At 37.2% G+C, this 121,896-nt stretch overlaps 1 protein-coding gene and 1 pseudogene across 1 annotated transcript; both read left to right on the forward strand.

The window, feature by feature from the left end:
* The first annotated feature begins 24,151 nt into the window (after nucleotides 1-24,151).
* LOC117312209 (SIN3-HDAC complex-associated factor pseudogene) lies at nucleotides 24,152-26,820 on the forward strand (annotated as a pseudogene).
* Nucleotides 26,821-50,896: 24,076 nt separating this feature from the next.
* GPR149 (G protein-coupled receptor 149) lies at nucleotides 50,897-121,531 on the forward strand. The gene is made up of 4 exons (XM_019934131.1): nucleotides 50,897-51,907; nucleotides 53,008-53,200; nucleotides 58,325-58,782; nucleotides 120,959-121,531. The coding sequence occupies exons 1-4, from the start codon at nucleotides 50,897-50,899 to the stop codon at nucleotides 121,529-121,531; spliced, it is 2,235 nt and encodes a 744-aa protein (XP_019789690.1).
* The last annotated feature ends 365 nt before the right edge of the window (nucleotides 121,532-121,896 follow it).

Genomic DNA, 121,896 nt, shown 5'->3' on the forward strand with positions numbered 1-121,896 from the left:
GAAAAATAATTTGTGCTTACGGTTATTTAGTTTGATGTTCAAACCTTAGGATCTATTTTAGATATAGATGCACTTTTTTTTTTTTTTTTTTTTTTTTTGCGGTACGCGGGCTTCTCACTGTTGTGGCCTCTCCCATTGTGGAGCAAGGCTCCGGATGCGCAGGCTCAGCGGCCATGGCTCATGGGCCCAGCTGCTCCACGGCATGTGGGATCCTCCCGGATTGGGGCACGAACCCATGTCCCCTGCATCGGCAGGCAGACTCTCAACCACTGCGCCACCAGGGAAGCCCTAGATTCACTTTTAATTATGACAGAGTCTCCTAGTAACTTTCATCATGGTTATTTAACTGCTTTCTACACTTTTTTCTCTCCTTTGTTCTTTCTCTTTAGAACTCTGATTTCATTTTTTAAAGTACAAAATCTATCTCTGTTTCCTAAATATGACAATTACATTTAGATCTTTTTAAAAGGAGAGCTATTTTGAGCTGTTGTGTTTACTTTCAAAAATCATTACCTGTGTCTTGGACAGAGAAACTTCAGAGTAGACAAAGTATCTAAAAAGCAATTATCCTTGATGTTTTTTTTCCTTGAGAATTCAAAGCCATTTTTATCCTATGCCCTAGATAATATCTCCCTGATCAATTCTATTTTGTTGTTTCTGACATTATTTTTTTCTAAGATTTGGCAAATTTATGCGATTCCTCCTAGAAATAGCTTGGAAAATTCCAAAAGTACAAAGCTGTTTTAAAGTTTAAGTTTATAATCATAAGCTTTCCTAGTCCTGGGTGCTAATATTGCCAGCAGGATCATTTTTTCCTACCCTTGTGTTGGTGATCACAGAATATTGTCCCATGCAGAACTCAGTATAGTGGTCAATTCAGAATAGGCAACAAATTTACCAACTTCATAATTATTAGCAGATTAAAGCTATTAATTACTCAGCCATGAAAACTTTAGATAAATCTGGAACTTAGAAACACATAGATGGTTTATAAGTAGTAATATATTTCCTTTGTTTTAATACAGAGCATCACACAGACAGAGATGATGGAGTGGAGTCAATTCTGTACATCATTAGAACATATGGAAAAAATAACTCAGTATCCCAATACAAATGTACACAATGATCAGAGAGATAGAGGCCTACAGCCAACATTCACTTAAGGAGAGCATTTAGTACGAAAGCACCCCTAACAATGATAGAAGGAGAGCGTTTTCAGATGCCAAGCCCCAGTGCTGCTGTTTTGGGCCCTGCAAAAATGAATGATCAAGGAGATAAAGAGAGCTAGGCTCCATCCTGTGCTCTGCTCACCAAGCCCCACACCTTTGCATGGGACTGCCTTCTAATAGGCAAGCCACGCCTCCAACTGGCGGCAGTCTCAGAGGGATGCCTTATCCTAAGGCCACTAAAAGAAAATATATAGGAGTAGACCCCCATCACTTTTTATTTTTTAAATCCCCTAGTGATTCCTAAGGACTCTCCATGGCTAAGGGCAATTTTAGAAATAGCACTATTTCTCGTACAACATCCTTTCAATACATAGGAATCAGAGTGTAGGCTGTGAGAGATGTCTCTGGGTTCGGTATTGCGTGTTATTACACAGAAGCCCCTTCCACTTTGGTTGTTTTTGTTGCCTTTGTCTGTCGTGAAATGTATAGCATACTCCAGAAGGGCAAAATTGAGTCTGTCCTGCATTGTATCCACACTGCCTAGGCCTATCACAGTGCTTTGTGTGAATTCAGTAAAGATTGCTGAATGAATGTATGTATGAATGGATAAGTGGGTGGGTGAATGAACATGTGAATGAATGAATATATTCATGTGAACCAGCAGTTTTGTACTAAGCTACTTATCTTCATAATACATGGGTTAAATCTAGATGGCACAAAATCAACCCAATGATAGTTTCAAACTCTAGTCACTCTATCAACATACTAGATATAATACTGTTAAACAAATAACTTGATTTTCCCTCCAAGGATTTCATAGTAAGTTGGTTATTTTGGCATTGTATAAAAAAAACTGTAAAAATTAATAAACAGAAACCTAAATTAAAATAGAGTCAGGAGGCCAGAAGGGGGAACTCTCATACCCTATGACAATAGCAAAGCCATCTCCTTCTTCCTGCTTGGTAAGAGCTTAGCCAATGAGAGACTGTCACAACTCAGCCAATAAAAAGCCACTAAACTTCAAACTGTCAATACCTCCAATGGACTTTTTGTTTACTATAGCCTTCCCAGCTTCCCTTTCTTCTTTTTAAAAGAGTTGTCTTCTTGCTGTGGAGTGACTTGAAAGTGGCTCACCATGGTTGCAGCCTCCAAACTGCAATTCTTTGTTGATCACAAATAAACCTATTTTTGCTGGAGAAATAACTTGCAGTCTATTTGTTTTAGGTCAGTACAACATAAATCACAACTTATAGAAATTAAAACACTAAGAACAGTATAATGGCAGAGAGAAAAAGGAAGACACAAATAACTTTTAACTTCAGGAGAATTTGGGAACTTTATCTTTTTAAAAAAATTTTTAAATCAAACTGTAGTTGATTTACAATGTATGGGATACATTGTATCCAGCTTTCTTTTGATTTCCATTCGCATGGAATATCTTTTTCCAACCCCTCCCTTTCAGTCTCTATGTTTCCCTAGGTCCGAAATGGGTCTCTTGTAGACAGCATATATATGGGTCTTGTTTTTGTATCCATTCAGCAAGCCTGTGTCTTTTGGTTGGAGAATTTAATCCATTTACATTTAACATAATTATCAATATGTATGTTCCTATTACCATTTTCTTAATTGTTTTGGGTTTGTTTATGTAGGTCCTTTTCTTCCCTTGTGTTTCCCACTTGGAGAAGTTCCTTTAGCTTTTGTTGTAGAGCTGGTTTGGTGGTGCTGAATTCTCTTAGCTAGAGCTAATCAATGAATTTGGTAAAGTTGCAAGATACAAAATTTATGTACAGAAATCTCTTGCATTCCTATACACTAACAATGAAAGATCAGAAAAAGAAATTAAGGAAACAATCCCATTCACCATTGCAACAAAAAGAATAAAATACCTAGGAATAAGCCTACCTAAGGAGGTAAAACACCTGTACTCAGAAAACTATAAGACACTGATGAAAGAAATCAAAGATGACACAAACAGATGGAGAGAGATACCATGTTTGTGGATTGGAAGAATCAGTATTGTGAAAATGATGATATTACCCAAAGCAATCTACAGATTCAATGCAATCCCTATCAAATTACCAATGGCATTTTTACAGAACTAGAACAAAAACGTCTTAAAATTTTTATGGAGACACAAAAGACCCCAAATAGCTAAAGCAATCTTGAGGAAAAAAATGGAGCTGGAAGAATCAGACTCCCTGACTTCAGACTATACTATAAAGCTACAGTAATCAATATGGTACTGGCACAAAAACAGAAATATAGATCAATGAAACAAGATAGAAATCCGAGAGATAAACCTACACACCTATGGTCAACTAACAAAGGAGGCAAGGATATGCAATGGAGAAAAGACAGTCTCTTCAATAAGTGGTGCTGGGAAAATTGGATAGCTACATAGAGAAGAATGAAATTAGAACACTCCCTAACACAATACACAAAAATAAACTCACAGTGGATTAAAGAGCTAAATGTAAGACCAGACACTATAAAACTCTTAGAGGAAAACATAGGAAGAACACTCTTTGACATAAATCACAGCAAGATCGTTTTTGACCCACCTCCTAGAGTGGAAATAATGGAAATAAAATAGAAATAATGGAAATAATAACAAAATGGAAATAAAAACAAAAATAAACAAACGGGACCTAATGAAACTTCAAAGCTTTTGCACAGCAAAGGAAACTATAAACAAGACAAAAAGACAACCCTCAGAATGGGAGAAAATATTTGCAAATGAATCAGTGGATAAAGGATTAATCTCCAAAATATATAAACAGCTCATGCAGCTCAATATTAAAAAAAAAACCAAACAACCCAATCCAAAAATGGGCAGAAGACCTAAATAGACATTTCTCCAAAGAAGACGTACAGATGGCCAAGAGACACGTGAAAAGCTGCTCAACATCACTAATTATTAGAGAAATGCAAATCAAAACTACCGTGAGGTATCACCTGACACCAGTTAGAATGGACATCATCAGAAAATCTACAAACAACAAATGCTGTAGAGGGTGTGGAGAAAAGGGAACCCTCTTGCACTGTTGAGGGAATGTAAATTGATACAGTCACTATGGGGAACAGTATGGTGGAGGTTCCTTAAAACATTAAAAATAGAATTACCATATGACTCAGCAAACCCACTACTGGGCATGTACCCAGAGAAAACCATAATTCAAAAAGACACATGCACCCCAATGTTCATTGCAGTACTATTTACAATAGCCAGGTCATGGAAGCAACCTAAATGCCCATTGACAGATGAATGGATAAAGAAGATATGGTACATATATACAATGGAATATTACTCAGCCATAAAAAGAACGAAATTGGGTCATTTGTAGAGACGTGGATGGACCTAGAGACTGTCATACAGAGTGAGGTAAGTCAGAAAGAGAAGAACAAATATCGTATATTAATGCATATATGTGGGATCTAGAAAAATGGTACAGATTATCCAGTTTGCAAGGGAGAAATAGAGACACAGATGTAGAGAACAAACATATGGACACCAAGTGGGGGAAACAGGGATGGGAGGTGGTGGTGGTGGTGGGATGAATTGGGAGATTGGGATTGACATACATACATTAATATGTATAAAATAGATAACTAGTAAGAACCTGCTGTATAAAAAAATAAAACTCAAACAAAATATTGGCCATATGCTGGGACAAAAAGCAAATTTCAAGTGATTAAAATCTGACCTCAGTGAAATTAAACTCGAAATCAGTAATAAGATAACCAGATAATATCTCTCTATTTAAAAATTAAGAAATACTAAATGTGTCAAATAACAAATTAAAATAAAAATTAGAAAAGTTTTTTATTTGAATTATAAAATTATCACAGAAGTTTAAGCATCAACATTTTTGTGGTACAGATTTTTTAAAAGTTGAAGGAAATTTACAGTCATTAAAATTAAATGCATAAATTTGAAAAGAAGTGTTGAAAATTAATGAATTAAACATCCATTTCAAGAAAAAAGAAAAAGAGACCCAAAGAAAATGAAAAAAAGGTAAGAGTAGAAATCACTAGAGAAATGCAAATCAAAACTACAAGGAGGTATCACCTCACATCAGTCAGAATGGCCGTCATCAAAAAATCTACAAACAATTAATCCTGGAGAGGGTGTGGAGTAAAGGGAACACCCTTACACTGTTGGTGGGAATGTAAATTGATACAGCCACTATGGAGAACAGTGTGGAGGTCCCTTAAAAACTAAAACTAGAACTACCATACCACCCAGCACTCCCACTACTGGGCATATACCCTGAGAAAGCCATAATTCAAAAAGAGTCATGTACCACCATGTTTGTTGCAGCTCTATTTACAATAGCCAGGACATGGAAGCAACCTAAGTGTCCATCAACAGATGAATGGATAAAGAAGATGTGATACATATATACAATGGAATATTACTCAGACATAAAAAGAAATGAAATTGAGTTATTTGTAGTGAGGTAGATGGACCTAGAGTCTGTCATACAGAGTGAAGTAAGTCAGGAAGAGAAAAATAAATACCGTATGCTAACACATACATATGGAATCTTAAAAAAAAAAAATGGTTCTGAAGAACCTAGGGGCAGGACAGGAATAAAGATGCAGATGTAGAGAATGGACTTGAGGACACGGGGAGGGGGAAGGGTAAGCTGGGACAAAGTGAGAGAGTTGCATGGACATATATTCACTACCAAATGTAAAATAGATAGCTAGTGGGAAGCAGCCATATAGCACAGGGAGATCAGCTTGGTACTTTGTGACCACCTGGAGGGGTGGGATAGGGAGGGTGGGAAGGAGACACAAGAGGGAGGAGATATGGAGCTATATGTATATGTATACCTGATTCACTTTGTTATAAAGCAGAAACACCATTGTAAAGCAATTATACTCCAATAAAGATGTTAAAAAAAATTAATGAAATAAATGAATATATGTTAAAGGGAATCGACAAAGTCACAAATTAATTCTTTAAAAAGGCTAATAAGCTGGTAAAACTCTTGGAAGAATGATAAAGAAAAAACAAGAGGCAACACATACAATCCAAGGAACATCACTATCGATCCTACAGATATTGAAAATACATAAGAGCATGTTATAGGCAACTTTATGTTGATAAAATGTTGAAAACTGAAGTAATATGGACAAAATTCTAATAAAGAACTGTTAACAATATGAACAGAGATGAAATTAAAATATTATTAGTCCTTTGACTATTATAAAAATTCAACCCATAACTGAAACCTTGTCTGAAAGAAAACTCCAGGCCAAGATAGCTTCCCTTGGTGGAATTTTCCAACCATTTAAGGAAGAGTTGTCCCCAATAATATAAAAACCCTTAGAATTAAGGTGAAAAGTGAATATTGCTGTATTTGTTTTGTGAAGTTATCATAGTCTTGATATCAAAACCTGATAAGGAAACCAAAGGGAAAGAAAATTAAATCCAACTCCACCCATAAGCATGGACAGAAAAATCCTAAGCAAGACGTTAGCTAGCAAATCATATTCAACAGATATAAAATGAATAAAATCTAATAATCAAGATGCTTTACTCCAGGAAGGCAAGGTTGTTTTCACAGTTGAAAATCAATTAGCGTAATTCACAACATTAACCAAATGAAGAAGAAAAAGCATGGGATTTCAGCAGATGCAGAAAAAAAATGGTGTCATAAAATTTGACATCCATTTATAATAATTAAAAAGCACTCAGCAAACTAGAAGTTTATTTAATATGATTTTTAAATAAAAATAATTGACAAGATATTAAATAAATTTATCTAGGTTAATGAGTATGAAAAGTTCAAAAAAGCCATTTTTTCAGAATAACAGCAACAATAATTTAGAAAATAACCTTCATAAAATAGTACTACTCAAAATAGCATCAACAAATATCAGATAAGCATGTTTGTTCCAATTTGCTGGGTGAGGGAAAGCCTAAGGCGCCCCAGAAGAAATGAGGAGGAGGATATGGAAGTGGAGTACGGATGGCATTTAAGGCAAAGACGTGCGAGGGAGGTAAGAGCTATTTAAGGAGAAAATTCTACAGACTGATTAACCAAACATGAGGAGAGCAGGTGCTGCAAAGATGGCGGCAGCTGTGACAGTGTCTCTACTGACATTTTATATTATATTTCAAGTACTTGAAATAAAAATGAATGCAAGTTTAGGAATCAATTTGCAAGATTAGAACACAATTGTATGTTCTACAAGATCTCCCAGATCAAAAGATTACACCAAGAAAAATTTTTTTAAATAAATTCAGGTTTATTTAGCTACAACATAAATGCAATAAAATTGACTCCTTTTGTATATGCATCTTGACAAACACATTCGGTCATGTAACCACCACCACAATTGGGGTGGAGAATATTGGCATCATCCTCAAAAGCTTTGTGCCTATTTGTAGTCACTCCTGTCCCCTCCACTCTAGCCTGTGGCAAAGATTTATATATTTTATGTTCTTAGAGTTTTGTCTTTTATGGAATGTCATATGCCTCTTTGCTTCCAGAAATATATTTTAAAAGAATCTAGTATTTCTAAAACACTTCAAAGTTTACTCACTACAATAGCATTTTATCATAGGAGTCTCTAACAACGTCATATTCTAACCACAATTCTAAGTAAAAATTCCATGCACAGTATAGTCACGTGTGTTAAAGCAGACAAAATTTACACAGATGAAAAAATATAAAAGTAATTTTAATAACACTTATATAGTCTCTTCTGTGTGCCAGTTACCTTTCTAAATACTTTCACATATATTAAATCATTTCATCCCTACTATTATAAATAATTTTACATGTAATAACTCATTTAATTCAACAAAACTATAAGGAAATTACTATGATCCTAATTTTATGGGTGAGGAGATTGGGGATCAAACAAAGTAATTTGCCCAAGGCAAAAAGCTAGTAAATGGCATAACCAGAATTAAATGCAAGCAAGTTTGTTATGTATTCATTCTTTTAAGAAAAACAGGAGAAAACAGAATATAATATTCAACCATAATAGATTGGATCATAGCAACCTGGAGACTGAGGCTGACCTAGTCATGCACCTATGTATGTACACTAATGAATTAGATTCACCAAATCATAGCACACTGCATACAGAAAGGAACTTGCAGCTCATCTTGTCAAATTCCTTTACTTTATCACTGAAGAAAATGAGGCCCAGAGAAAAACAAAAAATTTGTCCTGTATTATTAGGCTAATTTATGGCTGACTTGGCAGTAAAATACAGGTAATTTCTCCCACACTATTTCAAAATATCCCTAATCACCTTGAAGCAGATAATCTATACAAGTTATCTATCATGTACAGAGCCCTCTTCTGAAAATCCTCAAGTGCCTTCATTCTCACAGACCCCTTCTGAACAAAACTAGACAGAATACCTTATACACAGGCTATTATGCTTTATTTCACATGACTTCGCTAGTCCAGGACCTTTGCATGACCAAAGGTGCATGTAATGTGTCTAATATAAGAGCTGTGCCCTACAGAGGTACTCTCTACTGAAGAGTGACTGGAATATCCAATCGAACCTTTAACTCCCAGGCACAGTTGGCAGGTACAAATGCAGAGGGTCACAGAGAGAAAAAACAAAAAGCAGAAGTCATGAAGCACTAGATTCGATGAGTCCCTGGCTTCAAGGACTTGAGATAAAAATGAGAACTGCTATCAGAATAAGATCAAACAGGAATATGGAAGCAGAGTCGAAGGGACTAAATCACTAGCCCTACGATGCCCTGAGGTCAGCACAGTGACTTTTATACCACTAGGTCAGGGTGCGGTACAATCACTTGGGAACTGGTTAGAAGTGAAAATTTTCAGGCCCCACACAGACTTACTAAGGGTAGGGCCCAGAAAACTATGTTTTTAATACGCACCCCAGATGACTCTGATGTACTATAAAGTTCAAGAACCATGAAACTAGGACAGCGACTGTACCCTGAACGTTGGTCAGAATGACATTCCAATTCCTTGCTTCCTTACTTAACTTTCCGAAAATCCTTTAAGATAAAAGCCTAGGAGTTATCTAGGAGTAACCCTGCAGTTTCTGTTCCTTGCAGCAATCTAATTAACAATCAGCTTCAAGTGTTGGAGAACTGCATATAATCAACTTTACTGAATTGTTTGAACTTTATTCAAATTATGCTGCTCTTTTGCATATTAATTTCTTCATTCATTCATTCAATAATTTATTATTCACTGTTTACCATGTGCCAGACTGTACATAGCAATGAAAATACAAAAATCCCTGCATTTGTAGAACTTAGATTATGGCGAGAGGAAACAGACAATGAACAGTTAAATAAATAAAGTAGGACATATGTCAGATGGTGATAAGTGCTATGGGAAAAATAATAAAGAGGCAGGGAAGGTGATAGGGAGTATAGAGGGGGCTTTGTGATTTTAAATAGGGTGGACAGGAAGGCAACTCTACTAACGTGCCATTTGAGCAAACACCTGACGGCTCTATGGGAGCAAGCCTTGTGGATACCTGGGGGAAGGGAGATCTTAGAGGATTATAGGAATGGCAAGGAGGCCAGTGTGACTAGAGCTGAAAGAATGATGGGAAGAGCCAAGCCATAGGCATAAAGTCAGAGAGACTAACAGGAAGCTAGATGGTTTAAGACTTTACAAGTGATTGTGAAGACTTGGGGGTTTATTCATTATTTTTGTAAGTTGTGGATAATTTATTTCTCCAATCACATAAACTTTGAGATTCTTTATTTGATAGGAATAAATGGCCTAGCCTTTTAACCAACATACGAAGTACAGCTGTGCCATTTGATAAGGCAGCTTTACGATCATAATTCCAGGCTGGCCCTGGAGAGGGGAATACCAAGAGAGTAGTCTATACGATCTTAACCACTGTAACAGGGAGAATCAAAAAATAAATCTCTCGGGCTTCCCTGGTGGAGCAGTGGTTGAGAGTCCGCCTGCCGATGCAGGGGACATGGGTTCGTGCCCTGGTCTGGGAAGATCCCACATGCCGCGGAGCGGCTAGGCCCGTGAGCCATGGTCGCTGAGCCTGTGCATCTGGAGCCTGTGCTCCACAACGGGAGAGGCCACAACAGTGAGAGGCCCACGTACCGCAAAAAAATAAATAAATAAATAAATCTCTCTTCTGGTTTTCTGGAGATAGACAAATTCTTTGCAGCATTTTGAGTAAAGTGACTTTATCTGAGGTTAAAATGATTCCACACAGAAAGCAATTCTCTTTAGAAAAGAATTTATCATTGGGCTGGGAGGATGCATGAATTTTTCTGAAACCTTTTGTTACCAAGTACGTGGAAAGTTATAGTTACATGAAAATATTCAGCTTGACACAGGTCTAAGACCTAAATCCATTAGAACAGACATGCCTGGAGACAGAAGTGATTGTAGAGAACATATCCCTTCTTTGTACACCATCCCAGACACACTGCATGTGGGGGTGGTCTGCAGGTCTGCAATGAATGCAACAGACAACAGTCCCTGCCACGTGGAGATCACATTACAGGATAGGGATGCAGAAAACAACACCTAAACGATAAAATGGCTGATTTCACATAGTTATGAGTGGTATGAAAAGGGTAGCAGGACAAGGAGTGACCGGTAGAGTTTGTGGCTTTCTACTTGAGATTAATTGCTCAGGAAAGCCCTCTCTGAGGAGGTGACATTTAAATTAAAACCTAAATGATGAGAAGAAGCCAGCCTTGCAAAGATCTTGGGGCCAAGAACAATGTAGATGGTTCAGATACACAGTAACCCTTAACATTTATATTGTCATCTACAGTTTTCACTTCTGTTTCACATACATTGATTTTTTTTTATCCTCACAATAATACTTTGGAAAAAATACAGTCGACATTATTTGACCTATTTTGCAGATGACTAACTAGGTTTCAGAGAGGTCTAAGGGCCTGCCAAAGACATGATTAGTAGATGGGCTTTGGCAGGCATTCCTTCCTGGCCCAGTTTGTTGCTATTGTGATTCCAAAAAATATGAATATTCTCAAGTTGAGAAATACTGATGTCACATAGAGGACAAAAACAAAGAAAAAAAAATTGTATTTAGGTTTCAGTTATTTGTAAATGATAAAATATAATTCACCTGTAAATTTTTAACTATAGGTTTTAATTGCTGTTTATTTTTCATTTGAGAGTTTTAATTTGGGCCATCTAGGTTTGAGGGGTTATATAGTGGTCTCTTCTGCTAAATCTTGATTTGCATTTCCTTCTAATTTTAACCATAAGAGATACTTAAGGATGTAGCCTACACAGATTTTTGCTACATTCTGAGCTTATACATTCCTCATATGCACAGATTTATAGAATAAATCTACGTACAACTTCCAAATCTAGGGTTACCAGGGCAAGGATACACTTGATTATCAAATGAGGTCATTAAAACAGTTTTAAAAAGTAAATATGAACAATTTTACTCTATTATTGATATTAGTATTAAGATCTGTGCAAGGGTAAGTGTTTCTTCAATTCCTAGAGGCCTATACCACACAACATTTTTCCAAAAATCCTTTTGTTTCCTAACATTCTGATGACATTGACTATGTGAATAACAAGAAATTTTTTCTACCTCTTCTGGAAATGTGTAGTTCTCTGTCATTTTACAATAATAAATTTCAGGGAACAAATTTAAGAAATATTCATGTCATCTTTTCATGAAATGAGAAATTCCTTCTTTGTCTCATGGATCTCAGAAGACTACATTGATAAGTTCAGCTACTACATCACAGTTATATGAGAAATAGTTCTAAAATTTACTGAAACATAATATTTTGAAATTATAGGATAAAATATTATCCTATTTAACATTAAAGCTGATTTTGCACACAGTGATCTATATCAGTACCTAATAAGCCAGGATGTGTGTTCTACGCTTTTTGAAAGTCACAGCACAAGGCAAGAAAAAAATGGACAATGACAAGCTTTGATGGTGATAAAGTCAACAGTAGACACAAGTTGTGGTAATAGTAGTATTTTATGGTTTCCTTTGCTGTGCAAAAGCTTTCAAGTTTCATTAGGTCCCATTTGTTTATTTTTATTATTTTGTTTATTTTTGTTTATTTTTGTTTTATTATTTTGTTTATTATTTTGTTTATTTTTATTTCCATTCCTCTAGGAGGTGGGTTAAAAAGGATCTTTCTGTGATTTATGTCATAGAGTGTTCTGCCTGTTTTCCTCTAAGAGTTTTATAGTGTCTGGCCTTCCATTTAGGTCTTTAATCCGTTTTGAGTTTATTTTTGTGTATGGTGTTAGGGAGTGTTCTCATTTCAGTCTTTTACATGTAGCTGTCAGTTTTCCCAGCACCACTTATTGAAGAGGCTGTCTTTTCTCCATTGTATATTCTTGCCTCCTTTATCAAAGATAATGTGACCATATATGCATGGGTTTATCTCTGGGCTTTCTGTCCTGTTCCATTGATTTATATTTCTGTTTTTGTGCCAGTACCATACTGTCTTGATTACTGTAGGTTTGTAGTATTGTCTGAAGTCTGGGAGCCTGATTCCTCCAGTTCTGTTTTTCTTTCTCAAGATTGCTTTGGCTGTTCAGGGTCTTTTGTGTTTCCATACAAATTGTGAAATTTTTTGTTCTAGTTCTGTGAAAAATGCCATTGGTAGTTTGACAGGGATTGCATTGAATCTGTAGATTGCTTTGGGTAGTATAGTCATTTTCACAGTGTCGATTCTTCCAATCCAAGAACATGGTATACCTCTCCATCTGTTGTATCAACTTTAATTTCTTTCATCAGTGGCTTATGGTTTTCTGCATACAGGTCTTTTGTCTCCTTAGGTAGGGGGATATATGTATATGTATAGCTGATTCACTTTGTTTTAAAGCAGAAACTAACATACCATTGTAAAGCAATTATACTCCAATAAAGATGATAAAAAATAGTATTTTAATAAAGGACAGTATCAGCAGTTGCAATGTGCCAGGTGCCAGGCTAAGCACTTTACTTACACTGTCTTAGCCATCCTGCTCTGTACAACCGTATTTCCCACTACTCTCCTAAATAAATCCTGCATTAAACCTATCTCCTCCCTCTACCCCAAATATGCTAAACTTATTAATGCTTTATTCATTCACTAAATAAATATTTATGGAACATCTGTTATATATTATGTACCATGAAATGCAACCACTGACTTCCAGTGAGAGACAAACAGAAAGAGCCATGCATAATGATGAGTACTCTGACGGAGGGGAGTACTGGGTCCAGCAGCAAGTACAAGCAAACATCTAGCCCAGCTTTGAGAAAGTTTCCCAGAAGAGTTATCATCAGAACTGAATAAAGATGAGTGAGTGAGCAAGGGGGGGATAACTGCAAACATTGTTCCAGACAAAGGCTATGTGCAAAGAAGTGAGAAAGACCATGTAGGATTGGGTACCAGCAAGTTGATCATACGGCAGTAATGTACCTTAAGGGGGCAAGTGCAGAGCAATAAACTTGGACAGATAGGCTGAAGGGGAATTTTGCTGGTCCTAGCATACATTCCTAAGGAATTTGGATTTTATCCTATAGTATAGACCAGAGATTGGCAAACCTATTCTGTAAAGGATAAGAGAGTAAAAATGTTATGCTTTGTGGGCTATATGGTCTCTGTCACAACCATGTAATGCTGCCATTGCAGTGCACAAGCAGTCACAGACAATAGGTAAATAAATGGATGTGCTTGTGTTCCAATAAAACTGTGTTTAAAAACTGGTAGTGGGCTAGATTTAGTCCATGGACTATAGTTTGCCCTACCTGCACTCCCAGTATAGATTCTTATTTCTCAAAGTTTTATCTGAGGTCCAGCAGTAGCAGCTGAAAATTTGTTAGAAATGCAGAATCTCAGACATCACTGCAGGCCCACTGAATCTGAATCATTTAACAGTTTAATTGTGTGCACATTCAAGTTTAAGAAGCACAACTGGAAAACACTGAAAAATTTTAAGCATGAGAATGACATAACAGGCTTTGTTCCAGTTACAATGTAACTCTTTCTGAATATCCCCCATCCAATATTTTCCATACGTGTAAACCTTCAACATTGTTCAAGCCCCAGCTTGAGTCTACCTCACCCATGGAACCATATGCCACCAACCTGAAGTGATAATTTTCTCCTCTGATATCTTAAACACAAAAACATGTTTTATCATTTAATTGTTTCTGTGACTTTTCATAGGTCATAATATGCCCAAGAATAAGAACTATCCATACATCTTTTGTATTTCCCACCTAACAAACCTAACAATGAATTATATGGAGGAAGAAATGTATTCCAAAAGAACCTGCCACTTTAGAAGTTGGTGTTGGTAATTTAGACTGGGGCTACAGAGTTCTTAACTGTGGCATTGGTATTGCCTTAGGGAGCATAGTTTCATATCCCACAGAAGCCAGCTTCCATTGGGCTGGAAAATTCTCTAAAAGTGTACCTCTAAACCATGAGTACTTTTGGATGCACAAGGGCTGGGTCAGAGGAATGGCACGGCTCAAAAAGAAAAAAAAAAAACTCATCTAAAGTTTTGGGAGAAAAAACAATTCTAGGCAAGGGTATCATCTTTGGATAGTTCCTCAACTCTTGAAAGTCTGATCTTCAGAAATATCCATCAATACTTTGTTTCACCATATCAAGAGACTTATGCAGTTCCAAGGCTCCAGAAGCATCGCTGGGTTAACTCGAGACATTCCCAAAGTTTGTTATAATCTTGTTACCATCAATTGAAGGTATCTGGCATTCCAGGGTCATCTCATTTTCTCCTAGGATGGGAGGCTACACTGACCCTGAAGGCCTTATTCACACAATCTTGGGTCTCTCTGCATGAAAACAAACATGAATTCCTAGTTCTCCAGAGATATCTAGACTGGAATGCTCAAGAGTTAGGGCACCTACTGACTCTGTCTCTGGACAGGCCAAGGGTCTGGTATAATTTACCAGAGCCAAGGTTCTAGGTGACAGGACTAGGGACTGAGTAGAACAATGCTGGTCCATGGGCCGTAGAATATAGAACCAAGGAGGAAAAACTGAAAGAGAGACTATCTAAGGGTAAAACCAGAATCAAAAAGACTATCTAGTACAAGTGATCAGGATAGTTAGATAAGAAACTGGAACCATATAGCAGAGCAAGCATATGACTAATGGAAAGTGGAAGGCAGAGCCAGGAGTGATTCCCAGAGGTACGGGATGATAACTGCAGGACTTTATGGGGTGCCAGAGACATTTCCTGTGGGAGAAGAAGAAGGTGTTACAAACACTCCACACATTGGAACAATAGCATTTTGGTCTAAGTTAAATATATTTCATCTGGTTTTATAGGGCAAAAGATAACATCAGTCTATGTACCCCATAGTTTCCTCTGCATAATGGACATCACAATAGTTTTTAAAATTTTTCATGGATGGTTTTGGGGAAATTTAGATTCATTAACTTTTAAAAAGAAACAGATTTAAATTCCCTTCCCTGGCCAACTAAGCCCTTGCCCATGCTTATCTAGAATGAGGAGTGGCACTAAAACACAGAGAAATCCCATCAAAATTGAGGCCTGGCAGCCACAGTTCAATTTAATGCCTAAATATTATCAAGTTTTCTTCAAAGAAATGCCATTAGGGAGGCATTAGAAAAGCAATGGGTTAGCATTTCAGAAATTGTCTATGAAAATGGTACCATAAATTATAGTAATGGAATAAAATTAACTTTGATTATTTATAATACACTGGGCCTCAGCATTCTACACAGATGACCGCATTGTTTCCTCACAAAATTCTTTTAACCTAAATGCCAATGTATTTCCCATCGTATAGGTGAGGAAGCTGAGGCACCAAGAGGCAGGTTCACACATAGCCAGTCTGACACTCTGATCTTAGCCACCACATGGATGGCAACCCACCATGCTGTGTGCTCAGCAACCTATAGAATCCTGGCTTCTGAAGTGATCACTGTCTAATGTAAAAGAACGTTATCATCAATGCAAAAGATAGTTTCAGATACTCCTGTTTTATGAATGGCTTTACTAAAATACATTTAATTACATTTACAAACTTTTCAAATATCAGTAACAGCTTTTCTCTCACAAATTCAGCCTCAGTGCTGGAAGTTACGGTGTTTTGTTTTGTTTTTATAATGCACATAAGCCTGAATGTTTCTCCAAATATAGTATTTCCATCAATCATCTTTCCTGTAAAAGTGAAACTAAAAGATCCCAGTAACACTGAATTTCATTAGCATGCAGTGATTTACAGAACATTTCAGCATTTTAGCCCACACAGTTTCTATGAATGTTTCAGACTGAAATATGACAAAACCGCAATGAAAAATAAAGATGAATGTACTAAAAATATAGCAATTAATTGATTTAAACATGGTAAATAATAACAAAAGATCTTTTTGAACAGAATGAGAATTTTTTTATGTCTACTTCAAGAAATCTATAAGGAAAATGGTTGAGTAAAATATATTATTCATTGAAGACAGGACTATTTTTTAAGAGTATATGTATGTTTACTATTATTTAAATTATCCATAAGAAACATGGGAACTATGAAATTCTGCACACTTATTTACAGATCTTGTTCAGAATAAAAGAAAAAAAAATACTTTAAAACAGCTCATTTTCTTATTCCTTTCAAACGCTCTTTATTTTTATAATCCATCTTTTATAAACTGTTTTGTTATTTCCATAAACTCTGAACGTAAGAGAAATACAGATCATTTAATAATAATTTTGACTATAAATATGTGTACAAAGTACCTGGAATATCTTAGCAAGTTTTCAAGATGAATAAACTAAATTATTTAGTACTAATTATGTGATAATTACACTATTTGTCCTTTTATATACATTATCAAAGAAGCTGTGGGATGTATTTTGCTATCTCCAGATGAGAAAGCTAAGTGACCCACCCAAAGTCACACAACTAGTAAATAAAACTCAAATTACCATTTGATTCTTTTTTTTTAAAGTTTTTTTTTTAATTTAATTTATTTTTGGCTGTGTTGGGTCTTAATTGCGGCACGTAGGATCTTCGTTGAGGCATGTGGGATCTTTTGTTGTCGCTCTCGGGCTTCTCTGTGGTTGTGGCACGAGGGTTTTCTTTTCTCTAGTTGTAGCACATGGGCTCCAGGGCACGTGGGCTCTGTAGTTGTGGCAGGCAGGTTTAGTTGCCCCGTGGCATATGGGATCTTAGTTCCCTGAGCAGGGATCGAACCCACAAGCCCCTGCATTGGAAGGTGGATTCTTTACCCCTGGACCACCAGGGAAGTCCCCACCATTTGATTCTTCATATCCCAAATATTTCTGCATTCTGACTGACATCAAAAAGAAATCTTTGTATCAAATAGGTCTACAAGAATCTGGAGTAAAATGAGAATAAGGTCAGAATAAATGACAATGATTCTAACGATGTTGATGCTATTTAAAAGCTTACTATGTACCTGACATTATGTTAAGCATTTTATATGTATCATTTCATTTAATCTTAAGAATATCATGAAATAAGTTGTTTTACTACCTCTGTTTTATAAATAGAGAGAAAAATGTTTAGAAACTCGTCTCATTTCAAAGTTAAATATCTTAATCTCCCCAGGATTAGACATGAAAATGTATAGAAAAATTTGTCAAATTTAACTTTAATGCATTGTAAGCCTATTAAAATTATGGTTATGAAGCCTATATAATAATGGAAAATGCTTGTGATATGATAGAGTTGAAAGGAGGGTATACATATTTAAATATACCACATTATTACAACTATATAAAAACAAGCTTAATGGAAGACTAGAAGAAGAAATATAAGTGAAAGGCAGAATTCTAAAATGATCTCCAATGATCTAAACAAATGGTACATATTTAGAAAACAGAAGTTGAGTCACAGATGTAGAAAACAAACTTGTGGTTACCAGGGGGAAGCAGCGGGTGAGGGATAAATTGGGAGATTGGGATTGACATATACACACTACTATATATAGAATAGGTAATTAATAAAAACCTACTGAATAGCACAGGGAACTCTACTCAATACTCTGTAATAACCTATATGGGAATAGAATCTTAAAAAGAGTGGATTTGTGTGTATGTATGACGGACTCACTTTGCTATACATCAGAAACTAACACAACATTGAAAATCAACTATACTTCAATTTTAAAAATTAATTTAAAAAATTAAAAATGCAGGTGCAAGATGATTATGTTGCAGCGATCTCCCATACAATATCATGCTTATGGTTAATACTGTACTGTACACTTAAATTTTTTTAAGAAAGTAGATCTCATGTGAAGTGTTCTTACCACAATAAAAAGTAAAAATAATACAAAATAAAATGATATCCAATGACCCATGCCCTTGGTGAAAACTGTGAATATGATAGAATTTCACTCCTATGATTATATTATGTTATTTTTAAAATTTTTATTGGAGTATAGTTGATTTACAATGCTGTGTTTCTGCTGTACAGCAAAGTGAATCAGATATATATATACATATACGTGTGTGTGTGTATATGTATGTGTGTGTGTATATATATATATATATCCACTCTTTTATAGATTCTTTTCCCATGTATGTCATTACACAGTACTGAGTAGAGTTCCCTGTGATATGGCAAAAGAATTTTTGCAGATATAATTAGGGTTCCTAACCAGTTGAGTTCGTCAAAAGGAAGACTATTCTAATTAATTCTAATTAGATGAGTTTTTAAAAGGAGGTCTAGAGATTGAAGAGATGCTCCTGATGTCCTGGAAGAAAGCAAAAATCTGTGTTGTGAACTGCCTGTGGAAGCCACATGGCAGGAAACTGTGGGCAGCCTCCAGCAGCTGAGAATGGTCCCTGGATGACAGCTACTAAGAAGATGGGGATCTTCATCAGATAACCACAGTGACCTGAATTCTGACAACAACCTTAAAGAGCTTGGAAGAAGAGCTTGAGCCCAAGATGAGAACTGCAGCCCTGGACAAAACTTTGATTGTAGCCTTCTGAGACATGAACAGAGGTGCAGCTAAGTTGCACCCTGACCCCAACCTGTGCTTCAGTTTTCTCATCTATAAAATAGGGTTCAAAAGAGTGTCTATCTCATAATGTTGTTTCAAGGATTAACGAGTTGATTCATTCTGACTGCTTGAAACAATAAGTTTTAGTTACCTATTGTTATATAAAAAATTACCCCAAAGTTTAGCATCTTAATACAACAAATATTTATTATATGGTGATTTCTGAGTCAGACATCCAGATGCAGTTATCTGTGTCTTCTAGCTCAGGGTCTCTTCACAGACTGCAAGCAAGGTGTTGGCCAGGGCTGCAGTCAAGGCTTGACTAGGGAAGAATCAGCTGTCAAGTTCATTCATGTAGGTGTCGACAAGATTCTCAGATTGTTGAACTGAAGACCTCAGTTCAATGCTGGCTGTTGAAAGGAAGTTGCCCCTAGTTCCTTATCACATGGGACTCTCCACAGAATAGCTCGCAACATGGCAGCTTGCTTCATCAGAGAGAGCAAGTGAGAGAGTGTGAGCAAGATGGAAGTCATGTTCTCTTTGTAACCTAATCTCAGAAGTGAAAGCCAGTCACATTTGCTGGATTCCATTTGTTAGAAATAGATTACTAAATCCAACCCATGGTCAAAGGGAGGGATTACACAAGGGCATGAATACCAGGAGGCAAGAATCATTAAAAGCCATTTTAGAAGGTTTCCTACCCCCAGATGCTGGAAACAATAGATCTCAATGAATGTTAGCCACTATTGCTATCATTAAGTGCTTTTAAGAATAAGCTAAACACAAAAATAATAATAATAGCAAGATGACTTTTTGGTAGGCTTAAGAAACCTGAATTTTTATTGAGTGCTATGTGCCAGACACTATTCTGTAAAGTAAGAATACAAAGATAAATGAAGCATGGTTACTTACCTTTTAAGGAGTTGATGGTCTAGTGGGGGAGAAAAGTCCCCAAAATGTCATGTCATTTGCTGTGATGGAAGTAGGTATACATTTCAGTGGGGCTACAAAGAAAAGAGTGAATGGTCATCTTAAAAATTGAGGTGATGCTTGAGCTAAGTTCTGAACAATTGATAGGTGTTCACAAGATTGGGAAAAGAGCATTCAATGGAGAGAGAAAGCTGTGGATAAAGATAAGAACAGGCAAAAAAGCATGATATATTTGGGGAACTACTGGTTGACCAATATGGCTGAAGAGTAACAATACATAAGTCTTCAAAGAAAGTATAGATTTCTGGATGTGAAATAATTATGGTTTAGCTTGTAAGGTGAATATGAAGACTTGGAGGTAGGACATCTAGGTGTAGAAAGGCAAGTCACATACAGGTTTCTAACTGAAGGGGGATTTTTTTTGTTTTGTTTTGTTTTTTGCGGTACGCGGGCCTCTCACTGTTGTGGCCTCTCCCGTTGCGGAGCACAGGCTCCGGACGCACAGGCTCAGCGGCCATGGCTCACGGGCCCAGCCGCTCCGCGGCATGTGGGATCCTCCCGGACCGGGGCACGAACCCGTGTCCCCTGCATCGGCAGGCGGACTCTCAACCACTGTGCCACCAGGGAGACCCTGAAGGGGGATTTTTGAGTTGGAGAAGTAGACTTCAGTATCTTCGGCAATCAGATGTTAATTGAAATTCTGGGATGAGGTTAAGTCTCCTGGTGAAAGTGTATAGAATAATTAAGGAATGGGCTTGTATTAGGAACTTTAGGAAAACAATATTTAAGGGGCAAGATAAAAACATAAGAAAAAGAAGGAATAGTCAAAAGGGTAGGAGTACAATCAGGAAAGCATGATGTCTTAGAAGCTGAGGGAGTAAAAATGTTCAAGAAATAGGGAGTGGTCAACAGTGCCAAAAGACAAGGAGAGATCAAGTAAAAGTGACCAAGTGAAATGTAGATGGTCAAAAGGAATCCGACTTAGTAGGCAGGAAGGAAAGTGTCAATTATCGATTCATACTACAATTGTTATGTTCATCAGCCTTCTATGAACAGTATTATTACCCTTAGTTTCCATATGTACACACTGAACTAGTAACTTGCCAAATATCACACAGCTAGTGGATGGTGGAGCCAAGATTTGATCCCACAGGTTTCAGACCCCAAAGCTCACTCTCTAACCCTGAACATAAACTAAAGTTTGGGTAACGTTGGTATAGTGGGTTAAATGTTGCCTTCTCAAATGATATATCTACATTCTAACCTTTGGAATCTGTGAATGTGACCTTATTTGGAAAAAAGGTCTTTGTGGATGTAATTAAGTAAAGAATCTGAGATGTTCCTGTATTATCCAGGTGGGCTTTAAATCCAATTAAAGCCATTTTTATCGGAAATAAACAAGAGAGAGACACACAAGGAGAAGAGGAGAAGGCCATGTAAAGACAGTGGCTGAAATTAGAGTGATGCAGCCACAAGGTAGGGATGCCTGGGGCCACACGAATCTGGAGGAGGCAAGGAAGGATTCTCTCCTAGAGCACTCAGGAGGAGTCTACATTATATTTCTTATTTCTAGCCTCCAGAACCATGAGAATAAATTTCTGTTGTTTTAAACCACTAGGATTGTGGTAATTTGTTATGGCAGCCTTAGGAAGCTACAGTTGACCTTTGAACAATGCAGGTGTTAGGAGGCGCTGCCACCTTGCTCAGCTGAAAATCCAAGTATAACTTTACAGTCTGCCCTCCATACCACAGTTCTGCATCCCTGGAATCAACCAACCACGGATTGTGCAGTGCTATAGTATTTACTGAAAAAAATCTACATATAAGTGGATCTGTACAGTTCAAACCCATGTTGTTCAAGGGTCAACTGGAATACAGTTGGTTTCTTAGTCAGCTTAGGCTGCTATAACAAAATACCATAAACTGGGTAACTTACTAACAACAGGAACTCATTTTCTCACAATTCTGAAAGGTGGAAGTCTAAGATCATGGTACCAGCATGATCAGGTTCTGGTGAGGACCCTCTTCCAAGGTCTCTCTTTTTCTTTTGAAATAAATTTATTTATTTATTTTTGGCTGCGTTGGATCTTCGTGACTGCACACGGGCTTTCTCTAGTTGCAGCAAGCAGGGGCTACTCTTCATTGTGGTGCGCAGGCTTCTCGTTGCAGTGGCTTCTCTTGTTGCAGTGCAGAGGCTCCAGGCACGCAGTCTTCAGTAGTTGTGGCTTGCGGGCTTCAGTAGTTGTGGCTCATGGGCTTTAGAGCGCAGGCTCAATAGTTGTGGCGCACTGGCTTAGTTGCTCCGCGGCATGTGGGGTCTTCCTGGACCAGTGCTTGAACCTGTGTCTCCTGCATTGGCAGGCAGATTCTCAACCACTGTGCCACCAGGGAAGATCTCAGGGTCTCTTTTATAAGGGTGCTAATCTCATTCATGATGGTTCCACCTTCATGACCTTATCACTTTCCAAAGGCCCAACTTCCTGATACCATCACACTTGGGGTAGAATTTCAACATATGTATTTTGGGAAGACACAAACATTCAGTATATAATAACTGGTAATGGTGAGGCTCTTTTTCTTTTGTTTTGGGGGGCTTTTTGGGTGGGGAAGGGGTTGGCCACATTTTAGAAGAAAGAATCATTCCAAGGAAAAAGGAATTAGATTAATCAAATAAACGATTTTCAAATTAAAAGCTTTTAGATTATTGCTATATAAAGGACCATTACTATGTACATTTTTTAGAAGATCAAAGCTGTCTTATCATTTGAATTTAATATCATTGGTATAGAAAAACCTCATAATAAACCATCAAAACAATGGCTTTCAATTAAAGCTTTTGTTTGCAATTAATAACAAATGCTTTAAAAAACATAATATATTTTCCTTTAATATTTTAGCACTTTACGGCAGTAATCAACTGTCTTTTTACGTCATATTTAGCAATTTTTTTCCAGAAAATTCATTTATTCAACAACATTGAGATATTATAGCATCATGTAAAGCTGTCTTTAGCTTTACTATTAGAAAGAATGGTGGAGATCCAAATTAAGGAGTAGTAAGTGGTGATCCCCAACCAATATTTCCCCAGTGAGTCAAATTTAAGATTTATAGCATATAAAGGGGGAAATCTCCATTTTTTAATCTTTCAAGTTTATTATAACTTCTTTTTCTATGTCAATATGTTTTCATTGGTGGATCACCAAAGATAATACATACTCTTCTCCTAAGGTAACTTAGAGACCTCACATTACTCTTTCACCAGATTTATAAAGGATAAATGATTTTTATACATGGCTTCATTCCTTTTTACTATTTGACACTGTGGCGGATCCTGATTTTAAACACCATAACTCACTCAATATAATTATGCCCTATTTTATATCTTGCTGTATTATATTTGAAAAGCATGTTATTCATTGTGGTCTGAAAACATTCATAGGATAAGTGTGAAGGTATTAATTTAGTTAATAATGTCTCAAGCAATGTGCATATAATATTAAAATAGATGTTTTCTTTGACTGCTAGCAACACACACATTATAGCAAAAAAAAAAAGAAATTATTTATTTTGAAGGCTAGTCATGTTATACTAGTATCTAACAAGTAGTGAGATAAATATCAGAAACTAGATTTTATTTTTTTTAACTTTTTATTTTATATTGGAGTATAGGTGATTAACAACGTTGTGTTAGTTTCAGGTGTACAGCAAAGTGATTCAGTTATACATATACATGTATCTATTCTTTTTCAAATTCTTTTCCCATTTAGGTTGTTACATAATATTGAGCAGAGTTCCCTGTGCTATACCGTAGGTCCTTTTTGGTTATCCATTTTAAATATAGCAGTGTGTAGATGTCGATCCCAAACTCCCTAACTATCCCTCCCCCTCCCACCCTTCTTCCCCGGTAACCATAAGTTCATTCTCTAAGTCTGTGAGTCTAGATTTTATTTTAATGCACCATAAAGTAAAAAGGAAAAGGAGATGGGGTTAGTTAATTAAAAATAAGTACATTTTGAAGGCAGTCGAGGAGGAGGGAGCGGTTGGGAGGTGGGCTTGGCTTGGCGTGCACTCCGCACCTCGGGAACGGTATTGCGCGTGGAACGTCTGCTTTTGGCAGACTGTTGCCCAGAAGAAAATATGTTTGGTTTTCACAAGCCAAAGATGTACCGAAGTACAGAGGGCTGCTCTATTTGCAGAGCTAAATCCTCCAGTTCTCGATTCACTGACAGTAAACGCTATGAAAAGGACTTCCAGAGCTGTTTTGGGTTACATGAGACTCGTTCAGGAGACATCTGTAATGCCTGTGTCCTGCTTGTGAAAAGATGGAAGAAATTGCCAGCAGGATCAAAAAAAAAACCTGGAATCATGTGGTAGATGCAAGGGCAGGACCCAGTCTAAAGACTACCCTGAAACCAAAGAAAGTGAAAACTCTATCTGGAAACAGGATAAAAAGCAACCAGATCAGTAAACTGCAGAAGGAATTTAAACGTCACCATTCTGATGCTCACAGTACCACCTCAAGTGCTTCTCCAGCTCAATCTCCCTGTTATAGTAACCAGTCAGATGATGGCTCAGATACAGAGATGGCTTCTGGCTCTAACAGAACGCCAGTGTTTTCCTTGTTAGATCTCACTTACTGGAAAAGACAGAAAATATGCTGTGGCATTATCTATAAAGGACGTTTTGGGGAAGTCCTCATCGACACACATCTATTCAAGCCTTGCTGCAGCAATAAGAAAGCAGCTGCTGAGAAGCCGGAGGCTCAGGGGCCAGAGCCTCTGCCCATCTCCACTCAGGAGTGGTGACTGAGGCTGATGTAGAAGGGGAACAAAAAATGAGTTAAATTTTGGAAAACACCAACAAAATGACCCTCCTATTTTTAACTTGGATACCTGTCATTCTGCCAAAAGATGATTTCTAGAATAGTGTTGAGTGGGTTGTTTTCCCTCCAGTTACACAAAGTCTGAAGCCAGTATCTAGCTTACTAAAAGGAAAAAAAGAAGTGTACATAATATTTAAGATGCTGAGTATTTCATAGGAAAGCTGAATGCTGCTGTAAAGTGCTCTTTAAGGCTTTTTTAAAAAATCCCCTTCTAATGAATGAAATTAGGGGAATTTCAGGGGACAGAGATGGGATTTGTTGTATGATAAACGTATGTAGTTTTAGTCTTTCTATATTGAGAAGCAGTGGTTGGAGCATTTTTTAAGATGGCTGGCTACACTTGTTTTCCTTCGTTATAATAAATTTGTCATAACTCAGTAAACACAGACTTGCCCCTAGAGGTAGTTGTTAATAACTTTGAAATATTAAGGTGTTGCCAAGGTTCTGATGATTCAAACCTGTACTACTGAATATTAAGCGGGACGGACTAAGCTCTCTAGTGCGAATATCTTGGAGTAATTTCTAAATATACAGAGGTAACTTGACTGTATATGTTGCATCCTGTGTCACCTCCCTCCATATTGATGTTTGATAAAGTTTTTAATTTATATGAAACTTCTAAAGCAGAATCAAAGTTCCTCTTGGGGAAATGTCAAATCTTTAGGATAGGCAATCCTATATGAATAGTACCAAAGCATTACCCCTTGGTAGAGAATGCACTCTATTAAAATGTTAAATTATCTGAAAAATAAAATGTGCAAGTCTTCAGGATGGCACATGAGAAAAACAAAGGTTAATGCTTCTTGGGGTACATTTCTTAGAGGGCTTGCAAGTGTGTAAATAATTTGTTTATGTTACATGACTGGTGACTTCAATGAAAATCTGCACAATTCAGTTTTAGCTCTGGATTACTTCGGTTGACCTTTGTGAAGGTTTTATCTGTGTAGAATGGTTGTTTGACTTGTTTTAACCTATTAGGGTTTTGGGTTTTGGGTTTTTGTTTTTTGTTTTTCATTCTATATTAAAGTAAAATTCTACTAAAAGAAAAGAGGTGTGTGTTAATGCTGAGTGGGTTGGCTTTGGTTTGGTTTCTTTTAGTCAGGCTTCCTGAACATTGAGGTGTTAGATGATACATCCTAAATGTGGAGCTCTTCAATTGTAAAACCTTCATTAAAAGCCTTTTACTTGAACCCAAACCAAAGTACTATCTATTGCCTCTTTTCTAAAAGTTCAGGAAGACTATATCACCAGTTCAGACTGTTCATAATGCGGGAGGATCATTTGCCTACCTTGTAATAACATGACTCAGTGCTTATTTTTAAAGCTGGATTTTAAAGATTGGATAGTATAAATAACAAGAAGGAGTGAGCCAATTTTTATGGGTACCTTATAGTTCTTAATCTAAACTTAAAATTTTATATTTCTTCCTTTGGAAAAAACTACAAGCCACCATATGCACAGACTACATAGTGAGTTGGGTCAGCTCTCCCACAGACTTTGAGGTGTATTACAAGAATCCCAGCCATTATCATCTTCCTCCTGAGTTATTTTGAAATGTTTTTTTTTTTTCTCTTTTTTTTTTTTGTACATTTTGGCTGCAGTATTGGTGGTAGGATATACTATAATATGGATCATCTCTACTTCTGTATTTATTTATTTATTACTAGACCTCAACCACAGTCTTCTTTTTCCCCTTCCACCTCTCTTTGCCTGTAGGATGTACTGTATGTAGTCATGCACTTTGTATTAATATATTAGAAATCTACAAATCTGTTTTGTACTTTTTATACTGTTGGATACTTATAATCAAAACTTTTACTAGGGTATTGAATAAATTTAGTCTTACTAGAAAAAAAAAATAAGTACATTTTTACCCTCTTAAGGCAATTTCCAGGTCGTTTAGTGTTAATGGAAAGACCATGAACCTTCCACTCAAAGAGATGTGATTTTTAATTTCTGTTCCACTACTAATTAGTTAAGTGATTCAGCACATAGTAATTAATCTCTCTGAGACTTTATTCTTACCTGCAATGGGAGAGTACCTACTAACTTCTGGGCCTCTGTGAAAATTAAATACAGTAAGTAAGTAGGGCAGTTAATAGTGACTGACAGATAATAAATAATCATTACATGATTGATGTTGTTGTTGAATCTACCTTTAGAATTTGAAGCATTGACAGGACAATTCCATGATTTGTGAGTCTTCTTAGCTATGATATCGTTCCTTTTCTCAACATCTCTTCTCAGATTCTTCTACCGTTTCTTTGTAAATTTACCTTATTGCTTATAAATTCCATTACAGAGAATTAATCACAAATTTGAGATGTCTTATACAGCTGACTATATTATTATCATGTGGCTTCTTAATATTTTTAGGCAACCAAGCTCACTTAAGAGATATGGAATCCACAATAAATGAAGAACAATATACAGTTGACCCTTGAATAATGCAGGGGTAAGGTCCACTAACCCCAGCACAGTTGAAAATTTGCACATGACTTTTGACTCCCGAAAAACTTAACTGCTAATAGCCTACTGTTGACTGGAAGCCTTACCGATAATATGAATCATCAATTAACACATATTTTGTGTGTTATATATATTATATACTGTATTCTTACAATAAAGTAAGCTAGAGAAAAGAAATGTTATTAAGAAAAGCATGAGGAAGAGAAAATACATACATTTACAGCACTGTACTGTAATTATGGATACCATAAATTTGTCATCTGTTTACAAGATATCATCTTGTCTGTCAGTACCTACATCAATATTGTCTTATAGAATACAAAGCACTATAGATGTTAGATGTATTACTAACACTAGACATTAGAAATGAAAAGATGATGTGATAAAGGTATTCATATTTTCAGGTAAAACAATTCATGCCTTGATAATGAAGAAGCAGCAGTATGATGGCTTTATGGTAGCCTAGTATAACTGATACAATTGCCTCATGGTAGCCTAGCTTACACACGAATGAATGAATTGTTATAAAAATGTTATGGTGTATAATATTACAGTCATATTCATAACACAATATTGGAAAGATTGTTACTTTTTTTAAAAAAACCACTTACCACTGATGATAGGCTAATACGTAGTTTCTCCAATTATGAGAGAGAGGGACATACTGTACAGTAATGTAATTCTTTGAAAGCAAATTATAAAACAGTAAGGAAACCTACACATTATTAAGTGTATACTAAATAGCACTCACTGTATGCCTATGTAAGGATAGGTTGTCCACCTCAATACAAATCTTGCACACGGTGTTCTACACAATGAATACTTAGGCATGATGATAATGACACATAAACATCTCATACAGTTCTTGCCATGTAGTTATTACATTTTCACACTCACACACAAACACAACACATCAGCTTATGAACTATACAGCATGATGATTATTTAGTGTGCATTAAGGGGAAGTGAATCATCATAAAGGTCTTCATCCTTGTTGCCTTCACATTGAATAGACTGAGGGAGAAGAGGAAGCGGAGGGGTTGGTCTTACTGCCTCCAGGGTAGCAGAAGCAGAAGACGGAGAGGAAGTGGAAGGGAAGGCAGAAGAGGCAGGTACACTCAGTGTAACTTTATGGAAATACATCATAATTTCCACCTGAATTTTTGCTTTTTCATTTCTCTAAAAATGTTGCTATATGGTACCAGTTCTTCTTCCACCATTTCCTTTGGTTTCAATGCCCATATCATAGAAGGGTCCCTGTCATAAAAGAAGTCAAAAGGAGTCTTGAACAATCAAAACCCTTCTGCCAGATTGTCTAACATCAATTTTTTTTTCTGGCACTGCTTCTTCTACATCTTCTTTCTTATCATCTGGCACTGGTTCAGAAGCACTCATCTCCATCAAGTGGTCGTCTGTTCATTTCTCTGGTGTGGTGTCTATTAGCTCTTGAATTTCTCCAAGAGCCATATCTTGAAACCTTTCACCCTCATCTTTTTTTTTTTAACCATATCCATAATCTTTTTCATGATTTCCTTGATTGGCTCTGTCATAAATCCTGTGAAGTCATGCACAACATAGGGACATAACTTTCTCCAGCAGGAATTTATTGTTTTAGGCTTAATGGCTTTCATGGCTTTTTCTATTACAACAGCGGCATCTTCAGTGGTGTAATCTTTCCAGACTTCTATGTTGTTCTCTCTGTTGAGGTTCTCTTCCATTGCAGTGACAATCCCTTCCATAGTGTACCATGTGTAATGGCCTTAAAGGTCCTTATGACCCCCGGGTCTACAGGCTGAATTTAGAGCTGTTGTGTTTGGGGACAAGTAGACCACTTTGATGCCTTTTGTCTTGAACTCATGGGGTTCTGGGTGGCCAGGGGCATTGTTCAATATTGAAAGAACTTTAAAACACAGTCCCTTACTGATACGGTACTCCCTGACTTCAGAGACAAAGCATTGATAGAATAAATCCAGAAAAATGGATCTTGTTGTTCAGGCCTTCTTGTTGTAAAATCAAAAGACTGGCAGCTGGTATTTGTCTTTTTCCTTCCAGGCTCAGGAGTTTGCAGCTTTATAGATGAAGGTAGTCCTGATCATAAGCCCGACTGCATTTGCATAGGTCAGTAGAGTTAGCCTACCCCTTCCTGCCTTAAATCCTGGTGCTAGCTTCTCTTCCTTAATAATAAATGCATTTTGTGACTTTTTTTTCCCAGAATAAGACACTTTTGTCTGCATTAAAAACCTGTTCAGGCAGGTATCCTTTCTCCTCAATAGTTTTCTTAATTGTGTCTGGGAACTCGTCTGCTGCCTCTTGGTCAGCAGAAGCTGCTGCTTCTGTTATCTTGACATTTTTAAAGCCAAACCACTTTCTAAAATTATCAAACCATCCTTTGCTTGCATTAAATTCTCCAGTTTAGATCCTTCACCTTCCTTTTCTTTTAAGTTATCATATAATGACTTCACTTTCTCTTGAATTATATTAGAGTCTACAGGTATGACTTTCTTATAGCAATCCTGCACCCACATAAAAGCTGCATTTTCAATAAGAGGTAAAAAGGTATTTCATGAAAAGTGCAAGGTTTTCATGCCTGCTGTCCTAGCTGCAGTGACAGTTTCATGAATTTCCTTTTTTTTTTTTTTAAACGTGTCCTTATGCTGGATTTGTTTATCTTGGAATGGTGGGCAACCACCATTTCAGACCTCAATCTGCAGTACCTATTAAACAACTGAACTTTTTTTCTTGTCATGTCATGACTTTGCTTCTTGGGAGCACTCCCAGCATCACTAGAGGCACTTCGTATGGGTACCATGGTGTTATTTAAAGTTATGGTATCGTACTAAACACAATGAAAAATACACAACAACCTCGAGAGTTCACTGCAATATGAAATTTCCTGGAGAGGTGAACTCATGTGGAGACGATTAGCATCACAAAGTGTTTTAAGCAAATACTTGCAACACTTGTGCTCTCTGCAATAGCAACAGGAGGTGGCTACAGAATTATTACAGTAGGACAGTGTGTACTACACTTTTATGCAGCTACGATTTAGTACTGAATCTTTATGTTTGTTTACATTTACGGTCTGTGTGCATAAGTTCTGATAAATTTTAACATTTTATAATAGAGTTGTGTATATTTTATGGTGATAAATGGTAGAATAGTATCTACATAGATTTCATGCATTCATATCATATCTTTTTCTTAATTTTTTCAGCATTTCAAGGCGACACGGTTTATCTGAGAGTATTTTCAAACTGTCACAAGTCTCCAGAATTTTTTCCGATATATTTATTGAAAAAAATCCGCATATAAGTAGACCCACACAGTTCAAACCCATGTTGTTCAAGGGTCAGCCATACTTAGGAAATGATTCCACAGATGCATCTGAAGTGAGGCAGTGATAAATTTTTTGTCCATCCTTGTGTACAGTAAACAAACAGTGGAACTCTGAACAGTAGATTTAGTCACATGCAGCACCTCTTCTTTAAAAGTGGTAAATAAATCAGAGGTTTTTAAATTTAGGGTATTTCCTTCTTTTTTCTATGTTAAAACTTACTCTTTAAAAATACCCAATTAAAGGTTTTTAGTCCAGGTTTTTAGCTTTTTTAGTTTTTAGTTTTTAGTTTTAGTTTTTCGTTTTTAATTTTTCCTTTCTCACACACACACAAAAACTAGCAAAATCATGTGATAATCATCTTTTCAGGTGTACTGCCTATTATTTCATAGTGTTGACAAAAGTTCAAACTCCTCTGTAAGAATAAGAGAGAACAGAAGTCTATCTAGGCTGGGGTTCTGGGAGATGAGCTTAAATGAGGAGTAAGATAGGGCCAAGCCTACCTTGTGCAGGAAGGATCCTAGGCAGAAGTGGAGGCAAGCTTCCATGGAGGAGGGCAGCTCAAGAGCCACATAAACTATCCTCACAGACAATCAATCCCAAAGGGACCAAGCACAGAGATGAAAATGGTTACAAGGCACTAGGTCTGTAAATAGAGGTAAATATATGAAGAAGCCAGATAAGAAGATGAGCCTGATAAAGACCCAGTAGGTAGAACCGTGGACAGTTTTTTCAGTTGTCCATGGTCTTATCCATGGATGTGAATGGAGCCCTTAAAGGTGTCAAATCAGTCCAAAGAAAACAACCAGGAGATACTATCATTCCCTCAATAGCTGACTTTGGCAAATGTTGGTTTAAAAGAGAGCCTTCAGTTCTACCTTCATCCAATGTTCTTTGAGCACTTGTATGGCAGGATGATCTATTAAATGACTTTCCTTAGTCACTTCAAGCTGACAATAAAACTTTCCTTTACTAAAAAACAATTCATTGCCAGACCCAGGGTGAAAACATACAAGGTGAGTCTAGAATATTATTTCTTGCCATACCAATATGCTAGGAAACTATCAGCTACTGGAGTTGTGTCCAAAGGACTTAAGGACCAACTTTAAGAAGCTCTCACTAGCCAAAGTTAAGAAGACTTGAGTATCAATAAAGAAAACTGCAACTAATAGAAAATAATTTAAAAATGTATACCCATAAATTCATAATAATATTTTAAAGATAATAATAATTGGTCACCTTAGGAGGATCTTAGGGTTTCAATCATTATTTTGAAAACTGGTAACAAAGGAAAAGAATAAAAAATCTGTTATGCTGTTAAAACATACTGTACCTCAGGATAACTCAATAGTTGATGAGGGAGCTAACAAATGAAAATGAGTCGACAGAATTTCTTAGCCTCTAATGCATTAATGGATCTGGGGAATGATCATCAGTGGCTCGCGACATCACAAAAAGGGAGGCAACCAGACATTATATGTCTCCTGATGGAAGTATACATCAACTATGCAGTATTTTTCAAAAAAAAAAAAAGTGAACCTGAGTCTTATCAAACCTCTAAATCTAACTTCCAGTTCACAGAGGACAGAGGAAACTTACAAATTGACAGCACAGGAAGCAGTCTGATCTACCAAATCCAGACTGGAAAAACAATGCATTTCTTCAACAAACAAATTTCAAGAAAAGAAAAAGATTGAAGGAGAACCTATAGTTGGAGAGATACTTAAGAGACAGCAACTAATCTAAACGCTAACCTAATCTTATTTGGATCCTGATTAAACAATCTGCTAAAAAAGGAAGAAAAGGGGAGAGAAACAGATTTGGTGGGGCTGGGGGAGAGAGAGAGAGAAAATTGGGCAAGTGGAAAAACATAACTCCAGTCTATAAACTCGATGTGATAGGACTTTTTGCAAATATTTTTAGGCATGATAATGGTATTAAGGTTATGTTTAAAAGAGCAATATTTATCTTTGAGATATACATACTAAAGTATTTACAGATGGAAAGACATGATATTTGGAATTTCTTTCAAAATAATCTGGAAAGAACCGGTGGAACATAGATCAAAGAAATTTGACCATGAGTTTGTTGAAGGTGGATAATGGGGATTCCTTATTTTATTTTCTCTACTTTTAACATATAAAAATTTCCATAAAATTAAGAAAAACCTATTGACCTTGATGACATCCTATTTGGATGAATTTTTGTGGTTAGGATCACAATTCTAAACATGTTAAAAGTTATCAAAAGGAAAGAACATTGCTATAACCCCTGCCTTACAGTTTTGATATGAAGTCACAGATAACACACAAAAAGTTCCTAGCCATTGTCTTGCAAATCAAAGTTGTGCAATAAATAATGGTTACTATTATTATATGTTTGACCATTGTAGCATCCAAAGTGAGTGCTGCTGAAAAGACCAAGTAGAATCTTCCTGGATATGGGGTAAATTGAGATTATGCCACAAGCATCATCACTGCACAAAATAGAGGAGAAGTAGTTACCCAAAACAAAAGGGAAAATTGGTATGTTTCACCACAGGTAAAAGAACAGAGGCTGGGTAGCAAAAAAAAAATAATCCACCATATGGAGAAAACAGGAAACTTCTGCTTTAAGCCTGGTACTTGGCTTTATATAAACTAAGGATTCAGTACTGATAGGGTAATACCAGTAACATTTAAGTTACATCCTAAATCCAAACTAAATTTTTATGAAAAGATTTAGAGTATATGTTATGGTGATTAATTTTAGTCAGATCACACAATAATTAATATTTAGTTTCAAGTAGAGTTCTTTAAAATATACATTATCTTCTAATGTCAATTTGAGAATGTATCAATATCTCACAATTTATATAAACTGAGTAAAATGTCACCATCAAAGTTATAGGATAAGTTTTTGAATGATATGCCTAAAATCATAAATACATTTTTGAAAGACCACAATTTACTCTGCCATACACATATAAAAGTGTCTGACTACAATGAAGAAAACCAAAACATAGTATTTTAAATTTTGTTCATATAATGGCTTAAAATATTCTGTTCTGGAAAAAATGCTGACTTTTTTACATGGCTAAGATTTCAAAAGCCCTTAATTTCTTTCAGAAGGCAGCCTGTATCAGAAAATAGCACTAAAGTGATAATTACATTGGTAATGATTAAATATATAAATTTCCTTTTAGTTAAGCCCTCACTAAAAATGCTGTTCAAAAGATATAGGAGGAGCTTGGGGTAACTTATTTGAAAGATGCAACCCAGTAACTCAGCAGATATTTATGATTCTTCCTTTCTCCAAGAACTGTTCGAAATCCTTCGTATACAATGATGAGTAAGATACCATACCATCCCCTCCTTTAGTGCCCGGTGAAGAAGAGAAGACCTCTGTCTAAAGAATGACTGTATGCTATAACGAATGCCATGACAGAGGCAAAAACTCAATGCTATGCAAGATGGAAAAGAGGTGCTAAGATTTTCTCAGGGTCCAAGAGTAAGGAAAGTTGAGTAGAATATGAAATAAGTAGTAGAAGCACAGTTGACTGTAAACGAGAGTCATTAGATTACATACTCCAAATTAATATTTCAAATTCGTAGAGTCATGGTCACATAATACACATATTTTTAGAAGGATTACTTTGGCAGTAGTGGAAATGGATTGGAATGGCTGAGGCTGGAAACAAGAACACCGGAAGAAAGATATTTCAAGAGGGAAAAATTAGGACAAAGACAGGTGAATGGACGGGAAAGTTGTACGTGAGGATATTTAGAAGGTAGGATTCAGGAGACTTTGTGAATGAGCAGAAAGAGGGAAATGGAGTAAGAAAAGCAGTTAGTGGTTCTTAAAGCAGAGTACCTGGAACAGCAGCAGCAGCATCCCCTGGGAACTTTTAAGAAATGTAAATTCTTGGGCCTCGCTCCAGACCTTCCAGATAAACTCTGGATATGGAGCCCAGCAATCTACGTTTAATAAGCCCTCCAGGCAATTCCGATGCATGCCACAGTTTGAAAAGCACTTGCAGCGGTTGATTCTCAAAATTAGCTGCATTGGAGAATTGCCTGGGGAGCTTAGAAAAAGAAAATTCCCACCCCAGAGATTCTGGTTTCATTGGGCCAGACTGTAACCTAGACATCAGGATTTATATATATATATATATATTTTAACTGAAGTATAGTTGATTTACAATGTCATGTTAATTACTGCTGTACAACAAAGTGATTCAGTTATACATATATATATACATTCTTTTTTTTTATATTCTTTTCCATTATGGTTTATTGTAGGATATTGAATATAGTTCTCTGTGCTATACAGTAGGAACTTGTTGTTTATCCATTCTATATATAATAGCTTACATTTGCTAGCCTCAACATCCCACTCCAGCCCTCTCCCCTCCCCCATCCCGTTGGCAACCACCAGTCTCTTCTCTATGTCTGTGATCCTGTTTCTGTTTCATAGATAGGTCCATTTGTGTCATATTTCAGATTCCACATATAAGTGATATCATATGGTATTTGTCTTTCTCTTTCTGACTTTCTTCACTTAGTATGATAGTCTCTAGTTTCATCCACGTTGCTGCAAATGGCATTATTTCATTCTTTTTTATGGCTGAGTAGTATTCCATTGTATATATGTACCACATCTTCTTTATCCATTCATCTGTTGATGAACATTTAGGTTGTTTCCATGTCTTGGCTATTGTAAACAGTGCTCTATGAACATTGGGTTACATGTATCTTTTTGAATTATAGTTTTTTTTTGTTTTTGTTTTGTTTTGTTTTGTTTTTTTGTGGTACGTGGGCCTCTCACTGTTGTGGCCTCTCCCGTTATGGAGCACAGGCTCAGACGCGCAGGCTCAGCGGCCATGGCTCATGGGCCCAGCTGCTTCGCGGCATATGGGATCTTCCCAGACCGGGGCACGAACCCGTGTCCCCTGCATTGGCAGGCGGACTCTCAACCACTGTGCCACCAGGGAAGCCCTGAATTATAGTTTTGTCCGGGTACATGCCCAGGAGTGGAATTGCTGGATCGTATGGTATCTATGTTTTTAGTTTTTTGAGGAACCTCCATACTGTTCTCCATAGTGGCTGCACCAACTTACATCCCCACCAACAGTGTAGGAGGGTTCCCTTTCCTCCACACCCTCTCCAGCATTTGTTATTTGTAGACTTTTTAATGGTGGCCATTCTGACTGATGTGAGGTGGTACCTCATTGTAGTTTTGATTTTCATTTCTCTAATAATTAGTGATCATGAGCAGTTTTTCATAGACATCAGGATTTTTTAAAGTTCCCCCAGCTGATTTCAGTGTGTGTCCACTTGTGTAGACTGCTGGTTCTGATTGGGGAGCTGAGTGGATAGTGCTGATACTCACCAAGGAAAAGGGGAAGGTTTAAGAGAAAATCTGGGGCTTCCAGATTTAAGTGGGAATAACAATAGAACCTACCTGTTAGGACTGACTGAGGATTTAAAGCATTAATAATCGTAAAGTTCTTGGAACAGTGCCTGGCACATGGTAAGTGCCATGTAAATTTTATGAAATAAATTTTTTTTAAGTTAGCATGGAACATTTGGTGTATAAATCAAAAGGCAATTCAAGGGCTTCCTAGTACAAGGGAAGTAATTTGCACCAGGCGAGCCTCACTTGTGTCTCCAGGAGACACATACAACATTATAACTCCTGTAACTAGACTGCCAAATCCTTGCAGACAGGTGCCATGGCTTACTCACCTTTGTATTCCCACTTTCTAGCACAATGCCTAGCCTATGGTAATTAATAAATATTCACTGAATAAATGAACTCATGATGGATTATTCATTTCATTCATTAAGTTTTACTCTGTGTAGAAGATAAGATCTCATATGGTATCTTCCAAGTGGAAATAACCAGTTTCGGGATGATGATTTAAGCCAAAGTGTCCCAAGGTGAAGGTAGAAGATAAAGAGAACTGCACTACACATCCTACCTCATTTAGCTCTAGCCAGGAAATCAGGTAGGTCTGGGCCTGCAGAAGGATCTATCAGAGATTCTGGGAGGGGCAGAGGCAGGGAAATGAGGTTGGGACTGACATTTGGAGCGGAGGGGGAAAATAAAAAGACTTAGACAACCAGAAAATCATTCTGAAGCAGTTTTCATTAGCCTAGCAGAAGAATAGGGCAATTTTATAATGTCAGAAATTCTGCCAAAGAAATTAAAGCATGATTTAAGACTTGATAGACTTGGAATCTGGGCCAGGTCTGCCATTAGCAAGCTCCTCACCTTGCATGAGTCACCTAGCCTACCAAGTCTCTCTAAGCCTCAGTTTTCTCCTCTCCAAAATAAGGCATTGACTAATGATCCAGAAGGTCCTTTGCAGTTCTGTAGTTCTTTGATTCCAACAGCAGACTGAAAATTTAAGCTCTTCCAAGGAAAAATAATATACTTTCTTTTTAATTCATGGAGCTATTGCAAGGACTCTGTATCTCCTTTCTGTGTGCAATAATACTGTCTACTCTTAAAATTTATTCTGTGTTTTAGACTTTCACTTGTAATGATATGGACTGACACCCAGCTTAGGATAATTAGCAAAAAATAGAGCTTAATGCACTAGACCAAATTTATTTTTAACTTTGAGTCACCCATCACAACTTTGTAACAATGAGCTACGAAAATCGTAACATCTCTAAAGAGTCTTTGTAAAAAATAGCTTGAAAATACTACAATACCTATTTAGTTTTGAACAATTTATTAGTAAACTTAAACAGCTGTACCCTTCATCTGAGTTACAGTTGCTCTTTAGGCTTACAAAAACAAAACAAAATAAAGCAAAACAAAACAAACAAACGAAACTGAACCACTAACTCTGAAGTGGGTAGGTAAGAAGAGTGAGTCACAATTCTGTGACTTTTATGTTTCGATGCAAATTGCACATATCACACCTAGGGATTTGTGTCAAACAGGTTTAAGTGGTGGAAACTGATTTATCTATTTACTTGATTCACAAAGGTTCGGAGCCTCTAGGCAATCAATCTAACTCTTTGCAAAAAGACATCAGTTATTTGAGATTTTTACCTCAAAACCTACTGTGCCCCCAATGTGCTATCTCTGATTATTGTTAAATGAAGTCTCAGTTGGCAGAAAAGTTCACCATACTAGGGCTCTTGACAGCTTCAGAGAAATACTTCATTAAATTCTAAAGCACTCAAGCCATACCTCCAAAGCACAAGCAAACCTCCAGAGTTTCCTTCAGAAATTACTCACAGCCCAACTACTATTGGGGCCATAAAAGACATAGCATCAGAACCACAGAGCTAAGGTAGAAACCAGTTCTTTGCTCTGCTAACTCCATAAGGAATATTTTCTTGTTATCAAGATCTCTAAAGCCCCACAAAATACCATGTTCCTGTCAACATCGACTTCAGATAAACACTTCAAACATGAAAGTAGTTCCCAGCAACTGTAATTCAGTTCTTGCTTTGACATATAGCTGGAGCTTGTCATTCTCAATGCAACATTTATCACATTGAGTATTTCTAAGCAGTCCAGAAGGTTCAGAAGGTTCATGCCACTTATCAATTTATCAATAGTTTTGCCCAGTTTGTACATTATGAGTCTTTTGTGTAGGAGTGAGACATTAAGCTAGTGAGTAAAGCTAGCTGAACACACAGCATCTCAAACTCTACAACAGTTTTGTTGTTACCTACTTGCCATCATAAAAAATTGTTCTTTATTAAAAATCTCCTCTGAAGGCGAGTCAGCTGCTCATGATGGTGATTAAAATGCAGAGAATCATAAGCTTCCCAAAGAGAGATACTAACCAGAAAAAAATTCTATGGGGAAAATTACAATATATGCTGTAGTAAATTATTGTCGTGTACACACTGAAATTTTTGAAGTACAGCTACTGCAAATGTTGAAGGTCTGTTTTCATATGCAAAAGGCAAATGATAGTGAACACTTGTAACTATTTGTTAAATCAGCTATACTGTATTAAGAGTAAAAAAGATCACAATGTAGATGAAATTGCTTAGTAACCTGTAAATCACTTTACAAAGAAAAAAATTAAGAGCTATGTAGAGAAAAATACTGAGGCGCATCATCATTTAAGGGTGCTGGGGTGTAATAAAAGATAAAGGAACCTTTTCTGTAATCCTTCTGAGAAAACAAAAACTTCTAGTTATATGTTGCCTCTATGTCATTCATATTTCCACAAGTTCCTAAAAGGGAATTCTGTGTTTGGAAGCGCTACATGAAAAACGAAAAGAGAGAGAAAGACAGAGACAGAGAGAGAAGTAGAGAGAGAGAGACAGACAGAGTGAGAGGGAGAATCTAAAGGGCTAGAAGTTTCGTATATTGCATGTATTCTGTAATATGGGACAATATGGATGAACCTTAAGGACATTATGCTAAGTGAAATAAGCCAGTTAGAGATGGAGCGATTCCTTTTAATTGATTTTGATCATCTTTTGTTTTTCTCGGTTTTCAACTATTGCAAAAATATTCTTTCCTTTTGTTACCACTCCAGAAACCTTGTTCCTGGTATTTGTTTTTTTAGCAGAAATTCTTAATTTTGATGTAAAAAGCTACATCAATATTTTTGCCTTATGATTTGTATGTTTTCAGTTTTAATTAATAAGACCTTCACTTCCCTGGCTTCAGAAGAACTTAATAGTTTGCCTTTTATATTTAGGTCTTTGATCCATCTAAGATCACCTATATATATATATAAGATCAGGATCAATTTTTATTTTTCTCCATAGAGTTAGGTGATGATCCTTCAGGGGACCACACTTGTGATATAAGTTGTTATATAAATATGTAGGCCAGTCTCTGAACTCTGTTCTGTTGCATTGGTAGTTTATGTGTTTTTTTTAAAAAACATCTTTATTAGAGTATAACTGCTTTACAATGGTGTGTCAGTTTCTGCTTTATAACAAAGTGAATCAGTTCTACATATACATATGTCCCCATATCTCTTCCCTCTTGCATCTCCCTCCCTATCCCACCTCTCTAGGTGGTCACAAAGCACCGAGCTGATCTCCCTGTGCTATGTGGCTGCTTCCCACTAGCTATCTGTTTTACGTTTGGTAGTGTATATATGTCCATGCCAAGCTGGGACAAAGTTTATGTGTTTTTGTACTAATCACACTACCTTTAGAACAATGGCATCATTGTATGAATTACTCCTTTTTTATTACACTGGCTGACCTCTTCATTGACCTCTATCCTTGCAAATAAATTTAAGTTTATTGAGTTTTTCAAGAAACTCAACTAGAATTTAATTGGGATTATATTGAATACATAGATAAATTTAGGAAGCATTTATATCATTTTAATACTAAATGTTTTATACAGAATCATGGAATATCTCTCCTTTATTTAGATCATCTTCTATGATCTTTTATTCAGGTTTTCAAGTTTTCTCTAAATAGGGCTTGAGTGTCCATGGTTAAATTAATTTCTCAGGCATTTCATGATTTTTACTGCTTCAAGGATTTAAATTATGAAAATATATATTTAATTACACTTTCTTTTTTTAACATCTTTATTGGAGTATAATTGCTTTACAATGGTGTATTAGTTTCTGCTTTATAACAAAGTGAGTCAGCTATACATATACATATATCCCCATATCTCCTCCCTCTTACCTCTCCTTCCCACCCTCCCTATCCCACCCCGCTAGGTGGTCACAAAGCACTGAGCTGATCTCCCTGTGCTATGTGGCTGCTTCCCACTAGCTATCTGTTTTACATTTGGTAGTGAATATATGTCCATGCCACTCTCTCACTTCGTCCCAGCTTACCCTTCCCCCTCCCTGTGTCCTCAAGTCCATTCTCTACGGCTGAGTCTTTATTCCTGTCCTGACTCTAGGTTCTTCAGAACCATTTTTTTTTTTTTTAGATTCTATATATATATGTTAGCATACGGTATTTGTTTTTCTCTTTCTGACTTACTTCACTCTGTATGACAGTCTCTAGTTCCATCCACCTCACTACAGATAACTCAATTTCATTTCTTTTTATGACTGAGTAATATTCCATTGTATATATGTGCCACATCTTCTTTATCCATTCATCTGTCGATGGACACTTAGGTTGCTTCCCTGTCCTGGCTATTGTAAATAGAGCTGCAATGAACATTGTGGTACATGACTCTTTTTGAATTATGGTTTTCTCAGGGTATGTGCCCAGTAGTGGGATTGCTGGGTCGTATGGTAGTTCTATTTGTAGTTTTTTAAGGAACCTCCATACTGTTCTCCATAGTGGCTGTATCAATTTACATTCCCACCAACAGTGCAAGAGGGTTCCCTTTTCTCCACACCCTCTCCAGCTTATTAAACTTTCTAGTTGGTTGTTGCTCCTATTGATTTTTAAAAATGAATCCTTTGCCCAACAATTGAATTCTCTTTTTAGTTGTAATCATTTTTCTGTGAGTTCTTTTGCTTCCAAGTTTATGATTATATCATCTGCACATAATAATTTTCTTTCTGAACTTCCACCCAGTCCAATCTCTTGTTTGTATTTTTTCCTCATAGCATTGGCTAGGACCCCCAGTAATATGTTAAATAGTAATGGTAATCGTGGACATACTTGTCCTGTTTCTATTGGGAGATAATTATCCATGCATATCTTGCATCTCTGTATGTCTTGCAAGCAGAGACACTGACTGTCTTTTTATATTTTCTTTTTAGTGATGTCTGTATCCAAAATAAAAGGCAGACTTGCTTACAGCCTTGGAAGAAAGGGATAGTGTCTCCCTGCAGAGTGAAGGACAGGCATACTTACTGCCCATGATAAACTGTTTGTGTTCCTAAGCTAGTTCAGGGTTTCTCTCCTGACACAACCTCCATTGTGTGTGCAGGTGTCATCTGGCTCTCTGCATGTGACCCTGTGGGAATTTGGGCTTGGGAAACTGGCACAAGAAAATACTGATACTCTACTGCTGTTGTTGTGAATAATAAAGTCCTTTGCTTCTGAACCAGGAATCCCCTAATTTTCCACGAAACTGCAGCAAGTTAGCTTGCAAGTGGGGTAAAATCTACAAGTGTTTGTTTGTAATAGCCCCAAACTGACAACAACACAAATGTCCATCTATGATGGAATTGACACATAAACTGTAGGCTATTCATAAATCTGGAATTCTATATACCAAAGAAAAAGAACCACTATATTAAAAAACATGGATGAATCTCACAAACATGACATTGAACAAAGGAAGCTAGACTCACAGCAGCACATACTTCATCTTTCCAAGGAAAATTAGTCTACAATTATAAATTAGAAGTCAGACCCTAGTTACACTTGGGGTGTGTTGTTGGAGGGTGGTTCAGTGGTAACTGGAAGGGACACTTGGGGGCTTCTGACATCCTGGTCATGTGTTTCCTCATCTAGGTGTTGTAACACAGGTGAGCTCACTTTGAGAGAATTTATTAATTTGTGTGTTTATCATTTGCACACCTTTCTGTATGCATGTTATGGAATTTATAAAAATATATATTATTTTATGGGATAGGAATCAACAGAGAATAATCTGTATAACAAAATAGAGATTCGAAAATAGACACAATTCATATAGGAAATGATTATAACTGTATCTTAAAGGTGTCATAGCAAATCAGTTGGGAAAAGATAGACTATATAAAGTTACGTTGGAGCAACTGGATACCTACTTGGGAAATAAAAATCAAGCAAAATTCTTTTCTAAATCCTTGTACCAAAATATATTTAACAGGAAAGTTTTAAATGCAAAAGTGATTCCATACTAGTATTTTAAAATGATGTAATTTATTTTACACTTTTGATGTGAAGTATTTTGTGTGACACAAAGGAAACTGTCAATCAGTTTGCCTTAAAAGAAAAACTCCTTTTAAAAATAAGCCATAAAAAGATTAACAAGTACCCTTGAGAGATTATTTCTTAGACCCTGCTTCTCCCCACTCATGAAGTCTTCAATTACCTCTAAGTTGTTCAGCGACAAAATTTGTTTTGAACAAAATGGGAGAATGACAATGTTGAACTTTATCTGAACCCTTTGCTCCCAGAAACCAGTAATGGTTGAGAGATTCCCACCCTTTATGCTCTGGGAAATGGCTAAATCCAAAGACCCACCATATTCTGGCATTTCCCCAAATAAAACCCACCTCCATCCTTATCAATAATTCTCTGTTACTTCCCTCAGTACAAACAAGGCCCCTTCCTTTTCTTTGAGTTATTTCTTATTAATAAATGCTCTCCAATTGCAATAGCCTGAATAAAATAATTTCCTAAAAAATTAATCATCAGCAAAATCATAATATAATTGACAAATTCATAACAAATATCTGAACATATGAAGTTATTTCTTTCACACCAAAAGACACTTATAAATCAATATTTTTTAACCTAGCAGATGGAGCAAAAAAATTTAAAGCTTTCATGTCGCTCAGTACTGGTGAGAATGTGGGAGAAGCAGGCAGTCTTAGTATATTTGGGTTTATGCTACCATTATTGATGCACACTTTTGGTAGGCACATAGACAAATATGTCAAAATCAAAGCAACTTTGGCCCAGCAATTTCAACTTTAAGAATTTACCTTGTGTATGTACTTACAAAAAGGTGCCGTGATATGTGTACAATGATGTTCACTCAACATTATTTTTTTAGAGCAAAACAAGAGGGAAAAAACCTTACACATTCTTTCATAAGGAACTAATTAAATAAATTACAGTTCATTTATATAGCCAAATATAAAACATCTCTATAAATAATAAAGAAGTGCTGGTATGAAGTGATTTCAAAATGATTTCATCCATAAACAAAATGTAAGTATGATTACATGTGTGTATAGATTCCTTTTCTGTGCACACATGAAACTGCTCATTGTCATCACTTCTGCACAGGAAGAGCAACGTTTTCTTCTGTAGTTTTAGATGGGGTTTTTTGCCATAGCTTTACAGTTACATTTAACCCATTTTCAGGTCTGACTTACTGGCTCTCACCTCCAGTCCTTTCTGGAACAAGTCAATTTTAAATTTTAAAATATAGAATCTGTGTCTATCGGTTTGTCTTTATCTCTTACCCTGAACCTTGCTAGGCCAGCCGTATTCCCTCCAACTCCAATGCCTGTCGCTACGAGTACCATAATGTATCAGCCCAGATACCTCCAGTCTACTATATATTCATTCATTCTCATTCTCTCTCTCTCTCCGCCCCCTATCCCTGCCATCCCTCCTTTTCTCTATCCTCTCTTCATTGCACATTTTATTAATTTGAGCATCAAATTTAGAAATAGCACGATTGCTTGGTGACTTTATGGTTCTGATATGCATCAGACATGGAAGGAAAGGAAGGAGATAAATGCTCCATCACAACTGCTTCCCCTTTATTGTCATCTACCAGAGAACCCTGAGCTGGTGCTAGTGTAGTCTTTCACTTCAAAGGGAACTGCCAGTTTCAGAGATAAGTATACTAGAAACTCATCATTATTTATTCTAACCTTTTATGATGCTTTTCATCTGAGCTTTTCAAATTCTTCAGGACAGGTATTATTTTCCTGTCTATGAAGATAGAGGAACAAAGCCATAGGTGAGATGAAGTGGCTTGCTGAAGGATTCAAAGCAAGCCTGTTGAGAGTTAGCAATCATTCTGGTTGTCGAGTCCGGCTTCTCTACCACAGTGACCAGAGGATCAATATCACTTTTCACCTCTGCAGGACTACTATTTCTAAGCCCTTACCGTGTCTCTCTTTCATGCGAGATTTTAAAAATACTTCATAAATACATAACCTTTTCATTTCAAATACACCCAAAACCTGCGGTATTTCTCACTACATAACCCTGAGACACTGCTGCCCCTGTGAGTAGACACAAATGAGAAAAAGGAGGAAGGTAAATTTAATTTCCACCTCAGTCACTGAATTACAGCATCATCTTCAACAAGTGATTTTGCTTGTATGCTCTAGCTTCTCGGCTGTAGAGTTTGGATAAAACTTCACTTCTTAGGGAAGTAAGAACTACTGAGATAATTTCTTTAAAACCCTTGGAGCTCAATGATACTAAATGAAAAGAAAGAACAGGCCGCCGTCTGTATCATTCTCTTACTGAGTTAGGACTTCAGAAATTTGTATTGCCTCAGGAAGTTGTCTTCCCCAGCAATCCCTCTGATTTATTAAAGCTCACAGAATGTTTGCAAAGGCAAGAAATCTAGAGAATAGGAAAGAAAAATAAACCACACACGATTTTGCCTCTATAAGCAAGGGGTGTGTCTCTGAATAACCTGAATAAAGCCTAACGTCTTCGTTTACAGGCAGTGGAATTTTAGGTGGGTTATTTACTCTCTGTGCCTCAGTTCCTTTGTTTGGAAAGTGCGATTAAAACTAATACTCACATCTTAGTATTGTATTAGTTAATTAGTTAATACATGTAGTTAACTTTATTAGAAGAATGTCCAACACATTATAAGAACTAAAATTGTGTTAGCTGTTGCTATTATTTTTGTTATTGATATTAATTATATAATTTATATATAAATATAATATATAATTATATAATATACTATATATTATTATATATGTTAGAACACATAAGATGTGGGTTTGTCTAAATCTCACAAATGACCCAAACATTCTATCAATTGGAGTTACTTTGCACTGAAATTTTCCTGTTTGGGATAAACCAAGAATCAACATATTTTTTTCTGTAAAGTGCCAGATAGTAAATATTTTTGGCACAGTCTCTGTCACAACTACTCAGGGTTCACCTCTGTTGTTGTAGCTTGAAAGCAACCACAAACAGACTTAAACAAATGGGTGTGACTATGTTCCAATAAAACTTTATTTACAAAAACAAACCATAGTTTGCCAGACCCTAAAATAAACCAAGAAATCTTTCAAAGTCATTGTTTTTACTTAGTGAAGTAAACTGGGACCTTAATAAGGAAATTATTCTTCCTGCCAAAAGACATGAGAGAAAACATGTTGCCCATTACTATGCCCCAGATATCACCTCAACGCAAGACAATGATACTCCTACAGGACAGAGTGCTCAGATTAGAAAGCAAAGCCATAGCACTGAGAGAGAAGCCGCTCCTACGACAATGAGTGGCATTCATTTTGCAAAGGACTGGAAAGAGCAATCATCTTTGAGAACATGGTTGATGAAGTTTTGGTACTTAAAGTGAACCTTGAGCCTTTATAGATGTAGAGACTGAGAAGTTTCTGAAATACTAAGGAAGGCTTTATTTAAAAGGCAGCAAGGTCCCAGCACGCACTGGTATGGCTCGCGAACAACGTGGAGGTGGTGGTGGGGCTGGGAGGGGGGATGGTCACATAAAAATTAAGGCTCAGCATAACATGGGCCGTGCGGGATGAAGAGAAATCTGGACCAGAATCAAGAACTGCTCTCATAGCTACTTAAGAGATTTCACCAGCTCCCCAGTGCAAAGAAACTAAAAAATAATATCAGAACTGCTTCGTATATCACTTATAGTACTGAGCTGAGGATATTATTCTCTCCTCAAGATACTGAGATGTTGAAATAATTTCTTTGAAACCTTGTAGCCCCGAAAATAAGGTACAGGGGCCCTCCTGTATTACTTCATTACTAATTTAAGACTTGGTCAATTTGTTGTGCATAAGGACATTCTCATCCTAAGCATTAAATATTTATTGTGTGGACTCCCTTGGGATGAGAGATTATTTTCAGAGAGGAATTTAGGGAAGAAGATAGTATGAAAAATAACTAGACCATGAGCTTCATAAGGGCAGGAACTCTAATGTTCTGTTTACCGTTAATGCACATTGTCTGAACTTTAGACACTCAAATGTTGAATGAATGAAAGTTTACACTGTATAATTATGGTTAGAATAACTATATATTATTTATATTTTTATTCTATGGAATGGATTCAGTCATTCTCAGTCCACTCAATGCTTCCCACCGCTCTATATTAAAACTCTCCTCCAGATATAATCTTTATTATATGACTAGGTGGACCTTCAGAACTACCATGGTCAAGATCTTTGCCCAGAATGAATAAAAAGAGTGACCATTAACGGTAAACCTATTTCTCTCTGTAACTGTTCTACATTAACATATATACACATTCATGTATATATGAAGTTAGTCTCTCTGACTTGGCGCCAAGTTAAATTGTGTCCTTATTCAAAGTTATTAGACAGTTTTAAATATTGTACATTTCTGATGAGACTTTGAAAAAGAAGAAAATAAATCACAGCATTTGGGCTCTCCTATGACACCAAATTGCTAGTGACTTTTTTTGGAAACTATCAGCTAAAGCAGAGTATGCATATGTTTAATACAATCTGTATTTTACATATATATATTCACATACGTTATAAATTTATATGTGTATTATATATTTACATATATATTTACATTCATAAATTCTAGACTTTACATATTATGTATATGTATGCATATGCATTGGAGCTTTGATGATAAGTTAGTAAGAGTCTTAACCTGGGCCAGTCCTTTAAAATGTTTTGGTTACATCCTATATTTTTAGAAACAAAGAAATGTTATATCTTCATGATTAAGTTTATCTGTGATGTCTTTTTTTTTAATTTTCATAATACAAGACTAAATGTTTCCATCTGATTCTGTGGTTACTTTTTTATTGCCAAAGCTCTGCATTGCTAAGGATGTTATTTAACCATATTCAGCCAGAATTTTTTATGCTGTTTCCTACTTTTTGAGGATTTTCAGATATAATGTAGACTTTTAGAAAAATGAGTTGCCTGCAGTTCTTTGCAAAGGTACAATCACATCAAGGACTTCGTAAACTAAAAGCCTAACAAAATTTTTTCCATGAAATTCTCTCTAGGTTGTTTTATAGTCTCTAATGCTATATGTTTCAAAGTAACCAAAGCAGCAGTGGGACAATAAATAACATCTTCACTTAACCTGTTCTGGTGTAATCATAATGTCAATTTAAATCAATTTAAATTTGCATTATTAAGTAATTTGCAGACAGGATTTTCAATAATTGAAGATTTAAAGATTTATCATAAATGAGACAAGAGGAGCAAGGCTAATTCACAAGAACTGAGTAAATCTAAGGCACAAAGGGGCTTCTTAGAAATCTTTCTCCCCAGACTCCTAAATGTTACCCTGGTTACTTGAAAGGCATTTAGGGTGTTTCTTTTTTTTTTTTTTTTTTTTTTAGCTCAGGAGGATATTGCAAAGAAAATGAGATTATGGCTAAGGGGAAGGCTTACAACTTTCAAAAAACTCATGTATAATATACATATTTATTATATATATACACAATGTATGTATATATATATAATATATATTATAAAACATAAAGTTTGGTAAAAGGTTGTTTATAAACTACAACTTTGAGAAATGAGATATTTCAAACATGCTTTCTGAGAAAGAAAAACAGAAACAAAACTTTATAATTGTCAACATTCCTTGGAAGTGTTCCCAATCATGAGATGCTAAGAGGGGGCAATTAGAAAATGTGTGTGTGTTGTGATTAAGAATGCAAAGCCAGGCTACAATTTTAAAAACTGGCTCTACCACTTACTAACTGTTGGGGCAACTCTATACCTAACCGTATTAGGATGAGCTGAGTTACCATCCAATAACAATCAACCCCCAAAACACAGTGACTTACACAACAAACTTTACTTGTTACTCATACAAAACTTACTATAGGTTCTCACAGCCCTCCAGGGCAGCCATGATCCTTCAGTTGGCCTAACATTCCAGGCTGCTTGAATCTTATATCTTCTTCATATTGACAAGGGCCTCCATGTCATCACAGCAGGGAAAGAGAAAGCATGGAGAACCCAAGCATCAATTCAATATTGATTATTGTGAAGTAGGCAGAAAAGAAAATTAAGATAAAGTTAACCTGAACTATTTAAAAATTATATCATTCAATTTTAGAACTTGAAAGGACCTAAAAATAATCCAGTCAAGTCCCCTTATTTTACAGATGTGGAAACAGATACCCAGAGAAAGTATAAGAATTTTTGCCCAAGTTTACACAGACAGCAGTAGCACAGTTTGGAATCAAATTCAGATTTCTCTCCTAGCTCCCTGCTGGCTGCAATTCCACCACCAACCTTTGGAAATGTACTAACACTCTTGCCCCTTCTGTCATATCGTAGAGACAAGGGCAGCATGGTGGTTAGGTGTCCTGTCCCTTTTCAAAAATATATTTAATAGAAAACCCAGAGATGATGGTAATGACAGAAGGAATGTCCCCAAGCCTCAAGTGGTATTGTGACAGCCGTTATTTATTTCCACTCATTGCATTTGAACAATGTGATACGTATTGTCCAACCCCACTAAAACTCCAGGGTTAAATACCATATGGAAAGGTAACCCAGAGCCTTCTTAATCACACTACGCTGCAAGGTCTATTACTATCAGTAGGAAGAGCCAGAGTGCTGCGCTAGCTGTCACAGGTGGCTGAGTGAAGGGGAAATCAAACAAATATGTCAAGATAAGTGAAGGGCCCACTGTTTATTGAAGGTGATGGCTGGCAATGACTAATACAATTACTTTTCCCTTGAACAGATTCAGGTTCAAAATGTAGCTTCAGTTACCTCTAAAATGAAAGGAATGTTCAGAGTTCTATTGCCACTTCCATGTACTTAGACCATTACCAAATGAATGTTCTCCTTTCCCTTTCCCTGCTTTCCTTCAGACTCCAGCACTGTGTGTGGAAAGACAGCCCTCAGGTCATGATGCTGAGCTGAGGAGGAATACTACCCCCAAAGCATCCTGGGAAATGCTTGACCAGAACTATTGCAGTCTGTTACTTCTTTGCTAAACCACTCATCTTGCGAAACCAACGAGGTGGGAGGGAGACACAAGAGGAAGGAGATATGGGGATATATGTATATGTATAGCTGATTCACTTTGTTATAAAGCAGAAACTAACACACCATTGTAAAGCAATTATACCCCAATAAAGATGTTAATTAATTAATTAATTAGTTTAAAAAATGAGTTCAGAGACTCAATTGTTGTACAAAACACCCCAATACTCTGGTTAAAAATGTTTTTGTGAGATAACTTCCTTTTTACTCCCTATATAATGCCATCTGACTTTAACAACTAGAAATATTATTTATTCAAATGGAAGCTTGCTTGCTTTATGACATTGACATAAAATAGTTACATGGCTAAAGTTAGAACGGCTCCACCCAAAGATTCTGCAAAATCTTTAGTGTGGTGAGGACCATAATGACATTCTTATTAGTAAGTACAATACATATTTTTAAAACAAACAAAGCTGGTACCTCCTATTTTCTTAAAAATGGCATTGATGATATTCTTCCTGCAGTGGATTATGGAACAGAGAGGTCTAGATAAGAGTAAAAGCAGCCCCTTAGTAGAGTAGCTTGGACTCTCAAAGCGGTTATCTGTCATTCACATCAAGCCTGAGCAAGTATTTGGGTTAGTTTTATATGTCAAAACCGAAGGGGAAGGCTTAGCAAAAACATTGTCTCTTGCTCCGAATAAGGCAGGCTGAGGAGATGTACATCATTTCGCTCACACACTGGACTCCCCTCCCTTTTGTTCCTGCTTCTCTCCTGCTTGGAGCTGACTCCTCCTTCCTGCAGCTCTGAGGATCACAGGCTGATTGAAGAACACAGCGGTTCCGATGGGGAGCTGTGCTCAGTGACTCACTCTCTCTCTCATTTTCTCTCTGTCTCTGAACCGGCAAAGCTGAAAACTGCCTGAAAAGCTCTCTGCCTTTGAATCCAGCTCTGGAACCAAATGCATCATTTTACTGCTCTTAAAAACTGAATAGAGTTTGATTACCTCAAGCCAAAGCTGCTTTGCTCCATAAGAAGGACCCGAAAGGACCCACACATCATTGTTTTTCAATCTACTTGAGGAGGTTTTGCTTTCATGCCTGAAACGTGCTGGTTTCAGGAGGGAGTTTTTGGTTTGTCTGTTTTTAATTGAAATGTTGAAAAGTTTCTTATTGCTGCTTTAAGTGGAACCCAATTTTAAAATATGGGTTGAGTCAGATCTAAAGGAGAGTTGTCCATTTTCTGCCGGGACTGACTGGTGAACATCTTGAGGGAAACTTGGTAGGAGATAATGAGATCTGATTTGCAACTAACAGCCATGCTTAATTTTGAGAATATTTATAGACTCATTGAAAAAGAAATTAAATATTGACCAAGGATAATGTCTGTATTTCTCAGTAACTTATCAACAAATGACTCTAGCCTGTGGAAAGAAAATCATAATTCGACAGATCTTTTAAATCCGCCAGGAACCGTGAATATATATCTTTTTTGCCTGACATGCTTAATGACTCTCGCAGCCCTGGCAGGCAGCATTTATTCACTAGTTTCCCTAATGAAAACGCGGAACAGAACTGTTGTGTCCATGCTTGTGGCTTCCTGGTCTGGGGATGATCTCATGAGCGTCTTGTCGGTGACCATCTTCATGTTTTTGCAGTGGCCAAATGAGGTCTCTGACTACTTCCAGTCTCTGTGCACCACCTCTGCCTTACTATATTTATGCCAGGGCCTCTCGAGCAACTTGAAGGCGACTCTCTTAGTCTCCTACAACTTTTACACGATGCACAGGGCTGTGGGGAGCCAGGCAGCCTCCAGAAGATCTGGCCAGGTGCTCGGCGTGGCGCTGACGGTGTGGGCAGCCAGTCTGCTGCTCTCCGCGCTTCCTCTGTGCGGCTGGGGCGCCTTTGTACGCACGCCTTGGGGCTGCCTGGCCGACTGCTCCAGCTCCTACGTGCTGCTACTTTTCGCTGTGTACACTTCGGCCTTCGGACTCCTCGCCGGCCTCTCGGTCCCCCTCACTCACCAGTTGCTGTGTTCGGAGGAGCCACCAAGACTCCACGCCAACTACCAGGAGATTTCCCGCGGAGCTTCCACTCCAGGGACCCCTTCAACGCGGGGGAGAGTGCTTTCCCCGTCCCCAGATGATGCTCCGGGCCCGGCCCTGCGGTGCTCGGGAGGATGCTCCCCGAGCTCGGACACCGTGTTTGGACCGGGTCTGCCCGCGAGGGCAGGGCTGGGGCCGGGGCGCGGTGCTACCGCTGTGGCTGGAGCCTGCAGGCGTGAGGACCGGGGGACTCTCTATGGCACCAGGAGCTTCACCGTGAGCGTAGCGCAGAAGCGCTTTTCTTTGATCTTAGCGATGACAAAAGTCACCCTTTGGCTACCCATGATGGTAAAAGTGCGGTTGCTCACAGCGCGCGGGGGGGTGTGCCAGGCAGTATGAGTGCGTGTTGAGACCACCCTCCCCGGTTTGGAGGGTCACCCAGAGACGTGCATTAAGTCCGCTTACGAATGTATCTCACTTGGTTTTAGAGAAGCACTTGGAGGAAGGCAGTTCATGGGTAGGACTAGCAGCCGCGAAGCCTTTGCTGCTAAGTGCTTCTCGGTTCAAAACTGGGGAGGAGGGGCTTCCCTGGTGGAGCAGTGGTTGGGAGTCCGCCTGCCAGTGCGGGGGGTGCGGATTCGTGCCCCGGTCCCTGCGCGTCCGGAGCCTGTGCTCCGGAACGGGAGAGGCCACAGCAGTGAGAGGCCCGCGTGCCAAAAAAAAAAAAAAAAAGAAAAAACTGGGGAGGAGTATGGGGAGCGCTTTCAGGCGCGAGAGACTTAGTTTTCTGAGATCTCTCATGGTCAAGGGTGTCCTTTTCTCTCGTAGCGATATCTGGGAGTATTCAGTAAAGAGGGTTTTTGCCCCCAATCCTCTGTCATGCCCTTCTCTCTGCTCCATTCCTCCCTAGTAAGGACACCGCCCATCCCCAGCAGGGAGACAGGAGAGGCGTGGTCAGGAGTAGAGACAGCAGAAAGTAGAGAAAACAGGCTTTTGTTCAAGCCTCCAGGAAAGAGCCCAGCTGAGAGGTGGCAGGTGGTGCCCTAGTGTGACAAGCATAACCTGGCAGAGGTGAGGGGCCAGGGATGTGACAAAGGACATCTGGAGTACCAGGTACAGGTTTCACACATGCTTGCCTGTTTTCTGGGATAGCATTTTCTGTATTGTGACTGTGTTTCCCTAGTGGAAACTTGAGCTGGCAGCTAGCACAGACCAGGCTGTCAAGAGTGGAAACCCTCAAAGCCTGTGCAGTCTGGAGCAGCGGGCCTCCTCCCAAGGATTCCCAGTCCATCACCCAAACTGAGGATGCCAGCCCAGGAATAGAGCTTCTGGCTCTCAGACAGGAAAGGGCCCTGGAGGAGGGAGCTGGGGCAGCATGCTTGAGGGAAAGGCTTGGCAAAATGGAAAATGTTATCCTAGGATAGGTCTGAAGCTCTCTGCTTTTGCAGATCCACATGGTGGTCCAGCACGTCGTGGGGTTTCAGAGCCTTCCCTTTGAGACGCTCAGCTTTCTGCTAACCCTCCTGGCCACCGCTGTAACTCCAGTGTTTGTCTTGTCCAAACACTGGACACACTTGCCCTGTGGCTGCATCATCAACTGCAAGCAGAACACATATGCAGTGACGTCTGATGGGAAAAAACGTAAGTCCTGAACAGTGCAGAGGTTGGGAACAATATGCATATGGTCAAATACAGAAAGGTGGTCTGTTGAGAGAGTTGCCTTAGTAGGGGATGAAGAGTCCAAGGACAAATGAAGTGGTAAATGGAAGAAATTATAATGTGAAACAAGTGTTAGCACAATATTGGAGTAAGTTTTAAATGAGGCAAGTTTAAAACAGCTCTGTGAACTGCTTGTACATTGAATAATTATTTTAGGTAAGAAAAGAAGAGAATTTATTCAAACCAGCATGAAGTCAACAAAGGCCTTTAGGTGTTATATCTACCATAGGTCTTAGCCTAGAGTAGAAAATAACTCCCCCTCCCAAATCTACGTATGAGAAGTCTGCATCTTTGAAAAGTTAAAAACTCATTATATTAAAGTTCATTATTGCTGAGTGGAACAGTAAAGAAAAGCATTTTCTTTAGTTTGCTGCTTATATTCTTCCAGGGTTTTGGAAAGTTTTCAGAGTAAGCAATAGGAGTGACTAAAAACAGTTCCAAAACAAATTTTAAGTGTTTGCCTCTGCTTTTAGAAAACATACATATATACACAAAACAACCCCACAAACACCTATAATTTCAAAAAAGGACAAAGGTGGCAGAGTTTGTCAATGTATGTTCATGTATGAATCTAGCCATGCCAGTTACTTAAAACAAACAAACAAACCAAAAAAAAAAACAACAACTATGTTCTAAAGAGTACCTCTAGACCAAGAGTGCGGTCAATTATAAAACTCACTGGAGTGTAATTGTTCCTATTCTGAGAACAGGAAAAGTTGAAGAATGACCTGTATATTTTGACTCTTCCATAAGGAAAAGGATATTTTTTTGTCATTCCAGACAAAAGATAGGATGTTCTACCATTTAATAAATCCAAGACTGCATTAGTGTATGCTGAATTAACTGTTCCATTAATTGTCCTTTGCTCAGAATAAGCAAGTATATTATTCTTTAACAGAGAAGAAAGAATAAATAAAAACAGTCCATCTTAGACTATTTTAGGGCTATGAAAACTGGAGACTATTAAAGAATATTCTGCAATCAGTTCTTCAACAGGTTTATTTTATAAACATTAAATAGTCATGAACTGGTCATTTTCCATGTATTCATGACATTTAATGTCTAGATAATTTTCAAATGACCAGAAGATTTTTTTAGTGTTAAGGATGCCATGAAGTTTTATTGTTAATAGATGCCAAATTCATCTATGCCCTTAAAATAAAATAGCCATGGAACTTGTAATAATTATGTGCTTTTGGATATTAATATCCAGAGCAACAGTGACACAGAAAATTAATAATAAATCTTTTTGAACCACATAGAAGAACACAGAACATGTAAAAATCACTTACAAGCCTGAAAGTTCTACCATTCTATCAAACATTAATATTTTGTCACTAAATTAATGAACTAACCCCATCTTATAGTATTTAAAATTGTGAGAGAGACAAGAAGAGTTTAGGGCAGTCACTTTTAAGAACTGAAGGGCACCTTTATCAGAGCTGAAAACAAAGCAATGCAACAGATCTATCACTATAAATGGTCTAGGAAGCACTTCTGTCTTATACTGCACAAAATAGAAGAAACTACAGCAGACTAGCAGAATCAATAATCCTGCTAATATCTCATGTTTGAAATTAGAACCATGCCTTTCAAGATCAAAATAATATTTTTCCTCTAAAATTATCGTTGCCCTTATTTGTATTCATTTTAAAATTTCAGGGAAGGTGTTGAAATGTGAGCTTAGAGAGGCGTGGCTTCGAAAATAAAATGTTGTGAGAAACGTTAGTTTAAAATGGCTCCATTCTCTTTTTTTTTTTTTTTTACATCTTTATTGGGGTATAATTGCTTTACAATGGTGTGTTAGTTTCTGCTTTATAACAAAGTGAATCAGCTATACATATACATATATCCCCATATCTCCTCCCTCTTGCGTCTCCCTCCCACCCTCCCTATCCCACCCTTCTAGGTGGTCACAAAGCACTGAGCTGATCTCCCTGTGCTGTGGCTGCTTCCCACTAGCTAGCTATTTTACATTTGGTAGTGAATATATGTCCATGGCACTCTCTCACTTGATCCTAGGCTCTGCCACAGGAAAATTATAAGAATGATGTACTTTCCTTGTCTGAGGACCCACCATAAATTTTCCTATTGCTAGGATGACACAAAAACAGAATTTTGAAACTCCAAAGATGGCTCATCCTCTGGTGGGCAGGTGCTTGATCAGTTATAGTACTTTGATTCTATGTCGTTATAGTACTTTGATGGCTCCAGTGTCACATTTAAGCTTTTTCTCCTTAACAAATTAATATCCCCCTTTTACATTCTTTTGCTGGGAACTCCAGAAGCAAGAAAAGGAAAATATTTTTTCCTAACTCATATTTACCGTAGGTTCATTTTGGTGATGTAAGCATAATTCTACATCTCAGCTTCACTGTATGGATACTGAGAGACATGCAGCCAGAATATGAATGTCAGTAATGGAAAATAATTTCCAGAAATAATAGTTCTCTCCTGTTTTCAACAATAATCTGTATTACTAGTGTCTCAAAACAAAAGTTGTTTAAAAAAAGCTGGTTTTAACACAGAGGTCTCAGGTGGTAGACATATGGATTGGATATGGCTTTCAGACCCATTTGGTTTGCATGACATGATGCGTTCTTTTTTAAATTAAATAAACAGTTAAAATAAAATATTTTCTATAAAAATCAGATTTTCAGCTTCTGTTTTTTGACAAAGTCAAATTATCTGCTGACATGTTACTCTGAAGAATTATGTATATTTATAAGCTGATATAATTACTTATGTCTAAAATTGTCATTAGTAAGATGTGATTAAAAGCAGAAGACTAGAGCTATTTCATGCCTTATTCAGGGTTTTGCTTTTCAGAGCAAATGTAACATTATACTTATTTTTCATAAGTGTACTATAGACTTCAAAAGACCCTGACTCTATTCTTCTAAGTTTCTTGTAAGTTACTAGTCAAATGTTGTCAACTCTGTTTTGTTGTTATAGCCTATTACCTTCATTGGTTAGTCAGAATTTACCTCTAGTGTTAAGGAAAAGTCAATAACAAGAAATGTTTCTATTGGTTACATTTCATAATTAATGTACTTCCCTTAACTCAAAGATAGCACATCAGGGACATTCTGCTTCCATTAACATATTTCATGGATCTGATTAGCAGTAAAGCAATTTCACATAGAGGTTAATGACTTCAATTCTGGAGTCAGCTTTAAATTAAAATCTCTTTACCAGGTAAGTAATCTTAGGTAGGTTTCTTCTATAAGCCTCAGTTTTCTCAAATGCAAAATAGAACCAATATGCCTTTTATTATGTAGGGTTGTTGTTTTGTTAAATGTCATGACCTTTGTGCATAACTGTCCCTGGAATGCTCTAGTTCCCCACTGTATCTTTCTCAATCACACTTCCTTCTCATAGCCTACCTCAGACTGCTTCTTGCACCCAGTGATGTGGAAGGAGATTCTCCACCGACACATTCTGCACAGTTCTTTAAAAACCTTACTCACTTTTGCTTTATATATTTCATAGTTATAATACACAGATAATAAAATATATAGCCATAGATATCCATTTATATGATAAAATTGGGATTTTATGACAGTTTTTATTTGCTTAATATCCTTGAATTGACCACTTATCACTTTATAACTTTTTTTTAGAGAAAAAGGAAACCCAACAATAACTAAAACGTCCTTTTAGTTCCTTCAGCTTTCACACTATTAAAGTAACTTAAAAATTCTAATTTAATTTTACTGGACTATATTACTAGAAAAAGTTAAGTAGTACTGTAAATGAAATAGTGTATAATGTTAACATCTGTTTCTACTTTTCCATTTTCTTTGAATAGAAATTTTTGTTTGTATCTTGGCTCAATGAATGTTTTGGCTCAAATAATGAGTGATACCTATAAATTCTCTTTCAGTCAGCAGAATTGGTTTGTAAATCTTCAGTTCTGAGACTATTTCAGTAATAGAATCAGCATATGAATGACATGAGGTTGTATTGTAAAATGAATCAAATTTTACCTGTTCTCATAGAAATTTTATAGTTTTTAATAAATTTTTCCACCAAGGATAGCTAAATGTGTGCTAATAAAACACAGAACTATCCAAGTAGAAAAAAAGTTTTGAAATGAGCCATGTTTGAAAGATGAAAATCAAAACATTACATTGCATTTTGTCTACCATCTTGATATAGCTTCATTCTTAATACACAAAAATTATCTAGTATTTAATGACGTTCACATACAACAATTGTATCACTTCTGTCACATTCTCATGTGTTATTCTACTAAGACTTTATACAGTATTCACCAAATAGCAGTGCTATATGTAAGATACCATCATATTTCACCTAATTTAAACCATGGAAAGTTTTATGTGTTCCTGCTAAACTGCTCTTGTAGTTAATCAGGTATATACATGTTGTAAAGTGCTTCAGTTCACAGAAATATGTCTATATACTCTTCTTTAAAATTCATTTCAAATTTATTCAGAAATGTACATATTATTTTTAAAAGTTTAAAAACTGTATTATAGCATTATCTAATTTTTACTGTATGCATTTATAAACATATAAATGTCAGGAATGATATACATCAAAATATTTAAAGCAGTTATATCGTTGTTGGTATTGCCAGCAGAATAGCTCAAGTAATATTAAGAGCTTTTTAATAATTAAGTTGTAGCAAAATAAAGTTTATAAACAATGTATTTTATCCCCAAATAAAGAAATGTAGAGATAATTGGTAGACTGATAGAGCTAAAACTAAAACTGAGTGGATATGAGACTATTCTAATTTATGGATCAATATTTTACATAAAATTTCTTTAAAGACTTCAGTGTTCTGGGGTTGTATGTATTTCAAGCCTTCCATTGTGTAAGTGAGAACAGTTAGGCCCAGAGTGATAAGATGGTTGAATTTGTGAGGCACAGTTGCTTTGCATAATTGACAAGAAGTAAACGAAGATAATTCAACTAATCAGGTTGAATTCACTTTCCTATTTTTACTCATTTTGTATATCCAAGCACTGTTTATATCTATCTTCCTAATCATGGAATTTTGTTTTTGTTTTTACATAGCCAAGAGGAGATGCTTTGAATTCAATCTATCATTTCAACGAAGTTATGGAATTTATAAAATAGCACATGAAGATTACTATGATGATGATGAAAATTCAACATCCTATCACAATCCCATGAACTATGAGTGCAAAACTACAAAAGACTCTCAGAGAGACTCTCATAATGTATTCAATGCCATAAAGGTGGAAATCAGCACCACGCCCTCTCTGGACAGCTCCACGCTAAAAGGCATCAACAAATGCACAAACACTGATATTATAGATGCTAAACAGGATTCCCACAATGAAAAGGATGTTGATCCACTGCTCTCTGAAAAAAAAGAAGGTGATATTAAATATGATGAAACCACCCTTTTGGAAGGGCCAGAAAGAAGACTTTCTCATGAGGAGAGTCAGAAACCAGACCTTTCAGACTGGGAATGGTGTAGGAGTAAATCAGAAAGAACCCCTCGTCAGGTACAGTAAAGGTTGTTATTCCTCTTAAATTAAAAGTAATACCAAATATGACAGCATGCAAAAAAATTATCCGTTGCTTATTTCATTCATCCAACTCCAAGGTTATCTTCACTTAACTCAATTAATTTCCATAATACTAAGTTTTATTTCAAAGTGTCTTTTTAAAATTTTTTAATTCTACATTTTCAGTCAAATTCTATCTATTTTGGAATTGGCAGAGCTAAACAGGATCTTTGAGACGAGCCTCTATTTTAACCTCAGGTAATCTGTGTAAATTCAGACTAGACTCTCAAAACTTATTTCAAATTAGTAAACTTGTAGGTTTTATATTTTTTCTTCACCTGAAAAGTTTACACAAGTGTCCAAAACAGGTTTTGGGGCAAATGTTTATCCAACTACCAGTAAACAGGTAGTCCTTTTGCAACTCTACTATTCACATAGCTTGGCTATTAGTCTTTTTTGTTTGTTTTAAATTTTATCTCTTTATTTTTTTATACAGCAGGTTCTTTTTTTTTTAAACATCTTTATTAGAATATAATTGCTTTACAATGGAGTGTTAGTTTGTGCTGTATAACAAAGTGAATCAGCTATACGTATACATATATCCCCATATCCCCTCCCCCTTGCATCTCCCTCCTATCCTCCCAATCCCACCCCGCCAGGTGGACACAAAGCACCGAGCTGATCTCCCTGTGCTATGCAGCTGCTTCCCACTAGCTATCTATTTTATATTTGTTAGTGAATATATGTCCATGCCACTCTCCCACTTCATCCCAGCTTACCCTTCCCCCTCCCCATGTCCTGCAGTACATTCTCTATGTCTGCATCTTGATTCCTGTCCTGCCCCTAGGTTCTTCAGAACCATTTTTTTTTTAGATTCCATATAGATTGTGTTAGCATACAGAATTTGTTTTTCTCTATCTGACTTACTTCACTCTGTATGACAGTCTCTAGATCCATCCACCTCACTACAAATAACTGAGTTTCATTTCTTTTTATGGCTGAGTAATATTCCATTGTATACATGTGCCATATCTTCTTTATCCATTCATCTGTCAATGGACACTTATGTTGCTTCCATTTCCTGGCTATTGTAAATAGAGCTGCAATGAACATTGTGGTACATGACCCTTTTGAATTATGGTTTTCTCAGGGTATATGCCAGGAGTGGGATTGCTGGGTATTATGATAGTTCAATTTTTAGATTTTAAGGAATCTCCATACTGTTCTCCATAGTGGCTGTATCAATTTACATTCCCACCAACACTGCAAGAGGGTTCCCTTTTCTCCACACCCTCTCCAGCCTTTATTGTTTGTAGATTTTTTGATGATGGCCATGCTGACTGGTGTGAGGTGATACCTCATTGTAGTTTGTTTTTTTTTTTTTTAATTTGCTGTACGCGGGCCTCTCACTGTTGTGGCCTCTCCCGTTGCGGAGCACAGGCTCCGGACGCGCAGGCTCAGTGGCCATGGCTCACGGGTCCAGCCGCTCCGCGGCATGTGGGATCCTCCCGGACCAGAGCACAAACCCGTGTCCCCTGCATCGGCAGGCGGACTCTCAACCACTGCGCCACCAGGGAAGCCCCCTCATTGTAGTTTTGATTTGCATTTCTCTACTGATTAGTGATGTTGAGCATTCTTTCATGTGTCTGTTGGCGATCTGTGTATCTTCTTTGGAGAAATGTCTATTTAGGTCTTCTGCCGATTTTTGGATTGGGTCGTTTGTTTTTTTGATATTGAGCTGCATGAGCTGCTTGTATATTTTGGAGATTAAATTTTTGTCAGTTGCTTCATTTCCAAATATTACTCCCATTCTGAGGGAAGTCTTTTCGCCTTCTTTATGGTTTCCTTTGCTGTGCAAAAGGTTTTAAGTTGCATTAGGTCCCTTTGTTTATTTTTGTTTTTATTTCCGTTTCTCTAGGAGGTGGATCAAAAAGGATCTTGCTGAGATTGATATCATGGAGTGTTCTGCCTATGTCTTCCTCTAAGAGTTTTATAGTGTCTTGCCTTACGTTTAGTCTTTAATCCATTTTGAGTTTATTTTTGTGTATGGTGTTAAGGAGTGTTCTGATTTCGTTCTTTTACCTGTAGCTGTCCAGTTTTCCCAGCACCATTTCTTGAAGAAGCTGTCCATTCTCCATTGTATATTCTTGCCTCCTTTATCAAAGATAAGGTGACCTTACGTGTGTGGGTTTATCTCTGGGCTTTCTGTCCTGTTCCATTGATCTATATTTCTGGTTTTGTGCCAGTACCACACTGTCTTGATTACTATAGCTTTGTAGTCAGGGAGCCTGATTCCTCCAGCTCCGTTTCTCTTTCTCAAGATCGCTTTGGCTATTGGGGGTCTTTTGTGTTTCTATACAAATTGTGAAATGTTTTGTTCTAGTCCTGTGAAAAATGCCATTGGTAGTTTGACAGGGATTGCATTGCATCTGTAGATTGCTTTGGGTAGTAGAGTCATTTTCACAATGTTGATTCTTCCAATCCAAGAACATGGTATATCTCTCCATCTGTTTGTATCATCTTTAATTTCTTTCACCAGTGTCTTATAGTTTTCTGCGTACAGGTCTTTTGTCTCCTTAGGTAGGTTTATTACTAGGTATTTTATTCTCTTTGTTGCAGTGGTAAATGGGAGTGTTTCCTTAATTTCTCTTTCAGATTTTTCATCATTAGTGTTTAGGAATGCCAGAGATTTCTGTGCATTAATTTTGTATCCTGCTACTTTACCAAATTCATTGATTAGCTCTAGTAGTTTTCTGGTAGCATCTTTAGGATTCTCTATGTATAGTATCATGTCATCTGCAAACAGTGACAATTTTACTTCTTGTTTTCTGATGTGGACTCCTTTTATTTCGTTTTCTTTTCTTATTGCTGTGGCTAAAACTTCCAAAACTTTGTTGAATAGTAGCGGTGAGAGTGGGCAACCTTGTCTTCTTCCTGATCTTAGTGGAAATGGTTTCAGTTTTTCACCATTGAGAACAATGTTGGCTGTGGGTTTGTCATTTATGGCCTTAATTATATTGAGATAGGTTCACTCTATGCCTACTTTCTGGAGGGTTTTTATCATAAATTGGTGTTGAATTTTCTCAAAAGATTTTTCTGCATCTATTGAGATGATCATATGAATTTTCTCCTTCAATTTGTTAATATGGTTTATCATATTGATTGATTTGCATATATTGAAGAATCCTTGCACTCCTGGGATAAACCCCACTTGCTCATGGTGTATGATCCTTTTAATGTGCTGTTGGATTCTGTTTGCTAGTGTTTTATTGAGGATTTTTGCATGTTCATCAGTGATATTGGCCTGTAGTTTTCTTTTTTGTGGCATCTTTGTCTGATTTTGGTATCAGGGGGATGGTGGCTTTGTAGAATGAGTTTGGGAGTGTTCCTCCCTCTGCTCTATTTTGGAAGAGTTTGAGAAGGATAGATGTTAGCTCTTCTCTAAATGTTTGATAGAATTCACCTGTGAAACCATCTTTCCTGACCTTTTCTTTGTTGGAAGATTTTTTTTTTTTTTTGGCGGTACGCGGGCCTCTCACCGTCATGACCTCTCCCGTTGTGGAGCACAGGCTCCAGATGTGCAGGCTCAGTGGCCGTGGCTCATGGGCCCAGCCGCTCTGCAGCATGTGGGATCTTCCTGGACCAGGGCACTAACCCGTGTCCCCTGCATCGGCAGGCGGACTCTCAACCACTGTGCCACCAGGGAAGCCCTGTTGGAAGATTTTTAATCACAGTTTCAATTTCAGCGCTTGTGATTGGTCTGTTTTTATTTTCTATTTCTTCCTGGTTCAGTCTCAGATGGCTGTGCTTTTCTAAGAATTTGTCCATTTCTTCCAGGTTGTCCATTTTATTGGCATATAGTTGCTTGTAGTAATCACTCATGATCCTTTGTATTTCTGCAGTCTCAGTTGTTACTTCTCCTTTTTCATTTCTAATTCTATTTATTTGGGTCTTCTCCCTTTTTTTTCTTGATGAGTCTGGCTAATGGTTTATCAATTTTGTTTATCTTCTCAAAGAACCAGCTTTTAGTTTTATTGATCTTTGCTCTCCTTTCCTTCATTCTTTTTCATTTATTTCTGATCTGATCTTTATGATTTCTTTCCTTCAGCTAACTTGGGGTTTTTGTCCTTCTTTCTCTAATTGCTTTAGGTGTAAAGTTAGGTTGTTTATTTGAGATATTTCTTGTTTCTTGAGGTAGGATTGTATTGCTATAAACTTCTCTCTTAGAACTGCTTTTGCTGCATCCATAGGTTTTGGGTCATTGTGATTTCATTGGCATCTGTTTCTAGGTATTTTTTGATTTTTTCAGTGATCTCTTGGTTATTTAGTAGTGTATTGTTAGGCCTCCATGTGTTTGTATTTTTTACAGATTTTTTCCTGTAATTGATAGGTAGTCTCATAGTGTTGTGGTCGGAAAAGCTATTTGATACAATTTCAATTTTTTTTAATTTACCAAGGCTTGATTTGTGACCCAAGATATGATCTATCCTGGACGATGTTCCATGAGCACTTGAGAAGAAAGTGTAATCTGCTGTTTTTGGATGGAATGTCTTATAAATATCAATTAAGTCCATCTTGTTTAATGTGTCATTGAAAGCTTGTGTTTCTTTTTTTATTTTCATTTTAGATGATCTGTCCATTGGTGAAAATGGGGTGATAATGTCCCCTATTATGATGGTATTACTGTTGATTTCCCCTTTTATGGCTGTTAGCATTTGCCTTATGTATTGAGGTGCTCTTATGTTGGGTGCATAAATATTTACAATTGTTATATCTTCTTCTTGGATCGATCCCTCGATCATTATGTAGTGTCCTTCTTTGTCTCTTGTAATATTCTTCATTTTAAAGCCTATTTTGTCTGATATGAGAATTGCTACTCCAGCTTTCTTTTGATTTCCATTTGCATGTAATATCTTTTTCCATCACCTCCCTTTCAATCTGTATGTGTTCCTAGGTCTGAAATGGGTCTCTTGTAGACAGCATATATACAGGTCTTGTTTTTGTATCCATTCAGCCAGTCTGTCTTTGGGTTGGAGCACTTAATCCATTTACATTCAAGGTAATTATCAATCTGTATGTTCCTATTACCATATTCTTAATTGTTTTGCGTTTGTTATTGTAAGTCTTTTCCTTCTCTTGTGTTTCCTGCCTAGAGAAGTTCCTTTAGCATTTGTTGTAAAGCTGGTTTGGTGGTGCTGAATTCTCTCAGCTTTTTCTTATCTGTACAGGTTTTAATTTCTCCATCAAATCTGAATGAGATCCTTACTGGGTAGAGTCATCTTGGTTGTAGGTTTTTCCCTTTCATCACTTTAAATATGTTCTGCCACTCCCTTCTGGCTTGCAGAGTTTCTGCTGAAAGATCAGCTGTTAACCTTACGGGGATTCCCTTGTTTGTTATTTGTTGCTTTTCCCTTGTGGTTTTTAATATTTTTTCTTTGTATTTAATTTTTGATAGTTTGATTAATATGTGTCTTGGTGTGTTTCTCCTTGGATTTATTCTGTGTGGGACTCTCTGTGCTTTCTAGGGTTGATTGACTATTTCCTTACCCATATTTGGGAAGTTTTCAACTGTAATCTCTTCAAATATTTTCTCAGTACCTTTTTTTTTCTCTTCTTCCTTTGGGACCCATATAATTCGAATGTTGGTGCATTTAATGTTGCCCAGAGGTCTCTGAGATTGTCCTCAATTCTTTTCATTCTTTTTTCTTTATTCTTCTCTGTGGTAGTTATTTCCACTATTTTATCTTCCAGGTCACTTATCTGTTCTTCTGCCTCAGTTATTTGCTATTGATTCCTTCTAGAGAATGTTTAATTTCATCTATTGTGTTGTTCATCATTGTTTGTTTGCTTTTAGTTCTTCTAGGTCCTTGTTAAACATTTCTTGTATTTTCTCCATTCTGTTTCCAAGATTTTCGATCATATTTTCTATCATTACTCTGAATTCTTTTTTTAGGTAGCCTGCCTATTTCCTCTTTTTTTTTTTTTTTGGTCTAGTGGGTTTTTACCTTGCTCCTTCACCTGCTGTGTGTTCCTCTGTCTTCTCATTTTGCTTAACTTGCTGTGTTTGGGTTCTCCTTTTCACAGGCTATAGGTTCGTAGTTCCCATTGTTTTTGGTGTCTGCTCCCAGTGGGTAAAGTTGGTTCAGTGGGTTGTGTAGGCTTCCTAGTGGAGGGGACTGGTGCCTGTGTTTTGGTGGATGAGGCTGGATCTTGTCTTTCTGGTGGGTAGGTCCACGTCTGGTGGTGTGTTTTGGGGTGTCTGTGGCCTTATTGTGATTTTAGACAGCCTCTCTGCTAATGGGTGTGTTTGTGTTCCTGCCTTGCTAGTTGTTTGGCATAGGGTGTCCAGCACTGTAGCTTGCTGGTCTTTGAGTGGAGCTGGGTCTTAGTGTTGAGATGGAGATCTCTGGGAGAGCTTTCTCCATTTGATATTACATGGGGCCAGGAGGTCTCTGGTGGGCCAATGTCCTGAACTTGGCTTTCTCACCTCAGAGACTCAGGCCTGACCCCCAGCCAGAGCACCAAGACCCTGTCAGCCACACAACTCAGAAGAAAAGGGAGATTTAAAAAAAAAGAAAGAAAAAAGAAAGAAAGAAAAGAAAGTTATTAAAATAGAAAAAAATATTAAAAATAAAACAGTAATTAAAAAAAAAGAAGAGAAAAAGGAAGAAGAGAGCAACCAAAGAAAAATCAAATCCACCAATGATAACAAGCACTGAAAAACTATACTAAAAAAAACGGACAGTCAGAGCCCTAGGACAAATGGCAAAAGCAAAGCTATACAGACAAAATCACACAAAGAAGCATACACATACACACTCACAAAAAGAGAAAAAGGAAATATATATATATATATATATATATATATATAATTTAAAAAGGAAGAGAGCAACCAAATCAATAAACAAATCTACCAATGATAATAAGCTCTAAATACTAAACTAAGATAAACATAAAACCAGAAACAAATTAGATGCAGAAAGCAAACCCCAAGTCTACAGTTGCTCCGAAAGTCCACCGTGTCAATTTTGGGGTGATTTGTTGTCTATTCAGGTATTCCACAGATGCAGGCACATCAAGTTGATTGTGGAGATTTAATCCGCTGCTCCTGAGGCTGCTGGGAGAGATTTCCCTTTCTCTTCTTTGTTCACACAGCTCCTGGGGTTCAGCTTTGGATTTGGCCCCGCCTCTGTGTGTAGGTCTCCTGAGGGTGTCTGTTCCCCACCCAGATAGGACAGGGTTAAGAGAGCGGCTGATAAGGGGGCTCTGGCTCACTCAGGCCGGAGGGAGGGAAGGGTACAGAATGGGGGGCGAGCCTGCGGTGGCAGAGGCCAGCATTACGTTGCAACAGGCTGAGGCGCGCCATGTGTTCTCCCGGGGAAGTTGTCCCTGGATCACGGGACCCTGGCAGTGGCGGGCTGCACAGGCTCCCGGGAGGGGAAGTGTGGATAGTGACCTGTGCTTGCACACAGGCTTCTTGGTGGCGGCAGCAGCAGCCTTAGTGTTTCATGCCCGTCTCTGTGATCCACGCTGATAGCCTCGGCTCATCCCCGTCTCTGGAGCTGGTTTAGGTGGTCCTCTGAATCCCCTCTCCTCGCACACCCTGAAACAATGGTCTCTTGCCTCTTAGGCAGGTCCAGAGATTTTCCCAGACTCCCTCCTGGCTAGCTGTGGCACACTAGCCCGCTTCAGGCTGTGGTCACGCAGCCAGCTGCAGTCCTCTCCCTGGAATCTGAACTCCGAAGCCCGAGCCTCAGCTCCCAGCCCCCGCCCATCCTGGCGGGTGTACAGACAAGCCTCTTGGGCTGGTGAGTGCTGGTTGGCACCGATCCTCTGTGCGGAAATCTCTCTGCTTTGCCCTCCGCACCCGTTGCTGCCCTCTCCTCCGCGGCTCCGAAGCTCCCCCTGCTGCCCACCCCCCGTCCCTGCCAGTGAATGAGCTTCCTTCACAGCTCCCTCCAAGAAGTGCAGGTCCCATACCTATTCTTTTGTCCCTGGTTTTCCTTTTTTCTTTGCCCTACCTAGGTACATGGCGAGTTTCTTGCCTTTTGGGAAGTCTGAGGTCTTCTGCCAGCATTCAGTAGGTGTTCTGTAGGAGTTGTTCCACATGTAGATGTAGTTTTAATGTATTTGTGGGGAGGAAGGTGATCACCACGTCTTACTCCTCTGCCATCTTGAAGGCGTCCCGCTATAGCAGGTTCTTATTAGTTATCTATTTTTCACACATTAGTATATATATGTCAATCCCAATCTCACAATTCATCACACCACCACAGCCAGCCCCCGTTTCCCCTCCTGGTGTCTATACGTTTGTTCTCTACATCTGTGTCTCTATTTCTGCCTTGAAAACCGGTTCATCTGTACCATTTTTCGAGATTCCACATATATGCGTTAATATACAATATTTGTTTTTCTCTTTCTGACTTACTTCACTCTGTATGACAGTCTCTAGGTCCATCCACATCTCTACAAATGACCCAATTTTGTTCCTTTTTATGGCTGAGTAATATTACACTGTATATATGTACCACACCTTCTGTATCCATTTTGCCTATTAGTCTTGCTGGAACTAGTCCCTCTAATACTCAGCGAGGAAAAAAAGACCTATTCCAGAATAGACCCAAGTGAATCTTTGCAAAAACCCTGCTAAATGTTACATCCTTTTAAGGATTGAAGAATAGTTATATAATTTTTTTAAATTTTTATTTATTTAGTTGTTTATTTATTTTGGCTGCGTTGGTTCTTCGTTGTTGTACACAGGCTTCTTATTGCTGTAGCTTCTCTTGTTGCAGAGCATGGGCTCTAGGCACGTGGGCTTCAGTAGTTGCAGCATGTGGGCTCTGTAGTTGTAGCTCACGGGCTCTAGAGCGCAGGCTCAGTAGTTGTGGCACACGGGCTTAGTTGCTCTGCGGCATGTGGGAATCTTCCTGGACCAGGGATCAAATCTGTCTCCCCTGCATTGGCAGGCGGATTCTTAACCGCTGCGCCACCAGGGAAGTCCCTATATGATGTTTTATAATGAAAGAATTTGTACCTTAAGCTCATCCCATTCTTTCCTAGATTTAAGCCTGCCTAGAATGATGAGGGGTACTTCTTATTTTATTGAAATTGTAGTGTGATATTGATATAAGATTGTTCTTTCCTCCAAACGCTCATACCTGATAATTAAAGTTGCTCTTCTTTCCACACAATTGATTTACTAGGAAAAGATATCTTTTTCTACATGACTTAACGTAAATCAGAGTCCACTTGCCCCTAATCTCTGGAATCAAAACTATAGTTTTTCAAATATCTGCTAGTAATAGTGCAGTCATTCATCACAAGTATGACCATCTAACACCAACTATGAATATGAACAGAATAATCTGAGATTTCCTTTATTCTCCTTGATTAATTAAAACTACTAGTTTTTCTTTGATATCACCAGTTTTAAAAGTTGGATAATAAAACAAAATATATGATTAAAAATAATTATTCATAGTGTTTAGTGATTAGGTATCTCAAAAAAATCTAAATATTTGCTGTAAATTGCAAAATACAGTGAAAATTGTATTACTGACAGTATACACTGCTTGGTATTTTTAGAACAATGTGATACCCCAGCTAAGAGGGGAATCCCTACAATATCATCATCAATTTGTTGCTAAATAATCTAATCCTCCTGGTTTTCTTGCACTTAAAAATTAAGTAATATTATGAAGCATGTATGTGTGTGTATATCTCAGTAACCTGCAACTACAGTACCCTGTGTGCCACTCCCCTATTCCATCCTCATGCTCACCCCTTAGGGATTTCAGCTATCTTGAATCTTGCTCATGCTTATTTGTTTTACTGTTTTAACATGAATGTATTTCTAACAATATATTCATTAGTTTGCTTCTTTTGAGCTTTCTAAAGATGGTATCATTTCTGGGACTTGCTTTTTTTCCACTCAACATTACTTCATTACATTTCATGTAATGAAATGACTTCATTTTCTAATGTATTTTGTCAAAGCAGTGGGAAATGCCATCTGAGCTAACACAACATACAGCCCTCATTTAAAAGCCTGAGTTATATTTTGGAGAATATAATCAATTAAACACATCTAGAAATATGTGAAAAGATCAGATACTGTTTACATATAAGCATGTTGTCTTATGAGAATGGTGAAGCACAACTTACACACCTCTGTAAAGCAAACAAACAAAAATGCTACATGGAAAACACAAAATGTTTATCAATTCAGGTATCTTTCAACTACAAAGATTTGCTTATTAAGTATTAATATTTTAACATTTATGAAGAGCAAGTAGTTCAGGAAACTGATTTAAAATGATACTTGTAAAAAATGTTTAGTGGTTAAATAGATAATACAATATTCAGGAAAAGTAAAATTTATATTTTAAGAAACTAATTAAAATTAAATGAAATACTATCATAAATTTAAAACAACAGTAAGAAGTCCTTATGCCACAGGCTGATGTTATTTGTATGACTTTCCCTTAGCAAAATCACCTGTGGACCTAAAGATTAACACTATAACAAAAATACATTTAGAGTTGAAAAGCTTATGACAACTTTTCCTCTGACCAAAGACCGGTTTTAACTCTTATCCTATTCTTCACCAACAGATATTTCATGGGAGTAGGTGGTGACTTAGAAAGCACTTTCTTTTCATCCTTTTCTTCCAAGTTCCTTCTTTGCTCTGAAAGCAAAGTTAACTTATGTATCTTACAGTGGTACAATAAACTGATACATACTCTAATAACTCTATGAAAACACTATCTCTTTTTATTTTCTATGGTTGTACTTTCAAATATTTAGGTTCAGTTTATCAGTTCATATCTAATGGTACTACATTGAATTGCATATGTTCTTTGTTTTTAGGCTATAAAAAAAAGCAGGTTTGATTTAAAATGTATTTAATGAGCCTTACTATATTTTTACAATACACATTGCTTACTTTTTTTTAGAGTTTATGTGAGTAAACAAATTCTCAGTATATCTTGTTGGAAATCCTGGTAGGAGTGAGAGTGTCAGATCAAGGTTAAATTATAAAGGAAATGGGAGTAGAATGGCTTCAGTAGGTTTAAATGTGATGCAATAAAATGTGTCACAGGTGAGAGTGTTTGTAAGACTAAAATTGTGTTACACTTAGCCACACAATGACTTCTTTTTGGACCCCTAGTAGGTAGAGTCCTAAGCAGTTTACTGTTTAAAAATTCAGAAAAAATAGAAATGCCAGAGTTCTTCGGTTACAAAGTTTTAATGTGGTCGCCATGGTATGACTGTTCCTCAAGTGAATAATGATTTTCCACAACCCCAAAGTTTTGTCATCTATGAATAAAGAAAATTGTACTTATAAAATAATTTAGTAACTTATGGGAGATCACTCTAATTTTCTCTTTTAATACTAAGCTCATCAAGTTATCCATGGATTCTGTTTTCTTTTGTTTTAATGTGTTGTCTTAGAGCTCTAGAAACTCATTTATTACTGTAAATCAGAAGCAAAGATATGCTGTCACTATGTCACTTAGTCCCACTAATAATTCTGTATCATCATAGTATTTGAAAGATGAAAGGTCCTTCACTATGCCAATAGAATATAGCCAACCAGATTCTGAAAAAATCCTTCTCAAATGAGAGTCAAATGGGGGAAGTGATTGCTTTTGAATTAGCTACACACCATTTAGTATAAGGATGAATAAACCAACAGAACTAACTTTACAGTCACTGGGGAATCAAAGAAATTTAATTTTTCTTTTAAGGAAAATGGTTTAACTATCTAAAATTAACTATCTAAAAATAGTTTTACAAATTAAATTTGTGTTTGCTCACAGAGTTCAGGGGCAATATTGGTTTCGGTAATCTTTTTTTAATATTATTATTTCTTTAAATCCTTTTCATAGAAAACTATAGAAAGCAAATGCCTATTTAACTGATTTTGGGTTCTTTAGATCCGAGCTTCTCAAACTTTAATGTGCAAATAAGTCAAATGGGGATCTTGTTAAAATGTAGATTATGATTGAGTAGATCCGAGATAGGGTCTGAGATTCTGCATTTCTGACAAACCCCCAGGTGACTGGTGCAAAATCAAAGTCCCATCCCAGACCTACAGAATCAGTAATGTGTATCTGAACCAACCCCAGTTTAAGTACTTAATTTAAGTACTTCTTTCTAAAATTTAAGAAGTACAGTTTTAACATCTAATCACTAGGAGATGGATACTAGTTTAAAGAGTGGGGCAAAATCAATCCTCTTCATTTAACATATGCCCCATAAAGTGAAATAAGACTTGAAGAAGATACCCTAGTATGCATATCTCTTTCCTCTCCCTAAAAAAAGTGCATCTTCTCTTTTCATTTTAAAAAATAAACTATTTTCCTGTGACACTGTCAGCTTGATAATTGCAAATGCTGAAACTTGTTCTCTGAGTAATTTTTGACATTTTTAACTGAAGTGACTGGAGAAAAACTTACTTATCACCTCCTATTTGTAGCCTCAAGGCAAAGATGCAGCCTCATCCTAACACAAAATGAGTGTTTGGAATATAGATATTTTATATTTAGCTACATCCATTTGTTTGGAGTGGTTAGTTCCACTCACTGTTCAGAGACTTGAAAAATTGTTATACTGCTTTCTTTTTTCAAAACATTTATAATCCTTATTTTTTATGATTATAAGGTAATGTAATTATTGTAGAAAATTTAGAAATTGCTGATAAGCAAAGAAAAACACCCACTTCTAACCACCCAGAGTTAATCACTGTTTACATTTTATCAAAGAAAACTTTAGGCTCTTTCCTAAGCATATATTTTCACTTTTGACAAAAATGGGATCATATTGCATGTACTGTTTTGGCATCTGCTTTGTCCACTTAAGAGTATAATTTTCACCTGATTTAAATTGTTTGAGTCATTTGTGTGATTATCTGGTATAGTTTAGAATGGCTATTTAGAGTGTGATTTAAAACTCATTCACAAATGTAAATTTGTTCTCAAGTATTTAAAGTCTTGAAAGTTGAAACTAAGGGAATTTCATTGTAAACTAATTTGAATATTTCATAACAGATTTTGTGATCCTCACAGCATGTATCATTTGCTGAAATGAAGTAAAATTGAGCTAACTGTTCACTTTCTATGGACTCAAGGGGATTAGCATTGGGTCAAAGCTTGTGTAGAATCCTATAATTCACTTTTTAAGCTAAGGATTCTGTTAATATCCTCAAAAAAGCCTCATGGTTTAAGGAGGCCTTACAGGCTATGTGTTGGAATCGCCCAGTTATGGCTTGAATCTCTTCTACAACTCCTGTTGAGTGTTATCTCTTATTTGAAGTCAAATGGCTGGAAACACTACATTTTTGAAACATTTTATTATGAACTAATTTTAGAGTTACAAAACAGTTTTTTAAATAGTATGAGAGTTCTAATATATCCTTCATCCAGCTTCTATTAATGTTAACATGTTACATGATGATAATGTAATTATTAGGGAATTAATAAACAATTTATAGACCTTATTTCAGTTTTGCCAGCTGTCCTGCTGATGTCCTCTTTCTGGTCCAGAACCTGATCCTCAGTTCCTTACTGCATTTGTTGTCATGTCTCCTCAGATTCTTCAATCTATAGCAGTTCCACAGTCTTTCTGTGTCTTAGATTTTGACAGTTTTGAAGACAACCAGCCAGTTTGTTTTGGTTTATTTCTGGAATACCCTTCAATTTGCAATTAACATATGCTTATTAATCAATTGAGCTTATGCATTTTTGACAAGAATAACACAGAAGTGATGTTTGCCCTTCCCAGCACATCATATCAAGAGGTACATGATGTTGATATGTCTTATGATGGTGATGTAAACTTTGAGCACTTAGTAGAGGTGAGGTCTGCCAGATTTCTCCATGTAAAGTTACTATTTTTCCCTTTGTAATTTATAAGTATCTTGTAGGGAGATATTTTGAGGCTATACAAATATTCTGTTTCCTATCATACTTTTGCCCACTAATTTTAGCATTAATGATGAACCTTGCCTGTAACAATTATTATGTGAAGGTGATTTTCTATTTTTATAATTTCTTCTATATTTATTATTGGAATTCTCCTGTAAGAAAAAGTTATCTCTTCTCCTGTTTACTTATTTGTATCAGTATGAGATCATAGGTATTTATTTTAATCTATAGGTTATTAGCCATACTATTATTTATTTTATTACTCCAATTATCCTAAATTTGGCCATTGGGAGCTTCTTCAAGTTGATGCCTTTATCCTCAACATGCCATTCTCATCTTTTTGAGCACTTCCTTACTTTCTAGCAACACAAGATATTCCAGCCTCATTTTGTATTTTCCCTGACCCATCCCTAATATCAACCATTTTTCCAAGGAGTTCTAGTCACTTTTGTTAGAGAATGGGATTTAGAAACCAACATCTGAGTATGCTTATTGTTACAGAGGTGTCTTGTTTCTAGACCCTATCATTAGACAGATCTAGGAAATACATATATATGTGCTCATGTAGAAATCTATATTTCTATATCAGTTTCTCTGTATAAATCATTTAAAACCATGAGTTTACACTGATAGTTCCAAGTCCAATCAAATACCACAGAATTCATTCACACCTTTCCCTTTTCTTACTTATTACTTCTTTTTCTGACAGTGAGGAAACTGGTTCTCATTCTCTACAAATTTCTTTACTTACCTGCTTAATCCTGGTATACACATAAAGTAGTCTTAGAATTGCTAACCCACACCACTGTGGGAAAAAATATTAACTAGAGTATAATAGTTGTGTATAGTTCTTTTTATCTTTAACCTTACAGTTTATCGTCACAATACAATCTTCTACATTTATTAGGTTAGTTATTTTCATTTCCATTCCCTTCATTTTATATTACATTTTGAGTTCTTTTGATTCATTTTGATTCTTTTTGATTGTGATTATTTATGTTTAAGTATGTGAAATTATTACCATATTTCCAAGAGTCGGAACTATAGAAAAGGTATACCATCTTCCCTCATTCCTTTTTCCCTGTTCTCTCTTTCCCATTCTTACCACCCTGTTCCCACCTATCCCCTGTAAGTAACCAATATCATACTTTCTAGTTTAATCTTCCTGTATGTCTTTTTGCACAATGAACAGATACATGCATATCTTCTTATATGTTCTTCTTCCTTACATATACTCTTTCTCACTTTGCTTTTTTCACTAAATAATATATCCTAGAAGTCATTCCATATCAGTTCATAGAGATCTTCCTCATTCTTTTTATAGCTGTATGATAATCCATAGTGTGGATACACCATAGTTATTTCAACCACTCTCTTATATGGACCTTAGATTGTTTCTTATATTTTGCAATTAAAAATAATATTGCAGTGAATAACCTCATGCAAATGTATTTTCATATTGTTGGAAGTGTATCTTTAGGATAAATTCCTAGAATTAGAATTTCTGGGTCAAAAGTTAAGTGTAATTTTGTTAGAAATAGTCATAAAAGTTTGCACTGCCACCAGCAATGTGTAACAGAAGACCCTTTTCCCCACCACCTCAGTAATAGCATATATTACCATGCTTTTTAATTTTTGCCAGTCTGATAGTAGAGAAATACTATCTCAGGTTGTTTTAACTTATATTTATATAATTATAAGTGAGTTTAAATGGGTTTCATTTGCTTAAGAGCCATTTTTATCTTTTTATTTTTTGTAAACTGTTTTTATCTCTTTTCCATTTTTCTATTGGAGTTTTGTCCCTTTATCCTTCAATTTTTAAAAGTTCTTTATATATTAGGGATATTATTTTTTTGTGATATATATTGCAAATATTTTTTCCTAGCTTGTCATTTGTATTTTAACTTTACTTATGCTGTTTTTTAGCATGCACAATTTTAAAATTTGTTTATAGTAAAATCTATCAATTTTTTTATTTACTTGCATCTGGATTTTGTCATAGTTAGAAAGCCAGTTTTATTTTTTATTTTATTTTTTTAAATTTTATTTTATTGAAGTATAGTTGATTTACAATGTCATGTTAGTTTCAGGTGTACAGCACAGTGATTCAATTTAAAGAAGTTAAAAATAAAGTTTGTCCAGATGATTCTGGTGAGCACCCATCACCCTAGGCCTCCCATGTGCCCTGCTTCTGCCTCTTGGGCCCACCCAGAACCATTCTGTTACCTCTCCCACTTGCTGTTAATGAAATATGGTTATCCAGTTCTTCACATTGCTGTCCGTTCTCATTTATGCTAACTAAATATTGTTACTTTCCTCAGCCTTTCTCGTGATAAATTCACTTACAGTAGCCCATAGGCTTTAATTATGTAAAACCTAGAATCAAACAGAATGTTCAAGCTGTCTTTTCTTCTTCACTCTGTGAGCTACACTTCTCTTAATGCATCTTAAAGTCAAATTCACTTATTCGGCAGCCATATCACACTGCTGGTGTGTTTAACATCAGCTAACAACACCCTTAAGCACTTTTGTTCATGCTGCTGCTTAGACTACCTTTGTAGTCTATTGTTTAGACTCAATCTTATCTCTGTTCAATTTCATCTAGTTCCACTTAGTTAACTCTTCCATTATTTTCAATAACCTTTTCTAATGCCATCAAAATGCTTTCAGATAGTGAGTCTAAGACCTGACTTCTATGCTGTAATTCCCAAATTTGTATCACCCATGGATTTAATAAATCACCCTTCATTTTTTTTTTTTTTTTTTTTTTTTTTTTTGCGTTACGCGGGCCTCTCACTGTTGTGGCCTCTCCCGTTGCGGAGCACAGGCTCCGGATGCGCAGGCTCAGCGGTCATGGCTCACAGGCCTAGCCACTCCGCGGCATGTGTGATCTTCCCAGACCGGGGCACGAACCAGTGTCCCCTGCATCAGTAGGCGGACTCTCAACCACTGCGCCACCAGGGAAGCCCCACCCTTCATATTCTTATATAAACTGTTGACTAAAAATGTGGGGCAAGACAGGGCCAAAGAAAGAGGCCTGCTGTACACCACCAGAAACAAGTCCCTCCTTTGGTTTATTTAAAATCACCTTTAGTATTGTGGTTCCAATAGTTATTAATCTCTTTAGTTACCCTTGCAATCAATATATTTTTACTCTCTCTTGTTCACATGGATGTAATTAGTATATTATGCGATGCTTTAATGAAACACTAATATAAAATTTTCTAACACATCTCTTTTATCTGCCATTAATTCATTTATTTATTCAATAAATATTATTAATAAAAACACTATGGATATAAAGATATAAGCTTCCTGCCTTCAAGTTAGGAAGTAGACTTTCAAGCAAATAGCTGAGCCTCAGTGAGAAAAGAGTGGACAGAATACAGACAATGCATTTTTAGACCATGGAGGATGGAGTGATTATGTCCAGCAACCGTGAGGAAGAAAGGAATTGTTCTATTAAGACATGGTTTTAGTAAACTAATACTGTGTCATCATCTTAAATTTTCTTTTTTTTTTTTTGGCGCTCAAACTCTATCTTTTCATCAAGTAAATCTTAGAAATGTCCCAGGAATTGATGTAAAATATTACTTGTCTAGTTTGTTGATTTCATTTCTTTCTATTTGAAAAAGGAGAAACATTTGCACATTTCCAGTGTTCGATTTCCCTTCTGCATAAAGGTCATCAACCGTGTTTATATACAACTTTTCCTAGTAACTTTGAACATGATTCTTTTGAGGGATTAATCTTGCACTCTTGCAGTAACAAGTTTCTCCCCTATTATTTCTTTTCTTTTTTTTTCATATTTTTTTCTCACATCTTCATTGGAGTATAAATGCTTTACAATGTTGTGTTAGTTTCTACTGTACAACAAAGTGAATCAGCTATATGTATACATATATCCCCATATCCCCTCCCTCTTGAGCCTCCCACCAACCCTCCATATCCCATCCTACTAGGTTGTCACAAACCACCAAGCTGATCTCCCTGTGCTATGCAGCAGCTTCCCACTAGCCATCCATTCCCACTTCATCCCAGCTTCCCCTTCCACCCCGTACCCTCAAGTCCATTCTCTACATCTACGTCTTTATTCCTGCCTTACCACTAGGTTCATCAGTACTGCTTTTTTAAGTTACATATATATTCATTAGCATACATTATTTGTTTTTCTCCTTCTGACTTACTTCACTCTGTATGACAGTCTCTAGTTCCATCCACCTCACTGCAGATAACTCAGTTTCGTTCCTCTTTATGGCTGAGTAATATTCCATTGTATATATGTGCCTCATCTTTATCCAATCATCTGTTGATGAACATTTAGGTTGCTGCCATATCCTGGCTATTGTAAATAGAGCTGCAATGAACATATTGGTACATGTCTCTTTTTGAATTATGGTTTTCACAGGGTATATGCCCAGTAGTGGTAATATGGAAGTTCTATTTTTAGTTTTTTAAGGAACCTCCATAATGTTCTCCATAGTGGCTGTATCAATTTACATTCCCACCAACAGTGCAAGAGGGATCCCTTTTCTCCACACCCTCTCCAGCATTTATTGTTTGTACATTTTTTTGATGATGGCCATTCTGACCAGTGTGAGGTGACACCACATTGTGGTTTTGATTTGCATTTCTCTAATGATTAGTGATGTTGAGCATCTTTTCATGTATTTGTTGGCCATCCGTATGTCTTCTTTGGAGGAATGTTTATTTAGGTCTTCCACCCATTTTTGGATTGGGTTTTCTGTTTTTTTGATATTGAGCTGCATGAGCTGCTTGTATATTTTGGAGATTAATCCTTTTTCCGTTGCTTCATTTGCAAATATTTTCTCCCATTCTGAGAGTTGTCTTTTCATCTTGTTTATGGTTTCCTTTGCTGTGCAAAAGCTTTTAGTTTCATTAGGTACCATTTGTTTATTTTTGTTTGTTTTTATTTCCATTTTTCTAGGAGGTGGGTCAAAAAGGATCTTGATGTGATTTATGTCATAGAGTGTTCTGCCTGTGTTTTCCTCTAAGAGTTTTAGTGTCTGGTCTTACCTTAAGGTCTTTAATCCATTTTGAGTTTATTTTTGTGTATGGTGTCAGGGTGTGTTCTAATTTCATTCTTTTACCTGTAGCTGTCCAGTTTTCCCAGCACCACTTATTGAAGAGGCTGTCTTTTCCCCATTGTATATTCTTGCTTCCTTTATCAAAGATAAGTTGACCATATGTGTGTGGGTTTATCTCTGGGCTTTCTATCCTGTTCCATTGATCTATATTTTTATTTTTGTGCCAGTACCATACTGTCTTGATTACTATAGCTTTGTAGTATAGTCTGAAGTCAGGGAGCCTGATTCCTCCAGCTCCGTTTTTCTTTCTTAAGATTGCTTTGGCTATTCGGTGTCTGTTGTGTTCCCATACAAATTGTGAAATTTCTTGTTCTACTTCTGTGAAAAATGCCATTGGTAATTTGATAGGGATTGCATTGAACCTATAGATTGCTTTGGGTAGTGTAGTCATTTTCACAATATTGATTCTTCCAATCCAAGAACATGGTATATCTCTCCATCTGTTTATGTTATCGTTGATTTCTTTCATCAGTGTTTTATAGTTTTCTGAGGTCTTTTGCCTCCTTAGGTAGGTTTATTCCCAGGTATTTCATTCTTTTTGTTACAATGGTAAATGGAACCGTTTCCTTAATTTCTCTTTCTGATATCTTGTTGCTAGTGTATAGGAATGCCAGAGATTTCTGTGCATTAATTTTGTATCCTGCAACCTTACCAAATTCATTGATTAGCTCTAGTAGTTTTCTGGTGCATCTTTAGGATTTTCTATGTATAGTGTCATGTCATTGGCAAACAGTGACAGTTTTACTTCTTCTTTTCCAATTTGTATTCATTTTATTTCTTTTTCTTCTCTGATTGCTATGGCTAGGACTACAATACTATGTTGAATTATAGTGGTGAGAGTGGACATCCTTGTCTTGTTCCTAATCTTAGAGGAAATGGTTTCAGTTTTTCACCATTGAGAGTGATGTTTGCTGTGGACTTGTCATGTATGGATTTTATTATGTTGAGGTAGTTTCCTTCTATGCCCACTTTCTGGCGAGTTTTTTTATCATAAATGTCAAAAGCTTTTTCTGCATCTACTGAGATGATCATATGGGTTTTATTCTTTAATTGTTTAATATGGTGTATCACATTGATTGTTTTGTGTATATTGAAGAATCCTTGCATCCCTGGGATAAATCCCACTTGACCATGGTGTATGATCCTTTTAATGTGTTGTTGGATTCTGTTTGCTAGTATTTTGTTGAGGAGTTTTGCATGTATATCAGTGATATTGGTCTATAATTTTCTTTTTTTGTGATATCTTTGTCTGGGTTTGGTGTCACGGTGATGGTGGCCTCACAGAACTAGTTGGGGAATGCTCCTCTCTCTGAACTTTTTGGAAGAGTTTGAGAAGGAGAGATATTAACTCTTCTCTAAATATTTTGATAGAATTCACCTGTGAAGCCATCTGGTCCTGGAGTTTTGTTTGTTGGAAGATTTTTAATCACAGTTTCAATGTCATTACCTGTGATTGTCTGTTTATATTTTCTAATTCTTCCTGGTTCAATCTTGGAAGGTTGCACTTTTCCAATAATTTTTCCATTTCTTCCAGGTTGTCCATTTTATTGGCATATAGTTGCTTGCAGTAGTCTCTTATGATCTTTTGTATTCCTGCAGTGTCAGTGGTAATCTCTCCTTTTTCATTTCTAATTTTATTGATTTGAGTCCTCTCCCTTTTTTTCTTGATGAGTCTGGCTAAAGGTTTATCAATTTTGTTTATCTTCTCAAAGAACCAGCTTTTAGTTTTATTGATCTTTGTTATTGTTTTCTTTGTTTCTATTTCATTTATTTCTGCTCTGATCTTTATGATTTCTTTCCTTCTGCTAACTGGGTTTTCTTTGTTCTTCTTTTCTAGTTGCTTTAGGTGTAAGGTTAGATTTTTTTTTTTTTTTTTGAGATTTTTCTCGTTTCTTGAGGTGAGCTTGAGTTGCTAAGAATTTCCCTCTTAGAACTGCTTTTGCTGTGTCCCATAGATTTTGGATCATTGTGTTTTCATTGTCATTTGTTTCTAGGTATTTGTTTATTTCCTCTTTGATTTCTTCAGTGATCTCTTGGTTATTTGGCAGTGCACTGATTAGCTTCCATGTATTTGTGTTTTTTAATGTTTTTTTCCTGTAAATTTCTAATCTCGTAGCATTGTGGTCGGAAAAGATGCTTGATACGATTACAGTTTTGTTAAATCTTCCAAGGCTTGATTTGTGACCGAAGATGTGATCTATTCTGGAGAATGTTCTATGTGCAGTTGAGAAGAAAGCGTATTCTTCCACTTTCAGGTGGAATGTCCTAAAAATATCAATTAAGTCTATCTGGTCTATTGTGTCATTTAAAGCTTGTGTTTCCTTATTTATTTTCCGTCTGGATGATATGTCTATTGCTGTAAATAGGGTGTTAAAGTCCCCCACTATTATTATGTTACTGTCGATTTCCCCTTTTATGGCTGTTAGCACTTGCCTTATGTATTGAGGTGCTTCTATGTTAGGTGCATAAATATTTATAACTGTTATGCTTTCTTCTTGGATTGATCCCTTGATCATTATGTAGTGTCCTTCCTTATCTCTTGTAACTGTCTTTATTTTAATATCTATTTTATCTGATATGAGTATTGCTACTCCAGCTTTCTTGTGATTTCCATTTGCATGGAGTATCTTTTTCCACCCCCTCACTTTCAGTCTGTATGTGTCCCTAGGTCTGAAGCAGGTTTCTTGTAGACAGCATATATAAGGGTCTTGCTTTTGTATCCATTCAGCCAGTCTGTGTCTTTTGGTTGGAGCATTTAATCCATTTACACTCAAGGTGATTATTGACTTGTACGTTCCTATTACCCTTTTCTTAATTGATTTGCATTTGTTTTTGTGGGTTTTTTCCCTCTCTTGTGTTTCCTGCTTAGAGAAGTTCCTTTAGCATTTGTTGTAAAGCTGGTATCATGGTAGCTTTGGCTTGTCTGTAAAGCTTTTCATTTCTCTGTTGAATCTGAATGAGATCCTTGCTGAGTAGAGTAATCTTGGTTGTAGGATTTTCCTTTTCATCATTTTAAATATGTCTTGCCACTCCCTTCTGGCTTGCAGAGTTTCTGCTGAAAGATCAGCTGTTAACCTTATGGAGATTCCCTTGTATGTTTTTTGTTGCTTTTCCCTTGCTGCTTTTAATATTTTTTCTTTGTATTTAAGTTTTAATACTTTGATTAATACGTGTCTCAGTGTGTTTCTCTTTGTGTTTTTCCTGTATGGGACTCTCCTTGCTACCTGGACTTCACTGACTATTTCCTTTCCCATGTTAGTGAAGTTTTCAACTGTAATCTCTTCAAATATTTTCTCAGTCCCTTTCTTTTTCTCTTCTTCTTCTGGGACCCCTATAATTCGAATGTTGGTGCATTTAATGTTGTCCCAGAGGTCTCTGAGACTGTCTTCAATTCTTTTCATTCTTTTTTCTTTATTCTGCTCCCTGGCAGTTATTTCCACCATTTTATCTCCCAGCTTACTTATCCATTCTTCTGCCTCAGTTATTCTGCTATTGATTCCTTCTAGAGAATTTTTAATTTCAGTTATTGTGTTGTTCATCACTGTTTGTTTGCTCTTTAGTTCTTCTAGGTCCTTGTTAAATGTTTCTTGTATTTTCTCAATTCTGTTTCCAAGATTTTGGATCATCTTTACTATCATTACTCTGAATTCTTTTTGAGGTAGGTTGCCTATTTTATCTTCATTTATTTGGTCTTGTACGTTTTTACCTTGCGCCTTCGTCTGTAACATAGTTTTTTTTTTTTTTTTGAAGGGTGGGGCCATATTCCTGCCTTACTGGTTGTTTGGCCTGAGGCGTCCAGCTTGGAGTTTGCAGGCAGTTGGATAGAGCTGGTCTTGGTGCTGAGATGAGGACCTCTAGGAGGCCTCACTCTGATTAATATTCCCTAGGATCTGAAGTTCTCTGTTAGTCCAGTGGTTTGGACTCAGAGCTCCCATGACCGGAGCTCAGGCTCAATCTTCAGCCTGGGAACCAAGATCCTGCAAGTCACATGGTGAGGAAAAAAAAGAAAGAAAAAAAGGAGCAGTATAATAACCAAGAATAAAAAGCAAAATAAAATTAGAAAGATAAAATATATATTAGGAAAAATAAAAACATAATTAAACAACTGCAACAAGGTAAAAGAAAATCACAACAGAAAAAAATAAAAACAAGGGAACAGCCAAAAGGAGCAGAATAACAAAGTATAAAGAATAAAATAAAGTTAGAAAAATAAAAAAATTATTAGAAAAAATAAAAATATAAATGAATCAACAATAATGAATCAATAACAAGGTAATATAAAACCCCAATCTAAAAGAGGAGAAGAGAAAACACACAAAAAAAGCCTTGGCTATGGGGGGCAGAGTTTAGGCAGAGGTGGAACTTAGGGTTGAGGTTTAGGGTGGGGTGCCACCTAGGTGGGGGCGTGGTGAGGTTTGAGCATGGGGTGGGGCCAATGCTTAGGACCTGCGCAGAAGGGGAGAGGCAGCACGTCCAAAGGAGGTCCTCTGGAGTGTAGAATTCTGGAGTTTGGAGGTAGGGCCCTGGCTGAGGGTGTGTGGGTAGGGTTTAGGCCCAGCTTGTTGGAGGGGTTCTCCGAGTGTAGAGGTAGGGCCCTGGGTGGAAGTGTAGGGGCGGGGCTTGGGTTCTGCGCGGCAGGAGGGAGATCCAAGGGCAGAGGATTAGGCCCGGAAGCCCAACAGGCTCCTTCGTGCCTAAGTGGACAGGGAAAGCACTGGCCACCTTCCCTTCCGTTCCTCCACACCCCCCCTCCGCGGTCTCCCCCAGAGTCTCCCCCATCGCTGCTGGACCCGTAACCATGGGTGGGTCCCCCTGGGTGTAGAAACTCCTCCCCTCCCCCAGCCACCCCTCAGGGGTGCTAGTCTCAGAGGTCCGGCCTTTACTTTTGCTCCCCCTTCCCTCCCTCCCACTCCTTCAGGATCCTCTATTATTTCTTGTTTTAAATCGTTCTTCCTTTATTCTCACAAGTGTTTTCTTTATGTTTTAAAATTCCTTTATAAAGGATACATAAACAAATTAGGATCTGAGGTTATCTGCTGTTCCTCCATCATCCTTCACTTATGGCATTGGCTGCAAGCAGTGGCCTACCCCTTTCTTTGATCTTCTCATCTGAACATGTTTCCAAAGGCCTTTTTTGTTGCCCTTAGTATTTTCACAAGCCAAAGATCATTTTCTTCATTTGTCCTTCTGAATACCAATCTTCCCATCTTTCGTGATGAGTCATTTATTCTATAGTTCTCCTTAAGCCTGACCTGACCTGAACTGAATTTTTAATATACAATCTTCTTTTCTTCCTTAGCTGGATCACTTATGATTACATAGCCAGAATTGTAATCTTGATGCTCATACCACTTTTGTTTTTCTTTTTTTTTTTTTCAAATTTGGCTTCAAGTTTAAAGGTACACAGATTACTATGTCTGAACTTTCCCTCCCAGATAGCACATATTCTAGGAATAAACATTTTTCTCCTTGTATGTTCAACTCTTCCAATTTTGCCAGTCATTTCCCCTTATTGGTCAGAGTCTAAGAAACTGTACCCTGTTACCTCCTATACTCTCTGTGAGGTGAAACTATCAGCAAAGCAAGGCAAAAGTATGCTAGATGATCTGCTTTATATTTAAAAATACCTTTAAGCAGAATCATTGGAAAACACCGCCTTGCCTCTGGGCAAACATAGATGCTCTGCCTTCATGAATATATCTCTGTTCAAGAGCCACTTTTCTATATCTTTACCTATGATCTATAAATCTATATTCAGTTCACTGGCATTGTCTGCAAAGCCAGAACAGTTTTGAAACAACCACTAAATTAATACCACTTACCGTCAAGTCATCAATTTATGATAGTCAGCGATTTTAAGCAGTTATAGGAATAAAAGGGTTAAAAAGCTTTTAAGAATTTTAGAAAATAACTAATTTCTTTTTGAATTTCATTCTTCAAAGAAAGATAACTTTTGAACCAGTCCCCTCATCCCATGAATCATATAGCTACAAATGGTCAAACAAGGGCTCAAACATATGGGTCATCCTGTGAAACAACAAATTCAATAGTATTTTAGTGTAAAAGTCCAGTAAGTATGTTATCGACATCTATTCTTTCTGGAGCAAACATTAAACAAAATGATATTTAATACACTTTGATGAGTTATATAATCATGAATTATAATACATTTCCACTCTAGTAGTGGCTAGTCTCTGATGGAATGTTGCAAGTAGAGCATGAGCTTTGGAAATAGACAGGACTGAATCATCTTGCCTCCACCTGCCTGTACTCTATCCCCCTAGATAATAATATAAGCAAATAAAAAACCGATGTTGTGAACTTAAATAAGATAATGCATATCAAATATTTATTTCGGTGTATAATTCATAATAATATGGAAATAATGTTTGATACTGTTGTTATTTATTCCTTCCTTCCTTCATTCATTCAGCAGCTGTTCAATGAATGCGTACTAGGTGCCAGGCACTACACTTGGTGCTGGTGGTAGACAGAGCAATTAACAAAACTGACATCCTCTCTGTCATCGTGCAGTTAATTCCTAACATAAAAGAGAAAAATTAAATAAATGAGTATTTAATAAATAGAGGGTATAACAGGAGTGTCTAACTGAAAACCTAGGGTAGACGTGCCAGAATATAAGGAATTTATTTCAACAGAGACCTGAATGACAAGCAGGAATTATCCACGCAAAGTGGGAGAGAACACAACCAGGAAAAGATCTGTCAAACTCCGAAGTTTATCTTCTTTGTAGAATTCCCTCATCTCTACAATCTTATAATAAATGAAAGAGGATGACGGACATTCTAGACACATTTCCCCAAATCTATTGAATTGCTTTAAATTCCCCTCAAAGATATTCAAGGGTACCTATAAAATGCTTATCAATTGAGTATAACTTAATTCCAAGAACTTAGGAAGGTGGTTTTACAACTTCTGTTTCATTGCAGTATAAATGAGGGAGGAATCACTCAGAAATGATGTCACCTAATTCAATAGAATATAGTATTTTGTCACTATGGGAGGCTCCAGGATTTTTATATAGATACAGCATAAAAATGACAGTCTTGTAGAAGGGACTTATGTTAAAGTGGTGTTTAACTCACTGGTTATGTTAAGTGGTGGTAAACTCACTGTTTTCCATTGGAAAGCAAATTTATTGAAGTGGCTTTGGGAGCATCAATGAAGAATATTGGGGAGGATATGAAGACCTTCCCCTAGCTTGTCCATTGGCACAACCACTATATATTACAAGAAATATTGTATAAGACAAGTAACGTAACCTCTCTGGCCCTTAGTAAGCTCATAGGACCATTATGAGGATTTAATATTGTAATATAAATGATTTCAAATACATGAAACCATTTACACATGTATATGATTATAATAATATAGAAGCATCAAGCAGAGAAACCTTTGGATATGTATGTATGTCATATAGTAGGGACTCTAATATACTGTCGAATTAATGGACAAATGTCAGTGAAAGCAATTTTGTGTTTCAAGCCGGATTGTGGAAGTGACTTAGGTGTTTGTAAAAGAGTTATTTTCCTGCTCTCTGGTAAAGAGAACTCAGGGTGTCAAATGGCAAGGACTCCTTAATAATAGTGCCACAAAGATACTTCAGGTGATACCTTCAAATACTTCTAACAGTCCTGCCTGGGTAAACAGACCATCTATCTCTGGGCCAGAGGAAAGCTGCCAGCAACTCTGGAAACATTCTATGGGAATTTTTATTCCAGTGTGGCAAGTCAAGTTCCAGGAGGGATTTGAGTTAAAGATAGGATCTGTAATGAATAGAAAGGAGGAGTCCAGGAGTCTCCCTGGTGGTGCAGTGGTTAAGAATCCACCTGCCAAGGCAGGGGACATGGGTTCAAGCACTGGTCCAGGAAGATCCCACATGCCCCGGAGCAATTAAGCTCATGTGCCACAACTACTGATCCTGTGCTCTAGAGCCTGTGAGCCACAACTACTGAGCCCGCACACCTAGAGCTCGTGCTCTGCAACAAGAGAAGCCACCGCAATGAGAAGCCCACGTACCACAATGAAGAGTAGCCCCCACTCGCCACAACTAGAGAAAGCCCACACGCAGCAACAAAGACCCAACACAGCCAAAATAAATAAATATCAAAAAAAAAGAAAAAAAAGGAGGAGTCCAAAACTAGTCTAAGGATAAAGATGATGTTTGTTACACAAAATAATAATTGACAATTTTTAAACATTTATGGGAAAAGATAGGTTACAACTTGCTTTTCTTATCCTCAAAATATTAACTTTATAGTAGCATTTATTCACTTTTTAATGTTACTTAAGCTTATCTTTTACATGAGAATTATAGTTTTGTATAAATGTGGGAAATTATAGCCTGAATATTTGATAAGATATTCACATTATGAATACAAGGTTTCATTTATGTTTAATGAGCCTAATCTCTGGAGAAGTACCTAATAAAGAAAAACACCCTAAATCCAGCCAGTGGTTCTAAACTCCATCTGGACATTAAAATTATGTGAAGTGCTTTTAAGAAATACCAATACCCAGGCCCCACTTCAAACCAACCAAATGAGGATCTCAGCTGTTGTTTTTTTTTTTGTTTTTTTTTTTTCCGGTACGCGGGCCTCTCACTGTTGTGGCCTCTCCCATTGCGGAGCACAGGCTCCGGACGCGCAGGCTCAGCGGCCATGGCTCACGGGCCCAGCCGCTTCGTGGCATGTGGGATCTTCCCAGACCCGGGCACGAACCCGTGTCCCCTGCATCGGCAGGCGGACTCTCAACCACTGCGCCACCAGGGAAGCCCCTAGTATTCAATATTTTTTAAACTATTCATTCCAATAAGCAGCTTAGGTTGAGCACCACTAGTCTGTACTTTATAAACCAAAGTTATAAAATAATGAGAAAAACTGCCCCAGTTGTAATTAATCCCATCCTCCACCTCTTATTTTTACTGGAATTACATTCAGCTCTGTGAATGGGATGAGACATCATTTCATGCCTTAATGCTTTCATGCCTTAATGGTGAAAACTAAACAGGGTTGACTTGATGCAGTCATTCTTCAGTTGGCCAAGTCAATCGAGTGCTAATAACTGTGTCACTGAACAAATGACATTGCTTCCTCTGAGTCAGTTCCTACATCGATAAGCTGAATAATGGACACAATTATTTTGAGATCCAAGATCATAAATGAAAACGTTGGGCCTCAGAACTTGTCATTTCAGCCAAATTTCAATTTTAGTAACTATATTCTGCTTACCTCATTTCCCTGTGATATTTCAAGGTTATTGTTTCTTTCTTTCTTCCTGTCTTCTTTTTTTAAATTATACCCAAAACTTCCTGTTCTCATTTGTGAATATTGGGAAACTATAATGGTTTCAATTCAGACACAAATAGAAATAACCATTCTAAATGGTCTAATTTTTAATTTAGGACAAAAATAAGCAAGAAAAATATCAGACATGGATAAAATTGACAAAACTTTACTTAACCCCATAAAGCAACTTTCTTCCCCAGTGGGTCTTTATTTCATAGAGTAAAGATTCTTTCCTTTTAAAGCCTTTGAGAAAATCTGGATGAAAAGAAAAAAGGGTGCTTTAACTTCCCTAATCATAATCTTAATTGGAATTTGTATAGCACTTCACAATGTATAAAGAACTTTCACATATATTGCCTAATTTTATCTTCCCCCTAGACAGTCACAGATGTTTTCATCTGCTTTGAGGGATAAGTAAATTGAAATGAGATTAATATTCCAATGGTGTGAATATATACCTAGGTATGTAAGTACATACGATTATTATAAATTTTACTGATATAAAGAATATGTAGCACACAATCCTTTTACAAATAATATTAAAAAGATACTACTCTTTATTGTAAATTCCATATAGTCCCTTGATTATCACAAAATGCTTTCACTGATTTTTGCCAAAATTTCAAATCCATAGCCAAGTTACAATTGGCAAATAGATGTATTTCTAATATGAATATTGGTTAACATTCTCATACGTTAATGAGTAAGATGAAAGTGAAACAACAAAGGCATATTGTCTTTTGTTTGCCAATGATATAAGAAAACCTTTATTGAATCAGATAATAGTTTTCAATTTTTTGTGCTCTTCATATGTAATGACTATGGACAAGACACACTTTAATTCTAATAGTAGTATTAATATTTTCTCCACTACTTTCTTAAGTCTAGGGAATTAATAAAACAAAAAAAATCAAGTACTAATTTGTGGCATTTGCTAACTTCCATGGTATAAATACTCCCACCATAGCTGATTTCAAATTACCAAAGTAATATCACTGAATGCAGAGTTAGGAAGAAATGTGCAGCTGCACATTATATAGTACTTCCAATGTACAGATACAATAGATGTAAATAATCTCAAGAGCATATATAATAACAAAATGTAATAAGATAAATAGGAAGGGTGAAATTTGAGTATTCATTGTCTTTGTTTTAAATATAATATAGCTTATTATAAGTTTATATAATTTAATTTTTAGCAACTGACTCTCAAGATTGCTGAAAGTTTCACGTCAACTCCATTCTTTAAGAAGACTCAACATAAAACACGTGCAGTAACACCCAGTGTCTGATTACATGAGCCACAGTCCCTCCAAGTTGGCTGTCCTGGACCCCTTCTTCCTTGCCTGCCTTCTCTTGGCATGAACGTTTCTGACTCTATCCCTTCTTAGAATCTGATTCTTTCTCTGTTTTGCCATGGGTCTGTCCTTTACCAGGCACCTCACCCCAGAACCGGTTTAGGCATTTGGTCTTCCTAACATGACTCTCAACTTTCCCCGAATAATAGGAATTGGATTTGCTTCCATTTCAGATGTGATCTACAATTCATGAACACTTACTTCCCCCCACCACTCCCAATGGATCTACAGAACAGTGGGAAGGATTCAAATACCCAAGTTACAAGGCTAACATTGATACTTCAAACTCAAGGCCATATCTTCTGGTTCAATATTTAGACATCTTTTTAAAAACTATATTCTTTAAAATAAGGAACTAATTGACAGAAAAAACCATTCTCATTTTTTTTTACCTCTCTCCCTCCCTATCTCAGGCTGGTGGAAATTATCGAAAAAGGGTTAACAAGACAAGGGGAAGAGAGAAAAGATCTCTAGCTCCAACAAAGTCCTTATATACATAATCTAAATCTTAATATTTATATTCCTAAAAATATTTTATTGATGTCAAGTTTTATTTGAAATTCTGTTTTTAGAATCATGATATTTTGTTCACCTTCAGATATAATTTATATTTTTAAACCCTCTGAGTAAGACACCCTCTCAAATTATATAATATTTACTTTAGATGGATAGCTCCGATACTGAGTCATAAGTAGTTTTAGATTTAGGGAAACTTTGAAGCAAAAGAAGAGTAATAAAGTCAACTCACTACAAACAGAAAAGTTTTTAAGCCTCCCATTATAGTAAGTTAAAAGTCACAAAATAAAAGAATATGTATATATATATATATACACACACATATATATACATTTGAGCATATATATTTATAATTAAGAATACTGTTTCATTAGATATATCATAAAAATATAAATTCCTTAATAACAGAAACCAATAACATGTGAGCTCCACTATTTCTTGACAATTAATTAGGTGTTTGGCTTTATTTCTTAGCTATTATCATTTTTATAAGTTACCTGACTTATAAAAATGACAATAGCTACATTGGTCTCTCACTAAACAAAGATTGCCGTATAAGAAATGAAGTTGATCTGAATAAAAAATTTAAATGTAATTTATAAGTTTCAGCTCATCTAGGCAACATTTTAAAAATACCTGCTTGGAATGAAATGTTCCAGTGAGAATCTTACAGATTTCCAACCACCTAAGTACTCTAGATTTGGATTCAAAACCGGACACACATTAGCATGTTTATAATTCTTAATAGTTGCTGCCCCTATATGAGTCTAAGGAATCAGGAAAAGTATTAATAGTCAAGAAACATACAACTTTCAAATATTAAATAAATATTTTGAAGCCCCTGTCTGTGTTTTCATATCAATAAATTACTCTTACATGATTTTCTGCTTTCCCATATGTGATTGTTTTCTTTTTCTTTTTCTTTTTTTTTTTTTTTTTTTTTTGCTGTATACATCAAGGTTTGGAAAACATTATCTTTACCTGACAGAGTGTATGATTTTTTAGGTATCCATGGTTTTCGTCTTGCTCTAGAAATTACTAAACAACCTGATTTTAAATATATTTCCCCAAATCTACTTCCTAAGCTTTTTGTCTACCTCCCAAGAATAAGTCAGTTCTTTAAGAGTATTATTTATTTGCTTTTGTAGGTCAGTATCTTCAAGTCTGATTTAGTTTCCTAGCAGGTTAATATCCCAGAACTCACTTTTCCTCTAAAATATTTCAACTTTTAAAATGTCTTCCCCATTATAGCTTTTCACATATATGAATTATAGACTTACTCGTCTAAAAAATATATTTCAGATGTGCAATCTGTAAGAAAGTACTTACTCTTTTTACAAAGCCAAAAGGGAGGAATCAGCTTGAATGATAACTAGGAGACAGAAACTACTTATTGGAGAGCTGGAATGCTAGTTAGAAGACAATTATCATAAGGCCTCTGGCAGCTGATTGGTTAATGCTAATCAATGAACATCTGCATATCTATATAGTTGGAATGTTTAAAACATTCAGGTTTGGGTAGAAGCCTCGTAGTATCTAAAACTTTATTCCAGTTGTATTCTAGAGTAAGTCATACTTGCTTATTTAGTTGTTAATCTAAATTGGACTTTTCATCTCAGTTTTCTGGGACAGGTCTTCTATGCTCTGAAGATGCACTGTCTAGTAATGTAGCCACTAGCCAAATGTAGCTAAACTTCAGCTTAAATTAATTAAAATTAGATAAAATTTAAAAATAATTTTCTCAGTATCACTAGTCACATTCCAAGTGCTCAAATACTGCACGTGTCTAGTGGCTACTTCATTGGAGAGTGAAGTCAACATTTCTGTCATGGCAAAAAGTTCTATTGGATGGAACTGTTCTATAGCTTCCGTGTATTAAAGCTTATTTAAATGGCTGAAGTGCATTTTTTCCTCATCTGTTACTGCCAAAATCAGTTTATTATAAAGAAGAAATCAGAGAGTTTCAGACCTCAAATTTCATCCTACCCATTTTCAATCCAACATTCGTGCCAACCCAAACTCGGGAGGCTTCAGTCTCCACTAAAACGCCTACAGAACATTTGATTTCATATATACTAATCCCAGAAGACCCATGTTTCCCTTGCTCATGTCTGATCTGGAAGACTCATAAGGTCATTTCGGAAGATGATTTGGACCCATTTCCCAGGTGACTTCAGTAAGTTTTGATGGACTGTGTCCCCAGCATAAGTGATTGTTCTTTCCTCTGTGCCTTTTTAAATGCACCTACCCTGTCTTTCATAATGCTTTTTTGTAATTATGTGTCTGCCATCTCCACTAGATTGTGATTGAATCTTTGTGTCTGCCGGAGTCTTATATGGTGCCTGGTGTGAGCTTAATACTCCATAATGATTTTCCTACAAGTGGTTACCTTTTTCTTGAAACCCTGAGGTAATCTTTTTGTTCTTCCTCTTCTCCTGTGTTAATTCCCACTCACACTCACCAGGAAGTGCCCTCATACAAACAAAGTGGTTTCTTCACTTTATTTGAATACATATTTCTATTTGTGAAGTGTTTAGCTTAACGGTGGTCCTGGTTTTCCTGACAGTGGCCAATTCATGAGGTAAAATTCTGCTCTCCCTCTGTCTGTGCCATGAATGATATGGTCCTGTGATAGTATAGTCAACCTGCAGGTCACGTGGATTGGAGTCAAGTTAGGGCAATAGAGTAAGTAACGAATCATGGCCTGCCTGCCCTGTTTCTGCCTGTCAACTCCACAGGCCTTGCTATGGTTATGTTTTCTGAATGCCGCTTCCAAGGTACCAGAAGGTCATTCCTTTGTCAGTCCTCAGGTAACAGCATATACTTAGAAGCCCAAGTACTTATAGACTCAGAAAACTCAGAAATAAAAGCTTAGAGTACATTGGGAAAATGGGGAGAAAAAATAGAGACAGGGACAAAAACAGAGAGAAGTTGTTTGAAATTGTCCTGATAAAACACAGGAGAAACAAAAGGAAAATTGGATTCCAAACTGGTACTTTTCCCACAAATTACAGTTCATAAGAGTCCATAGATTTTGGAATGTTGCTATTTTCCACAACTCATTTTATAGAAGAGGAAAACTAAATATAAATGTACCTAAAATGTAAGGTAACATAGATCATTGGGATTTTCTAAATAAGTTATTAACTGAAACATAAGTTTTCAAAACAACCTAAAAAACCAGTTGCAGGGCTTCCCTGGTGGAGCAGTGGTTGAGAGTCCGCCTGCTGATGCAGGGGACACGGGTTCGTGCCCCGGTCCGGGAAGATCCCACATGCCGCGGAGCGGCTGGACCCGTGAGCCATGGCCGCTGGGCCTGCGTGTCCGGAGCCTGTGCTCCGCAACGGGAGAGGCCACAACAGTGAGAGGCCCGCGTACAGCAAAAAAAAAAAAAAAAAACTGTTGTATTTTTAAAAGTACATGTTATTAGAAACTGTGTATGGCTCACACATCAGTATGCTTTCCTCTAACTCAAAATAGGCAAAATAATATTATTTCTTTATTTTAAAAGCCTCTGCCTCTTGAGGCAAGTTATAAAAAATCATCGGTCCTCCACAAAACTAATGCTCAGGCTTATTTTTTTTCACTCTTTGTCTTATTTTTTGCTTCATTTTTTCTAGGAGTTCACAGGATGTGTACTATTTAATAATAGAAAGCACAGGTATAGTGAAAATGTTTCCAGGTTGTTTTTTGTTCTCGGGGTAAATTTTTCAGCACTCTGGAGAGTGCCGGAAGCTTGCTTGATGTGACAATAATAATGTACTCTAATAAGAAACTCCGGTTCTCTAGATGTCGTCTTATGTATTTTCCACCATTCCCATGTTGGAGAAGGTATAGCTTTTTGAAGTTTAATAAGACATCCAGAGATAGTAGATGATTGAACTAGGGAAATAATTTAGGCTCACTGACTCCTACTCTACCAAAATTAAAGAAGACATGAGATCTGATGTATGCTTGGGTCCACTCAGGTTTGAGTTTATGTCAGGTCACTGCATCTTGACCTTGTGGGGAGAAATCGGTACTTCCGACTGGGTCTAGATTATTCACTCAAAAAATATTCATTGAGCCCAGGGCTTAGGTATTAATATTCAAAGGCAATAAGATAGAGCCCTTGCTCTCAAGTAACTCAGGGATAAGGAAGGGAGGAGGGCACAGATAATGACAATATTTCAAGATAATTGATTACTGTGGTTTGGGCAAAAATGCTACAGGCACACTTAATTCTGCTGAAGGGAGAACTAAAATAATCCCAGCTTTCATTGTGAGCTTTGAAAGGGATAATAGTTCATCCTGCAGAAAGAGAGGGAGGAAGAGAGCACATTTCAACCCAAAGAGGCATGAAAAGTCCAAGAACTTTCCACTTTTTTTTTGGTACAAAATTTCTATTCAAAAATTGCAGTGATAGGTATTGTTTATATATATTCAGTTATGCATTTTAAAATTTAACATCTAGTGAGCGTAATCCTGAGAGTCTCTTGGATGTTTCTTTTAAAGGGAAAAAGAGAAGAAAAATACACTTCAACCCTTCTTCCAAAAGAGAAAAGCTGAATTTCTCCTGGATGAATAGAAAGAAAATACACAGATTATTATAATATTTTTAAAATATTGACTCTCCTATTTAGACATTCCTAACTTTATTATAAATGTCTTTGCAAGAAAAATATAAATTAATGTTTTTTAGATGACCAAATCTTAGTGTCAGCTCTACAAGGATTAAATCTGAAGTGCTTATGTTTCTTTTTTGTCCCTAATCTTGTGTTTTCTTCAGCAACGTCTTTCACAGGGATATTTTGCCCATTCAGAATGCACAGTCTCTCTAAGGCAAGTCCCTGGGTGGAATCAAAGAGTGAGAGGTGGTCTCTTCTGAAGATATGATGAATGTTGCCTTAAGGAACTGGTTTCACTACAAAGGGCTTCCTGTTCAGTTAGGGAGATGGATACAGGCTCCACTGTGGAAATCTGATCTCTTTTAAAACATCAGTACAAACAGCCCTTTCCTGTGACCACAGAGTCACCCCATGAGACAGCATCATCTTCCTCCCTCAAAAGAGTATTCTCTTGAGGTCAAGTCTGAGTCTTTTTGGGGGTACTTGTCATGCTGATCCTATACTGGTGCAAACAAAAGCAGAGGGGGCACTCTTGGGTCTTAAGAAGCGACGTCTAGTTCTTTGCAGTTGTGTAAGTTGTGACTGTGGTCTCAGGAGCTCGAAGCTGGCACTTTCTAGTTCTGATTTATGACCAATCTTCAACCTCTATTTAACCCTCAATTCCCTCAACTGTGAAGGGAGATAAAAAGATTCACTTCACAGCATATTGAGGTGAAACAAGCTAAAAGTATGAAGCATCTTTCAAATACTAGGAGTTTAATGTTGATTAAATATGTATTAATTCATGTATTCATTTAACTAATATTTGTTATGAGCCATTAGTCATTCCCCTTATCTATAGCAAAGAGTCAGAAAGTTACAGAAATTTGTGAAAATTACCACATTGGAGATCTTTGGATTTATGCCTGTCCCTCAACCAGTTCTTAAGGGTATATAGTCCATGTGTAGACTTGATGGTAAACAAACAAACCAAAAAGGAGCCCCCCTAAAATCACATAGCTGGTGAGCACCTGGTCAAGATTATACTCAGAATGTCAGGCTCCAGGGTTCTCTTTTACCTCTCTTCTTGTCCTACTCACTCCCCCGCCAGTAGCTATGAAAAGACTAGGCAGTCACTCACAAGGGGTGAGTGTCATGCCTATGGTAAGGGTGTCATGCCTATGTTAAGAGTTCCTCTTGTGAGTTTTAAGCTTCTTAGTACTCACCACCAGTACAAAAAATATATATGAATTCCTACTCTGGATTTTCCATCTCCAAAGGACCCCCAGGGATTGGGGATGAAAACCAGGTCAGATAACCTCCAAACTCATCATCCTTCCCTACCCTATAGCAGGCATACTTCAAGTTTCTTTTCAGCAAATAACTTCTCTACCTAACAATATCTAAACACCAAGATCTCAGACATAGACTGACTCATATTCAACCCATAAGCTTAGATATGCACTACATACTCGTATCATTTAAGAAATAGTATTTCTCGAAACACAGGCATACACACAACCATACTCACAAAACAAATAATATGCATTCAAGGCTGTAGCTTACTTACATGTCCATTTAGGGGAAGTCCATAAGAGAAGCTGGTAGGAGAGAAGAGGTGAAGAAGAATCAGCAGTGTCTCATACATCATCCTCTTCTGCCTAGGAGAAGTGCTAATAACTATTCTATAGTTATTCTGTAGCCAGAAAGAATAGCCATACTGATGATGGAATTCCAACCATGAACCCCAAGTTAGCTCTACCCTGACACACAGTAGTTATACATAAAGGCACACAAGCCCAGGATCTTGGTTGGCTTTCTTGTTGCTGGACAGAATTTGGGCTCTATCTCTGGCTCAGGGACTGATTTTGTGACACTGGGCAGGCTCTTTGCCATTTTTTCTCACCTGAAAAATGAGACATTTGAGAAAAATGAAAAGATTGGAACTAGGTAACCTCAGGTCTTTTCCAGCCCTAGAATGCTATGGTCTATAATTCTTTCATACATTGCGCTGTACCCACATTTCACTTCAAAAAGCTTCCAGTGTAGTAGGGTTTTCTCTATCCCAGTTATATAAGCCCAAATTTTAGGCTTCCATGGCAACCGTGTCATCGCCTCAGTTGGCATTTCTTATTGAAGATGTTTGTATCTATTACTGAGCTGTAGATGAGGCAAACAGACTTTGGTTTTGAATAAATCTTTTTAGGTTTGAGCTGTTCCTAGTTACTTTATATAAATAAAGAGTCTGGAAATGTTTCTACATGAGAAAATGGCTAGACCTTTACTAATAATAGCTATTTATAACTTTGCTTCTTTGAAGTTTAGTTTACTAGAAATAAAATCTCACCTGAGATTTCAGGAAGATGCCTCGAGCCTTTTTTTTTTTTTTTTATCGGTACACGGGCCTCTCACTGTTGTGGCCTCTCCCGCTGCGGAGCACAGGCTCCGGACGCGCAGGCTCAGCGGCCATGGCCTCACGGGCCTAGCTGCTCCGCGGCATGTGGGACCTTCCCGGACCGGGGCTCGAACCTCCGTCCCCTGCATCAGCAGGCGGACTCTCAACCACTGCGCCACCAGGGAAGCCCGCCTCGAGCTTTTAAATTGTCACAATTTTCTAAATCTCCTCTGAACTTTCAAGTGCAGAGGGCTTGGTTTCAATTCAGTATCTGTATGTAACTTTCTTCCTCAAAGGTCAAGGTACAACCGTAACACCTCTGTGTTTCAAGCATATGCCTGTGAAATATGAGATTCTGATTCCTAGGGAATTTGCCATAGAAAGCATAAATTAGAATTTGTCATGAGAAAGGCCATAAATGATTTGACGTGAGTTTTCAAGAGTCCAGATATAACTATATCAAGTCAACGAGCATTTTTTAACCTATTTTGGGCGTGCCCAGTACTGTGCTCCATATTCATTGCCAGGGACTGAAACAAAACAAGAATTGAAAATACTGCTTCCTTTCAAGCAGAGAAATCTGTAGAGAAGTAGGTGCCTGCAGCCTCAGGCAAACCCTACTTGAATTGTCTCCTACCTTGGGACCGCCCATGACTTAAAGGAAGCAGAGATGACTGTGTGGCCTGAGATGGTTTAAATGTGGCCTGCTCAGTAAAGCTTCTCAGCCCCAAGGCTGTTTTCTGAGTTTCCTCTTGCCCCAGTTCTCCCACAGCTGGGTCAAATAATTTCATCTTCTGCAGGTCCAGCCTATTTATTTTCAGAGCAATCTGAGGCTATAAATAAGTAGCCTCTGGTCCAATGCCTCCATACATCCAGGCTTATTATAGCAGCCCTTTTCCAGATATGGGGCATGGGCACTGTGTCCTGGGCTACCCTCACGACGATCTATACTAGAGCAATTTTCTACTCTTTCCAGACCTTGACACCCCCATCTCAGCCCTAATCCTCCCCCAATCCAGCCCACAGAGCAATTCACCAAAAGTCAGTTTCCTGAAAGAGCAATTTTCTGAATGACTGATTCACTGAATTTAATAAATGTATCAACATACTCACAATTTGTTTTAGGGAACATTCTTTTTGAAAATGTTAAATGAATTTGGATATATTCTTATTGAGAATATATTTGAAAATATATTTGGCTTGAATATGCTCAAGAATATATTCTTGAATATATTAAATATGAATATTCACCTTATAAAATTATTCTTCATGAACACACTCATAAGAAAAGTTAATGATCCTATGACCCTCAGCATTTAATAAATTGAATATTATTTAAAGTATGGCTAGAGTAGAACACATTAATTATTCAAGAAAACTGTTTCTCCGTCTGAGCTTTTGATAAGTGGTAAATTTGATTAAATGGTCATTTCACAAATTGACCTTTTAGTAAGTTGGCTTTCTGCAAAATGACTTTTGGTAAAGGGATCTAGATTCACCAGGGTGCTGCATCCATGCTTCCGTGGACAGTCTCCTGTAACTTCCTGGATTTCTGAGTATTTCCTTCACCACCCACCCCTGGCTGAACTCTGCTACATCTGGCACCAGGTGTTGATGGGAAAATGAATGTCACTTCCTGAATAGGTGGGATGTACCCATATGTCTGAAATGTTTTTGCTGGCTATTTTGTCTCACCAGTGGGCTCAACTCCTTCTCTCCTCACTCCCTCCTGCTCAGGCTCACTGTCAATTTTCAAGATATAACAGATCCAAAGGCCTGTCCTCTTTTCTTTCAAACAAGCAGTTTTTAAACGTTTCCTATTCTCTCATAGTAATACCAGAGTTATAGGAAACCTTGAAGCCCACAGGGAAATATTAGCTCCCTATGTTGAAAAAAAACTTTGACTTTTAGCAGAATAACTTCTGTTGGAAGATGTCTTATTGTTTGGAGATGATAGAAGTAGTTGGCCAGCAAAACAGGTAATTTTAGCATCAGTTGGACTCATTTAGGTTGAGAATATTACCCCTTACTCTCTTCTAAAGACAAATGCATATTTCTAAGAAACTTGTGCTAGAAAGTGATCACATCTTTTAAAGATTAGTGCATATCACCAATTCAATTTTGAGTGCTATGACTTAACATATGACTTCCATGCTCTTGCATAAGAGGACTTCAAATCATTACCTTTATTTCTCCAATTAGATCTTAGCTGTTAGTTCCACATAAAATATCTTAAAGTCTGTTTTAATCTTGAAGCTTCTCACTCCCACCACCACCAAAATAATGACTTTATATTAAAAATATTAAAGCAACTAGACATTTCTGGTATGGTAGGGAACACTTAAAAACAATCATTGTACGGAAAATGAAACCCTAACTATTTGGAGACCAACAGAACTGAATTAATTTAAAAATACAACAATTTAAACAGTAAAACCTTATTTTATTGGCACTCTTGAAAAATGCTACCTGAAAAATCTTGATTTCTGAAATCAAAATGGTGTAGTGATTGTTGATCTGCAGCATTTATAATATACAGTTATCTGACAAGCAAGTATACGATGAGGAACAAGAACAAATCTTCAGATTACTTTCTGTCAGTGGCAACATGAATGGAAGAGACAAGCTCGCATGAATAGCAAACATCTTTGAGGTCTAGTGAATGCAGCTTGATAGTCTGCAGTGACCGGCTCCCAAGGGCATCCATGTTGTTTTCAATATATTTTAACCAGGAAAAAAATCTCACTTGCATCTGTCACGATGTCGCACTTAGCTGCCTTTTTGAGGTTTTGTTTAGAACAGTGATTCTTAAACCTGAGTGCACATTAGAATTACCTAGTCCCTACCCAGACTAATTAAATAAACATTTCTGAGTGTGGATTCCTGGTATTTGTATCTTTTTAAATTTTCCTGAAGAAATGCTGATGACTCTCTAGACTTGGGAACCACTGGTTTAGGGCATAATATCTGCTAGATACAAAAAGTAAAATAGCTGTAGGAACTTTCCTCCTGCTTTTTCTGCCCCTGGGCCTTGGCTATTAGCTTTCATGTTCCTACTTTTAAAATCCTGTATCTGACATTGGCTTAGCTCAGTATATGGTGGGTTTGGGTTTGCTTGGCATTTATTTGGACACACGGCCTAATGGCAGGTAGTTAAGCTAACAGGCTTTACTTTTTTAACTCTGTATGTATAATCTAACCCTTAAGTGCTTTTACAGAATTGGATATTGGCAGTTTGGATTTAATTTACTTAGGTACAACAATTTTGACCTTGAAATAATTAGTGTTAATTATTAGTTTAAATATTAAATTTGAAACATAGTCATTTCTAAAAAAAGGATGGGAGAGAGAGAAATTAATCTGGGGAGGTTTAAAGGGCTATTTGCAGAATAAAAGAGCTTATTTGAAGAAGCACCTGAAGAAAGAATGACCTCTATTTTTCTCAGCCATAATAAGACCCAATGATTCTCATCAGTGTAAATGTTTATCATTAATGAGCAATTGTCTCTACAATTTTAGTTAAATTAGGTACAAAAAGAATCACAAAATACTTTTAGAAGATTCAGAAAATGGATTTGTCATGATTCCTTGGACACACCTGTTAATAATGAAGTCAGGCATCTAGATAATAAAATCACTATCTTTATGAGTTATCTTTTGAGTTATTCATGCTTTAATATTTCCATCCTGTAAGAGCAGTACTATGCTCATGTGTGATCCCATAACAGTAAACTGAGCATAGCACTGTATGTAGATGGAACTCTGGGATGAGAGGTGGAGAGCACAATGGTTAAGTCAAAGAATGTGTCATAATAATATGAATTTTTCATGTAAAAAGTAGTTTAAATGGGGCCTTAGATGGAATAATACCATTTTATATCTATAAATCATGTAAATAAATAATTTAATGTAATCACATATATGTAGGATTAAATAGTGTAGAAGCAATTCTCTTGCAAAAAGCACAACTTTCCTGCTTACTTAATTTTATTTTGTTTTGTTCCCTATTTGTGTTAAATGACTGTGGCAACAGCAGGGGCTTGGGGAAATGGGCATCAGTTCAAATGGTAGAAAAATCTTTCCACCAAACAATAATTTTGCAATAATTATTTGGGTTTCTGTCATACAAAATAATGCATGCAGTTAACTCCCTGGAAGCAGACTTTCAGAATAAAAGTTCAGTTTCATAAGGAACTGCACGTCATTGATACTTACAAGTTTAACCAATAGGAAAGCACACTCTTTAACAGAGGTGTTAATGAACAAGGACTAGCTAATGTAAAAACTGTGTGCCAAATAAAAACATTTATATTCATTTACCATACAATCCTAAACCTTTGATTTTCTAGAATATATAAGAAGGTTGGGGATATTTTGTTTTTTGTTTGAGTGTTGCGACCAAAAAGATGAACAGAAAACACACACACATGCCCCAGCACTTACATCTTCTTCTTCTTTTTTTTTTTTTTTTTTGCGGTACGCGGGCCTCTCACTGTTGTGGCCTCTCCCGTTGCAGAGCACAGGCTCCGGATGTGCAGGCTCAGCGGCCATGGCTCACGGGCCCAGCTGCTCCGCGGCCTGTGGGATCTTCCCCAACCGGGGCACGAACCCATGTCCCCTGCATCGGCAGGTGGACTCTCAACCACTGCACCACCAGGGAAGCCCACATCTTCTATTTTTTAAATGTAAAGGATGCTATGATAGCAGCACAAAAGGAAGAACAACAGAGTTGTAGGTCATAGACTACCTGATTTCAAAACTTCCTATAAAGGCACAGTAATCAATACAGTGTGGTACCAGCATAAGGATAAGAACATAGACAAATGAAACAGAATTGAGAGTCCAGAAAACAAAATCCTTACATTAATGGACAATTGATTTTTGACAAAGAAACCAAACAATTCAATGGGTAAAAGATAGACTTTTTTTTTTTTAAAAAGATAGACTTTTTAACAAATCATGCTGACAATTGGATATCAATATGTTAAAAAAAGAAGAAGAACTTAAACCCTTACTTTACACCATATACAAAAGTTAACTCAAAATAGGTCAAAGATATAAATGCAAGAACTTTACTTGTGAAGGAAAACACAAGGAAAAAAATCCTTATAACCTTGGATTAGGCAAAGAATTCTTAGATATGACATCAAAGGCATAATCCATTAAAGAACAAACTGGTAAAGTTGAACATGAAAATAAATAAATAGCTTTAATTTATAAAAGAAAGTAAAAAATAACTGTGTGCTCCAAAAGACATGATTGAGAAAATTAACAAAACAGCCACAGACTGGGAGAAAATACTTGCAAATTATACTTCTGATAAAGAAATGTTTATCTATGATATATAAAGAACTCTTACAAGCAATTATAAGAAGAAAAACAACTCGGTTTTTAAAATGAGCATATTTGAAAAGATACCTAACCAAAGAAGATACAGAATGATTAATAAGCAAAGATCCTTAATATCATAGAGAAATGCAAATTAAAGGCACAATCAGATACCACTACACACTCACTAAAATGGCTGCAGTTTTAAAAATACAGTAATAAATGTTGGCAAGGATGTAAAGAAACTGGAGCATTCCACATTGCTGGTAAGAATGTAAAATTGTATACCCACTTTGGAAAAAAGTTTGGTGGTTCCAAACAAAGGTAAACTTAAACTTATACAATCCAGCACTGCTAGGATTATACACAAGAGAAATGAAAACATATGCCCAAAGACATGTACTTGAATGTTTATAGCAGCACTATTTATAATAGCCCCAAACTGCAAGCAATCCAGATGTCCATCAAGTAGAGAATGGATAAAAGGTGTGGTGTACCCCTACAAAACAGGGATTTTATTCAGCAATGAAAAGGAATCAACTACCAATACATACTACCACATGAAACCAATTCAAAAACACTGTGTGAGAGAAGCCGGACCTGAAAGACTATATATTGTATGATTCCATTTATATGGAATGCCCATGAGATTTAAATCTATGTATACAGGGGGGCTTCCCTGGTGGCGCAGTGGTTGAGAGTCCGCCTGCCAATGCAGGGGACGCGGGTTTGTGCCCTGGTCCGCGAGGATCCCGCGTGCGGCGGAGCGGCTGGGCCCGTGAGCCATGGCCGCGGAGCCTGTGCTCCGCAGTGGAAGAGGCCACAGCAGTGAGAGGCCCACGTACCGGAAAAAAAAAAAAAAAAAAAAGATTTAAATCTATGTATACAGAAAGCAGATTGGTGGTTGCCAGGGACTGAAAGCCAGAATAGGGAATACCTGCAAATGGGCATGAGGAAAGAGTTTTGGGGTGGAGTGATGGAAATGTTCTAAAACTAAACTGTGGTGATGGTTGCACAACTCAATTTACTAGAAATCGTTGCATGGTACATTTACAATGGGTGAGTTTAGCGGTATGTAAATTATACCTTCATAAAGAATGTTTGAAAAAAAGTAATAATTGCAGAGCAAGATGATGTTCTAGCCCAGAGCACACTGCTCATATTGGCTTACACAGATATGCTTTACAGATTTAAAACCAAAACATCCTTTGCCTAAAATCCTTTGCCTAAAATCTTTTTCTTTTAAGACCTTATTCTTGCTCAAGGGCCATACTATTGAATATTCATTAATATTCATTAAGTACAACATATTCTCTTCCACTCACTTTAAAATTATGTTCCAGGGCTTCCCTGGTGGCGCAGTGGTTGAGAGTCCGCCTGCCGATGCAGGGGACACGGGTTCGTGCCCCGGTCCGGGAAGATCCCACATGCCGCGGAGCGGCTGGGCCCGTGAGCCATGGCCGCTGAGCCTGTGCGTCCGGAGCCTGTGCGTCCGGAGCCTTTGCTCCGCAGCGGGAGAGGCCACAACAGTGAGAGGCCCACGTATCGCCAAAAAAAAAAATTATGTTCCACTGACAATTTACATCTTTTTAATTTCTAAATTCCTGCCACAATTTACCACCCCAATTTACCCTGTGTATTTTATTATTATCTTCTGTTTTAAAATTCAGGAGTACTGGTGCTTAGGGCTTACAATTATAAACACTTCTTGAAACATACCCTCTTCTACAATACTTTACACATCTGTTTTATTTACTTCTCACCTTACTTCATTTAATTCTCAAAATAGCCCTATGAAATAGCATTATTGTAATCCCTGTAATATGTTAAAGGAGACGGAGGCACAGGGAAGTCGCTTAATGTTACCCATATCTAAAGTGGTAGGGCCGAGATATGACTCCCAAGCCCAACCTCTTAACCACTGAGCTGAAAAGTCTCTCTAGAGCATTGACAGAGAGGGAATGTTTTGCAGTTATCTTCCGTTTCTATTACAATGGCCTTGTTGCCTTGCATATTTTTACATAAAGCTCTCTAAAACAGGAATGCTCGAAGTGTATACTGCTGTTTTCCTCCTGGTTCCTTAAGACAAACCATGAAATGTGTGGGCACATTATATGAATTTGTTATGCACTCCTCCAAAATAGCATGTGTTTCATATTAGTAATTGGGGAAAAGGATAAAGATACATACAATGTGAATACACACACATTGGTTATTTGACTTCCTGGTAGAACTTTGAATTTAACCCCAATAACTAATCTCTTTATACACATTACTTCATCCTGACATGTATAACGTATATAAGGAGGAATAACTTGAACAGGAAGAATTGGTTTGTGAAAGAACAAAGCTACTATAGATGCATTTTTAGAAACTTTAGTTGTAGCGGAGGAAATGAGTCTTTTTAAGAAAATCAAAAGCCTGACTCTAAGACTTCTTTGTAAACGAGATGGGCATTGTGAAAAATGCCTCTTCCAGCAACTAAAGTTTGAGTAATTAAGGAGCAAATGATAAAAATAAGGAAATTGTTATATACTTTTCATAATCAGGGATATGAACATACACCCAACTTCAGTATAACTCCTTTTATGACATTTTAGACGCCACTATGGATTATGAGGTATGAGAAAATATAATTTGATTCATAACTTTCAGTATGAGGATCTATTCAGCATGTTAAAAATTAACATTCTGGCACATCTAGTCCTCTGGTGAAAATAGTGTTCTAGTTTCAAGTTGACAAAATAGCCTAAAGGTATTTTGGACAGGAATTTATACAGATTTAATACCAACAAAGATGCCCTGTGGTAAGCTTTGATGATGGTATTGAAGAGAGTTCACTGGGGAGAAAAAAAGTTTTAAAAAGATGCAAGTCATTTGAAAAAATAAAATATTTACGCAATGTAATATTTTGGCATGGAACTATTGAGGACAAAATGTTCTCAAACCGTTTTAAGGTAATGTTTCCTACTTAACACAAATAAAATTGCATATTAGTGTACCTCTACCAGGAAAAGAAAAGGAAAAAAGCAATATTAAAAAGTGGCTCTTGGGTGAATATTTGGATTAAAATTTCATATTGAATATTTCTTAAGGAGCATAGGATATTAGAATTTTTAGAAACAAACCTCTGTCAAAAGCTGCTATAGAGCTAGTCCTAAATAGTTCTCTTTGTTCAAACTGTACCACATCATGTAAGACTTGAGAGGCTAACCAGAGAGAACAAGTCTATTAAGCAACTCTGCAATAGCATTCTGTTAGAAAGGACGGTGGGTTGTTGGAAATGCTGGTAAGTTTGCTTAGCCCATTTCAAGAGTTTCTCTAAGGACCAAAGTCTGCATCTCCAATGATGCTATCAAAAAAGCAAGAGATGGGGGCTTCCCTGGTGGCGCAGTGGTTGAGAGTCCGCCTGCTGATGCAGGGGACGCGGGTTCGAGCCCCGGTCCGGGAAGATCCCACATGCCGTGGAGCGGCTGGGCCCGTGAGACATGGCCGCTGAACCTGCACGTCCGGAGCCTGTGCTCCACAACGGGAGAGGCCACAACAGTGAGAGGCCCGCGTACCGCAAAAAAAAAAAAAAAAAAAAAAAAAAAAAAGCAAGAGATGGGCCAACAGTCAACTGCTTTCCAATCTTTCCTTGCTTTCTAAGATTTGCCAAGAATGGTTTCTTCTACTAAAACATGACCCCTGAGCTATATACACTAACCCAGATTTGACATGTCTGTGTGCCTCCCCCTTTGCTACTAAAAATATTGGGATATTTTTGGCATTTTGACCGAGCCTGGTTTGAGTCTGGAACACCCCTTTATTCCTGGATATTGTGACAGACTAGAGCCCTTGCCCTCAACCACTTGCCATTTGGGGGCTCTTGGAAAATGTTAAGACTTGTGTGAGCCACTTTAGATATGTGGTCTAGCTCTCAAAGAGTTCATAATTTTTTAAAAAACTGGTCAGAAAACTCTAAGCATGCAAAAGATATTTTCTGTAGCCGTTCTTTTCCCCACTTTTCTATTAGTCCTAAAGACTAAAATTGCTTCCTACATTTTCCTTTCATTCGATACATATTTATTTAGGGCCTATTATGTGCTAGACACTGAGAATGTAGCAATGAATAGTCATCTACTTCTCTTTGCAGCATATTTTTGTTACCTAAAATCCCACGCATCATACTGGTGCAGAAAGGTTGACATGTAGATTCTTGAAAAAAGAGTCCTGAGGGAAGCAGGGAAGGTTCAGAATTCTGGAACCAAACTGTGTGCCTTCTCTTTAGGCTTTCAGTATACAAGAAGGTGGAAAGCAGGATAAACTGCATCTCTTGTTCTCATTATGTCTATTCCTAAAAATATACGGTGACCATATTTCCTTCAACAACCAGCAAAAAAATCTGACTACTATAAACACATATGACAAGAATGGATTTTATAAGCTGGAACTGTCAGACAAAAGCAGGTTATTTGATTAAAGTGTCTGACAATTAATGATGAAGTTTCAGGGACTTCCTTTAAAATTTCCCAAGGGCTTCTCAACATGGGTTTCATCAGCCACTGTCCCCATGTTGGGCCCTGAGAGAAAAGAGTATATATGTGCATCTTTGCATTGACTCCATTTGTGGTAGCTTGATTCTCCATCTCGTATTCCCTGCCTGTCCAGGGATCAATGGACTTTTCAGTCTTTATCCTACCTGACATCTCAGTAGCATTTGACACTGTTGTTATCTTTCTTCTACTCTTTCCTTGGATTCCATTGCATTTTACTTTTCTGATTACTCTATCTCTTTTGCTTACTCCTTCATGGACCCCTTTATGATCTCCCCTATCTCTGCCCATTCCTTAAATGTTTGTGTTCTTCAGGATCCTCTTCTCATTTCACACACTCTCCTGATTCAATTTCATCTCAAATATATATATAAATGTATATTTCAGATTGAATCTCTCCCGAACCCCAAGCCCCAATATCCAACCTCCTGCCGAGTTTCTCCATTTGGACACCCATCAGTCATCTCAATTCCAGCTTCGCAACACTGAACTCTTAATCTTTTCCTGACCCCTCTATCCCATGGCTCCAAACTTGCTTCTCCTCTGTGTTCCCTTTCTCTGGCAATCACACTACCACCCATCCAGTTGCCTATGCCAGATACTTGGTCAACCTCCTTGATTTCTCTTTCTCTGTCACAACTCACATCAAATCAGTCACCAATCCTATATCTTAAAAATATCTTGCTATTCTCATGACTCACCATAGCCATTGTTTCTCCCCTAATTTAAATCACCATTCTTTCTCTCTCAATTGCCTCTTTGCTGGTCCTCCTGTCTCTCAGTGTGAACCCTTCTAGTCTATTTTACAGACCACAGTCCAGAATAAATTTGCAAAAATGCAATTTTCATCACATCAACGCCTTGTTTAGAACACTTTGTGGTTCCTTTATCATTCAGGACAGAGTTGAAAGTTTTTAATGCGGCCTAAGTGATTGGTTCCTGTGGTTTCATCTCTCCTCTTAAACTCTTTGCTCCAGGTTTTCTAACTATTAATAATTTTACTTCTTGAATATGTCATGCTTTTTCTTTCCACCAGAACTTTGAACCCTCTAGTCAAGGATTCCCTCTCAGAGGATTCTTCAAAGATTACCTAGTACTGTATACTATTATGTGATCTCATGTCTCATGCTTCACCAGTGGTGTGTCTCTAAATAAGCCTGATATTCATACTATGATTTCTTACTACTGACCCTTAAGACAGGTATGTATACAGGTTATGTGGAAATTGAACATTACATCTTTGGGGGAGATATCTTTTTTTTTAAAGTATGCAAATCATCAAAAATCTCCTGGCGGTCCAGTGGTTAGGACTCTTCAGTTCCAGTGCAGGTTCGATCCTGGTCGGGGAACTAAGATCCTGCATGACACACAGTGCGGCCAAGGAAAAAAAAGTAAAATAAAAAAAAAATAATAAAGTGTACAAATCATGAGTACAAAATAAGGTATGAAGATGACTATTTATTTAGAACAAGAGAAGAAATCATAACAAATGTATTGGTGCCCTGGAGATTCAGGTGTCTATTTTCTGAGATCTTGTTAGGCCATTTCCCAGGTACACTCACCTAGAAATGCTTTCTGGTTGTAACCTCGTTTCCCTCCCCACTCAGGACGCTACAGCTTCCAACAGTAATCAGTTTTCAGAGTAGCCCATGCTTGTGAGTGGCTCTGGAACTTTAAATTTATGATATATCTGTCTCCTCCTTAATAGTTTTTACGTGTCCCAGCCAATGCAAATGCCCATTTGCTTTTTTATTTGTCATTCTGACTAAAGCTTGGAAATCAGAGAACAGGGGCTTGTAGCAAGATATTTCTTAATGTCCTTTTCTGAAGTGTTCAGGAAATTATTTACTCTGTGTGACATCACAGCTCTATCTTCATTTTCTTGTATCTTCTAAGTTAGTGGGTCCCAACCCTGGCTATATGTAGGAATCATTTGGAGAGTTCTTTACAAATATAAATTTTTGGTTCCAGTTATAAACCTGCTGAGTTAGGCTCTCCCACAGTGAGGCCAAAAATCTGTATTCTTAACAGACTCTGCTGGTGATTCTTATGGAGTCAGTTCAGCACCAATTTAAAAATGACATTTGGAAACAACTGGTCTAAAGAACTGAAGAAGCCAGGTCAAAGACCCCACTCATTGAAGAATAAATAGTCTCAATTGGTGGATTAAATTTTCTTCCAACACTTTTATAATACAGAGAATCATTGGTTCTAAGAACCTAGATGGTCTATTGCAGATTTCTAGGACTGCCACATTAGGATAGGACTGCCAACTTATTCTGAAACCTTAACTGATAGGGAAGAGAGAAGAAACACTATGCATTGGCCCAAATTTTTAAAAAAAGACTGGAGCATCACCAATTTTCACCCTGTGAAGTTAAAAGCATGCATTTGTGCATATGGTTGTCCTATCATCTACTACACAAATGATTTACAGGAATTAAAACGAAAATCCAAGAAAAGTTTAAGTATCTGAGTAATTCCATCAATTAAAAATGCACTATCAGGCATGTTACAAACTTGTAGATTAGGACAGAGACTTTAATCTATTCCTAATGTTGTTTTATATGTGTATAGTATTCTCTTCCCAGAAATAAAAAGACTAGTTAGATATGGCATTTTCACTTCCACAGGGCTCATTTCCTCTGAAGGCAAGTGGTTAATTTCTGAAGAGTGTTCATATGGGTGATGTATAACTGTATCATTAGCATTCTCCTTCTTTGAGATCAAATAATATCACTAAGACTTTTAGCTCATTTTTTCTAAAGAAACTTTGTAATGTTTTTTAAAAGAATTGCTTTAGTATTTGTTGTGTGGGATGGAAAGATTTTGGAGACCTTGACTTCTAAATCAGTCTGAGAAAACAATTTCCACATGTCATGTTCTTTTGCTTTGTATGTAGTGAGAAGAAAGAACGAAGCAGTCTTTTCATACTCCTTTGAGTTTAAGATTTGAAAATTTACTTTCTATTTCCTTCAAAAGAGAAACGAGTCACATTAGGTTTTATCTTAAGAATAATGACTATTGTTTTAATAAAAATAACACATGCTCACTATTTTAAAAATTCAAGCAATACAGAAAAGTACAAAGAAGAGAGAAATTAACCTAAAATTATACCACCCAGGAAGAACCATAGCTCTCTATGTGCATATATAGAGAGAGAGATGGATGGGTGATGGAAGGATGGATGGATGGATGGATGGTTGGATGGATGGATGGCTGGGAAATCATTTCATACCCCCAGTCCCTGGAATAGTGTCTGGCTTATAGTAGGTACTCAATAAAAATACAGTAAATGAATGAATTGGATCAAATAATTGATTAAAATAAACGATGTGTTTTTCTGGAACAATACTGCCCAAATTGGAATCTCATTTCTATCACTTAATATGTGTTTGACCTTGAAAAAGACACTTAACATCTCTGCAACTCAGTTAACTCATCTTTAAAATGGGGATAATAATACTACTCACCTTCATCAATGACATTCTTCAGTGAAATTGGAGTGTGTGTGTGTGTGTGTGTGCATGCATGCATGCACATGCATGTACAGTGGTGGAAGATACAATGCCTACTAGTAGATTTGGTTTTGACTGCCATGAAACATGTTAAAGTGCCAGCAGTTTTACCTATCATTGCTTTTGCACCAGCAGTGAACATGCCAACACAGTGAAAATGGCAAATAAAGCTTTCGTATCATTATGAAAATAGTTTTGACTATACAGACCCCCTCATTTTGAGAACCACTTTTCAAACCACTTCTTGCCAAAATAAAATTTATAGCCAGAGTTATCAGGATATTAAGTCATCTTCTTTCTGTACAACTGCTTTTGGAAGTGGGTGACTCCTTTGTTTCTTTTTGTAGCCACTACTGTACATGAGGCTGAGCCCTTTATTTTGTTGTTGCTTGAACCCGTGGCTGTTATTTTTCTTCATGTTATTACTGGATGAAAGAGATTCTGTGATTGGACTACATTCCAACACCTTCATCCATAAGCATAGTTGGGTTTTTGAGTTAATTAAAAATAATCTCAAAAAAAAAAATCTCATTTTTTTACTCTTAAGGTTGGGGCTTCTCTTCCATTGAATAGGATTTTGGTCAGCTAAGGTTTAGTCAGGGGAGCAAAAGCACTATGTTAAGGGATAAGAGACTTATTTAGAACTGTGGTAAATCTAGGGAAGAGAAGAGTCTGGAAGAGAAGTTGGAGGGCCAGATGTGGAGTTACCAGTTAGTCAATTTAAGAAGCCACATATGTCTAGACCCAAAGTAGGGACACGAAGGGGGAATCTGTGTAGAGGTCTATGAAAACCTGTTGCCTGCGAATAAACCACAACCTCTGTGGAGCCATAGCCAAGCACCTAAGGGTGGATCTGAGCCACTGCCGGTCAACACTGCCAGGAGTTAGTAAGCAAAGCTAGATGTGGGGCAGGAGAGTGAGATGACATGGTGGCACCTGCCACGTATCTCTTCTTCTGTCTCTGTACCTGCCTGTGAAAATAGTTCCAGGCGGTTATGACCACTACCTTGTTCCTACCTTCCAAATATTAAGCAAGCCCTGTCTTGGCCAATTCTAACCTGGAAGCATACAAGGAAGGGAATTCTGGAGAATGGAGTCTGATGGCATGTACTGTCTTTTTTTAAGGTATAAATATTAGATTTGTCAAATGATTTTCTAGACAAGAAGTATAAAAAAAGTTTCCAGAGAATTTCGCCACTGTTTTGCAAAAAAAAAAATTTTGCAAAAAGTTAGGAGGAAATCCCATTAATTTAAATAACTCATGCTATCCACATAGGCTGTATAGAGTTGAATGATTCTTTTTTCAAAAGGATTAAAATTCTTAAAACTATAGTCACATAGAAGTCATCCTTAATTTGCTATAACCTAAGGACTGTTTGGTCCATATTCTTCAGATATTATTGTAATTGTAAAAATTTACAGTAATGTATTATTTTTATCATCAGGAAAAAGTTAGCTATAAATTATTATACACACATATATAATACACACATACACAAACCCCATATATATTCATATATGCAGGGTTCTACATGGTCTTTTAACTATATCTAGTGTTCAATAAATATTTCCTATGATTGAAGATTTAAATTAGAACTATATAAGCATCATGAAACTCTTCTTACAGGTTTCTTTCTAAACAGTGGTTTATAATCTTCTTCACTTTCTTTCTTGCTATTTTATTTTCCCACCACAGACATTTTCATTGTACAGAATGTATGGTGGCTTAGGTTTAATATATTTTGAAAGCATAAAAAATGTTCCATCAGCAACAATGTCCTATTGGTAAAAAAGGGGAGGGGTCTTTGAAGGGGCTTGGATCCATAATTTTGGGAGCAAGTTTTTAAAGGAAATTTTTATATTTCAATTTCTTTCAGAAGAGCAACCCTGCTTAGATATTTTTCAAGGAACAAAGTGCTTTCTTTGAGGCTAACTTTGCCAAAACAGAGTCAAAGAATATTGAAATGGAAGAAATGAGAGATACTTTGCAGGTCATCTGCCTGACCCACTCTTTATATAGATAATGAAATAAAAGTCTAGAGTGAATATACTACTTGTCTAGGGTCACACGGCTATTTATTTAGTGGCAGAACAAGTGTTGTAGTTCAGGGTCTCCTGAGTATCAGTCAAATGTTCTTTAAAACAAAACTATTGAGGAACATTTTACATATTATATAACTCTCTCATTTCAAGTGTACAATTCAATGATTTCTAGTAAATCTGTTTTAGAACATTTTCATCACACCAATTAGATCCCATGTACCCATTTATTACTTCTTAAAATTATTTAAAAATTTTTATTTATTTGGCTGTGCCAGGTCTTAGTTGTGGCAGGCGGGATCTTTGTTGCCGTGTGTGGGATCTTTTAGTTGTGGCATGCAGGATCCAGTTCCCCAACCAGGGATCGAACCCTGGCCCCCTGCATTGGGAGTGCGGAGTCTTAACCACTGGGCCACCAGGGAAGTCCCTACCCATTTACTCTTAATCCATCACCATCACCTGTCCCAGGATACCCCTAAACTACTATCTCCATAGATTTGTGTTCTTTTGATTTTATCTTTTTCTTATATTATGCTGTCAATAAAAACATTTTGTCTTCTGTACTTTTATAAATACCATCAACATGAATTTTAACACCTTTTCTGAAGTATAGTAATCTTACCAAAAACACTGTATTTATCCTTTGAAACTGTCTTACAAATGAAAATATACATTCATTCCTGAGCTAATTCAGGTTCATGAAGTATGAGAAAAAATATTTGTGCAACAATTTTTAGTAGGGTATCCCTAACTGGTACAACACTCAATTGAATGGGTGTTTATCATTTAGATGAGAAAAACTATTTCACTTCTTAGGATTCATTTATTCCTGATAAAATTGTATATTCCAAATAGAAACAATGCATGCTTTCTTTCAAGTTACAGTTTATTCTCTATTTTGTTATAAAACAGAAAGAATTAGTTTCTTCTGGAAATAAAGAAGAAATTTATTTATTCTTTATTTCCATTTATTTCACATGGAAATAAATTTGGATACATATCAGATCTAAACTGAAATGTCATTGTTAGAGTTACAAGAGATTTAGTTTCTATTAGATCAGAGAATAGAAAACCTATCCAATAATCCCAAGAGCTCCAATTTTACACACTTAAATTCAAAATTCCCACAGGGGACTTCCTGGTGGCGCAGTGGTTAAGAATCTGCCTGCCAATGTAGGGGACACGGGTTCAAGCCCTGGTCCAGGAAGATCCCACATGCCCCGCAGCAACTAAGCCCATGAGCCACAACTGCTGAGCCTGCGTGCCACAACTACTGAAGCCCACGTGCCTAGAGCCCATGCTCCGCAACAAGAGAAGCCACTGCAATGAGAAGCCAGCGCACCGCAATGAAGAGTAACCCCCGCTCACTGCAAAAGCCCGCACAATGAAGACCCAACACAGCCAAAAATAAATAAATTTAAAAAAAAATTCCTATAGGATTTCTTATAGCCTGTGCTGATTGTGCTCATGGGCTCAGATAAAGCCCAAAAGTATGAATTGAAAATATGAGAATACCAATTTCCATAAATAAAAAATAGAGCAATTTAAATGCAATGATATATTCATTTCAGAAGCTTATGTTTTGGTTGTAAGATCAACGTAAAATGAAGATTCATGCTGAAACTTGATCATTTTTCATCAGGATGGCTCATCATTTGAAATATGTGTCATTTGAATAAAATATTAGAATATATTAAAGGCATGTGAAAAGATATGAGTTTGTTTCCCATCCTATTCATCTATAAATGAGCTTTGGAGGCGCTTTCTATTATTCTGTCAACTGATATTGAATTCTCTCTACTTTTCCAAACTGCTAACACTATAAAATAACAAAATCTATTCACCTGTGAAATCATGTAATTTTAGAACTGTAAGGAGCCTTACAGATTGTATGTCCTTTGTTACTTAATGTGTGGTCCATGGACAAGCAGCCTCAGCATCATCTGAGAAATTTTATTAAGTGCAGAATCTCAGACCACCACAGACCTACTGAATCAAAATCTGCATTTGCACAGAGCAAAAGTTTTTAATTTTGATGAAGTCTAATTTATTAATTTTCCTATTATGAATCATGCTTTTGGTACCAAGTCTAAGAACTCTTTGTCTAGCCTTAGGTCTCAAAGATTTTCACCTATGTTTTTATTAAAATTTTTATAGTTTTACATCTTACATTTAAGTCTGTGATCCATTTTGAGTCAATTTTTGAATAAAGTATGAAACTTAGTTCTAGGTTAATTTTTTTGCCTATGGATGTCAATTGCTCCTGCATCATTTGCTGAAAAGCCTATTGAATTGGTTTTGCACCTTTGTCAAAAAGCAGTTGGGTGTATTTGTGTGGGTCTACTACTTCCCGGTTCTCTATTCTATTCCATTGACCTATGTGTATATCCCTCCACCAATAACACAGTCTTGGTTTTTGTAGCTATATTGAAGTTAGGTAGATTGATTACTCCCACTATATTCATTTTTTTTCAAAATAACTTCACACTTCTGTTCATTTGTCTTTTCATATTAATTTTAGAATAAACATGTCTGTATCTGTAAAAAAATCTTGATGGAATTTTATTGGGAAGTGCATTAAATCTATATATCTATTTGGGGAAAACTGACATTTTTACTATAATGAGTCTTTCAGTCCATGTACATGTTATGTCTCTCCTTTTATTTAGAACTTCTTTGATTTCTTTCATGAGTCATGTAGTTTCCAGCATGTAAGTTCTACATAGGTTTTGTTAGACTAACATGTATTTCACTTTTTTGAGGAATTGTAAATAGTACTGTAATTACCAATTTTCACATCCATACTTTCATTTGCTAGTATACAGAAATAGAAATGATTTTTATGTTTAACTTGCAGGCAACCTTGATTAGCTCATTTATTAGTTCTAGGAGTTTTTGTAGATTCCTTGGGGTTTTCTGCTTAAACCAATCTAAGTGATCTAAGTACTGACAGTTTTAGTTCTTCCTCTTCTTGACTTATTGCACTGGCTGGAACTTCCAGCACTATGTTGAACAGAAGTGGTAGGAACTGACATCCTTGCCTTATCCCTGCTCTTAAGAGAAAGGAGTCTCTTACCATTAAGTGTAACATTAGCTGTAGGGTTTTTATAGATGCTCTTTATCAAGGAAAAGAACTTACTCTTGATCTTACTTTTCTTTTATCATGAATGGATGTTGAATTTTGTCAAATAGTTTTTCTGTATCAATTCATATAATCATGTGATTTTTCTTCTTTAGCCTATTAATATGGTGGGTCACATCAACCTATTCTGGAATATGGAAACTAGCCTTGCATCTGGAATAAACCCCACTTAATCATGAAGTTTAATTCTTTTTATTGACTGCTTAATGCCACTTGCTAATATTTGTTAAGAATGTTTGCATTTATATTAATGAGTTATAGCTCTCTGTAGTTTTCTTTTTTGGATTATCTCTGTTTAGTTTTAGTATCAGGGCAAAATTTTAAATCATTATAAAATGACTAGGAGATGAAGATTGTTAAAGTAACATTAAATCATCAACATCCTCCTAAGCTCCTTATCTCAACTACTAGTACTAGACACTAGCAATAGAATCTCAAAAGCATCGTGGTTTCCTGTCTCTTACCTCCCCAAAATAGCTAATAGTTATGGAGCACTTACTTTGTGTGAGGCACTCAACTAATCATTTTACATTCATTAACTCATTTATTCTTCATATTTTGCAAATGAAACAACTGAGGCTTGAGAGGTAAGGATTACAAAGACAGTGACTCAACCGAGTTCAAAGACAGGTATACACGGCTCCATAGCCATATTTCACCAGGACCCTCCACAATCTCAAGAGTTTTGCCTATGCAATTCCCCTATAGTCCATCCCACATATGTGTTTCTACTATCAGTACTGAAGTTCAGATTCCCTTTTCTTTTGTACACAATGATTTTTAAAACTACCTAATTGGTCTCCCTACCACCACACTCATCTTTCCCAATCTGTATTTCACAGGCTACCCAATTATCATGTTAGACCAGAAGAGGCATAGCAGAAAGCATATGGAATCTGAGATGAGTATATATCACAAATCAAAACTTAACTTCCTGTGTAACCTAAGCAAGTTAATTAACCTCTTCACACCTCAATTTATCTATAAAATGAAAATAATTTTACCTTCCTTATGGAGTATTATATTAAATTAGATTTCACATGTAAAGTGCCAAGATGAAGCGCCTGTACATAGTAGACCTTCCATATATCTTAATTTCCTTCCTTTCGATAAACAAAAATAGGTGGTTCCTGCTTGCCTATGGGATACAATCAGAACTTGTTATCCTGGTGGACAGGGCTCTTGGCCCTGGGCCCAAACTCTGTTGTCAGTCTCATTTCCCTCTACTATGTCATTTCCCCAAAATTCCAATTGCCTTTGTTCTTACTGTTCCCTCATCCTGGATTACATTTTTCCTACTTTTCTGCCAACTGAAGTTATCTTTTAGGACCCTATTTAGAAACCATTTTCTTTTTTTCAGTTTGGAATATGGCATTTGACTTTATTCTTGACAACGTTCAGGTGGTTTTACAACAATCTTGTGGAAGCACATTAAAGTTACCTAAATATTACCAGGGAGCCTGGTGCTCTTCACTTGCTGTGCCATAAGTGCTTGTGAGATATTTGAAAGTGCATTATAGTAATGCTCTGAGTTTTCTAATTTTAAATGTCTTTTTCAGCCAAGTGTTTTGTACATATATTTTCAGTAAGTGCCAAATATGTCAGTATTGCATGTAAATAATTGTTGTGGGGTTTTTGTTTTGTTTTGTTTGTTTGGTTGGTTGGTTTTTTGGCTGCACCGAGTGGCTTGCAGGATCTTAGTTCCCCAACCAGGGATTGAGCCTGGGCCCACAGCAGTGAAAGCACCGAGTCCTAACCACTTGACCACCAAGTAATTCCTTTTTTTTTCTTCTTATAATTGTGTTAATTCTTTTACTGTATCATAGATTCTATTTACAAAATGTTTGTTTATAAAGTTTTATGGATTTTTACAGTCAAGTATAGAAACGCTTTTCTTTTTCTTTTTCTTTTTTTTTTTTGCAGTACGCGGGCCTATCACTGTTGTGGCCTCTCCCGTTGCGGAGCACAGGCTCTGTACGCGCAGGCTCAGCGGCCATGGCTCATGGGCCCAGCTGCTCCGCGGCATGTGGGATCCTCCTGGACCGGGGCATGAACCCGTGTCCCCCGCATCGGCAGGCGGACTCCCAACCACTGCGCCACCAGGGAAGCCCTAGAAACCCTTTTCTTAAAGATCTTCTCTAAAGACTCCCTTCACTACCTAAAGTGAATAAATCCCCCTTCTCCCTTGTTCCCACATGACACCGCAGGTTCCAGCTGGATTAGGAGAGTGAGGTGTTATTCATGTTTTATTCCCTAACACTACGCCTTGAAGTAGCAAAACGGCTAAAAACAGAGGGCTTAAGACAGATAATCCTGGATTTGGATTTGACTGCCATTTACTAACTGGAGTTACCTCCCTGTGACTCAATTATGTACTCTATAAAATTGGGGTGACGAGTGTCTCTATTTAATAAGGTTGATGTGAAAATTAAATAAGAAAATGTATATAAAGTACTTTAGTAAGAAGTCTGATATATGGGCTGTGTTCAGCAGATCAGTAAATATTTGTTATGATGAATATCAATCCTAAATCTGTCACTCAGTTGTGAGACTTTTCATCACTAACAAGGCAAATCTTAATTTATAGCTCAAAGGTCTGTGAGAATTAAATGGGAAATGTGTTAAAATACCTAACATTTTCCATGCCACATAATAGGACCTTTATAGAGGCCCTTATTTTCTTATTCTTACTCTTTTCTTTAAGCAATTCATGTGTGTGCTTCTTTTTGGTTTACTAAAGATTTAAATGAAGTAGACAGGATGACACAAGGAATATTTGGGGACTTGAATATATGAAAATATAGTAATCACACAGTTTTAAATAAAATTCCAAAAGTAAATTATTAAAAGTCTAGTTTAGGGTTTCCCTGGTGGCGCAGTGGTTGAGAGTCCGCCTGCCGATGCAGGGGACACAGGTTCGTGCCCCAGTCCGGGAAGATCCCACATGCCGCGGAGCGGCTAGGCCTGTGAGCCATGGCCGCTGAGCCTGCGCGTCCGGAGCCTGTGCTCCGCAGCGGGAGAGGCCACAACAGTGAGAGGCCCGCGTAACGCAAAAAAAAAAAAGTCTAGTTTATTGTTTTTCTTACAAAGTTCTTACTCTCCCTGCTATTTTTTTGTGTCCCTATCTCTTCTCCTCCAAGCTCTCTTAGATGGTCTGCTTGACTTAATTCCTCAATGTCTGTACTTTTTGATGCCTGAAAGTCACCTAAATAACATAAAGATCATCTATATGATTTTAATTTAGATTAAAATTGTCAGTCACTTGGATTATTCATGAGTTAGTGATAGAATTCTAGCTTCCTGGACAGAAAACCCATGATCCACCATCCCTGGCTAAAGCAGATTTCTTTCAAAGTAACAACATAGTGCAGTGGGAAGAGCATTTAACTGGGAGTTAAGACACCTGAGTCCTGGTACCAGTCCTCCTACTATTACCTGTGTGACCCTGGGCAGGTAGTTTCACCTCTCTGGCTGTCAGTTCTCCCTTTATAAAATGGTCTCTGGTGAGTCCTATGATCCTACATGCTGTAATACATCTTCCATAAATTGAATGATTCAGATAATCAACAGAAACTTCAACTGTTAGGAGAGATATTTTGGAGCAACTCCCTTATATTATAATTTCACCCTGATTTCACTTAGAGGCTTATAGTGAAGAAACAAAAAGTTCATTATGCTCAAGGTCAGTTAGTCTGAATCAATTATCACAGCAGATTATTTGTGCTAATGTGTTTCCATGGCATGATCTCTCCTCCTGAAGCATTTCTGAGGTTTTGAAAACTGCTTTTCATTTTCAAATAAAAATGCTCCCAGCCACCTACACTCAGGAATACAGCAATAATGGATTGGCACTATTCCTGACAGCATATGCTAATTCATAGGCTTTTAAATGGAAAGAAAGCAGAGACTACGAAATGAGTAGTTTTATGTTCTCTGAATCTACCACTTTTTATCATGCAATAAACTTTCACATACAATTCAGTCCCTCAATATCCTATTTTATTTTCAAAAAATAATATGTTCCGGGCTTCCCTGGTGGCACAGTGGTTGAGAGTCCGCCTGCCGATGCAGGGGACGCAGGTTCATGCCCCGGTCCGGGAAGATCCCACATGCCGCGGAGCGGCTGGGCCCATGAGCCATGGCTGCTGAGCTTGCGTGTCCGGAGCCTGTGCTCTGCAACGGGAGAGGCCACAACAGTGAGAGGCCCGCATACCGCAAAAAAAAAAAAAAAAAAAAAAAAAAGAATATGTTCCAATATGACCTTCTGATGCACTTGTGACTATCATCAGGTATTATATAGGGCTGTTAAAATAAAAATAGATAAATTTTAAACAATAATACAGGTATCCCCTGCTTTTCGAAAATTCACTTTTATTCCACTTTGCTTTTACGAAAGACCTACATTAGAACCAGTTTTCACTAACTGAAGGAAATCCAAAGAGGATTTTTGCTTTAAATAAGAAAGGCAAAAAGTGAAAATAACATTCAGTTTTTGTTTTGCAACAAGCCTTTATAGAAGCAGCGCACACCCAGAGCTGCGAGAACTGCAGCACTCAGCTCCTTCTCTGGAAAATATACTCAGCATCTCGGCATCAAGCCACCATAGCTTTGAACTGTGTCTATGAGCATCTGTGCTTTATCTCAATTAATTTTGTGCATCTGTTGGCAAGATGTGTCCTAGGGTAATTGCTTCTTCACTTTATGCCATTTCAGCTTATGTAAATTTTCACCAGAACAGTCTACTTTCAGATAGCAAGGGAAACCTGTATTTTTAAAAATTGATCTTACGGGCTTCCCTGGTGGTGCAGTGGTTGGGAGTCCAGCTGCCGATGCAGGGGACGCGGGTTCGTGCCCCGGTCCGGGAGGATCCCACATGCCGCGGAGTGGCTGGGCCCGTGAGCCATGGCTGTTGAGCCTGCGCGTCCGGAGCCTGTGCTCCGCAACAGGTGAGGCTGCAATGGTGAGAGGCCCGTGTACCACAAAAAAAAAAAAAAAAAAAATTTCCCTAAGTAGATGAGAATACAAACTGTTCTTTAATGTGGGACCCTGGTCCTAGGCTTTCTCTAGCTACTCTTAGGTCCAGATACAAAATGCCCATGGAAAATAGGGTGACCAACTGTCCTGGTTTCCCTGGGACTGAGAGGCTTCCTGGGATGCAGGAATTTCAGTGCTGGGACGGTCACAGGCAAACTGGGAAGGGTGATCATCCTAAATTGGCAAAACATTAAGAGCCCCCACGCCCATTCCCCTGGTGGAAAGACACATTTAAGCCAATCCGGTGAGTGATTCCAGGCTTTACAGATGGTGGGCACACGTATAAGAAGTGTCTGTTAACCACCCCTCCCCTCACCTTCTGTTTCTGGGCTACAGCATTTCTTTAGTTACAGCAATGCATCTTGAATCTCACCACGCAACAGAATCACCTAGAGGGCTTGTTAAAATACAGGCTGCTGAACTCCACCCCTAGCGTTTCTAATTCGGTAGGCCTGGGGTAGGACTCAAAAATCGCATTTCTCATACGTTACCAGGTGATGCAGATAATGCTGGTCTGGGGATCTAGCTTTTAGTACCACTGCTCTAAGGTTGGCATATTACTGTCTTCTTCTGAAACTAACATGTAATCCAAAAGAATCAACTGAAAGTATGAAGGCATGAATCAACAATATAAAGTACAGACTATCATAAGAATTAGTCTTCATTTCTTAAGCAGTCCTCAGTGGTGAGTACAATTTAAAAACAAAATTTTAGTACTTCTAAATATAATGTAAAAGTTTTGCAGGGATGTGAGGGCATTCCCTATCACTGGGTTTACTTTAATGACTGTGATTTCTCTGTGGAAAAGTAAGCACACTGTACCACACAGTTCTGGTGACATTTGGTTCCTCTTCTGTGTGCTCAAACCTACAGTCGAAATATTCTTTGTATTTAATTTGAGCCATAGTTTCACAGGTGTCACTCTCTCTGGCATACTAAACAGGAAAAAAAAGTGCATTTTGATAACACATTCTGCATTTCTTTCAACCTATATGAAAGCTTTTTAATGTAACTGAACATGTTACAAAAATATAAAAACAATTCCAGAGTGTAAATATGCATTCGATTTTATGCCCATATTCTGCCCATCTCCTGCTGGCTACAGTACACAAATTTTACCTTAAACTGTGGAAATATGTCCCTTTATCATCAAAGATAGGTTTCTGACTGCCCTCATTTAGATGTAGTATTTGACCTAGGAGAAACTAAGCTACAGAGCTTTGATGACAGAATTTCAATCCCATATCTGTAAAAGGTTTCTATGGAATTGGGTTTGAAATAAAGAAACTTTACCATTTTGATGAATAAAATGAATTACTAAATGGTCCAATCTCAGACACCAGGTTTCAATAATAACCATTTTGTTTTTGTCCCCAGCGTTCCGGTGGTGCCCTGGCCATTCCCCTATGTGCATTCCAGGGGACCGTGTCTCTCCAAGCCCCAACCGGGAAAACCCTATCTCTTTCTACCTATGAGGTGAGCACAGAAGGACAAAAAATTACCCCAGCCTCTAAGAAAATAGAAGTCTATCGATCCAAAAGTGTTGGCCATGAACCAAACTCAGAAGATTCTCCCTCCACATTTGCGGACACCAGCGTGAAAATACACTTGGAGGTTCTTGAAATTTGTGATAATGAAGAGGCCTTGGACACGGTGTCAATTATTAGCAACATCAGCCAGTCCTCCACACAGATCAGATCTCCTTCCCTACGCTACTCACGGAAAGAAAACAGATTTGTTTCATGTGATTTAGGGGAAACAGCCTCATATTCTCTCTTTTTACCCACAAGTAATCCTGATGGTGATATCAACATCTCCATTCCAGACACTGTTGAAGCACACAGGCAGAACAGTAAAAGGCAGAGCCAAGAGAGGGACGGCTACCAGGAGGAAATCCAGTTGTTAAATAAAGCTTATAGGAGAAGAGAAGAAGAAAGCAAGGATAACTAGCGATCATTTGGCCTAATAAAGGCAAGAATGGCTCTGCAACTTCAAACTACTAAACTAACACCTTTGTTCTGAGGCTATTTGATTTCCTTATTTTTTTTTTTTCTTTGTGGTACGCCGGCCTCTCACTGTTGTGGCCTCTCCCGTTGCGGAGCACAGGCTCCGGACGCGCAGGCCCAGCGGCCATGGCTCACAGGCGCAGCCGCTCTGTGGCATGTGGGATCTTCCCGGACCGGGGCACGAACCCGTGTCCCCCGCATCGGCAGGCGGACTCTCAACCACTGCGCCACCAGGGAAACCCTGATTTCCTTTTTTTATTTGTTGGTTTACATAAGCTTTACAGACTTAATAGTTAATTATTTTTAGTG

Source organism: Tursiops truncatus, chromosome 4, assembly GCF_011762595.2.
Source record: "Tursiops truncatus isolate mTurTru1 chromosome 4, mTurTru1.mat.Y, whole genome shotgun sequence".
NCBI lineage: Eukaryota > Metazoa > Chordata > Mammalia > Artiodactyla > Delphinidae > Tursiops > Tursiops truncatus.

What these genes read in the sequence shown, in the direction of transcription:
- GPR149 (XM_019934131.1), top strand. Translation starts at nt 50,897, where the DNA reads ATGTCTGTATTTCTCAGTAACTTATCAACAAATGACTCTAGCCTGTGG. An exon ending in CCCTTTGGCTACCCATGATG is followed by an intron (nt 51,908 to 53,007) that starts GTAAAAGTGCGG and finishes CTGCTTTTGCAG; the next exon opens with ATCCACATGGTGGTCCAGCA. An exon ending in GACGTCTGATGGGAAAAAAC is followed by an intron (nt 53,201 to 58,324) that starts GTAAGTCCTGAA and finishes GTTTTTACATAG; the next exon opens with CCAAGAGGAGATGCTTTGAA.